This window comes from Rhinolophus ferrumequinum, chromosome 11 (genome assembly GCF_004115265.2).
Source record: "Rhinolophus ferrumequinum isolate MPI-CBG mRhiFer1 chromosome 11, mRhiFer1_v1.p, whole genome shotgun sequence".
Taxonomy (NCBI): Eukaryota; Metazoa; Chordata; class Mammalia; order Chiroptera; family Rhinolophidae; genus Rhinolophus; species Rhinolophus ferrumequinum.
This window is the reverse complement of record NC_046294.1, coordinates 65755474-65894163: the sequence shown is the minus strand read 5'-3', so window position 1 is coordinate 65894163 and position 138690 is coordinate 65755474. Positions and strand designations below refer to the sequence as shown.

Here is a 138690-nt window from a genome sequence, read left to right as displayed (position 1 = left end):
AAAATGCCAATTTTGATCTCAACAAGAGGCAAATTAATTTCACTGTTATCTCTTGTTATCAAAATAGTAAAGTAGAATGAGAAAAGAGGATTGAACGTGGGATTAGAGCCTGTATTTGAAGCCTATTTTTTCACATTTTACTAGCTTTGTGACCTCGGGAGTAATTCAGTCTCTGTGAACTTTGATTTCCACGCTACAATGTGAGGGGAATGATGTCCACTTGAGGTGGTTGGTTGAGAATTCGGTGAAGTGTAAGAATGTATTTGAAATACACAGAACAGTGATGAGTTTGAATGGATTAATGAGAAAAGTGGGGAGAAGAGTGTAGCTAATTGAAATCAGGAGGTAGGAAGGAGCATTGACGGGAGGGGAGACCATCCGTGTGCAATGTGGAGTTGACGGTAAGACTCCCAAATATAATGTAAAATAGGGTTTGGAAAGCTATAGAGGATGTATAAAGTCTTTCATGCTTGGTTTCCCCAGGAAAATCCTAACCTTTCATTTCTCTTAACTCGCTGATTACATAAAAATTCCTATCAAGGGCAGAGCTCTCCCTTTGTGCCATTTCCAGCTGGGGATGGGGGATCAGCCAAAACCACTTGCTGACTAGAGTCTGTGTTTTTCAACATATACAACCTCTGAGGGAGATGAAGAACAGAGCACATCAGACCAAATGCAGCCAACAGCCCAGCCCTTGCACAAATTCTCCCCCAATTTAAAATCCTGCTTTTTGACACTAGTTCCCCATGAATTTATTAACAACTTTGAGTCATTTTTCAAAGTAAAATAAAACTCCATGTCTATGTGTGTGCTTGGTTCTTTCACACACATGATCGCATATAATTCTTACAATAACTTCGTAAAGAACTGGTAGCATTTGACAGATGAGGAAATTGAGTCTTAGCTTTGCTTGCCTGCGTTGGCACCTACACTCGGCACAGTGAGGATTTGTTCTTGGATCTTTCTGATACTATTTCTTATATTGAACTTCACTACCTTAATTCAGCCTAAGCTTCTTGCTTAATGACATGAATGGCCGTGCTCTCCACACGACATTTTACTAAAAAAAAGCTAGTCCATGCTCCAAACAGGAGGTTAGATAGCTTTCCTCTCTAGCTAACTTGCAACTTTTTAATTTAAAAAGCATTATTTTCCCCTCAGTTCTGAATGGGCCCTTTGATTTAAAGGATGGTCCCCAGGGGAAGGTGCACAGACCGATATATAAAAATCAGTCCCTGTCAGTTTAAAGGCTAACTGGGGTTTCCCCAAGAGAACAATAAACCTGATGCCAAAGGAGACTCAGGAAAGCTCGAAACGATTGCAATTTTTTATTTTTAGGCCCATTCTTCTACATGGTGAAAAGTAACCAATTCAAAGTCATAGCTTCTAGTCCGCCTAACTTTCTGAGTTGAGAAGAAAATCAGTCTCAGAAAATGTCTCTTCTCCCATAAGCTCCCATACTTGACATGTTTCAAAACATAGGTGAGCCCCAAACTTCCAATAGAGCTCTTTAAAAGGAATCCGAGGCAGGAATTCTTACTACGCCCTGTGGTACTGGCTGGCTCTCGGAAATCAAAGTAAACAAATCCTTGATCTTCGCATCACGGTGGGATTCAGGAGAACTCCCTTGACGGCAGTTCTTTTCACCACTTGTTGACGATGGCCTCTATTCACTGAGGCAGTAATGCTCGCCTCCTGTACATCACTTCTAACTCCCTTCTGTTCTGCTGCTTGTGGCCACCATTTCCGCACAGGCTGTGGCCAGGTTTTCACAGGTACAGTGGGAAAGCACCTCTTGGGGCCCTGGACGGCTTCCGTCTGGCTTCCTGCCCAGGGCTGCGCTCAGTGCTTGTGGAAGCATGCCAGAGGGAGCTGCCTTTGTGCTAAGCATGCACAACTAGAAATGTCGGGAGTTAAAGGTTAACTGGAGAAAATGGATGAATGCTTCCTTCTTGCATTCCCCCAGCCCACAGTTTGGAGACTCACAGGGCCTGGTAGAATGGAGTACCCATCCAATTTTCCCTCCTTTCTTATTTCACTCTCCCTTCCCTCCATTTCTGGCCCCTGGGTCTCAGGTCTCAAATCCACCTTGGTCTAGGGCTTTGCTTCCCCTGGACCCCAGGATAGGGGCTTGGAAAGCAAATCCTAGAATAAATTCGAATCTCAGCACCACCATTGCTAACTATCCGACCTTGAACAAGTTACTTAATCTTGGGGGTTCCTTCCTTTCCTTATCTTTCCTTATTTTCCTTACCTTATGTAAAGTGCAGACAACAAGTAATAAGAAAGAAGATACAGCCCTTGCCCTTAAGGGGGATGTGTCAGTAAAAATACGGTAAGGTAGATGATATCAGACAACATGGGGTCATAAAAAGTCACTATCACTTATCAAGAACCTTCTAAATGTTAAGAACTTTAAATATGTTATTTTTTATTATAATCACCCTGCAAGTGGGGCTTACCCCCCATTTTAGGGAGTTAAAAATACAGGCTTAGCAAAATTAAGCGACTTGTCTAAGGTCAAACAAGTATGGCTGAACTGTTCCCAGATTTGTCTGACTTGGATACTCGTTTGACTCCGCCAAATAAAGGGGAAAGCAGTGCACTTTGGTTTGCTGTTATCAGTGACAGTTTTCAGAACAGGTAATAAACAGGCATCTGTAGAATGTCTAAGATTTGGATTTGCAGACTGAGGAACAAGACATTTATGTAGAGAGGGCAGAGGAAGCAAAAACACAGTGTGATGTGTAGGACTTACATCAGAAGATGAATTTGGAAAGTGTAGTTTGGTCAGACTGTCAGGCTAAAATACTTGTACTTACTCATTTGGAAAAGGAAATGAAACTCGTTTTCAGTGGGGTTTTGACCAATGGGATGGATGTGCCCCACAGACTGCAACTCCTTGACAACCAGAGCCTGACTAGAATTTCAGGGCCTCCGAGAAACAGGACCTGCAAGATAACTGTGCTGCCTGCTTTGGAAAAGTTTTCTGAATATCTTGAATAATTTCCTGAATACTTTTGCACATTCCCCTTGATGGTGTACACCAGGCTATCACTGGTAAAGCATAAGATACTCGAAGCAAACCACGGACGAACTAGGCCTCACCTTCCCACAGAGCGCACACAGACCCTTCTGACACCCAGCACCTGTGTGGAGCCTTCAGAACTGCGTGCTTTCTAACGGCTCATTACCTAAACATACGAAGCTTAGGTAATAGATGTGGTGAATTGTTTTACTTAATGGCACCAATTAACGTCCTCCCTGAATCCACACCCTTTGGACTGTGACTTTAAAACTTCTCTCCTCAAGAGGTAGAATCTCCCTCTCCACTTCCTTGAAGATGGATTCACCCTGTGACTTGAGCTGACCACAGAGTGTGGCAGAAGTGGCATCATACGAATCACAGACCTAGGCTTTAAGAGACCTTGCACGCTTCCACTGTCTCGCTTAGACTCCTGGGGTAACTTGCTGGAGAACGAACCGCCTGGAGCAAGCTGAACTGCCCCAAGTGTTCTGGCCAAGGCCTCAGACATGTGGGGAAGGCCGCCTAAGATCAGTGATGTCGTTTAGCCCACCTGCAACTGACTGCTGACTCACGGGGGGGCCTCACCAGGCCCAGGTCAGATCAGCAGAATCACCCAGCCAGCCCACAGACTCATAAGCAAAACTCCACATTTACTGTGCACCATTGAGGTTTTTTGATTGTATGTTACACAGCATTATTGTGACATAATGTAAAGGCTACAGGTGGCTGGCACTTCCTAGAGAATCTGGATTGGGAACTTTCTTCCTTATATCAGTCTATCAAGGACTATTGGGAATCCTCGCTGGGATTTTCACTTATATCTCTAAACTTGAGTTAGGGTAGTTGGTAACAGTCATCAATCAGCCCTTTGCTCATCGCTGTCCTTAGAATGTTCTTCTTTGTGGGGTGAAATATCTCATATTCCTGTTAAGCTTGTTCTTAGGTTTTCATGCTCAATATTTTGGAGCCTAAGCATGAGTGTACCCATAACTGGACTGGTGAGACTAAGGCCAAAATACCTAAACTTTACAGTGGATAGAAATCACCAAGGACCTTATTAAAAATCCAGATTTTGAGCAGCCGGTTAGCTCAGCTGGTTAGAGCACAGTGCTCTTAACAACAAGGTTGCTGGTTCAATCCCCACATGGGCCACTGAGCTGCACCTTCCACAACTAGATTGAAACAGTTATGTGAGTTGGAACTGATGGGTCCTGGAAAGACACAAATAAATAAAAGTTTAAAAAAAAAATCCAGATTTATGGAACCGCCGCCAGAGATTCTGATTTAGTGAGGATGCGGCAGAGACCAGGAACCTCGTTTTTAAAAAGCATCCCGGGTACTGGGGGCCACGTGGTCAGACTCCATTGGAAAATGGTTGGGTTATAAAAAGAGCTTTCGAGTTCCAAATGTAATAAAACTACAATACAGAGCCACACCACAGGGTGATACTTGAAGGACTATGACAAGAAGAAAAGCAAAGCAAACTATAGAGGACAAGTGGGTACAGAAAGTCATCATGGAATCATGAATGGGAGGTAGGGTATAAGGAAAAGGAATATTTTTCTCCTGGCTTTTCAGTGAGTGTTCCTGCTGTGCTTCTATTCCTACCTCGGGCGGCATTTAGGTCAAATGAGCAGTTCTCAACCATGCTGCACCTAGAATCCCCTGAGGACTTTCAAAATACTGGTATCTGAGAGTCTGACGGAATCATCTAAGGCAACCAAGACATTTGGTTTTGAAAAGCTCTCCTGGTGATTCCAATGTCCAGCACATTTTGAGAACCAGTGCGCAAAATTAATAACATCTCCCACTAGATAGATCTCTGTCTAACAGTGGGAAGAACGGCAGCCCTGATTTACCACACTGGCCTGCAGGCAGGATGGAGAGAAGACAGCTGGATTAGGCAGATCTGAAAAGGAATTCACGGCTGCTTTTAAAATCACACCATATGGCAGAGTCTTAGCAGTGCTGGCAAGGGGAATATGGGAACATACACCCACTTCACATGACCCCCTCGGAAAAGATGTCAAGTGCCCATGCTTGCTGTGAAGAGAACAGTTTTGCACACTGAAGACATTTTAGATTCCTCTGTATCTACATTCAGTACGCACTTAAAAGTGGTATATATGTTACATGGCATCTTCTGTAATGACTCTTCTTCTGTGACTTTATGGTAAGAACGCTTGTCTGGGATTTCTTGAATGCATGGATCCTGTGTGACATACAACATTCCCATGAAAATCTGACCTAGGGGAATTCTTTGAAAGCTAAATGGACTGTGTTAGACAGATTACAGTCTTAGCCGTGGCTCTCAAAATCTCTCTGTGCATCAAAATCTATAGGGAAGCTTTTTAAAAGGAATAGACATTCCTGGAAACCACCCAAATTCACTGAATCAGAATGGGAGGTTAGTGACTCATATAATCACAAATTCCCCACACAAATTTTTAGGTACTCAGCACCACACCAGTCTCCTTTTGAGAACCACGTATCTTTTGGAAGCAGGTCCCCTTAGACAACATTATCCACATGGCCTTAAGTCCATGTTGACTGCCTGCGCCCTGTCTCTTTGTTCAGTATATGGCTGGGAAACCAAAGAAGGTTCCCATGTTATTAAAGCAGCAAATCAAATGGAGTCCAGAAGAAGCTACATCGGAGATGAATTCCCCACGGGGAATATGAACTCCCCACTATAAACCTCTGTTACAAACTACTCCTGAATTGGGAACTACAAAAATGGACTTCTCAATCCAAGGGCAAAAACACTCTTTATGCTCTTGATAGGCATTTTTGAATTGCTGGTGCGTTCCAGACAAACTGCATCTGCTTCATGGTTTTGCCTAGTGCTCACCTCGGTGAGATGAGAGAGAAATACTCTGGGCCTGGACCAAGGACTCAGTGAGGGGCAAGGCTCAGACAGCCATGGGACTTCTAAGCAAGACAGAAGGACTCTTACCACTTGGTTGAAGCAAAAAGATTCTGTGTGGTTTTCAAGAGAAGTGTGGCTCCCCAGCCTGGAGGGGTATGGCAGCGGCGAGGTCTCTGGCTGCTTGACCCAGGCTGCGGGATGCTACTTGCAGAGCCACCCCCTACAGAAGCAATCCCTCTGGGCTGAGACCAGGACTGAAGTCCATGGAGAAGGCTCCCAGATGGGGTACAGGGACTGACTGAGAAGATAGGAGGTCAACAGGGGTGGGCGAGACTGAGGGGTTCAGAAGATGCTGCACTGTAATGTCAGGCAGCAGGCGTGGTGGTGACAGAGGCAGGTTCGCCCTTATGCCTTTTCCTTCAGCGTCTGGTGCTGTTACGGGCTTTCGAGCTGCTCAGGATCAGGACTGTGCACGACTTTTCCAAAAGGAATACACCCTCTCTTGTCTCATCATGGTTGATTCTAATCAACTCCTTCTGTGGAGCGCCTTCTGTAAGTAGAAGTCTTTCTCCTCAGTTCTGCCTGTGACCCCGAAAAGATTCAGATGGCAAAGTGCTCTCATGGCCCGAAGTGAAATGATGGCCTATGCATTCTGGGCAAAGGAGGTGATCCCAAACCTGTTTGTGAGCCTTATCTCAACCCCAGTCCTGGCTGTAAAAGAGGTGAGGCTGAAAAGGCAGGAAGAGAAGATTTCTTTAGAAAGAACTGTGCTCTCAGTCCCAGCTCCCTTCACAGAGATGACTGAGAAATTTATCTCTTGAGATTAGAGAACCCCAGAGACTGGTGTGCAGCTCCAATCTGGAAGAAAGCACAAAGGCTAAGCTGTAGCTCAAGCTGCCCTCCCAGCTCTGGAGGAGGGACAGCAGCAGAAACAACTTGCCCTTCTTCTCGCATGTGGCATGGCAAGGACATGCACGCTCTGTGTAGGCCGAGAGAAGACCTGGAAGGTAACTATCTTGCAGGGACACTGTCTAAGGGTGGCCTGCCAGCGTGAGGCACCCCGGCACACAGGCCAGGCTCGGGGGTGTCAGAGGAGCTCACACAGATCATGCATCTTCCTCATCGGTCTTCTGTGGGGTCTGGGTTGTGGCTTTTATTGTAAAAACAACAGGAACTACAGCAGAGTTTTCAAATGTGTGTGCGGAGGAGGGAGAAGTAACAGTGACATGATCAGATTTGCATTTCAAGAACATTCTTCTGGCTGGAACACAAGAACAGAGGGGACCAGCATAGAATAAGCCAGTCAGGTGAAAGGAGCAGGTAGCACAGATTAGGATGGGGACTGCAGAGATGGTGAGAAGTAGATGGATTTGGAAGGTACGTGAGAGGTAAAAGTGATTGGACGGCGTGGAGGGCAAAGAACAGCGGTGTCAGGAAGACTCCTAGGCTCCTGGCTCGCCCATATGGCTGCCTGATGGAGCCATTTACGCAGCAAACACTGGAAAGCGGCCAAGTTCTGAAGAAGAGGCCATGTGTTTGCCCTAGTCACTGGGAACTTGGGGTGACTTTAAGACATACAGACAAAGATGTCAAGTAGGCGAATTGAAGCTTTGAATGTGGGTGAGATGGCTGAGGAAAAAGAGTGAGGGATGAAGGTCACCTAAGAACCAGCCTTAGGGGACCCAGCATTTAAGGCCAGCAGGAGGAAGAGGCACCCGAGCCTGCGAAGGGGGTAGAGAAGGAACGGCCAGAAGCACAGACCAAAAAGCCACATGCCCCACCTGTTCTCAATGCTGGTTACACAACGGAGAATAAAATAGACGTGTTCCCTGCCTGCATGGGGTTTACAGCCAAGCAGACTGGGGTAAGTCCTTTGGGGGCGGGGAGCATTAAGGAAGAAAGCCATAACATAGAACTACAAACTGGAATAAATGTAAAGGGAAAGAGAGAGTAAGAGTGACTTATGGGGCAGGGCAGAGTTCTCTGAGGAGTGATATTTCTGCAGAGCTGCTCATCCACATTGGGGTGTTAATGAGGGACCCCTGACCCAGGGTAAATGCCCCCGGTCTGCGATCCGGGATCTGTGGTGATTTCTTAAACCTCTGGAGCTGAAGACACTAGTGCACATTGAACAGGGAAGCGTTTAAAGAAGGGGAACTCCCTGCTTCCCGCTGTCTGCTTCCCCATTGGAGAACTTCTTCCCTCCCCACCTACTTCTTAGCAGGTGCTGGGGGCCCACGGACTCAGTACCTTCCACCAGTGAGTGTCTCCCAAACGAAGGGAGAAGACCTGCAAAATTGACCCAGGGCACAAAGGCCCAGCCAGCCGTGGAAGGGTGGGAGAGAACTTATCACAGGCCCTGGGCCCATCGGAAGATGTTTTGCCCCTTGTCCAAGCCCTGGAGACCCACAACCTGGCCTGTACTGACCTCTAAGAGAGCCAAACCCTTGCTCAAAGCAATAACCCAGAGGGTATCTGTCAGGTACTACTCACCCTGCCAAGCACTCTGCAAAGAAATGCTAACCGGGGTTGCCATGGTGATCTTTGTGCTAAGGACACAAGTGGGGCGGCAGATGGCCATGTCTCTGGGGCCTGAGCTTGGGGATGCAGCACAAGAGTTCCCTGCCCAGGCTACCTGAAATACACTCCCGGTTGAAGATGCATTTATTCACACAATATCTCTGACTGCTCTACTGGAATCCTGTAGTTTATGTCTTTCAAAGTAAATAGCACGGTATCATGTTCACATATAATCCCATTTAACTAAGCAAAAGAAAAGCATTGTTTTAAGGCAGCAACCTTAAACATCGTGAGAAAACACAAAGTCATGGGTGAAGAGCTTAGGCTCTGGAGTCAGACAGACTCAGGTTCAAATTCCAGCTCTGCCAGCCCCTGGTTCCACCCCCTACTGGTCCAGTGTTGCTGGGCAAATGGTGTAAGTTCCTTACGCCTGCCTTCTTCGTTTTATAGAATGGGGACAATAGAACCTACTTCCCAGGGATGTTGCAAGAATTCAATGAGATGATGCCAGCAAAGGACTTGACAATAACAATAAAAATAACAACGCCAGTATTTACTGAGCCTGTATCAGATACAGTCCAGGTGATTTACACGAATGAATTAATGACCTATTACATAAAACTCGAGGCCTTTCGCAACGTAGCCTGACCCACCTTTCCAGACTCCTGTTGTGCTTTTACTCCCTCCCTTTGCCAGATCCAACTCCTGGGCTGCAGTCACACTGGCCTTTGCTTCCCTTTAGAGTCGTCACCTCTCTGACCACATTCCCCCCGCCTGGGTTCACTGGCACCACTTTTGTCTACCCAACTCCTACTCATCTTTCAGGGTGCAAATCCGATGTCACCTGCTCTTTGCAGCCTCTCCTGCCACATCTAGGCCGCCAGCTGCACCTACTCTGTGCTCCCACACACTTCCTCCACACCTTCTGAATGAGATAATGAACAGAAGTGCCAAGCGCTGTGCTTAAGTACTTTTAACGATTTGAACTCATTAAGTCCTCACAAGAGCCCCATAATGTAGGTTTTATAATTAACCCTGGTCTAGGATGTAAAACATAAGGCACAGAGAAGCTAAGTAACTTGCCCAATGCCACACAGCCCATAAGCAAGCAGCAGAGCCATTGCACAAACCAGGCCTCCTAAGCACTGCACTGCCCTGCTTGTCCTGGGCACAGGGTGCCTAAGTCCACCTCCTCCATCGGGAAGGAAAAGCCAGGGATTCTGTTTCATTTCTGCATCCCCAGCTCCTAGTGCAGTACCTGGCACACAGCACATGCAAACTCTCTTCCCCGACCCCAAACACAGAACTAGACTATTTAAGGAAAAACCACTAATCCAGTAAAATTCACCCCTGCGTTCTGGTCTCCTTTTCTTTCTGTTCTTGATTTCCAATTAAGAAATTCTGCTCTGAGTTCTGTCCAAGGAGCATGGTATAGCCTCTTGCAAAGAGTTGATGAATAACAAAGAGCTTCTTCAAGTTTGTTCAATTTTTTAAAAATATTTTAAGCCTTTTTTTTTTTAATTTTCAAATATTTTTTAAAAGTCATTTTAAAAAATGTTTCAATTTTTTTAAAGCCATTTTCTCCCCATGGAGAAGTTTGGAGCCTAATGATAAAAAAAGAGACATTATTTATCAGGCCAACTTTTTCCATCAAAAGGCAGGGACTCCATTAAAAAATAGTAATAATAAAACTCGAAAGGCAACAGGGCTTCCAGAACTTTCCTTTCCTGGCTTGCCAGCTCCTGGAGGCAGCGTGGAGCTGGAGGAAGTCTTGAAGAAGGAGCAACATGAAGGCACAGCTGGCAAAGAGCAGTCCCAGAGCCTAGCCCAACTCAGCTGAGCCCTTTGCTTGGCTCATTGCACCCAGAAGTAGCTGGGAGGCTAGAAATCATGAGAATATTTGAAAAATCTTTGGAGTTAGCAAAACTGAAAGGTTGACCGGCTGGCACTTGTCCTTTTCTTTTTTCAAGTTCAGTATCTAATTCAGGTATTTCCAAGATTCTTGCCCTTTCCCTATCAGCAGCGGGTTACATCTGTGGCCAACTGGTCCTTGGCCCTGAGTCTTCTATGTTCTTTGGGCATTTTCCTCCCTTCGAAACAAAAGGTGGGGCTTTGCCAAGATTAAATGGTATTCCTTTCAAAGCCCTAAGTTTGGCTCAGTTCAACATGCACAAAAGGAGGCCTTTGAAGGTGCTACAGCTAATTTTCCAATAAAGCAAAACTTTTCTGAACTGAGTCAAAAAAGAACCAGTATCTTCCAAATTCAGGTCCTAATCAGGTCTGTGTACAAAAAAAAAAAGGGATTTTTAAGCCAAAGTTTAAATTGTGCTAAAGGCCTCGGATTTGAAAAATGCTTGAAACTGGAATTGGGAGGTAATGGGTGTGGTGAGGAAATGTGGGGGTGGGGGAAGCCCTGGGGTATGGTTTTGCTTCCAGTTTGCAGTTATTGAGTTCATGAGATTGTACATTTTGGGCCCCTTGGTAAGTATATACTGAGCATGTCTTTATACCAAAACTCAATACGGAATTTGGAGGTATACGACACACAGTTGGTACTCTTGAGTGATTCACCATTTCACCAAGAAAGGGAGACTGACAATAAGCAAAGATGTACAGATAAAGGACTTGGCACATTGTAGGAGCCTCTTAAAGTCACTTCCTGTCTTCCCCATGGACATAAGGAGAGGAAAATTATGTGACCGCTAGTAATATCCCTGGGCAGAGAGGAGTACTGTGACCACGGAAAGGGAAAGATCCCTGGGGACCTGAGTGGCCAGCAGGACGGGCATGGTGGAAGTGATGCTTGAGATGGGCCAGCGGTGAGGTGAGCTGTGATGAGTGAGAATTACCTGGTGGAGGAGAAAGGGGGTGCAAGGGGAGGGCCTGAACCGGAGAATGGTGGGAGTGAAGGGCAGAACCGTCAGTCTGGGCCTCCAAGGCCAGGCCGTGGTTTGGCTTAGCCCCAGTTTCACATGCAAAGTCAGACTCTGACAGCCATGGATGTGAGTGTGTGTGTGTTGTTTGGGTTTTGCTTTGATAGGGAATTTAAATCTGATTTTGAATGTCTGGGGTGGGGGAACACGTGCGCTTCGATTTTCTATTGAGCTCCAGTCCCCATTCCTCCTATTGATCACCCAATTTATACATTTATGTTCCCTGTCTAGTACCTGTAGAAATTTGAGTGTGTGGCCCCAGCCCTGCAGGTAACAGGGAAATTGGACATTTTCAGAATGGTGGAAATGGTATTTCAGAACTATCACTCATATATATGTAGGGTTGCCAGATAAAAGATAGATGCCCAGTTAAATCTGAATTTCAGATAAACAAAAAAAAATTAATATGTTCCCTACAATGCAAATTCATCATTTTTCTGAATTTTCAACTTAATTGAACATCCTGTTTTTGTTTTCTCCTCAATCTGGCAAGTCTACTCATGTGGCATATATCAAATTAATTGGAGGAAAGACACGATGAGATCAAATGTGGAGGTCCTGCAGTAGCCCCAGAAAGAGCTGGAGAATGCGCTCCTAGAATCGGGCAGATGACTGGATTGGAGGTGGGAGACGTTCTGAAGGAAGAATGGGCAGAACATGCAACCTGGGTAGAGAAGTGGGGCAAAAGCAAGAAAGTAACCCAAGAGTTACAGAAACGCAATTCATGCTATAGCTCTACCACTTAAACAAGATACTCCCCGCCTCAGTTTCCCCATGTGTCATGAGGAGTAAAGAGATCATGGAAATGCTTAACAGGTGCTGAATCCAGTCTGGGGGCCCCACCAGGATGCTGCACCTTTCCTTGGCCTGTGGTGCCACCTGCAGGATCATTTGAGGGAGAGTTTGAGGACCACCCCCCCCATGACAGCAGAAAAAGAAGGCAACAGCAGCGGGAAATCTTTGGGCTTCACCAGTTGTCAAGAGACTTGGTGAGGTATAACCTCATCACCTCTCTGGAGCTCAGACTGCAATATTTAATTAGCTGAGTGACTTTGGGCAAGTCATTTCTTTGAGCCTATATCCTCAACTCTAAAACGGTATTTGATATCCATAAAATTGCTTTCACAGTGATTATTGCTGGGTCATTCATTCAGTTGTGTATCCATGAAGCAACCACCACGTCGAATATAAAGACATGAAAAAAATAAGAAGCTTTCCCAGAGGAAATCACAATCTTACAGTGGCATCAGCCGATCTATAGAAAACTGTCAGTTTGTTGTGACACTGGCTACAACAGAGGTACGAACATGTGTCATGTGAACTAAGTAGTGACTAACTCTGGTGCAAGCAGAGAAGGCTTCACAGTAGAAGTGACATATGAGCTGGGTTTGGAAAAACACATTGTAGTTCCCCAGAATGTGGAAGAACACACAGGAGTTGTTTACCATATAGAGAAAAGGAGAAAGGACATTCCAGTCGCAGAGTCATCTTTGATTCCTCTCTTTCTCTTACATCCCACAACTGAACAGGAATCTTTTTAATTCTCCTTTGAAAAACGCATCCAAAATCTGACCACTTCTCTCCACCTTCAGCAGTACCCCCTGGCCTGACAGAGCACCCCCTCTCACCTTGATCACTACGGGAGCCTCCATTTTGCTCAGTTATTCCCAACACAGCAACCAGTGTGGTCCTGGGAACAGAAAAAGTCCCTCTGCTGCTCAAAACCCATAAATGGTTTCCCATTTCTTTAACTTTAAGGCCAAAGTCCGTTAAAATGTCTGACTATAAGTTTGGCAAGGGGTCATTTATTGGCACATAGAAGGCACTCTATAAATATGTACTGAATGGATAAAATGACTATACAAGAGTTTAGCTGTATAGTGGTAACTGCTATTAGCAAGATGTACTACCATAAGAGGAAACACACAGAGAGCCAGAATTCCAGCTGGAGCTTAACAGCTCTAAGTCCAGAGCTTGTTCCACTAAGACAGTGGACAACGGAGTGCCTGGCACAGAGTAGGTGCTTCCACATGCTAAATGAACTGGAATCTGAGGTGATTTCAGAAAACTGGAAAAGCCTTCCCTCACCCAGAGCGCTCTCTCGCTCTCTCTCGCTCTCTCTCTCTCAACATGCTTCCATGCACACACCCACACACACCCTGCCTTCCCTGGCCTGTTTTCCTTAGGTTGGAGACTTTGTGGCTCCTTAACATGTAAACAGTTTTCAAGAGGAAGAATAAAAAGTCACCTGAACATAGCTAGTTCAAACTGGCTCTGCTAGAGACAAGATGAACAGGGACCCTCTCCCCTGAGCCTTACGGCAGGTGAGGGAGAGGCCATAGCCACTGGAGGACGCCTGATGCCTGAGAGGAGGAGAAAAGAGAACAGCATTGGAAGGAAACGGCTGCAAACTGGGAAGATACCAGTTGCATCTCACCGGTTAGGTTGTTAGAGACAGGCCAAGGGTACTCGAGAACTTGGAATAAGGTTGCCCTCTGCCGGTGAACCTACGAAATCCAAGGAGTGAAAGAGTGAACAAGCCCGATTAAATCGTAACCCTACTGCACGTCTTAACACATCTCAGATGCGAGCATCACAAATAAAGGTGGCACGGGCCTAGGGAGGTTGGCCCAATGGGCTCACAGAAGTATCTGGTCGCATTGGGACGGGTCAGTCGATTGTCTGAGCCTGACGCCACCCTACCTTTGATTCATCTAACGCTCCTCCTCTGAGTACCTCGTCTTCCAGCAACTTCGCCTGCTCGCACCTCCGAGCTTGCCTCCAGGGAGGAGACGCCTTGCACGGGCGGATTCACAGGTGTGGATCCCCGGCAGCTCCTTCTCGGTGTAAATTAATAAATGACCCCGTGCGGGGTTATCACCGCCCAGCGCTTCCCAGTCGGGCCACTGCGGGGTGAGGCCGGCGGGGGTCGCAGGCACCCACCGCGCGCCGCCCGGAGTGGGGCACGAGGGGGCGAGCCAGGCGGGGACCTGGAGCCGAGCGCCGGCCTCACGCCAGGCAGCGGCCCTTCCTGGGCTGGGGTCGGGCCCCACCGAAGTCTCCGGCGGGTCCAGCGAGGCGCGGAGAATAAAGCACAACCGGGTAGACGAGTGCATTTTGCGGGGAGGAGTGTAAGGCTTCCCTCTGACTCTCCAAGGCTCTCAGCCCGAGGAAGGGGAAGACCCCGCGCAGGGAGGAAGGACGCAAGGTACCGCCAGCGAAAAGGAGCCCTGGCTGGCCCGCGGGTCTTAGTCTACAATGGGCTCAGCCTCCCCGCAGCGGCGAGTGTCACCAAAGATGCAGGGAGAGGGTAGGTGGTGGGAGCCGCCGCGGTCTCCCTCGGCCCACTGTCCCCGCAGGGCGGGCCACCTGGAGGCCAACGAGGCCCACTGCGATCAACGTGAAGAAAGATTGTTCTCAAACCCCGACCCCGAGCCCTGCGAAGGGGCGCCCAGGCGTCAGCAGACGACACCCAAACAGAGGCCTCCGCCACCCAGCCACCCTTCTCCAAGCGGGGAGTCTGCCCACCACCGCCCTCGTGGGACTTGGGAGCCTCAAAGGAGGCGCCGGTTTCCTTGGAGACGGGCACGACATACAGAATTTTTTTCTGCAATCTTAACTGCAGGATCTTCAGCTTTCGGGACAGAGCCCCTCACTGGAGCGGGGTAAGGGTGGGGTCAACTTTTTCCCGGTTTCGGGCCTGAGCATCAGCCTCCTTTCTGCGCGGGAGGAATCAGGCAGAGCAAGGCTCAGAAAGGTCCGCAGTCGCCGAGAGGAAGGGGAGGTGCTGTCACCTGGCCGTCTCCTGGGGACCTAGGAATTCGGTGCAGTCACACCACAGACGAGACAGACTCCACCCAGCCCACGTAAAGGAGCGACTTTCTTCCCTACCTGCCCCAGGGAGAAACAAACGGTCTCTGGCATTTTCCTGCATTCCTATTGCTGGAGATCGGCCGTGGTGGGCCAGGATGGAGGAGTTGCCCTCGGAGGGAGCAAAACTGCGCTCGGCCAAGGGCGCGCGGTCAGCGCCAGATCCAGCCAGCCCTCCTGGGAACAACGCCCGTTTGTCCCCGCCCTCCTGGGCCTAGTGCTGCCCCTCCAAGCTCAGGCTTCCTCCTGGTAGAGGATTCCAAAGACTCACTCATCTTAGAGGTCTCTGCCCTGGAAGGAAACCAAGCAGCCTTCCTTATCACTCCGAGGGAATGCAAGGGAAGAGAACTTTTCCTGTGCTCTGAGGACGTGCCCGCACTTGAACCCTCCCTGACAGCCTGGTCCAGAGGAATTATTTATTACTCGCAGTTAAGCTATGAAGCTGGTGCAAGGTCCCATGATTGGTAAATGGCAGAGGGCGATCTCAAACCCAGCGCTGTTTTAAAGAAATTACAGATACATATATACATGCATATATATATATATGTTCTTTCCATCATCCAGGGTTGAGGATTAATAACATTTTGACACTCCCCTTTCCATCCAAAACTGTGGCTGGCATTTGTTTTACTCCAGTTCTTCACCGAACTCCCTCTTTACCTGCCCCACTTCCTTGGTTGCTTGGCAGCGCTTAGGGCCGCATTATGACTGTTTTGGCGACTCTGCCTCATATGGCCCCTGCCTCATCATTTGGTTCTGACACGACAGTGCCTTCCACTCGGGTGTACCTCCAGAATGCCTCCCCCCCCCACCCCGCGACCACCACCACCTCCACCAGGATGGGCTCTAGCTTGTCAGCCCTCCCTCAATGCTCTGGCCAGTCTTTCAGTGCCCTGCTGGGACCTGGGAGGGCCTGGGCCCTCCTAACCGCTGGGTGGAAAGGCAGAGCCTCAGGAATGCCCTGGGAAATGGTTCTGCCCCCTCCCCTTGAGGAACTATTGGCAGCATCCACAGATGTTCACACAGGCTGGAGCCAGTCCCAAACCAAGGATGATGGCCAAAGGCACAGGCAGGGGATGCTGGCTGTGAGGTCAGTAAGGGACCCCAGACCAAAAGTACAGGCCAAATGACTCCTTGGGCTAATATTAGCGTGAGGGTGTTTGGGGTATTTGGGGGGAGGCAAAAATGAAATGCTTGCACTTACAGCTCCATACATTACAAACTTCTTCTCTCACCCCTCCCTTTTCCCACATATTTGCTCTTTTTGCCAAAGGACTCAGTACAGATGGGAGTTTAATTTATTTAAGGGAAACCTGTTTGCTATATAGGTACCAAGAGTCCCCAATAAATAGAATCAATTAAATAAATAATAAAATGCCCAGTACTGGGTAGTTGATCCATGCAAAATTTGCAATCCCTGATGGAGTCTGAATGTTTTGATTAACCAAAAGCAAGGCCAAGGTAATATATGTGGGGCTCGTGGACCTTAGTTACCTTAACACAGGAGAATCAAGTGAAAATTGTGTAGGCTCCAACCTAGCTTAGAATCTTGGTTCTTCCATTAGCTGTGTGATCTTGGACCAGTTACTCAACCTCTCTGGGCTTCAGATTTATCTTCCATAAAAATAGAAATAATAATTCTTTATCTTGGCAGGACTGTTGTGAACAGTAAATGAAATTAACATACATATTTGAAAGTTCCTGATGTATAAGAATTAGTCAGTATTTGTTTCATTATTAAAAATTCTATTAGAAATGAAGTCAAAAGTGATTTCTGTGATCACATGTCAAACACTGGAAGGACAGTCCATTAGAGGTCCCTGGGCACTTCAAGCAGGATCTGGAGATATTTAGAAAGGAGAAAGGGAAGGTAGAATGAGGACTAAGGGTTCAAGAACATAGTTCTCTCTGGGTTTCTCAGTTTGGGTGCAGAGGGAGGGTGTATGCTGTTCTGGCAGCATGAATATGTTTTGGCAACATTTTTAAGATTGTCCCCCTTTTCTGATAAATGTGCCCAACTCTAGTCTCCTTCCTTCCTTTCTCCCTTCACCTCTTGTTCCTACTTTCTTCTGTTTCTTTCCACACCCGTGGGACCTCAATTAGTCCTTTGAGTATGTTTCCTCATCTGAAAATCTTGAAATTAGAGTAATTCATAGTGTTGTAATAAGGATTAAGTGAAATAAAATAGATTCAATAAATCGGTCCTGTTTCCCTTAAGTTGTCCCATTTTTTCCTCTTCCCTGTTGACTTCTAATTCTTCCTGCCTCTCCTTCTTCCCATTCTCTATGGAGACTGAAAGTGACACGGGATCGGGCACAGACATGTGGAGTGGGTCTGGGAAATATTCCGTTCTCTTATATCATTCTACCGTCTTGGGATGCGCCTCTTTGAAGAAGACTGTTTGAAGAAGACATTATGTTTGGCTGTTAATGTCTTATCAGCTAAAAATCTCCCACCATCGGCCTCTATGAGTGAAGAGCTACTGAGTTATTTACTTTTAGGAACCCTTCGTTGAGTGTGTGTCCACAATTTGGAATCCTAGAGTAAATAAATTCAATACTGTAAGTTGATTCAAAATCAATGACATTAAAAATGTACCAGCCAGCCCTGAGGGCCTCTTGGGCAGGTTATATAGAGGGACTTGCAGTGTTCATCTTAGCTCTTTGTTTGGACTTAGAGATCTGGCTCCTCTTTCTGAGGATTATGTGGGAGTCAGCGCCCTGCATATTCTAGCATCCTGCAGGAAAGACCCTCCTGGTCCAGAACTACAGCTGGCTAGCTGCCCTTACACTTCAGCAGTCCCTTCCCTCTGTGATGCTGCCTCCCTTTACAGTTCAATCTGGATTGATTGCTTGATCCATTTGTTTATTTGGCAACTATTGACTGTGATGCCTGCTACGGCGGATGGCATGGGAATAAAGGCCCAAACCCCTTGCCCCTATTCGGGACAACTCTGAAGGGTTATCCCAGCTTCAGAGGTCTCTGAGGACCTGCTGAGTTCTTTGTTATGACTGCATCACAACCCATCTTCTCCTTTGCCCAATCCTGTGTCTTCTTGCCCTGCCTCCTGCCTCCCCCACCCACACACAGGTGTTTGTTGCCTTTGAGCACTGCTCAGTTAACTTCCGTTGTGCTGACCTCATCCCAGAGTCAGCTTCCTGAGGAGCCCAACCTGCAGCAGGGAGCTGCCAGGAATGCACATAGAAAGTGGACTGATACATACCTGTGTTAAATCCTGCCTCTATCATTTAGTGACTATGTGACTTTGGGCGAGCTATTTACCCTCTCTAAATTTCATTTTTCATCTGAGGAAAAAGATTATTGGGAGGATTAACTGAATATATATATATCGTGTATAACTACCTGGATCACTGAAGCAGCTCCACAAAAGGCAGTTCTTCAATAATGTTTCACAAACATGACATCCCAAATCCTACTAGAACACATCTTTCTAGTTTATAAGTTTTACTAGAATTTATGTTTTTATATTCTTGAAAATAATACTGCATCTTTTAAAGGGGTGAATCTTTCATTATTTAACTTTTAGAATAGTGTCTTAAGTGGAGCATAATGGTTAAGAAATCAGAGGGAATGTGGATTTGGTTGGCCTTAAAGAAGCAAGCTAACCATATGCCCTAACTAGTTATTTCAAAATTTTTTCACCTATAGAATGGGGTATTAATACTTGATACTTACGGCAGATGTATCTTACGGTATTTTCCTTAAATGCCTGCAACCATATTTCCCATCTTAGCTGCTCTTCTGAAATGACCTTGCCATTCTTCCATCAATAGATGGAGTCTAGTTCTGGCCCCTTGAATCTGGGCCAGCCTCAGTGACTTACTTGACCATGAGAATGTGACAGGAGCAATGTTCTGGAATTTTCAAGTCTAGATCATGTGAGGCTAAGTCGTTTTATCTGGTCTCTTGTCATGTTGTCTGTTGGAACTCAGCCATGATGCTGTGAGAAACCCAAGCACTGGAGAGGCCATGGTGTAGACGCCTTTTGAACAGTCAGCATTAGCTGCCATCTTGGACGTCCAGCCCTTTTGGGCCTTCAGATGCCTGCGGCCTCAGCAACCCCATGAGACCCCAATAAGAATGCTCAACCGGGCCCAGTCAACCCACAACACATGACAGATAATAATAAACTGTTGTTTCAAACCATTAAGTTATGGGGTGGTTTGTTATACAGAAATAGAAACCAAAACACTACCTCCTAGGATTGTTGTGAAAATTAAGTGAGATAATACACACAAATTGATTAACAAAGTGCTCTGTAAATATTACCACGCTTGTAGGAAAGGGTGACCTAATTATATGGGGAGATAAAACATGGGTACGTATAAAGTCAACACTAAGGAGGCGTCATCTGATTCCATATTTAGGGAGCACCTGTCACATGCCAGGCTCTCTACAGGATCATAGAATCTCTGAGGAGAAAGAAATCTTGGAATTCTTCTATTAGGTTGGTGCAAAAGTAGTTATGGTTTAAACGGTTAAAAATAATAGCAAAAACCGTGATTACCTTTGCACTAACCTAATAGTTCAAACTCCCACCCAGTGAGGACATTCCTTCTTGAATGTTTGTTTAATCCAACAATTATTTATGAACCCTGCTCTGTGCCAGGAAGTGTGGTAGATGGTAAGTCTCGGAAAAGTGATACAGAGATGACTAAGGTAAGTCTGGGAAGAGTGATACAGAGATGACTAAGGCAGTCCAGTGCCAGGGGCAAACACACAGACAGTTTTTGCACAGCATAATATCTGCAGAGAGGAGGTACCCATTCCCCCTGCATCGAATGGGGTGAGTCATTTCATTGTTGGCCAACTCTGGTATGTTTTCTGTGTACCGACTTGTATTTTGAGTGGCAGTTTTCAGGCTCTTTGTCTTCTTGCTCCATATCCTGAAGTTGGCTATTTACACAACTTCTTACTCGTCTCTGTTCAAGCTGACCCTTGTCAAGGAAAGCAGGCTTCGCCTGGCACCTGAACACCAACCTGTGAGCTCTTTGAAGGCAGTGCCTGGGTCTTGTTCATCTCTGGGGTCTCAGCTCCTAGAGTAGAAAGGGAAGGGAAGGGAAGGGAAGGGAAGACAAAGGAAGGGAAGGGAAAAGAAGAGAAAGGAAAGGAAAGGAAAAAGGAAGGAATGAAGGAAAAAGAAAAGAACCAAAAAAATGCAACCCATTACTTGTGGGTTCAGAAAAATGCCAAAAATTCCTTTAATTCAAGTTCATTTCAAACAAGGACAGCAGAACAAATTACCAGCATAAGTGGCTGTCTCAAGTTTCACAAGTAAGGCTAAGTCTTTAATAGGCTGGGGTTTTAATAAGTGGGTGAAGCCAGTTTTTTAAAAGCCTGGAAGAGTTCACTTTGAGTTCATTACGGCCATGTAGCTCAGAGCTGCTACAATTTAGGAGCCACTACTGTTTCCCACACACAGCCATGTTTTATGGCTTCGGAAAATTATCTTTAAAAATGTTCCACACACCATGAGCTTCACACAAATCTAGGGGTCAGAATTTTCATTTTAAAAGATAAAGCGAAGTTCGGTGTCACTTCTGAGAAAGCCCTTGTCTTCTTCTCTTGAGAAACAGAAGGAGAATATAAACCTTTAAAACCCACCAGCGCAGAGCACACAACTCTCTGAATCGCGCCCTTTCTTCCCAGGCTTACTCACCTGCTGAGGAGCCAGTCCGTTCTTCACAGGCACTAGGGGCAGGAGCAATGTATGTGAAGAGACCAGAGCTTGCTTCGTTGCCTTACAGTTTGCCTTTAATTTGAGTCGGATCCCTCCTCCTCATTCTCTTCTTCTTTATTTGAAAATGTTATCATTTGTTGGTTCGTATTATTTCTCTGCATGACTGCAATTGTAGTTTATATCAAAACAGAGTACAGGGCTCTTGTAGTTAGCTATTTTATTACATTTTTTGCTGCTACAGTGTATTCATAGCATAGGGAGGAAGACAGAACCTGTCTAATCAGCTCTACAGAGAGTGCATCCCCTTTACAAAAATCAACAAAGCTTTCCTATAGAGAAAACTACAGGACATCAGAAGGAAAAAAAATTAAAGGTTTGTGGGGAAAAGGCAGAACTTTTCAACTGGCAGAGGGGACGGAATGTTTCCAGCAACTTCAGAGACAGTGGGAACCTCTTCTTTGGGGAGCTGGGGATCACCGTGTACTCTTGATGAACAGGGGAATGAACTCTTTGATTAGGACATTCACTCAAGGGAAAGACTATTTGTGTGATAAAGGGTAGGAATAAAATAGTTTTCAAGGATAAGATCTGCTTACATTTTTCAGTAATTAAAAAAATGTGAATAGATCTTGGAGTTTCTTTACTGATCGGTGGCATTTTCTTTATATTCAAAACCACTCTCTCCCTCGGTGGGGGTGGACGGAGTTTCTCATTATTGAACAACTGATTCCTTCTTTGCTCTTTTCACTGACTTAGTCTAAGTTGACCCCCTAAAATTGTGTTTATTCATCCTTGCAAAGAAAGCAGTGTAGTATCCTTACATAAGGTTAGCATTTGGAGAAAGGCCTAGACCATTTCTAATTTCTCACAGTGAGTAATTCTGAGAATCAGTCCTTCTGTAACTGTACTGGAGAGAGACGTGTGCGGATGATCAGATCACCTTCCAAACGCCAACAGTTTGGAGTTTGGAGCCCTGCATAGAGTAGCAGCGAATGCTTCTCAGAGAAGAGGCATGGCTCCCGGGGCTGTGGCATGTGAACACTTGCAACAGAATCAGAAATCTGCACCTGGACTTCCTACCTTCCACACAATAGCCTGTCAAGGGAGTTAGGAAGCAGGACACCATGGCTCATGACGTTTCTTCCTAATAGAGGCTATTGAGGAAGCACTTTCTATGTGCCCAGCAATGGGCTAAGCCGTTTTCATCCGCCTTCTCACTCTCACAACACAGTACTAACAGGTAATAAATCAATACTTCTCCAGGGTCACATTTGTTCTGGGAATGTGTAAACACACAGGCCAGGACACTTAGGGAACTAATCAATCAGAGGGTCAACTTGAAGATAGGTTCCTTGAGTTTAGGTTCCTCGTCTGACGCAATGTTGTCTCTGCAGACCAATGCACTAGAAGACTTAACTGACAGCTCTGGACAGTGGCTCAAGTTGAAGGGAGCAAAACAGATTGGGTTACTTGTAAAGCAAAGCAAATGAAAACACAACAATATCAACCTTTAAAACAACTGTGGCCATTAGGGAGCAAGTTCTTCATTGCAGATCTAACTACATCATTTCCATGTGTTGGACAAGGTAGCCATCTGTAGTAAGACTGACTGGTCTTTATTCCAAACTAATCATTCATCATTGCACTTAGTCATCTGAATATTTGTTCTATAATAAACATTTGAAAGAACTGACTTATTTTAACCAAGTTTGTGACAGTATTATAACTATGATGAAATAGAAGGGAAATTAATTTCAGGGTTTCCATGTATGGTGTTGACGACACAATTCCTGCAGGCTCCAGTCACAGCCTATGGTGTGAAAGCAATTCCCAGAGTTTGTGCAGTGCGCAACCTACTCAACCTGAGAGAGTGACCCTGAGCAGCCTTAAACTCTAAGGTCAACCTTTATCTCTGGGTCTCACCTTCTAACTGTGTGATCCTAGGAAAGTCAGTTAAATCTTGATTTAAAGTCTATAAAATTGGGATAATTAGTGCTCACAGGATAGAAACGAATGAAAGGAGATCACGTTAGGGATTAAGAAATCCAAGTGGCTACAGGAGCTAAGCAAATAACTTAAATGAGCAAAGTTGGTCAGGTCGGACAACTGATAGAGAAATGATGGGACCCATGACAAACTGTCTGCTCAGCTCTGGCTCATTATGGCCTTGTAAAAATCCTGGCGCAGAGTTACCAGAGCTTCTGTTTTAAATGAGAAGATGGAAGCCAAAATATCCATGGTTCAGATGGAGTCCACTAATAAATGTGAAAGAACTTTGTAAATCATGAGAGATCTTCCGTATTTAAAGGCCATCGTTATATGTGTACGTCAAGCTGTGGGTCAGTCTATGGAAGACTATCGTAGTAGTCTACCTTGCACCACTCCTCCCCCGTCTTTCTTATGACAATTACTACCACCGTCACATGGATCCATGACCCAGACTGGGTCAATCATCTTATCATATCCTTCTGGCCACAGTGATTGGCCCAACAGGGACTGTACCAAACTGGGCAGAAAAAAAAAAAAAAAACACAAAAAACAAAAAACTTTCCTGGGGATTTTCCTAGACAGAGATAACAGAGAAGCTTCTCTCCCTCACAGGCTATGAGGCCATAAGGGTAGCTATCCAGAGCAACACGTGACCATGTTCCATGCTGTATAAAGAAAGACCATCTACTCTAGGGGAGAATGAAGACAACACAGAGGGTGTGACAGTCATGTCATCATGTGAGTCCCTGATATCAATAGGCCCTCTCCAAGGCAGCCGGTTGGCTCAGTTAATTAGAGCGCAGTGCTCATAACACCAAGGTCGCCAGTTCAATTCACATACGGGGACAGTGAGCTGTGCCCTCCACTAGATTGCAAACAACGACTTGACTTGGAGCTGATGGGTCCTGGAAAAACACACTGTTCCCCAATATTCCCCAATAAAAAAATAAAAAGAATAGGCCCTCTCCAAGCTTTTGTTACATGATCCAGTAAATTTGGGACTAAGCTAGCTTGAAAGGGGTTTCTGTTGTATGCGACCAACGGAATCCTGATGAATGCATTTCACAATCTTGAAGTATAATGGCAGCAGATGAGTTTTTACTGATTCTCAACACGTTCTTACCACATCTGATTCATGAATAGAGGTTACAGGGCTAAGAAGTTAAGTCTTGAGGGAGGAGATGGAAATACGGCAGTGGTATTTCAGGGAAAGCTAACCAGGGCTGTGCAGAATTCTCTGTGTTGATTTGGACATCACAACCTGAGGTATTTTCTCAGATTTGAAAACTCAGATGTAGGCTGTGATGAGCTTTCAGAAGCGATGGGCTCTAGAAAGAAGGATTTATTTGCACGTGAGCACATGAGAGGTTAAGGGCAACACCACAGTGATACATAGTTTACACTAAAGAATAGAACTGATACATAGACTGGAACACTTCTATTAGCATCTTAATATATTACATTCATAAGCTACACGGGAAGCCACTGTGTTAAAATTTGCTATGATAAAGCGTTGTGAAGAGGGTTTGAAATCTATGTGTTCAGGGTTCTCTCACCATAGAGGCAAGCCAACATGGGAAGCCAGGTCATGATGGAAGAATGGGATGGAAAAAGAGGTGTTAGGTAAGTTAAGGTTTAATGACATGGAGCTAAAAACAACCCGATGCATTCATTTTGCAGGGCAGGTGATATAGCTTTTGGATCTGCAGATATTCAAAGTTCAAATTGCCAAGCCCGTCCCTCTCCTGGCCAGTAGTCATATGGGCACGGTAGGTGTCTGTCTTGGTGATCTTTCTTTCTCTGCCATCCTATGGCTGATCAACTCCTTTTTTCCTATATAAATCTTTTAAAATTTTTTCTATAATAATATTTTTTTCTGTATAAATCTCCATGCACTCAACTGGGTTATGAGGGTGCGGGGTGCGGGGGTGGCTCCCAACGATTGTACCAGCGTAGGAACCTGGACTGCCTGCATCTGCTCTCGACTCTGCTTTCAGCAACACCGGCAGCTTGAAATCAGCCGTGGTGGGAATATTTATACTAGAGACACTGGCAAACACTACAGATCAGGTTTTTTCCCCCAAAAAAAGCTGGTTGTTCAACATTGACCAGCACGCCACTGTTTATGAGTGCAGCAGGCACAGCCTGTGTAGGGACCTGGCCCACAGGCAGCTGACCTGGCAGCAGTCAAGGTCTCCGTCTTCCTGGGATGCTTCCTGGGAAGCAGGGCCTGCCACATGATTTCTCCCATGGAACCCTGGTTCTTCTCCACCTGTGCGCGGATCACTACCCCTCTGGGACTGGCGGTCACCGGTCACTGGAGACTGTCCCCAGTCAGTAAGTCTCAATAAACCTAGGTCTTAGACTCAACCCCCTGGTGCGTCTTTGGACTTGCAGCTTCTTGGGCACAAATCCGAGAACAACTCGGACTTAGTCCGAACACCTTGCCACTTCTTTTTGGTGTATATTTCTACTTAGATCCATTACAGGCTGAGCTTGTATTTGACTCATAGAGAGCAATTTGTTGGCGATGTTTCTTAAAGGGCACCTCGCTTTATCCTCAGACTTCACAATAAAGGGCTCACCTGTGCAAGGCTCTGGCCCCGTGGGAAGGTAAGACAGGCGCCCCTGATCCTCAGCACAGAGCTTCCCACCATGCCTCTCACCTATTAAAGCCACTGCGGTGTGTAGGAGTTGTTCCACGTAGTGGGAGGGATTTCATAAGACCGTTTATTCTAAGTTGTTAGTATTGACACAATGTGCAAACTCTCCTGCGACTATTTGTAGTTTTCATGGGAAAGAGAGAAAGCCAAAGGGAAGAGAACCAAGGGTGAAATTTCATCAGTGCAGACTGCGGGGGGGGGGGCAGTTATTTGGGAGCAAGGCACGTTTAGGACATTTGCAAATGCTCTTAGATTGGCTACCACCTGAACGTAACCCCGCCAACGACTTTTGCAAGTCTGGAAAGAGTAAATGCTGATAGTGATGGGGACGATGATGACACAGAGTCCTTCCCAATACTGTGCCAGAAGATTTCTCTGACTTCTGGTAACCCTCACACAGGAGAGAGACGTTGATAAAACTGATCAGCGTCTCTGACTCAATGATAGGAAAGTACTTGTTGAAAAGCAAAGATTAATTACCTGCAATTTGGCTAGACCCTAAGGATCGCCTGTCCATCCCTTACTTCTTATTTTGTAAATATACCAGTGGTGCCCTCCAGAAAAGGTACAGTGAGTCACAGGAAGTCAACTCAGGTCTTGTGTGTCCTAGGAGCACCCTTCCCTTTCAACAGCCTGCTGACTCCTCACCTCTGAGACTTCCAATTGCTTGGACGTTTGCTTCTAAATGCAGGGAACAGGATACCCATGATTTGTCCAATCAACAGCTATCTTGAGAAAACACACACTTCAAAGAACCTCCAGGGACTGAATCCTAGGAGCTGCTGCCTGGTGTTCTTGGGGATGGATGACGCAGTGGCAGGCCGGGGCTGGCCTTCAGTGTGCAGGCTGTCAGGAGAGGTCTGGGCGGCTTCTGCCCATTCTCAGAGGCTCCCCTGTGACTTTTCACTCTGGCACCTGCTTCTTTTCAGCTCTTATTGTTATATGACTCATATAGTGTCTCTTTCCGATGCCTAATATTTTAGAGATTCAGCTGACTCAGATGGGAGGAAAGCAAAAGGGCATGGGATGTGTGCAGAGAAGTCTACTGAAGAGGGGATTTTTTGAGTTTTAAGAAAATAGGACTGAAGAGTAAGTAATAGGCAGTATTCTGAGTAGCTTAAGTTCAAAGCCTTCCCAGGGCATAACATTCAACATCTACTATCAAACTCAATTTTTGGCTAAGCCATTTACATTTTCTGGATATCTGCTTTAGTTTTCATTTATATCTACTCACCTTTTAAAAAATGAACCATGCAACAATTTTTAAGGAAATAGAACCAACCCTGGAGCCTCCTAGAACAATAAATCTTCATATTTCTATGATAATTTATAGTTTACTGAGCATATTATCTCATTCGATCCTTACAACAACCCATGGGGTTTTTGTTATCGACATTTTATAGATAAGGAATAAAAGCTCACAGAGGTTTGAAGGCTTTCCCCAAAGCATCACAGGATAATGAAGACTTGAACCCAGGTCTATAGAACCCAGAGGGCAGGCTTAAAAACAAACAAATAAACAAACAGAACAAAAAAACCAAAACTCTATACCATAGCTCTTTAAAGAAATGTTCATGCAGGATTCATGGCAAATTTGACCTCGAATTTCATTTTCCTTCTAAAGATGCCAAAAATTCTGGATGCTCTTATTATGACTGGCCTCTCCTATAACACCGAGTCCTCAGGATGCTTCTTGATTGTGATGGTCCAAATCAGACTAGTATTGCTCAGCACAGTCCTGGGTGGAACTTCTCTTTGTACCCATAAAGTTAAACACACACACACACCTGTTGTTTACTGAATATTGGTCCATCTCAGTGAGTGTGCTCATTTCCTATCCAAAGGAGAATCAAATACTCCCTAAGGACAGAGGATGGGAGTCCTAGAGTCCTGTTGTCAGTGTCTGGACGATTGTGGGTGAACCACCAACACACTAATCTATGCAGTATTCGGGAAGATCAGATAAATCCCTGTAGGTGAAAGTACTTCTGAAGACTCCAGGGTTCTATATGGGTGAGTCTGTCATCATCAGATGAAAAGGAAGCCCAGAACCTTTTTCAGATAAACAAGGGGAGTCCAACATTATACTTGTATTTAGGAAGGACCTATAGATATATATGAGAATCTTAATGAGAGCTGTTTTAAAACATCTTTAGACGTCTCCCTGCTCCCCTACTACCACCAAATTATAATTATTCTCAAAGCCCTTTTCATTAAGCATAAATTACATTTTTCTACACTTTTAAAACCACGGAAGTTTAACTCTGGGTGGTTACATGAGCCAAAGCCCCCTTGTTCCCCTTGTAACTTCTCCCCTATTGCCCAGGAGCCTCCTGGGTGTGTTTAAGGTGCCCCGGAGGCAGTACCTCTCTTGGCTGGGGCTATCTGAGCAGTGTCCTCAGGGAAGGGGTTCTGGGTTGGAAAAGTGATCTTTCTGGGGTGTAACTATTTCAAAATGAAAGAAGCAAGCCAGTCCTGAAGGGTCAAATCTTAGCAGCCCAGGAGGCACCTAGTAGGTGCATCAGTTGGAGTGGGAGGCAGAGCGATGACAAGCTGCCCAGCCAGGAGGAGAGAGTGGAACTTGCCAATAAAAAGGGTGGCTGAGGAGCTAAGTCCACGAGCTTTGAGCATCTGCCAGCATGACTTTTTTTTTATGTTTGAACCAGAGTGATTTATTACGTGGGCCAAGTCAGGACACAGAATAAGAAGACCTCTTAATATTTCTTAATCATCAAAATTATCTTATGGTTCATCTGATTAGTGTGGATTCTTCTTTATAAAAATAATCTCTTGGGGCAGCCGGATGGCTCAGTTGGTTAGAGCGCGAGCTCTGAACATCAGGTTGCTGGTTCAATTCCTGCATGGGATGGTGGGCTGTGCCCCTGCAACCCAAGATTGAAAACGGCGACTGGACTTGGAACTGAGCTGCGCCCTCCTCAACTAGATTGAAGGACAATGTCTTGGAGTTGATGGGCCCTGGAGAAACACACTGTTCCCCAATAAAGAAAGAAAAAAAGAAAACGAAATGACCCTCAGCATCCCACAACGTCCTGTGTTGTCATTTAAAAAAAATAATAATAATCTCTTATTTTAAAATTATTCAATCTTCAGAGACAGCATGCAGTTTTATATCATACACAAGCCCGCAAGGTCCAAACATGCTGTGAGCATCTGCTTTGGACGTAGGTGTTACAGGTGGGAGGAGACCACCCAGGTGGCACTGAGGATGACAGGCAGGGCCTCTTGGGGACTGTACCTAGTGAGGGTGAGTTGGTGGGGGGGTAGGTGGGGTCATTCTAGTACAGCGATCAGCTGTGGGGGTCCAGCAAGTCTACCTTATCAATACCCCGTGACCGATTAGCCTTAGGGCACTAATTCATGCCTTCACTCACAAGAGGCTAAAGAATAAAGAAAAATGACTATTTACAGTAAGGGCTATGATTCTTTTCAGCAGCTAAAATCATATATTCTCTGCCTAGTTCATTCCCTTCCAAGCCACAGTGTCCCTGGGAAACAGAATCTGTTATAAGTCCATGAACTGAGCAAGAAAGGGGCCTTAGGCGAGTGGAGGCCCAAATGCCTCTCTATTCCAGAGACCAGAAATGCTCATGCCTCCCTTCCTGAAGTGCTGGAAACAGATAGAGTTCCTGTTCTCAGGAACTCTTTTCTAGATTCTCGGTGCAACCATCACCTGTGTTCTTCAGATATGTTGACACCACTGATGAAGCTGTGGATTCCTTCATTTTCATTCATGACCTCAACTCCCAGGCTGTACTTGAACCCTGGCCATTTCAGCTCTGATCTAGAAATTGCCTGAGTTCCAAGGCAACTTCCAGCCAATTTCATCCAAGATATGTGGATATTACCAACAGCCGCAGAAGCAATAATTAACATTTACTGAGCACTTACCATGTGATAGGCGTGGTAATGAATCCTGCAGCTACATTAACTCATTGAATTCTCATAACAACCCTCTGAGCTAGGTACTAATAGCCCCATTTTATAGATGAAGAAGTTGAGGCTTTGGGTAGTAACTTGGCCAAGTTAGTAAGCTTCCCACTTCACTACACAGCTGGTAACTGGTAAAGCCAGTATTTGAGCCTAAGTGCTTTTGATTCCAGAGCCTGGGTTCCTAACCACTCGGCGATACTGTCTCCAGGAGAAACCCTGATCCACATTCTGAGAGCATCTCACTATGGACGCCTATACACTCAACATAATAAATAATAATTAGTGGTTATGAGCACTTCCTTTGTTAAAATTTAAGCTTAAAAATACAGTTGACCCTTGAACATGGGGGTTAGTGGCGCTGACACCTGCACAGTCGAAAGCCATGTATAACTTTTGACTACCCCAAAATTTAAGTTGTCCCTTGTTATCCGTGGATGATTCATTCCAGAATCCCCTGTGAATACCAAAATCCACAGATGCTTAAGTGCCCTATGTAAAATGGTATAGAACAATGCATATAGTCAGCCCTCCACATCTGTGGATTCTTGACCATGGATCAAAAACAGTACAGGTATTTATTGAACAAAATCCACGTACGAGTAGACCCACACAATTCAAGCCTGAGTTGTTCAAGGGTCAACTGTAATCGGTCTGGAGTTTAATTGTTAGAAATCAAGCCATGACCTGGGGGGAAATACCTATGGAAAGAGACGTGAAACCTGAGAACCCATTTATGAAAGCCATGGAGTCCATATTATATCGCTCAGAGTGTAACATTCTGAAAAATGCGTATCGTGTGGTGAGCTTAGGGAAAATGCGGAACAAGACACAGAATCACCCATAAGATCTTGACGATGTTGGAAAGGCAGCTGAGAATTACTGCCACCTCCACCCAGAGGGGGTGCCCTACTAAAAGCCACAGAAAAGACAGTCCCCCTTCATACTGCTTGTTATTATTGACACTGTGGGAGTTTCCAATGAATAAACCAATAATTAAGAGTGTTTCTATTATTTTTTCGTGATTCAGATTCAGTGAATAAGCCTTTTGGTGCTCATTTATGAAGGACATACCACAAATCTTGCTATACCAGATAGCTTTTCAGAGAAACAACAATGAAAAGTAGTCTTAAGGTCTATTTCACTGATCTAACCTCTGTTTTCCCTTGTGGGGTTCAAAAATTAGAAAACAAACAAAAGCCAGATGTAAGTGGAAAGTTGCTTGAGTTAATGTGGATCAAGAAGAAAATGAAATTTTTAAAAAATCCTTAAATCTCGTATCAACCATTAGGATTCTTCCCCTTCAGACATTTTGCAAAACGGCTAATGAGTCATCAGCAATTACTTTATTGAGCATTGCAAGGTGCAGAGTATTGTACATAGCTTGAAAATGTCAAAATGCTTTGTGACACCCTCTGTAAAAGCTTCCCGAAGAGCCATGGTTCTGTGGTCTTTCCTCCTGTGCTCCAGAAAGCATGCTGCTAGTATCTTTGCTGCAGCACTTACTATGATGTGTTACATGTATCAGTTGTACTATGTGGTCTCCCCACTAGATTTCTGAACCCTTCAAAGATGAGATCCATGTAGTGTCCTCTGCAACCTTTGATGTTCAAATACATATTTGGTGGATGAATGAATGAATGAATGAATGACCACTCTAGTGCTTCACTCTAGTACCTTCTCCCAACTCCCTAGTCTGCATTTAGGTGGAAGTATTGATGCTGAGTGAGGAGCCAATACTCAAAAGACACAATGGAAAAGAGGAGTTCCCCAAAGCATGGCTGATCCACACACTAGGAAAGCAGCTCCATAATGATGAAGAGTTGGTTGACCTCCGACGGCCTGAGAACATAACAGAGCCACAGAAAAAATCTTCAAATCAGAGATGGGGTTCATCAACCCAAACTCCCATCTCAAAGCCCAAAATAGCTCTTTGGGAGCAGCCCAGCAGTTTAGTTACCTGCTGGAGCCAGAGCCAGTAAACCAGAGATACAGCCAACACGAGTGGTCCAGCGTGGAGGATCTCAGCCACCTAACCTTAAGGATATTTTCTGCTTTATTATCCCTTCCCAGATTTCAAAAATGGCCACACAAGAATCAATAAATAAGACACTGAACAACTATCAGTGAAACAGAAGACACTTTCAAATGGCTCTCAAGAAGCAGTCTGGATACCATGCTCCTTGCATGGTGCCATGGGGTTCGAGCTGCCATCGATGACCTCTTTGGGCCTTTCAGTTTGCAAGAGTGTACTACGAGGCAATATAGAGTCCGTGGGAGGCAGTAAGCAAGACGTTGTGCATGGATGGCTGATCACGTCATCACGTAGGCCAAATCCAACTGTGATTAGTTTGTGGGATGGATGATGGAGAAAACTCTGCCATGGTCCAGGGAGGCATCTGAATAGTACCACACTGCCTATCTGACATCCCAGGTGTGATGGGACATGTGCAAAAGACCTTGGCTCCTAAAATGTCAACAGTTAGCCGTGAAACTGAAGGCAAGCCTGTTGACTCCCGGTGCCTCACTCATCAAATGAGGGTTTCGCTAGACTGTCTCTTTGGTCACTTCTAAGATTCTCTTTCTTTCACGTGGCAGGATTCTTGACCCATCAGTACCCTCACCCTTCCATGTGTCTTCACGCTGCTGAGACGAAGGGAAGCCCAGCTATAGATGTCTATGTTCACAAACAGACGTGTTGATAAAATACTGCTCAAGACTCTTAAATTTAGTTCACAGCTCCCAGTCTGGTGTCATGCACCCTAACCCTGCATCACAGATTGGTCAGGATGGCAGCTTGCTGGCTACTCTTCCACTTGGGGTCCTATTCAATTATTTGTCTGCAAAATTTATCTCACTACACTTCCATTTCTCGTCCACCAACCCGATGCAGAATAGCTGGCTCATCATTCTCTCCTTGTTGCTTTTCTAGACCCCAAGTTTTTGTATCTGACTTTCAGATGAATGGTGTGCTGCACCCCCAAGACCAGTATTTTATGCTTGGCCATTTTTCACTTCACAGCAATGCTTTCGAACACTCAGAAAAATCCACATGAGTCATTCTCCGCGGGGGAAGGCAGAGCAAAGTCTGGGAGGTTCTGCTTCCTCCTCGTATCATTTTCAGTGAAGGATTTAAAATGACAAGTACTTGACCAAAACATTGCGGATTAGCTCTCAAACCAAATTTTCATTGATGGGACAGTTATGTTTTCTAACCTCAAATACTCTACAAAAAATTTGCCTAAGAGATAATTCTCAATCAAGTTTATACATATATAAACTGGATATATATGTACATGGAGATTTATCTACCTATCTATAGATACATAGATAGATGATAGATAGATAGATAGATAGATAGATAGATAGATAGATAGATAGATTTTTTTTGCCCCCTCCAAAATGACTAGAAGAGTTCTTACTTTGTGGCTCTTTTCTATACATTTGTACCAAAACAATCATTTAAGGACAGACAGGGTACGTGCTTGACGTATAAGAAAGACTGATTCTAGTAGGCTGCAGAATATGAATTTTCATACTAGCTTAACATGTAGGTCTTTAAGCTCCATCTTGTCAGTCACTGATTTAATACATGTCAAGTTAATGCAAGTTTGCTAGGGATATCCTCGAAACTACGGCACCTACTCAGAAAAGGGCTCTGACCCGGTGCTTTCTTTATACCTGAGAAGACCTGTACACAATCCTTACCCTTGCATTCAAAGTTTGTTATGCCACATTTGGCATAAAATGTTTATCATTATGCAAAAGAAAAATGCAGCAAATTCAACTTTGGAGAAAAAGAAAAAAAATCTTATGGGATCTTGGGAGCCATGGGAAGCTAAGAGATATAGCAGATTCTATATTCTAAAAAAGTTATTTCAACAGGAAAGCATATCTGTACCTCACCAAGGTCAGCTGAGTTGGGGAGAAAGAGAAGCAAATGATAACAAATTGGCCAAGAATATTTATATCGGTGTTGTCTTAAGTCTCAGAGAGTAACAGGAGAAACAAGATGCCTCTCTCCTTTTCTCAGAAACCCTTTGGTTTAAAGTCGTCCTCTTCCCTCTTCTGTAATTTTTAATGATCACAAATGAACACCAGGGTATCTCAGGTGATCATCTGTATCAGAGTAAAACACTGAAGGTTATGGTTTAGAAGTTTGCCCATATTATAGCAGATAGATGACCCACACATAACTCCACCCTGAACATTTCTCTTGGGTCAAGTCTAAATTGTACCATCTTCCTTTGCAAAAACATGTAGACATCCCCACCAAAGGCCAAAACATAATGATCAGTGACAATGAATAGAAACCCACTGTACAAAGTATTCCGGCTTTTTCTATTAAAAAAAAAAAAAATCAAATTCACTGTGACGGGATGCTATTAATGTTTTGAGTTCTATAACTCCCCAGAATTGTCAAAAGTAACCCTGTAGCCAATTCGCTTGCAGACACTGAAAACAACCTGAAAGAGGCCACCCACGGTGCCAAAAGCAGTGTCAAAGAGCAGAGAGACGATGCCACCAAGCCCCACGGCAATGTCCTTGCACACGATTGGAATCGCGCCCATGGTATACACAGGGAAAGTGGCCACGTCCATAAGGACCCGGACAGGGATGCCCAGAAGGCGACAAACGGCCTTCAGCAGACAACAGAGGATCCGCAGAATGGCCCTGATGATTTTCATTATGACTTTGAGCACCTTCCAGGGAATGCTTGCCAACTCTTCCCCAATAGCCACGAAGTACGAGATGGTGGCGGAACCTAGGCGGTAAAGGCAACTTTCTATGCCATTAATCACCTGCTTGGTGACACACCACAGCAAATACACAGTGTTTTTCAGGATTCCTACCACAAGGTAACAGATTAATTGGAAAAGCTTGATGAATGGGGAAGCAATAAAGCCCATGAGTTTTCCGAGAAAGCTACTCCTTTCCTCAGATGCCTCTGGAGGCAGCAGAGCAGACTTCTTGCTCTCTGTGCTGGGAAGGGGACGAGAACTCTCTTTGGAGTGCACCATTCGCTCTTCATCCTGGACTTGGTTAACCATTTCCAGGATTTTTTTCATTTTCTCTGTGTCTTGTTCTGTTTCACCACAGTTGTTCTGGAACAGCTGAGGGTTCAATGGAAGCAGTTTCTCGAGGTCTTTCACCATCACATCTTCGATGACATCACCGTCCCGGGTGTGCTTGACAAATCCCATGGCCCAGCCTCCTCCAGGGATAGCACAACAGGCGGCCAGCCAAACAAACTCAGGGATGGTCACTTTGTCTTTGACTCTGTGCCCTGAGGGCACGGCGCCTGTGATGATATATAGGCCGTCCCCACCGCCACACTGTGGGGTCAGGGCCCGGTCCATGAGGCTGTTGAGATTCATGTACCAGCGTTCCTGGAAAGATGGGGTCATCGGAGCTGCATTTGTGAGAGTGAATGTGGCCGTGTGGAAATCCTTGCTAAGGGAGAACGGGTATAGCTGTCCTCTCTGGTAACCAGAGTCCAGGTAATCTGTATTCAGGGCTTGCTTGCTTCCCAGGTTGTTCACAGAGGTGATGGCGTCAGCCTCATGAATCACCTCCTCAAGGTTGCTGTTCGGGTCATCAATCTGAAAGAAGAGAGCAAGTGTTGAGTTGCATCTTTGCAGCAGAGAGGGGGCCTTTGAATCGTTCTCTCAAGACTCTAGAGAAGTCCCTGTTACACTCACACTTCCTACACTTGGGTCTGGAAGGGCTTGGCTCTCCAGTGTGCACACACACTTCATTCTTATAGCTCGTAATCCTGGTATTTGAAAGCATCTTTCAAATGGGCCGTTTCCTATTTTACGCTCTGTGTATCCTCCATTTCTACTCAGCCATCACACCCCATCACACACACAAACACACACACACACACACACACACACACACACACACAAATACACCACAGTGACATTCATTTTTAATCTGCTATGGTTCTAAGAATTTTATAGCCCTTTTTTTTTTAACTTTTATTTATTTTAAGTGTGTTTTTCCAGGACCCATCAGCTCCATGTCAGGTAGTTGTTTCAATCGAGTTGTGGAGGGCGCAGCTCACAGTGGCCCATGTGGGGATCGAACCAGCAACCCTGCTGTTAAGAGCACCGTGCTCCAACCAATCATGCTAACCGGCCACCACCATAGCTCTTTTTTTGGAGTATTTTTCCATGAGATTCAAAGTGATTGTAAAAATGAAAACAAGGAGAAAGTAGATCTCAACAGGCCCACAAAAACCGGAACCGCAATTCAGATGTTCAGTCAGCAATGATGGCTGCAATTGAATAAACATATTCTTGATGAATGTTTATACACTTGGGGATGTATGAAAAACAATCAACTCTCATCAAAACATTTAATTCAAATGGGGACAAATGCACAGCTCATTGTTAGTTATTAGATATTTACTAGGCCAAGCTAAAATCCAAATTTGACCAATAGCTGCTTGAACTTAATCTCCACATGACATTTGTTATTATTAAGAATTCATTTTGGGTCTAGGTCAATTTACATATGTGCTATATACCAATGATGATCAATACATACATCCCTTCTTGGTTCTGCTTTTCTTTTTAATTCAGCAGTATCATGTATACTTCCGCTTTACCAGTTTGAAGGACAAACGGAAACAGGCTAGGATTGACCCACAACTCCGTTTTTAGCTCCCAAATTAGACTTTCAGGGACCCTGTATATTCCCCGTAGGAACCAGCCAAGGACTGACACGTACTAGAATCTCAAGGCACTCTTGTTCTTCTACGCCCTGAGATGGTCATCATGGCAGTATTCATAAGAGCAGGACGTTGAGCCAACCCACCTTTTCAAAAAGAAAAGGTTAAGTAAATGATGTCATATCCATCCAAGAAATATCTCAAATCCATTAAAAAGCACTTGTAATTATTATGATTTTATAATTTATAATGATGGGGAAATATATGCTATAATGTTGAAAGCAAAAGGTAGGATATAAAATTAAATGAAAACTTTTTTTTAAATCTAAAACTAGGCAAGAGAAACTTTGGAAGGAAACACATGAAAATGTCTGCAATGGTCGTCTGATTCCTGGGGATGCTAGTGACTATTTTTTTCTCTAGTTTCTTGTGTGTTTTTTTCTCTACATCTCTCCTACCGATATCAACCCACAAATTATTTATGTGTTGCTTCCAAAAGGAAACAAACAAAAAAGAAATTAATTAAAAAATAAGTAAATTCTTAATAACTGATTCCCTAGAGTTGGTGCTACTCACTAAACCCATCGCTAAACTGAAGGAAGTCAAGGCTGTGTGAATTGTGTTGTACCTTTTGTCAGTGGGACAACCAACCATGCAATCAATGCAAATGTAGCCAGGCTCACAGCAGTATGTGCAGCGTGAGGGCAGTGGATGAGCAAATTGGTGTGAAAGCAGGAATGTTTGCTGAAGTCTAATGGACTAATCCATAGCCTCACACTCCAAGGGTATTCCATCCCTTCCTTGAGTTTTAGAATTAGCACGATCCTAGATGTTCTCCACTCCCACCAGATCCCCAGAGGACAGAGATAAGCATTTTGTAAAGCATCTCCCGCTGCTCTCCTATGGCCGAAAGATATACCCCATGGAAACATTAGCCTCGTTCCTGAAATACGAGATCAAGATACGGCAGAACCAAGATTGTGGAGTCTGGGGTGTAAGGTCAGAGATTTCAAGATGCATGTATCTCCATGGTTACTGTGTTTGCATTTAGCCTGCTAATATAGCTTCTTGATCCCCGCTTAAGGGAAAGTCTGGAACTGGTTTTTGAATTGGTAACCCTGTGACAGAGCATAGGTGACATGCTGGTGTGTTTTCAGCCCAAGGGTCATCCAGGGATGAAAAAGTATCTACATGAAGAGATGTCAGGCCTGGAACATGAGCAGAGAAGACAGACTCTTGGATGAGGAAAGGGAAGGAGCAAAAGAGACAGGGGCAGAAGGGAAGAGATGAAAGAGGGGGAAGAAAAGGATGGAAGTGAATGAGAGAGATAGAAAATTGTATGTGTGTGTGGGGGGGTGCTGTAAGATACAACACAATATTCTGCTTTTAGACAAAAACTAAGACCGTGGGTTGATTTACCCCCAAGCTTTAGAACATGTTAGAACGTGGTCTACCAGCTGCCAAGGTCAGAGGAGACTTACCTAGGTGCTTCTGCATCCTCAGGCCACGTGAGTTCATGGGGCTTCAGATTTCTGCTATGGCTGTGCGGGTTAAACCTTTTCTGCCCACACATCACAGGTACAAGGGCAAAGTGGCTGGGAAGGCCAGGGCCTACTACAGTGCGCCTGTGTACCTCCCTGCCCTGGGCCCCCCAGGCAAAGCAGTAACTAAGCTGTACGTTCTGGACATCCAGGCAGAAGAGGGCATATCTTCCCTCCCCTTCTTGCTTTCTCAGAATCCTATATCTATGGTCACTATATTCTTATGATCTTCAAGTCTGGCTCCATGATTTAATGACAAGATAGAAGATAGTGTCTGAAATCAAGACAGAATGCCTGTGTACTGTACTCATATAGTGATGGGCTGGGGGAGTCAGGGACTCACATGGTTTGAGCCACCAATGAACTGTTTTCAATATGACAGGATACAGAATTTTCACCTTACTTTATGGATGGGGAAACTAAGACACAGAAAGATGAAGTAACTTTTCCACAGCCACCCCCAATAATTAGCAGGAACAGCATTTGACCTGAGGCCAGCCTTTTTATTCTTAAAGCATATGGTCTTTATCACTAAGCCATACTTTCCCCCACCTTCATTGACACTGTTGTACCAGTTTTCTCTATCAGAGAGTAGAAAAAAAAAATATTGCACTATCTGTAATCTCCTTTTGTCTCTGTGGCATGGAATAAATGAAGTTCTTCAAGGCGGCAGGGAGGGAAGCTGGTATCTGAGCCCCTGGGGTTGCAGTCCCAAACTGAAGCGAGAACGGAAAGGAGAAGGTAAAAGGACGCAGGACAGGCCGGCCTGCACGCCTCCTTTCTGCCTTTGCCAGGGCACATGGCAGTTGAGCCACTAGCTTCACAGTCCAAACCTGTGGCAGTGCAGGCAGTGGGCAACTGGCCAGGGCTGTTCCCAGAGTACGGCTCCCCTTAGGAACTGGTCAGGTGGCTGGTCCCCAAGGCTCCTAATTAGCATGTCACTTGGCTACTCCCTTCCCCACCTCTACAGCAGCAGGGGTAGCAGAGAACAACAAGCACAGCAAAATCTCAAGGAGAAAAACTGTAAAATCAGTCCGCTCACCACAACCTCCTCCACTCCCACTCCACAGAATGGAATTAAACAGCTAGGAAAGAGACTCTATACGGTGAAGGTCACCTAGATGGACTGTACGGCTTAACTGAATCTGGACTATGTTCCTTAAGACTTTCTATTTTCAATGAACAGACTCATTCGTATTGCCCCCTATAAGGATGGGCTCAGTGGAAGGATACGAAAGCACTGAACCCAAGAAAAGTTGAACCAATAGGCTCCACAAAGACCCAGGAATTGTGGCGCAGCTTGGCATTACTGGAATCAGAAAAGGATTTCAGGCAGCCCTAGGGAATTCTGGAAGCAAGCCCCTGTGGTTGGGACTAATTAGACATTAATGTTTGCCATTAATGAGACTCAGTCGCATTCGACCTGTCAGACGTTTTCTATCTCTCCCTCCTGGCTTCTTCACCGACTTCTTTCTACATAGCTCTTCTCTACTTCATGGCTTCTATTTACTTATGGTCTCTGTGCATCACACCTTGAGCTTAAACAAAGACCATCACAGCCTCCCTAACCACCAGCTATATCATTAACCTGCAATTGTAGCTTCTGTTACTTAATTTCCTACTGCAAATGCCCAAGAGACAGAATCTGATTCACCCAGATCATCTTTTCATATCAGGCCATGTCAAGACACGCCTATGGAACAGCTATCCTTGAGTTAAATGTTCACCCTTCTCTAACCAACTGTGGCTGGGGGCTGGAGAAAGAACTGGTGATCCATATAGGGCGTCCCCTCCATCAGGGACCATTTAAATGTCAGGCATTCTAGGCTTGTCTTGTCTAGTCATAAACTTGGTTCAATACACTAATGTAGATAAATGAGTGTGAGTACTACTAGCCAAAGTTAAAACACGACATGAAAAATAGATAAATTTCTCAAGGTTTATCTAATCCTGTATTAAATCTCTCACAAAAATACCAAACGATGTTTTATAAGAAAGACAACATGCTGATCTTTCATGAACCCTCAGTTCTCTCCTTGGAGGATCCAATTGGATATACATCAAAACCTCTTTCCATCCTTTCTGTGTCTTATCTTCTTTTTCACATGTTACACCTCATTGACTCTCTATATTGTATACGAGATGTGTTCCTCAGATCTATCTTCTAATTCATCAGATCTCTCTTTAGCTATGTCTAGTGTACTTGTTTGTGGAGGTGTTTTTCTTTTTTCATCTTAATGACTCTTTTGTTCTTTTCCAGTGTTTCTATTTAGTTCTATTTCAAATTTGCATTTTTTTCTCTTGTGAAATTCTTTTTTATCTTTCAATAATTTAGACATGCTTATCTCAAAGTCTCTTGAAGATTTCTCTATTTTATTTGATTTCTCAGTTTATTTTGTTGATTCTTCTAGTCGACATCAAGGCATTGGGTATTAAGTATTTTGCAATTTTTGCTGGTGATTTTGTCTTCATAAAAGGTCTATGGTGCTTTGTTGAAAAGCAAACAAATTTAATACTTTTGCAGTTGTCTTTGCTAGAGCCCTAAAAAGTTCAGTGATTCTGGACTAGTTTCTGACTTATTTTCTCAGCTCAGAGTTTCCATAGGGAGGAAGCAGGGCAAATTTGGACCCATACGAAGAGTGGGTGGGTGACTATTTCCATGCATGACGTGGTGTGGGCATCTACTTTCTAAATATAACTTGCAGGCGGCTTTCCTGCCTGCTTCACCAGGCCTGCTGCACACTGCCAGCTTTACTCAGTGAGCCTAGTTCCAGTTTCATGGCACGAATAGGGAATGTAACCTTAACTCCCGTCCCCAGGCAGGTGACAGCCCTAGCCCTAGCATCCATGTGGCTTCCACACATAGCTTCGGCTATCGGTTTCTTATACATTTCTGGCATTTGAAAATTTCCCTATTTTTACTTTTTGCTGAAATTCAAATTTAAATATATATAGAGGGTGCCCAAAAATGTATACATATTTTAAGAAAGAAAAACTGTATTAAAATTGTAATAGTCAATATACACTGATAACATAAAATGAGTACAAGTCACGTTTGACTTCTGCAATTACAAGAGGTGCTCAAAGTGATTACCATCAGCGTCCAGACACTTCTGATTATGGCGAACTACTGCTTGAGCAACGTTGACCAAAGTATCTACTTGTATACATTATATACATTTTTTGGCACCCCTGGCGAATATATATATAAATATCCATTCCATATATATATATATATATATATATATATATATATATATCCATTTCAATATTCTAATATTTCTATGTGTTTGCAGTGGGAGGGGAAAAATTCCACACCTGCCCAGGCATTTTGTTTTACCCACCGTCTGAGCTTTACAAAGTTTCTCTTAAAGCATGCCTTCATTCCTTTTATAACTCATTACAGATTTATTATCCCCAAATTTATTTACTTTGCTTAAGTCACTTTTTTTCTTCTATTTAGACCACCTCCTGGATAAGTGTTTGGTGTAAACAGAACAGTTTTCAGTACCTTTACTGGTGGTGTCAAGAACTTTATAGGCTGAAGTCTCTCACTAAGAATAGGATATAGGGACTCCCAGCTCTTTCCTAAATCACATCAGCCAGCTTACAGACAATCCGATTGTTTGTTTTTTTTTTTTTATTCCTGTGTATTATCTATTACATATTACATACATATATAAACACATATATGTATATACATATATATGTGTGTATATATATATATATATATTTTTTTTTTGTCTGTTCATGTAAGTATTTCTGTCTTCCTGAAATTTAATTCCATTGATTTTGTATTTTGAAACTTGGAGTCATTCAAAAAATTGGATATGACATTATAAAATCACTTTACCATATCATTTATAAAACATATTAAATGCCAGGGCTTTATAATAGTCTCCTAATAGACTTCCACTGAGAGAAATGCCCGTTACGATTCCTACTTGCTGCCTTAAAAGCAGCATTTGTAACCTATGACAAACCTGTCTTCTGATCGCATGATGGCTAATGTTTGAACATCATTTGTTAAAGACTCATCTGAAAAACCTAAATAATATCACTGTACCAGCTCCCCCCTCATCGCTATGCTTACTTAACTCTGCAGAACAACCAAATATGTCTTGGCTCTCACTTTCTGAAGGCACGTCGAAGTGTGTGCATGTAACTAAAATACCTAACACATGTATAGGAAACTATTAAAAATAGTATGAGTATTTGATTTAAAAAGTCTAATATATTTTTTGCTACGCTGTCCCATAAAGGGCAGATGTCTTTTTCCATGCTCTCTGCAGACGCAACTCAATGATCTGGTTCTTGCAAGTACAGTAAATTACTGACAACACTGCTTCCTAAAGACAGAAATACACCTATGATGTAAGAGGTAATTTCAGATTACAATTTCGGGATTACACTTGCCCTTTTGTGTTCACCACTAATCTCACTCTTTGGTTTCCCAGCGGAATCTCTCAAGTAGGGGCAGGTACAAAGATCTCTCTGTGTAATTCTCCTCCCCACTGACCTAGTCCCCCTTGGGCTGCAGAGGTAATTTGAAACAGTTCCTGTACTTAATGGAAAGTTTCTTTTCTAATCACAACACGTTAAATAGGTTTTAAAAGAATGAGCTCTCCCCTGCACCAGCATCCTGCCCCATAAACAATCTTACAATAAATTCCTTTTCAAATTTAGTACCAAGAAAAAAATTGTTTCTCTCAACATGTTGGTCTGTTTCTTCCTGCCAGACAGTAAAAGCTTTTTAAACCTATGCTATTTTTTGCTTTGGAATTAAATGAGACTTTCAATTTTCCTGCTACTATGCATGTAAGAAAAACAGACTGATAGAAAATTGAAAAGGAGTAGTGGAGGGGAAATATTCACCCATTCAACAATATTTAATAAGCATATATTTGTGTGGTTAGTACGGTGGGAGGGAGCATTATTATTAGGACTGGTAATAATAACAACAACCAACATTTTCCGAGCACTGCATGCCTGGCACTATTCTAAGAATTTTACGTGCCTTAAATCAGTCAGTGACTGTGCTAAGTGTTCACTCATTTAAACTCACAAAAACTAGGCACTAGTATTATCCTATCACCTTTTGACAGGTGAAGAAACTGAGGCACATCAAGATTAAGTAACTCGCTCAAGGTCACACAGTTTGTGAGTGGTGGCATCAGGGTGTGAATGCAGCAAATCCAACCCTACAGCTGGTATTCTTAGTCACTGCTTTATATGCCTGAAAATAGGCCTTCACATCAAGAGATGCACCATCTATTCAGGAAAACAAGACATAGATACATATAAAGTTACATAGAAAAGCAAGAGAAAAAAAAAAACCAACAGTGTAATGCAGTTTGTATTAAGTGACAAATAAATGGTACAAAGAAAAAGAGCATTAGAATTTCAGAGGAAAGAAGAGCACAGTGAGTTCAGTGAATGAAGACTTCTCACTTGGAGAAAAAAGCTGAGGTCGGGTTAGAAGGATATGCAAGACTTTGACAAACTGAGAGAAGCAGAAAGGTCAGTAAGGCTGAAGGAAACTTCTGCACAAAGGCTTAGGGCAGACACAAGCAGCTTATGAAAACAGGATTCTAAGGAAGGAAAGTGAAAGATTTAATCGGAAACGATGGCAGGGGACAGATTATAAATGACCTGATATACATTGCAGATAACAATCGTATTATAGAATAATTATAACTACCACTTATTGAATACTCACTATGTACCAGGCACCAGGGTAAGCGCTTCACATTCAGTATCTTTTCTTTTTTCTTTCTGAATCTAGTGAGATTGTATTATAGCTTTTCTTCTACTCCACCACCTTGACCAGAAGTTTCATAATGTATCTTTTTAACTTCTAACAGGCTCCCTATTACCTTCCTTCACCAAAGGACAAACCGAGGCTCGGAGACAGAGTAGCGTGCCCAGGTAAGTCACACAGTACTGAGGATGGGTGAGGTCACAAACCTACATGGTCTGACCTCAGTGACCAAAAGGCACTACTGCTCCATTCCGCTTTCTGGGTGATTCCATGCTATGCTTCTGACTTTGGTGTTTACCTGCACACAGTGGGCCCGATGTTTTCTGAGGACTGAAGCATCATTAGCGTCATGGAATTCTAGGGAGATACACCTGGCTGCACTGGCAGGAAAGCCGGGACCCTGGAGGCAGCTAAGGGAATGGAAAGGGAAGGACATGCACAAGATTCCGGAAGGAAGAAGCTCAGGATGCAGGCGCTGATCTGGGAGGGTCCGTGGAAACTAAGTGATGATTTCAATGGCTGGCGCCGAGGTCACCGGGAAATGAGGGACAGTGAGGAAACGTATACAGGCTGACCTTTAAATGAGACTGAACTGACAGGCAGAAGTATTTCATAGCAGCTGGAAACACAGAACCGGAGCTCGGGAGCAGAAGCAAGGGTGGAACTACAGACGAGGAGCCAGCCACGGCGGAGTAGTAACAACGAAACAACATTGTACACACGCTTTCTGCGGTGCAGACACTGGCGGGAGACTTAACACAAAAGATTTGCACGGTAGTGCATGTAAGCCTGTGCTACCAAGAATAAATGGAAGCATACAAATGAATGTTTTTATTTTAATTGCTATACATTTATGGTTAATGTGTCCTGGGAAAACATAACCAGCATTTCACATACAGGATTTCACAAATATTATTATTTAGGACAAAACTAAACTGGTTTTCCAGGGAGCTGACTTACAATCAATGTCAAGACCAATTTCAAGGAAACAACAGTAAAGGCAGTACTTAGATAAGGGGGGAAAAATCACAAATGAGTATGACTTGGAAAACACAGCACTGCTGCATCCCATTCCCTCTTGACCTAACTCTACCAGGTAGGCATTGTTATCAGACACACGGGAAAATTAGAACTCAGACAAGTGGCAGGAACAAGGTCATAAGTACGTAAGTGGCAGAGCCAAGGCTTATGCCCAGCTCCTTAGACTCCAAAGCTACTCGCCATGTGCCAGCAGCAGCCCACATCCCTTGAGGAGGAAGGGATTGCCGAGAGCCACCAGGTGGCCACGTTGGAGGACAGGAGGGTGAGGAGAAGCTGGGAGACACGGCCGGAGCTATAGAGGAATCAATCGTCTACTGTCACGTCCAAAGGGAGGAGAAAGCTTCGGCTAGAGGAGGGTCGACAGCGTGGCACCTGCCGCAGACAGGGAAGGGAAGGATGGAGCCAAAGCCCAAGGCCTTTGATGACTAGAGAATCCTTAGTGAGACTTCAGAAAGCAATTTCCTCAGGGGGCTCCGGAAGGAAGGCGGTGACTGGACACGGGCAAGAGGAGTCTGCAGAAACAGACCTCTTGTTTGAGAGAGAAGTCTTTAGTGAAGGCGGGAGATGAGCAGGACCTTAGCCGGAGGAGCAAGGTTTACAGGGATAAGCAAAGACTGTCTTCCAGCCCCCCACACGCTACCCAAGGAAGACGGGTTATTTCAGTCTCTACAAGGGAGCATCCCGGGGGCACGATGAGGTGACAAGCTAGAGGAGCAGTGAGCCACTGAGCAGAGCCCCAGTTCCTAAGGGCTTCTGGGCTGCAAAATCCAGGCAAACTTCAGAGACTGGAGTCACCTGGTGCATATTTGCCACCAGAGAGTTTGTCACTGAGAATCGGAGCTGCTTATTGAGTGACCGTGATCTGCAGAACACAAACAAGAAGCTTCAGACTTGTCAGAAGTACCCTGCTCACCTCACCTAGTCTCTCTCTCCTCTGCCTCCTCTTCCGTCCTTCCTCTCTCTCAACTCCTCGAAGGACAGAGCCACACTAACTGCACAAGCACGTTCTCTGAAACAGCTCAGAGCCATGGTAGGTACAGGGGAGTCCCCTTAGCTCTTCCCTGCTCACACCTGCACAGGTGTTTTGATGTGACAGAAGACCCCGCAGAGTCAGAAGACTAGGAAGTCAGGGTGGGTCCCATCCGAGACTTCTAAGACCAGCTAGGGACTGTGCCATGGGGCAAGGGAGTGCGGGCAGCCCGGAGCATGGGCAGAGGGCCACAGAGTGTCCCAGAACACACAGGAGCACACGGAAGCTTTGCAAAGAGCTGGGATGACTGGGTGGGGAGGATGGAAATGAGGAGAAGCTTATAATTAGTTACCAAGATTAGTTTTAAGGAGCACTCGCAGTGGACCCTCTGGGGGTTTAAAAGTCAAGAAGAAAGTTATCAGAGGGCGGCCGGTTGGCTCAGTTGGTTAGAGCGCAGTGCCCATAACACCAAGGTCGCCGGTTTGATTCCCACACGGGCCAGGGAGCTGCGCCCCCCACAACTAGATTGAAAACAACGACTTGACTTGGAGCTGATGGGTCCTGGAAAAACACACTGTTCCCCAATAAAAAAGAAATATTTTTAATAATATATTTTTTTTAAATAAAAGAAAAATAAAGTTATCAGAGAGGGGAATCTGTGTGGGAGAGTGGACTCCTGCGCATTTGCTACTTATAGTTTTACAGACTGTAAGTTCCTCAAGCTTTGGGATCATTTCTTCCACTTCTGTCTGCCTAACTCACATGACAACCGCCTGTGGCAGGTTCTTGGGAGGTGTTTGCTGATTGCTATGCTATGACTGCAGCCGTGGGAAAGGGCAGCGAGGCAGCAAAGGGAACCACAGACACCGGCAGCACATGGACTTGTCAGCTTGGGATGAGGGAAGCGCTTTTGAGAAGGCTGGAGAGGAGGGTCCATGGGATTCTCAGGGAAGCAGCAGGTAGGTTCTCTGTTCATAAGTGGGGACATGGTGGCCAAAGTGTAGGGAGAACAGGGACCATCCGCAAGCCTCCTGAGGTCACTATGCCAGGAATTCATAAGAGAGGAAAGAAAGGCTGCTGAAAAGAAAGAAAGGCTCCAGGGAGGCCAGGAAGGATTAATGGGGCAGGCCACTCAGCCGAGGCCGGCTTGTTGTTTGGTACTTATTTTATTTACCCGCAGCCATGACCTGTAGTCCAGGAACAGGTGCAGAGAGAGGACTGGCGTACATGCTGTGGTGGTGATGAAGTGTGGAGGCCTTGTCATTGCAAAGAGAATTGAGGTACCTGACCTCAGAGTCCAGGTGAGCAGGGGACCCTGCTAATGTGGGGAAACTGAGTGGGTGCAAATGGGGATGAGGAGCGAGACAGGTTCAGGGGTTACGGGGAGAGGGAGGCTGAGGAAGAACGGTGTGTGAGCAGCAGGCAGGTGGCGGGGCCAGGTGTGACACGGCTGCTGACGGGCAGTGGTACTAACATCGACAGTGCTCAGTGTGGGACACGGCTGGACAGTCAGGTAAGGCAGGCTGACCATCAAAGACAAAATGGGAAGACGTCTGCCAGGCAGAGAAACTAAGTTTATCCATAAGTCTGTCCCACTGAGCTGAGGGGGCCAGGCCAGTGCCCAGGTATCTCTGTGCTCCCTGCACCTACCACGGTGGCCCTTCAACCAGGAAGTGACTGGCATTTGTTGAAAGAATGATCTCATTTTACCTCCACAACAATCTTCTGATGCAGATATGATTTCCTCCAATTTGCAGATGAGAAAAGAGAGGCTCCAGAGAGAATGGGCTGTCCTCTAGATTTGCTCCAGGATCTGCCCGAGGAAACGGTGGTCATCACGAAGGACCCCCAAAATGGTTATGAAACTGCAATGATTCGGGAAGGGTGGTGTTTCCTTCCCCTGGAGAGTCTCAGGCTGAGGCTAGATAAGCACACGTGAGTCTAATTCAGACCAGAGCCTGTGATCAGGAGATGCGCTCCAAACTCCGTGAGGACAGAGAAGCTATGTCCTTTGAGGTTTGTTTTATTTTTTTTCAATAAGAGATAAATAATCAGATGAACAGTGTGTTCCAATCTTGTACACACACACACACACACACACACAAACACACACACACACACATTCCAGAGATGCTATCACCCCATCGCCCATGACCAGGTGGGTGGGTGGACCCCTCCTTACAAGGAACTGTAAGTATAGCTGGTCATCGGAACATCAGATAATCTGATCAGAGCTGGAGCTGCAGTGCAGACAGGCCCTCTGCACGTCTCGCACATTAGAGTGAATTAGATCTGAGGCCTTGGGTGAATCCTGACAGAATCCACTCACCACGGAAAATACCCAGCTCAAGGAAAGAGCTGCCTTTCAGAAAAGCAGCAGGAAGCTCGTGGGGCCACAGAGCAGATGAAGGACATTGAGGCGGAATAAACCAGACTTTCAGCTCTCAGGAAGGGAATGAACAGAGAGTTCTGACCCACCCATTTAAGAAAAAAAGCCTCCCTGCTTGGCATTCAAAATATTCTTTATCCTCTTGGGAATGAAACAGCTTTAGAAGAATTAGAAGGATTCTTTCTTTCCTTCTCTCTTTCTCTCTTTCATTTCCTCTTTCTCTCTCTCTCCCTCTCCTTCTCTCTCTTGTTCTGTTTTTTTAAGGAACGAGAAACGCCTGGCTCTTCGTCTCCTGACGAGCCCTCTAGCACTCAGACGGACTTTCAGGTCCTCCCTGCCATCCTCCCCGTGAATCACCCTTCCTCTGGGCTCCCGGCTCCACTCACACACCTTCCTGCCTTGGGGGAGAAGCAGGCTTTTCCAGCTTTCTGTGCGGAGCTCACCTTCGGAGCTTAGCATGTGTTGGGTGAACTGTGGAGATGTAAAGACAGATGGTGACGAGTTCTCGCCTACATTGGAAGACGATGGAACAGAAGAAGGAATGAAAGCGCGTTCCATTTCCATTTACTTGAAAATAAAAAATAATGATAATAAAGGGGGAAATGAAAAAATGTACTAACCCTAACTGGCAACACATGCAGGCAAAGGAGGCCTGAGGGGAGGCCAGTGGGTGGCCTCGAGGGCAAACATTCCCGTGGGACTCCTCTGACTGCTCTTCTCACACAAAGCTCCAAGTTTCAAACTCCTCTGGGAGCCTAAGAAAGTGAGCCGACTCCTTTAAGACCTTTCCAGAACTGCAGTACCTTCTCAGGTTACATCATCCCTGGTCTTCTCTGGTTTCCTTCCTCATTACTCACTGAAGCCTGTTTTCCACTCTGGACTCTTGCTTTTTTTTTCCAGAGCAATTATTCTTAGGCTTTGACTATGTGGGACAGAACTCAGAAAAGTCAGTTCAGTGGAGGTCTCCATTTCTAATTTTTTCCGCCTTCTGAGCTCGGAGATTACAAGTTCTTAGGCCTGGCTGCCCAGTCAAAATAATGTGGAAGCTTAAAAAAAAACCTCCAGGCCTTACCCCAGACCAAGTAAATCAGAATTTCTGGGGTAGAGGCAGAGCTGGGAATCAGGATATTTTTTAAATTTCTCCAGATGATTTTTAAATTGAGAACTGGCTGAGCGAGGTCTTTATCACACTCTCATTTCTCAGCACGCAGTGAAATTAAGCTCCTGCCTAGACAGCCACCACAAGAAATTCATGATGTCTCCCTAAATCAATAGTTCTCAAAATTCACTTTGTATTAGAAGCACCTTAAAAAAAAAAAGAAGAAGCACCTTGGTCCTTATGGAAAATGTAGATTCTTGCGCTTCATGTCAGAGACCTATCCAGGAGGTCTGGAGTGGGGCTTGGAAGTACATGTGTAACCACCACCCCAGGTTATGCTGAAGCTGGGGTCCATGAACCCCACCCTGAAAAACAAATGTTTCAGTCATCTGTGGTAGTGCCCCAACTGGGCTTAATTTATTCCCATGATATTCATACTTTGTGAGAAGTATTATCCATGAATTGCAAGAGTTCTGATGACAGCAACGGAGAGAACACGGTATCCTAGGGCCATTTGGATCTGCCACTTATCAGAGCAGCTAAGATTCTGATCATAAAAATTTGTAAACATGGATCTCCTGCCTGATTCACATGTGGAATGAGAAGTCTATTTTTTACTGTTATACTCTTTTGAGCATATCTTGGTACTCTGACGTCTTCAACAGCATCCTATACTTCCTGGTTAAATGACAAACTGGCATATTCATGGGGTCCCCCCCCAAAACTCATCCAACCTCTTCTCTCAAATCCTTTATATTCCTTTATATTCAACCAAAACAGGCTAATCCCTGTCCCTCCACCATGTCAGTTACACGGCTGTAATGTAACTCCTTCCCTGCTTCCGTCTGCACTGCTACCCATGGCATCACTAGCTAGGGGACGCTGTCATCTTCTCTGATACTTACTGTCAACCTAGCTCTCCAGGCCGGGCTCCAACCTCACAGGATCTGTGCTAGGTGGCCTCCTTTGGGCTCCCAGAGCCATTCTCCACTCTTCCCTGCCCTGCTCTGTGTCCCAAGAGGCTAACTTTTAGGGACCACATCATCTGAGCTCTCTGACTGCAGCAGCCGAAGGGAGGGTGGGACAGAGTATTTTCTTGCTCCCTCCTTGCCTGGTCGCTGCAGTTCTGGCTGTGGCTGACTTTGTCTGCAGTCCTGGCTCCCCCTGGGCCCCACAGGACTGGGATGGTGACAGCTTCCTGCAATGGCTAGGCCCTAGGTGCTTCACCATATCTTGTTGACTCCCTTTAGTCTCTGTAAATCGTTTCTTCATTCAATTCTGTTGGTTAAACTACTTTAAGATTTCCATCTATTTCCTGCCAGGGCTCTGGCTGAAACAGCCTCAGTGAGATCTTTCCCAAGACCCCAGCTCACCCAGTCCTGGGAGAGCACGTCCACCTCAGGGCCTGGAGAGCATGAATTACATGCTTGTGTGGCCGACCAGCAGCCACAAATCAACGAAGAACCTGAAAGGGGGAGTGGGAATGAACAAAGACACTCACAAATGATGATGATGCGAATTCGGTCTCCAGTGATGCTGAAGCACTGAGTTTACTTTCTTTTACCAATTTATACCATCTGTGTACATGCAGCTTAACAATCATAAGTATGCATTATCTCATTAAGAGTAAATTTATGACTGTTACATACAAACTACAAAATCCTTGAAACTTTCCCAAAGTCATTATCTCATGACAAAGCCCACCAATTATCCTGCTAGTCTTCAGTCCTCAGTGTCCGAGAACCGGTCACTCCCACCTCATTTCTCAGCAGCTTGCAAGCACCCTCCAGGTGCAGGCAGAGATAATGCCTTAGAAGCTGAAACAAGTTAATCATAAACTGAGCCAGTCTGCAAGGCTTTAAAATAACAAGAAATCATGGCTCCCCACATGCTTGCTTGGTGCTGAGTAGTGAGCATGCCCTGACTGGTCTAATCAGGCTGCCCACTCTGGGCTCTCCCAGCCAACGACCAGGTATACCAGCCCTGTCAGCCAGTGCGCCACAGTCAACTTCCACTTCTGACTTAACGGAGTATTTCTGACACCATCTCTGAAAAAGCAGCATGTTACCACATGACCCCTCCTACCCACCTCCTTGCCAGTCACAACCCACGGACAGCCAATCTGGCCAGCAACCAACCAGACGGCTCCCATGGGTTTCAATCCAAGAAAATGAGAGATTGACAAGTGTCAGGGTGTGAAGGTTGCTACATGCTGTTTAGGGTTGGTAGCCAGGTGGACTCATGGGAAAGCAGAGAGAAGACAGAGGAGGGTGGGAGAAAGATCCAGAAGATTCTGGGGGAACATTTGGTTTCTAGAAGTTTCCTAGCTCTGTCCTTTGAGGCCTTTGTGTATCTCTGTTCCTGTGCCTGTGATTCTACTAGTGATTTGGTACAACAGCCCTGCCCTGAATGCGAACAAACTTGGGTAAGCTTATGACTCATGCCCCAACAAGCCTGAGACATCAGGAGTCCTATTCTTATGAGAACCCAGCAAGCCCCCTGTGGGAATCGGGGCAGGGACCTTGTAAGCATGGAACCTTCAAGATACCTGGATTAAATCTCGAGAACAAATAAAGGGACAAGACTGCTTTGGTCCCAGAAATCTGAGAGCGGATCAGAGTGGTACCCCAGAGAACACACAGAGAGAACTTCTACCAAATCCTTCCAGAGAGAACGTATCAATGGGCAAAGTAACACAGAGGATGGTGCAGGAGCAATTGAACTCAGAGGAAAAAACCAAGACCAGTCACAGGTAAGGTGGCAATGGAGCAGGAAGGTGGGGTTATTTTGATGGAGCTATGTGGCTTTATTAGAGGAAGCCAGATGACAAAGGACTTCAGAGTTGGCATTGGGGCCCTTCTTTTTGCCCCAGATGGGCACGACATTGACAAAGCACCAGTTGACTATATCTGCCACTTGGCCCGGCCTGTTTTCTTCTTCTCCTATTTGTCCATCTTGGGAGTCTGACCTCTCACTTTCCAAGCATGAGCCACAGAACCCTTTCAACAATAATACTGGGTCAGAGCAAGGAGCATAGTAACCCTCATCCCTGTTGTTTTTCAAGGCAGGCATGGTCCGGGAAGCAAAGGTTACTTATTCATTCAACACGCTTTACGTATATGTATTGAGTGCTTAGACACAATGCAGAATGCCTTTTGCACATACTCATACTGAATCTTCCTAACTCCTCTGTAGGATTCGGGTCATTTATTAGCCCCATGCCACAGATGGGGAAACTGAGCTCCATGAGCTTCAGGAACATTTCCAAGGTGACACAGCTGGTAAATGACAGAGCTGGGACTCAGCCCAACTTTGTCTCTCTGCAAAACCCATTTTCTTAACCACTCTGTTTCTCAGTCCTTGCCCCTTTGGGGCCCATAGTCCGGTGAGGCAGAGTTAAGAAAGCCACTTCTTCTGGGTCATGATCTGCCTTCCAGACTAAGTAACAAGACACCTGCAGGCAGCGACCGGGTCTTGTTCCAGGACTACGTCTTAGACTCCTATTTCTTGGCTTAAGGCCTGAGAACTCAATAAATGATTTTGTTGCTGATAATAACGTCAATGCTGATAAAAGTATCAATCAGCAGCTGGATATCTGACTGTGGATCCTTTGCTGTGCTAAAAGTCTAGACCTGCTGACCAGAAATGAATAAATGACCAGATAATAAACAGGGCTTGTTTCTGTCACTGAAGATCCCAGTAATTCCATGCCCACCTCTAAAACCCCAATTCATTTGACAGAGAACAAATTTATGATAAACTCTTATCTCTGATTGGCTGTAACTACATTCATTATGTAAATGAAGAGAGGAACTACATGGGCACTGGCCTGTGCGCACTAGAGGAGCAGAATGGTACCCAATATTGACAGCAGCAAAAGCAACAGCAGAAAGAAGCCTGGTCAGTGAATCACTTGAGCATGGAACTGAGGTCTGCGAGATACCACTGTCACCTCAATTATGGAGTCACCCTCACTTAAAAATTAGGAAAGGCTCATAGACTGTCTCTACACATTGTAGCTATAAGAGACAGCTTTTCTCCAAGGCAACAGGCAAAATTTACCATACATTTTAAATATCTTTCAGGGAGAGTTGACAGCACTGAGACCTTTTTCCACAGCATAAAACTCTCATTGTCAGGAAGTGGTTTACTTGCATCCAACCTAAACCATCCTTGAGCTATTAAAGCTTATGACCTCTTATCTTATGCACAAAAGAGACAGCATCTGCTATTCCATGTTGTGTAATAAATATCATGGGGGCTAGGGAGGCTAGTAAGTCTTTCTTCAGGCAAAATCATTTCCATTTCTTTGATCTTTTCTCCTGGGGTTTTTGAATGTCATTCTTCCCCAAGTTCCTCTAAATGTAAGACTATATGGCAGCAGGGTTTAGGAATAGAACACCAGATTAGAAATGAGATTTGACAGCTCTGCCACGTATGGCCTTGTGACTTTGGGAAGACAGGGACTCCCAGGGCCTCTGTCTCCTATAAGAGGAGAAGGATAACCTCTGCTCAGGAACACAGGAAGAGGAAAGAAGGCAGGGTTATTTCAAGCCATCCCCGAGTTACACATGATACAAACTTGAAAGAAAAATGTGATGAATTCGACTTTGCATTTGAAATTCCCAGGTCTTCTATTTCTAAATGAAATAAATTGTTTATGCTTATCAAAAGAGTCCCTTGATTCTCCCACTCCATGGCTGTGATGGTTCTTTGAAGAGCTTGTTAGATGTGGCTTCACAGAGTCCAAAAGGGTGCTGAAACTTGTTGACTAGAATAAAGGATATGCATACATACATGTATCTCTATGCATAACAGAAATTTCTGGAATGTTAGTGCGGGCCCCCCGCCCCCCGCCCCACACACACACTGTAAAGACTTGTTATCTGCGAGAAGGGAGATCTTTTTCTTTATACACTTTGAAAATGCTCAAAACATTTTCATTGTAAGCATATATTACTTTTATAATCCCCCCAAACCCTAAATATTATAAATAATGACAACCACAATCACATTAAAAAGGAGGGTCATACAGCTTTCAAATTTCACTGTCATTATTCAATCCATACTCGCCGAGTGCTCAACATTCAACATTTATTAATCACTTACTGAGCGCTGGCATTATGCTAGACCTGGATTAGCAAACTGCAGCCTGTGAGCCAAATCCAACCTACCACCTGTTTTTATAAATAAAGTTCCCTTGGAACACAGCCACACTCATTCATTTTTATATCGTCTGTGGCTATTTTTGTGCTGAAAGAGCCCAGTTGAATACTTGCAACAGAGACTATATGGCCCCGCAAAGCCTAAAATATTTATTATTTGACCCTTTACAGAAAAAGTTTGCTGGCCCGTGTTAGACAATGAGGATTCAATGAGGTGCAATAATAGCCCCGGGTCCTACTCTCACGGAACTTAAGAGTCTAGTTGGGTGGCACTTAATTAGCCACACAAAGAAATGTATAATTGCAATACGCTAACAGAGAAAAGTATATTTGGTGTTACTAGAGTATTTTGGGCAGTTGACCTAGCTGGGAGTATCATGAAAGATAATAAAACAACAACAACTACTACTACAAACAGCAGCTACAAAGGCCCTATGATGGAAGAGAACATGGAAATAAAAAACAAACAAACAAACAAACAAACAAAACCCCACAGAAATAAGCCAAAATGGCTAGAGGTAAAGGTATGGCAAGGCTTATGACACCAGATAAGGCCGAGAGGGGAATGGGAGACGGACCACACAGGAGTCTGGAGACCAAAAGATAAGGGCTTATCTTTACCTGAAGAAAAAATAGGGAGTCCTGAAGGGTTTCCCGTGAGACTGTGGGAAACATAATGGGATTCATGTTTTGAGAGCATTTCTTTGGCGTCAGAATGGAAAAAGTCTAGAGGAGACTCAGGCAGAAGGGGTTAACCAGTCAGGAAGCCGTTTTGCAGAGGCCTGAACACAGATGATGGGAGCTTGTACTTCAGAGTGTAGAAGGTAGGAATTACGGGGTGAAGTCTGTCCAACTGAGGTGCAGAAGCAAGATTATCAACATCCCAAACGGTCCACTCAGCTAGGAAGGAGCCGTCCAATGTTATCACAGACACCTTGGTCGAGATACAATGGAGATGTCCAAGAATAAGAAAAAGACCTTTTATGATTCCTAACCGTGGCTTTCCTTTCCCCATGCTTTCGTGTGTCCTAAGACTACCCGTATAGTGGATGCCCAGTCTTTCTAGAACATGAAGAGTGGCCATTTCCTTAACATGGTTCCTGGTCAGTCATACATCTTGGTACATTCAGTCAACAAACTAATGTGATATGGATCAACTTCTTCCCTTAGTTAGAAACACTAAGATAATGGCCAGGAGATTTCCTGAAATCAACACTGCCATCTCCCACACACATAAGGAAGGCTCGTTTACCAAGCCGAGTTGAAACCAGATTACCTAGGATATGAGGGCAAAGGTAAGACCTTGCACAGGGAACGGCCTTCAGCTTACTACCCGTCATAAAGGAAAAAGGAATTTCTGCACTTGCGAGGAGGTGGGGTGTTCTGAGTTGAAGCAAGGCCCTCTTTTGGTGCCAGAGCAGAGGTTATTGCAGTACGAGGTTATTCAGTTTCAGAATGTGCTGGGTTCAGCTGGCTTGACTTCCCCGGGGAACCAGGCTGGGTGCTTAGCAGAGGTTACTGAATTGACTATGGCTGAAGGACGGATCGATGAGTGGGACCTCCACCTCTGCTCCAGAGGTGGGTCTCTGGCGGGTGTGATTTGCCTGCACCCCTCCCCTTTGGGCAACTGGCATCTGGTCAGGAGCTAGGCCTTCCTCAGGCTCATGTACTGCACCCAACCCACCTCCAGCAGCAACAGCTCCATGCCCAAACCCCTCCCTTCTCCCTGCCACATTCAGAGACCCACGGGATAATACTCATTGCTGGACAGAGTTTTTAGACACTCTATTCCTCTCCACCCCAATCTGGTGCCTTATGGAGAGTTAAATAGGAATTCTCCTAATACATTAATAGGTTTGGTAACAGAGGCAGCTCCATGTGTTCTCTGGTGTCAGACAGCTTGGGTTTAAACCCCAGTTCCATCACTTCCTAGCTGCATGAATATGGAAGAGTAATTTACCCTCTCTGTGACTCAGTTTGTTCCTCTGTGTGGAGGATAATAATAGCACCTATTTCCTATGGCTGTTGTGAGAATTGAGATTACGTGTGGAAAACAAATGCCTAGAAGAGTGCCCGGTATGTGGTAAGGACCCAGTGAGCTCTAGACCCCTACTTGAAGCTCCAGTGAAAACCGAAGGCATCTCACACTTAGCGCATCTAACACACCAGCTTCTCTGTTAGTATTCTCATCTTATTCATGGCAACGCCATTCTTCCAGTTGTTCTGGCCAAAGTCCTTGGTGTCATCTGTGACTCCTCCCTTTCTCTCACCCCGAAGACTCTTGGTTCTTTCTTCAAAATATATCCAGAACTGGACTGCCATCACCCTGGTCCAAGCTACCACTATCTCTTGCCAGATTACAGAAACCTTCTATCTGGTCTCTCTGTTTCTGTCTTTGAACCCCCACAGTCTGTTCTCAATGCAGCAACCAAAATGACGCTATTAAAATGTAAGTCAGATCACATCCAAATCCTCTGCTCCAAGCTGGTACAACCACTTCCTGTCTCACATGGAGGAAAAGCCAAATTTCCTTCAAATAGTCTAGAAGGCCCTACATGATGTGCCATCTCCTGCCCCACCTGTCTGACCTCATCTCCTACTACTCTCTTCATTTAGCCTTCTCTCGTCACACTGGCTTCTTCTTTAAACACAAGGAACACTTGTGCCTCAGGGCCTTTGCACGTACTGTTTCCCCTGCCTGGGACATTCTTCCTCCAGATACCTGCATTATTGGCTTTGTCACTTCCTTCAGGTCTATGCACACAGTCACCTACCTCCTCAGTGATGTGTTCCTTTTTAAAACTTCACCTTTTCCCTGATAGCTCATATCCTCCTGCCTTGCTTTATTTTTCTTCTTAGCACGTTTCACTATTTAATATGCTATGTCTTTGACTTACTTATTTTATCACCTGTGTCCTCTGTTAGATATTAAGCTCCATGAGCCTAGTTATTTTTGTCTGTTTGATTCACTGCTCTATTCTCAGGGCCTAGAACAGTGCCTGACACATAATAGGTGCTCAAGTAACTATCTGTTGATTTAAAGAATTGATCAGCAGAGGGCCCAGGGCTTTGTTAAAGCATCAGGTATTCCTGCGGACGCAAGGTCAGTCAAAACACAAGACCAATCATCCCTAAAACTATGGTGCAAGTCAATGGGAACATGTAAGTTAACTTATATATTCAAATACTATTGCAGCCATCTGTTTATTCTGCAAAATGAACTGTACTCATATTTCCAGCTTTGATTACAATTATAAAACACCCTTAGCTTGACCTCTTTTGATTGAGCCGCACTCCTGTCAGGCACTGGGTCAATAAAAGCATGACTGGAGCACTCACTGGTACTTCTATTTTTGGTTTACCCTATGAGTCGTTTTCTTTTTTATTTCTCCTTCCTTTCAGTGGCCACATAAATATATCAGCAGGCAACGAGTTATTACTGCCACAGACGTCAAGGTCTGTGCAACAAAAGGGTATGTGACTACTCAGGAGACATGATAGGCAACTTGAAGGAGAACACATTCTTGAACTAACAGTAATTCTAGGAGCAAGACCAGATCGCTGGAAGCAAAAGCTACCAGCAAGTAGGAGGATTTATTTTCTCATATTTTCACTTGTCGAGCTGACAGGTTAAAAGGAAGAGAAATCTGAAACCCAAAGAATAAAATCTTTAGGGCGGCCGGATGGCTCAGGTGGTTAGAGCGCGAGCTCTGAACAGGGTTGCCGGTTCGATTCTCACATGGGCCAGTGAGCTGCACCCTCCACAACTAGATTGAAGGACAACAACTTGGAGCTGATGGGCCCTGGAGAAACACACTGTTTCCCAATATTCCAAAATAAAAAAAAAAATTTAATTAAAAAAAAAAGAATAAAATCTTTATTCTTCAAGGAAAGCACCATTCAATCACCAGGAGCTAATAACTGAGCTAATGCCAATTTGAAGGTGGGGTTTTTGAGAATAGTGTGTTAGAAGCAAAGCCATAAGTCACCCAAAGAACTGGATTAATTCAGTAAAATAAAAATAAAATAACAAATCCAATCGATCAATTTGAAATCTGGAGAGAAAACACTGACACTGTAATGGGAAGACAGCATGACAAAGTAGAGAGAAGGTCTAAGAGCTTTGGAGTTGGGCAACCATAAGCTTTAATCCAAGCTTTGCCACTTAGCAGCTGTATGACCTTGAATAAGTTATGTAATCACTCTGAACCTCAGTTTCCTAAACTATACAGCATGGACCATACCGTTTTTTCCCAAAATTAAGACCCAGCCAGACCATCAGCTCTAATGAGCCTTTTGGAGCAAAAATTACTATAAGACCAGGCCTTATATTATATTACATAAGACCCAGTCTCATAGTGTAGTAAAATAAGACTGGGTCTTATATTAACTTTTGTTCCAAAAGACGCATTAGAGCTGATTGTCCAGCTAGGTCTTATTTTTTGGGGGAAATGGTATAATATAAGACCGAGTATAATATAATATAATACAATACAATATAATATAATATAATATAATATAATATAATATAATATACCAGGTCTTATATTAATTTTTGTTCCAAAAGACACATTAGAGCTGATGGTCTGGCTAGGTCTTATTTTCGGGGAAACACGGTAATACCTAGACTTATATGAATGAGTTATTTTGTGAAGACCCTTGCCCATAGTGAGGAATCAATAAATGATAGATCCTTCCCTGGATTGTCCAAATTTAAGCCTGAACTGAAAGGATGGTGTACAGACCTGCCACCACTGGACTATTTCAGGACAAAATGTCCCTACAATGTTCTGCCAATATGGCATGTACCTTAACTTGCTCCTGAGAATGAGTGCGAATCAAATGGAAACACTGAATTCAGAGATAAAGAAAAAAATCAGAAAAGGAGAAAAATGCAATAAAGGATAGCCTTCATGAGCCCTTTTGTTTTTGGTATTTGCAATCCAGTAAGGAAAAAATTGTGAGAATCAGAATTGTCCTGTTTGCTGCATCCCTTACACAGAGATTTAAGTGTATGATATCTTCCATATATCTATTCTCTGACACAATGAAAAGAGGACGAATGTTAGAATAAATTAATGTGTCTAACAGTTTCAGGGTATGTAATCAAGAAGTCACTGTTGGAAATTAAAGATCAAGAACTTAATCAAAGTTCTAACTTGTGACAACGTTCACATGCTTTTACTAAGATTTGAAATATGACCTCACTGGGCCTGTTAGGAAAATGCTTTTGAGTTAACCAGAATATCTTTTCACTGCAGAGCCACTAACAGCTAAGCAACATTTATGTAGCCAAATATGTGCTCTTACTTGCCCTACAACTGTTGAGAAAGAGAAATGGAGTAGAAATCATGATTTCCATATAAAAGATGAGCATTAAATTCCAATAACCATTAATGCAGTGGATCCACTGTGAAATCAAAGAATCTCCATGGTATATCGAAAGAGCACTTGAACTAGAGTTCTAATCCAAGCTATGTGACCTTGGGCACATCAATTAACCTCTCTGAGCCAGTTTTCTCATCTCTACAATGAAGACAATATCTATTACACAGTATTTTGTAAAATAATATATCAAGTATAAGCTGAATACAAAGCCAGATCCTTCCAGTATTCATATTTATAAAATGATAAGGTCTTACACGTTGACTTCTAGCATGAACTGACAATGTGCTTTGGAAAGCCATCACTGGTATCCTCACCACAAATTCTTCCATTAAACGGAAAGGAGTTCAGAGACCAAAAGGTTTGAGGCTGTACTGAACTGAGAATTTAGTTCTCAGTTCTCTGGAGTCTTGACTGGAGACTTTCACACTATCTCCATCATGCTAACGTGGACACATTTTCTCATCTTCTTTTTTTTTTTTTCCTTCTCCCCGTTCTTAATTTAAAGGAGACCACATTTCATATAAAACATACACCAGCCCTGTTTTCCCTGCTTCCTTTTAAAGTTCTCATTCCCTCCCTCAGAAGATCCCCTTTAAATTCCTCCACATGGGGGTCCTGTGTCTGACAATAAAGAGCTGTTATCCAGAGAAGAGATTCAAATCATTTGGGGGTAGAGCTCAGCCTGATGGGGCAGCCTTGGAGGAAGGTTGCAGCTCTGCATACGGAACGTTTGTAACGGGGGCTGCTGGCCCGTCATGGGACAAGCTTCTGAAGCGGTAAGCACCCCACCAGCAAAGCTCACGCTGAACTTGGCACCTGCTGCAGCCTGACTGACCCGACCGTCAAACTCTGTTATTCAACCCTTATGAGTGCTTTCCACGTCCTCGGCGCTTGGAAAACGAGCATGAGTAAGACTCAGTCCTCAGCTCTCAAGGGCTCATGATGGGGAACAGACACATAAGCAGGTAATGATAAAACAATGTGGTAAGTACAAAAATAGAGAGATTATAGGAGCACTGAGAGGCAGATCTAACTCAGGAAGTGGCCCTGACTCAGATGGGCGATTCTTCCTGGAAGAGGTGACACTTCGGCCGTTTTAAAAGATGGAGTAGGGGAGGAGGAAATGAGAGGCAAGATGGGGGCAGTGTAGAAAGGGCATCAGCAGCAAAAGGAATCCGCATAAGCAAAGAAACAGATGTAACAAACACAATGGCTTATGAGGCCCTCCGGGCAGCTGGATAATACTAGAACCTAACAAGTGAGGGTGGGGAGGACTGAGAAACAAGGTGGGGCTGGAACAGGAGCCAGGGCATGGGGGCCTTGAACAGTGCATTCTGCAGGATGGACTTTGTTCTGCAGGTGTGGGGCAGCCAACACCTTAAAGGTCTTAAGGAAAGAGTGACTCAATTTCTATGATCTTCAATTTAGGAGTTGTTTTGTTTTGTTTTTTGTTTTTTTCAGAGGGAAATTGCAAGGACAGCCGTGAAACCTGCCGAGTTGGGCTTTGGGAACCCCAGGGCCAGTGCAGCCCTGCCCAACTCATTACTGACGGTAAGCCCAAAGCTCCTTTGGTATCTGACCTCTTCCTCTCCTGAGCGCCAGGCCTCTCGGTAACGCTGACCTCATAAAAAGGTGATTTGGACACATAAGACGACTCAGCATTACCAAGTGCTTTGAAGCAGCCAGAAGTCCATACTGAGCCCTGGGCATCTTTCTGCAGTGGGGACCTCGGCAGTGAGGCAAACCTCAGGGAGCTTTCCACGTCCTCAGGCACCACAGCGGTCGGGTTTGCTGCAGTGTGCTTCAGAGCCTGCCTGCTTCTCATCTTGCAGCTTCTCCCGCCCTCTTCCACTGCCTCGCTCCTAATACCCTCTGGCTCCTAGCTGACTTCACAGGAAGGGGGCAGTGGGACATAAGACCATCACGCAGGAAAAAGCATCAGCCACTGTGACATCCCAACCTCCCTCGCTGGGAACTCTGGTTCCTGGACTTTTCCAAAACACTGTATATCTCACCTCTAGAGCTGCCATTTGGCACTATTTCCCCCCTCCTTTCCCAACCTCTTTTATCTCCTTAGTCCCATTCCTCATTACCCGTCCACCCCAGGGGCCCAGGCTCTCCACTGCCTAGGTGATGGTTCTGACCACTTCCGGTCTGCTGAGTCTTGCTCCTTTGTAACTGCTCCAACAGCTGCATACACGGCTCTGCCTACCTAAGCCCTCCTTGATTACGCCTTCATACATGACCCCTCCCTTCCACTATTCCCCGTCATTCTGAACATGTGAGTAGACTGTAATCTATTCAATTGCACAGGTTAAATGCTCCAACCACTCCCCACACACTAATACCTGGCTCTGCATTTGTCACTTGTGATGTTCCCTCTACTTGGAATGTCCTCCTCCTCCTCGTGTCCCTTCTGAACTCCCCTCATCCTTCCAGGCACAGCTCAAATGTCATCCTGACCCTGAGGCTTTCCCCTATCAGCTCCAAGACAGGTTACATTCAGTAGGACTTTGTTTACCTTTAGTAAATTATGGGCTTTTGCTCGTGTCACCATAACAGCTAGTACTTAGGTGCCAGGCACCTCTCAGAGAACCTTCTATGTAATAACTCATTTAATCTACCCATCTACCCTGTTATTATCTCCAGGTTTACAGCTAGTCAGTGGAGGAACTAAGACTTGAACACACACAGCATGTCTCTAAGCACCACCTCTCCACCCAGCATGCTTCATCTACAGACCAGGAAGCCTTTGAAGTTCAAGAGCTACACTCTGTTCTCCTGGTACTCTAAGTGCCTGGCACACAGCAGGTGATTACTAAATGTGTTCTGAATTTAACTGAAATTTGTTTCGCATGCATTCCCGTGTCTTCCTCACTTGTTTCCCCAAAATAAGACCTAGCCGGACAATCAGCTCTAATGCGTCTTTTGGAGCAAAAATTAATATAAGACCCGGTTTTATTTTACTATACTCTAAGACCGGGTCTTATATAATATAATAAATATAACATAACGTAATATATAATACCAGGTCTTATGTTAATTTTTGCTCCAAAAGACACAGTAGAGCTGATTGTCCGGTTAGGTCTTATTTTCGGGAAAATAGGGTATGATTTTCCTCCCCAAGGCATCCATGGGATCTTCAAGGAGAAAGACCAGATCATCTGTTTTATTCCACAGGCCCACAATCACAATGCATAACGAGCTGGGGAAGAAGAAGAGAGCTCCAAGGGGTGCAGTGGGGGGCAAACTAGTTTTTGATTAATATATGTCTTAAGGGTGCACAATTTACAAAGGGTTTTTTCAGATGCCTGATCTCATAGGTCCTGACATCAGCAGGCGAGGGGGCGTGGAATGGATGCAGAGAAGGTAAGGAGACTAAGGTGCAGATTGCATGAGATCCAGTCAAGCTCTCAGAGCTAGAAATATCTGAATGAGATCACAGAGATTACAGCCCAGGGTTCTGAATGAAGCACCCGAAAGTGGGTCTCCTGTTCACCCATGTGGTTCCGGGCAGCTGTGGCCATCAGGAATAGCTGGCTGAGTGGGTCAGCTCCTCCCCCAGCTAGGGTGGCCTTGGCAAGCTGTGGCAGGTGCAGAGGCAGGTGGGAGGCCGGTGAGGGCAAGAAATGGCCAGAGGGGAGGCTGGCTGGATGCTCTAGAGAGGAGGCTGGCTGAGCAGAGGTGGGGCAAGATGTGTTAAGTCAGGGTCAGCAGGGCATCTGGGGGCCTAAGTGTTTGGTCACCCTTACCAGACAGGACAGTACACCCTGAGAGGTGACATGATTTACAAGTAGTCTGATAATATAGCCAGGAAAAACTGGTTTGTCCTCCCCATTAATTGTAAGTAGTCAGTGTTTCCCTATCATTTATAATTATCCCATTGCCTTTCTAAACATCTATACCTTTATTGTCCTAACTCAACACACTTCAGACCGAATTTACTTGATGTCGTGCACAGATAGGAAGGATTTTGAGCTGTACGCGGCCTCTGCAAAATGGAAGCTTTCCCCTAATATAAAGGGCAGTGAACTTCTAGCCAAAAGACCTATCCTCTCTTACCAGCTGGGTGGTCTTCTGCAAGTCTTTTCACCACCCCAGGTCTTGATCTACCCTTTTGCAAAATGGGCATGAAAATGCCACGCACCTTCCCATTGCCCCCAAATTGTGGCAATGGCCTGCTCCAAGGCCTTTAAGCTCCCAGCTTAGGCTTCCTGCTGAGATGAATGGTCTCCTGGGTCTCGGTCGCACCATCCTCGCTATCCAGGAAATGAATGAGACACTGCAGATGTCTACACAGAAATGTAGGGAGAACCACCTCCCACTGGGAACCGCCCACTGGAGACCTCCGTCCGTGCGGTTTAAGTGAAAGCTCACAGATCGCTGAGCTCCAGCGGTGGCGTTGACAGGGGCGGGCGAGGTACGCTGTAACTCCGGGGGCGCAGTGGGGTGGATCCGAAACCCGCGTTTCCTGACTCTGCCGCTGAGGGCGTGGGGGCTCCCTTTTCCCGCCCTACCCCTAGCGGTGGCAGCAAAGCGCCCTTGGAGGCCAGCCCCGCTGTCGGGCTGGGGGACCACCTTGCTTACCTGCGGCTCCACCAGCCAGCGCTCTTCAGCGCCGCCGGGCGCCAGGCGCGGGGCGCGGAACGCCGAGTACACGGGGATGTGGTCCCGGGTGCTGTACAAAGTGGCGAAGCGCTCAGTGCCCTCGGAGCGCTGACAGATCTTCACGTGTCCCTCGGCCGCCAGCCCCGCAGGAGGGGTCTGGGCATAGAAGAACTGGTCACATTCTCCAAAGCCGGCGTCCTCCTGGCCCACCAGCCGGCCTTCCAGCAGCGCGCCCAGGGCGAGGATGCTGCCCAGCGCGAGCCAGCGCGCGGGGCCCATGGCGGCCTCTGCGAGCGCGGGGCGGCCACAGCGCGGGCTCTGCGGGCCGGGAGGGGAGCTCGAGGCCGCGGCGCGGCTGGGAGGGGAAGTCGGAACCCCGGCGCGGCGCTGCTGAGCTGGGCCAAGCTGGGCGGCCCCGGCGGCAGGGGCGGGTCCACGTCCCCGAGCCGCGCCTCCTGCGCACCCTCCCTCCCTGAAGATGGCTGCAGAGGCCCAGTGCCGGGGCCGGAGGATGCTGGCAACGTCCCCCGGGCTGTAGGCCGGCCTGGAGACGCAGGGCACCTGCCACTGCACTGCCTCGTCTCCGCAGTCCGCAGGAACGCGCGCTCCGAAGAGTGGAAAATTTGAGCGGAGTCAGCCTTATCCGAAGGACTGGGAAGGGACGGTCCCTTGGGCTGCGTGCCCCAGGGACCCTCGGGAATGCAAAGGGGCGGTGTGAGATGCTCACGGAACTGTGGTTCTTCTTAGTGGCTGGGCAGAGACCTCCTCTGAAATCCAATGAAAATTAGTCTCCCCTCCCAACGAAATGCTCAACCGCTTTCACAGGCACACAATTTTGATGCCTTATGGCAGATCAGAAGCCCGGAGACCCAAGTTAAGAAATCCTGTTATAGGAAATTCTTAACCTAGATAGATATAATGGCCCTTGTGGTTCACTTGGGGCAAAGCTTAGAAACAAAATCCATACCAAGAAAACAAGAAGACCAGCCAGCATCATTGGTTAATAGATTCATTGATTCATTGCTTCATTCATCCCACTGAGCGCCTACGTGCCAGCCTGGGTCAGGTGGCAGGGTTCAGTGGTAAATAAGGTCAGAGTCCCTGTGGTCATGAAGACGACAGTCTAGTGAGAAAGCTTGTCATTAGTCAAAGAAGCATTCTAGTAAAGGAATGATTAAACACTGAACATGGATCTATGAGAACCAGACCGCTACAGCGATTCAGGTATGGTCTGGGGTTTGCTTGAAGAAGTGGTGCCTGAGCTGAGACCTAAAGGACGACATTAACAGGGCGAGCTGCTCTGCCTTCGACCAAGTAAGGGCAATGCTGGGAACTTTCACGCAGCCAATGAGTTGTTTAACATTGACTTCATGCTGTCTCCAGCTTCATTCCAGTGCAAGACTGACATAGACCATTGTACCACAGAACTTGAAGTTGGTAGGAAAGACAGATGGACAAGCAACTACAATACAGTGTGAAGGAAGTGTGTGATGAGGGCAGAAAAGGGTCACCTATGCTAATCTGGGGAGAAGCTAATCTGGAAAGACAATGGGAATGGTATAATAGAAAATCACACTTAATGATAACGTACATTGCAATAGTGGCTCATAAACTAGAATAATAATTTCTAGGTGCCTGAAGCTACTTCTTTGGCTCTCCTATCTGTAGATTGTCTAGCACGCGTATGAACTTGACAAATAATAAGTAAATTAACCCCCTTTGGATTACTAGGAGAGGTGAGGAGGCTGAGTACTCCTGATTTATTTTCCTAATAGTGACTAAATCTAAGAAAGCATGCCTGCTTCAAATCCTCTAGTGAGAGGCAGAAGGCCTCTGAGTCAAAAGGGTTGTTGACACCCAGGCCAACAGAAGGCTGAGTCATGCTCAACTAAAATTGTGGGCAGAGCTGTCTTCTTTCTAGCAAAGCTACACTTTGGATGATGTCTAAAAGTAATATTAGACAACTTCAATGCCCCTGGAAGAAGTGCACCTGTGTGTACATACACACTCTCTCCCCATTAGACTGCACTAAAAAAGACACCTGGTCCAACTAATGGGCACTTCTGGAGTGTTCAACTGTCTTTTGGGTATTTGTCCAGATGTTAGAGAATTACTTCGGCCTGGAATAGCTTTGAATTCTTCATGCAGAGAAATATTTGAAACAATTTTTTGATATACCTCAATAAAAAATAAATTCATAAATAAAAGTTTTTAAAATAATTTTTCTGAAACTTTTTTTTGGCTTTCCATATCTATAGGGAGAAGAGTGTAGTGATTATGAGAATGAACTCTGGAGTCAGATTGTCTGGGAGACAGTAATGCTGTCTCCTTTTAATGGCCGTGTGATCTTGGGCAAATTATTGAGTCTCTTTATGCCTCAATTCTCTCATCTATAAAATGAGGATAATGAACCTACCTCCTAGTGTTGTTTTAAGTTTTAAATGTATTCATATACCATGTTTCATTGATTCTAAGATATGCATTTTTTTCACATTTTAATGTCTCTGAAATTAAAGAGACTCTCAAGCCTCTTCCCACCAACCTTAATTTAGCTCAATTTCTGCGCCCCAAAAAGAGTTTATTCAGATAACAGACATGCAGACATGAGTGAATATTGTATATTTAGAAAAGGGAATAAACGAACTTCCCTGGCTTTTTGTTTCTTGCTGATTACATGTTCCCTTTAAAATTGTATTCAGCTGTCAATGTGAGAATGTACAACATTCTGTTTTAAACTTCCCCATTTTTAAGTTTCTCCATTTTAAGTAATATTTATGTTTTTGATCTGTATATTTTTATTTATCTAGAATACATATTGCCTTTGTATTAAGAAAGTAAAAAAACAAAACAACAACAAAAAAAACTTTCCAGGAAAAAAAGGAAACTTTTTGTTAAAGTGCTATTAACATAATTCTAATAGAAAAATTAGGAAAGTAGAATAAAAAATGTCATCCATCATATGATCACACTGTGTGAACATATGCAAAGGATAATAGGAGACTGAGAGAGTTCAATAATTGTCTTTGTATGATAGGATAAGTAAAATTATTTTATTCTATTTTTATATATTTAAAATTTTATATAGAGAAACTATCTTGGAAGAGAGAAAACCAAAGTACTTTTTTAAAACAAATAATATTAAAGTCAGTTGCAGTTTGGAAACCACTGTAGATTTAGTAAGTATAAATTTTAGAAAAATCTCAGGAGGATTTCATTTTCACTAGTTATTCATAGATCACTAAGTCATTCTACCTTATGCTACAAATACGAAATGAAGTTTCTGATGAAGCAAGATGACCAAAATCTACATTCTCAGATATGGATAAATTGCTTGGCTTGGCTCTCTTGCCTAACCTGTATTAATATTATTTAATATTTGTCGTAGTCCTTTCAGGCTAAAACAAAATGTCATAGACTGGGTTGCTTATAAACAACAAACATTTATTTTGCACAGTTCTGGAGGCTGGGAAGTCCAAGATCAAAGCGCCAGTAGAATCAGTGTCTGGTGAGAGCTCACTTCCTGGTTCATAGACAGGTATCCCCACATAGAAGGGGCAAGTGAGCTCTCTGGGGTCTCTTTTATAAGAGCACTAATCACTTTCGTGAGGACTCCACTCTCCAACCTAATTACTTTCCAAAGGCCCTACTTCTGAACACAATCATGCAATAAGTTCCAATGTCTGAACTTTGAGGGGACACAAAACCTTCAGTCTACGGCAATATTACTGAAGACAACAGTCCGCTCAGTGGGTGAAGGAAGTCTGTTTAAATTAAGTAGATGATCTCTTTCTTCCAAATACTGATGTGCATAGAAGAGAAACTTAGTTATTCATTCAACAAACACTGAGTGCCCCCCTTCCCCTTGTGGGCCAGGCTCAGTGCTAATTGCTGGGGACACAGAGTGAATAAAATATGGTCTCAGCTGTCCTGGAACTCCCTGTCTAAGGTACCAGGTCATCTGTATTTTAAACACAGAACTTTAAACATTTATTTCAGAAATCCATCTGTCCAAGTATCTATTCCATTAATATTACTTATGAGTTTAAAACAATTACTGTTTGTCACTAAAAAATAATTAAGGAAAATATTCAGTCCTATCTCTACCTATGTGTGTCTGTCTTAGTCTGCATGTAACAGCTTATGCGAATTGTAAAAAAGCTCCAAAAGTGCAGATAAATGGAAAAAGCATAGGTTTGGGCATCAAGAGACTTTGGTTTAAATTTGAGCTCTGCCACTTACAAGTTACATGAGCTTTCTGAACCTTAAATCTCTCATCTGCAAAAAGGCAGTAATACCTACCTCATATTGTTGACATGAGAATTAAATTAAATAATTAAATAACCAATATGAAGTACCTAACCTATTGCAAAACTCAGTAAATTCGTTCGTTTCTTCCATAGAGTTCCTCTTTAGGTAGGTGGCCAGACTTTCATTTAGGAAAAAAACTGATAACCCACAATTACAAAAATCTGGAAATTACAACACAGGTATTTTAGGGCTTTGGTTTTATTTTCAGAAAGATGAAATGTAGTTTATAGATAGGTTAGCTGCAAGGTTCAACTTGGCAATTCAATTCTAAATCAAGGCAGCATCTTCAGGGTACAGAACCTTTACAGCACAACCCTCCTGAAACCAAAAGACCCTCCTGGGTCCATCGGCTTTGACCAAGTATCAGCTCACCTTCTGATGCGTTAGCACTGGAATCATTGTGGGCATTAGGACAACGCCTGTTAACATTTGGTATGTGTAGGAGGCAACAGAGTCAGATAAATATGATCTCTACCACACTGTACAGCATTAATTTCCACAAGGGTTCAGGCAACTAACTGAAAATTAGAGGGAAAAAAGCACATTCAGTAGCTATTAAGAAACACTTAAATTATCTTACAGAAGTGAAATGAGAGCATTCTGAAGACAAGGGAGGGGCAAAGAAAGTCCCAGCATTTCGTGCTAAGACCTAGCGGGTTCATCGTATATAACTACACTCCTCTAATTTGTCTAAAAAGGCTTTATTGTATTGAGAAAAATGCAAAGGAGCAGAAAGAACCAGGACATCAGTCACATTTATTGAACTATTTACTGTCCCCCTAGACTTGCTATCTGGTTCCTCCGCATCCTAATTTTGGCCACCAGTGGTGACTAGATAGATGACTTGTCATTTTCACCACAGACCTGGGTGTTACTGTTTGTCTCCACATGAAGATGCCTCCTCTTGATGCTCCCAAGAGCTCTCCCTACATTTCTAAAGGCATCTAGACTGTGGACTCAGTTCCTGGGTGTCTCACCTGTCTTAATCACCTTGTCTAACACAGTGGAAGCCCCCTTCACCTTGCAGCAAATCCTCCTATTAAACTCGCTGGGCATTTTGAGGGCTTTGTCTTTGCTTTGTTCATCTGCCCCACATGTACCCAGGACCCAACAATGAGTGCATCTGTTGCAAATCTAATATTAGCAACAAGCACAAGTCACATCATCTTATATAAAGAGAATATTCAGGGAGAAACATTCAGTCACTCGGAGAGATGTGTCAGCATGAAACAAGGAGCTCTGTCAGATGCTGGCTGTCTGTTTGTTATTCAGGGAGGGAGGAGACTTAGAAAGGGAGAAAATGGAGAGTATAAATCCTTCTTTCCTCTAATCTGCTGTCCTGGGGAAATACAACACACTGCACAACTCCTACGATATCTGGCCCCAGGTCAGGCAGAGGTCCACTGAGACCATAGAGGACATACAGTGATCTTAGACCGCGGGAGTCAGAAACAGTCATGCTTAGGCCTAGGCACGTGGACACTTCGTCTGAGGGTCTAACTAACTAACAAGTCACCTGAATTACAAGTCTTTGGCCACGTGACTTAGAGGATTCTAGTTGTCTCACCTTTTTGACGGGCTTCAGATGTAGAGCGACATCATTTAGGGTAGTCGCCATGGGCTTGCTGAACCTTTGCAACGCAAATGAAGTTTAGAACCAGGGGCACGTTGCTGAGGTCAGTGGGCCAGCTCTGGCCTCTGTAAATGGTTCATTTAGCCAATATGGCTTTTAAATTTTTTGAATTAGTTGCCAACATTTACAACTCTGAAGATTTTTTTTCACAAAATTCCAATTTTTGCAATTTCTCTTGAAAATTCAGAAAATGACAACCCCGTGACCCTGCTTCCCACAACACAGTAAGCTGGCCCCGGGGAAAGCCCTTGGCCTTAGGATGGGGCATGAGCCGTCATCCTGACAGCAACGCTCAGGTAGATAACTTGCCTGAGCCCGGTGGGAATATGAATTTTCCACCAGGGAGAAGGGGCTCACGGGAAAGGTCGAATCTCTGGCTGGGTTTTCTCTGGGTGCTGTGAGCACCGGGTGCCGTGAACAATGAATGGGCAGGGGATGAAGGAAGGAGAAGGACCCCATTTCAAGGAAATACGAACTCCCACCGCAGGACAGCCACGCCCCCTCCACACGGGACGGAGTGAGAGAGACAGCGCCAGCCACAACGCGGCCTGGATCCTGTAACCGACGACAAAGAGAAACAGAAATGTTGGCCAGAAAGCCTGCACAGAGCCGTGTCACGTGTCCCGTTAGCTGGAATGAAGACGGGGGAATGGCGGGGGCGGGAGAGAAGAATGTGTCCTCTCCGTGTCCCTTTGTACTTCCACTGGGCCTGACATGAAACAAAATAAACCAGAACTCTCATTGGTAGTTGCTGAAGAAACTAAACTCCCATCCACCCCTGCAGCCTAACTCCCCATGGGCGTCTGGATGCACATGGACATTGCCCAGGGAGCTCTTGTACTCCAGCCAATCAAATGGAATTTTGGAGGAGAAGGGCAGCGGGGGTCCAGGCATCATTATGTTTCAAATGTAATTCCGGTGTGTCAAGAACTAGCATGCTGGAGCAGTGCTTTCCAGTCTTACATTTGCCCGTGACTCACCTGGGATCTAGTTAAAAAAATGCAGATTCTGAGTCATAGGACTGAACTGGAGTCTGAGCTTCTGCATGTGTACCAAGTTCAAAGGTGATGTCCATGCTTTGTATCTGGACTGTGCTTTAAGTGACAAAAAGCTACAGTCCTGTTCCTTTGCCAGGAAGGCAAAGTAATTTAGCCGGGAAGACTGCAGGTCTGTCACCTCTAAGTAACTCTGAAAGTAATAATAATACTAAAAAATAATAGAATTAATACTAATGATGTTATTAAAATAATACAAAATAAATAATCATAATAAAAAACATCAATGATAGGGGCCGGCCAGGTGGCTCACGCGGTTAGAGCTCCATGCTCCTAAGTCTGAAGGCTGCCAGTTCGATTCCCACATGGGCCAGTGGGCTCTCAACCACAAGGTTGCCGGTTCGACTCCCGCAAGGGATGGTGGGCTGCACCCCCTGCAACTAGTGACAACTGGACCTGGAGTTGAGCTGCACCCTCCACAACTAATACTGAAAGGACAACAACTTGACTTGGAAAAAAGTCCTGGAAGTAGACACTGTTCCCCAATAAAGTCCTGAAAAGAAAAACAAAAAAACACATCAATGATAGCTAGATGCGTGTGTGTGCTTCTTGCCAAAAATGGTGCTGAAGTTACTTTTTAAAAATCTTTAATAAGATGTGCAATGATACCTTGTTCTTAACTCAAGCTGGTTATTGCTCAGAGTGTCTTACTTATATGAATGCATTTGACCTTCACCACCACCTTATTGCTATAGGTACTGTTATGACCATTTCCATTCTAGGGAAAAGGAAGGGGAAGCAGATGAAGCAGCGCGCGGAGTCACACAGCTCCTAAGCGTAGAGCTAGGTTTGAATGCAGGGTGTGTGCAGTGACCACACAGCTCCACTGTCTTTCCACAGAGCTGGGGTTTCTGTGAGTCACTTGCCCACAGTCACCCTAATAAATGGGCTTCAGCTTGCCGTCTGCTTGACTCTACAGACTGAGCTCTTGGAAAGGAAAATGAATGATGTATATAAACTACAAGTCAGAGTTCTCGGCACCCTGCAGACCTTCGTCACGCAGACCCTGTGCTTACCTTTCCCTTTAGTCTTCTTTTTACCTTTCTCCTAGAGTAGCTGGTGTGAACTTTAGACAAGCAGTTTGTGGTATGTCTTTGCCTATTCCCGTTTCTATAACATAATACCATAAACTGGGGGGGGGGGGCTTCAGCATTTATTTCTCACAGTTCTGGAGGCCAGAAATCCAAGATCAGGGTGCCAGCATGGTTGGGTTGTTGGTGAGGGCCCCTTTCCTGGTTTACAGGCAGCCGCCTTCTTGCTGTATCCTCATGTGGTGGAGAAATTATCTCTCTGTCTCTTCTTAGAAGGGCACTGATCCCATTCCTAAGGGCTCCACCCTCGTGACCTAATTCCTTCCCAAAGGCCCGACCTGCAAATATCATCACATTGGGAATTAGGGTTTCAATATATGAATTTGGAGCGGGGGGACATTCAGTCCATAGCAGGAGTATAGGCAGAAGGAAGACAGAATGGAACTTAGGAAATAGAATTTAAATGGCCCAGCTCCCTATAGGAGCCAAGGTACGTCAATGGCATGGACGGAGGAAGGGAAGGATCTAACAGTAAGCCACACTCCCCTTCTAGAGTGAAGCAGCCAGTAAGGGCATTCAAAGCCTGACCCCACGTCCTATAGAACTGGCAAGCGAGGACTGGAGCAATCATGATCCCCCCACCCCCAAAGGTGGCATGCGTCCATTTGTCAGGCAAAATTGAGAAAAAGTGACCAAGCAGGCTGCCATGAGCCCAGGAACAGACTGAAACAGCTCTGAGAGCCCCACGGGGCTTTGGCCCGATACTTGAGACTGACTGTCCCTAATGAAAGATAATTTCTTGAGGGGCTGTAAAACCATCAGCTTGGGGAGAGCCTGGATATTGTTATGGCTTCTGATAAGAAGCTGTGGCACGGTGAAACAGCCTAATTACTTATCTGTGTCTCCAAGCAGACTGTGAACTCCATCTTATGGTGTATTCTGAGCATCTAGAACAGTGCCTGACACAGTGAGTGTGCCGAACTATGTTTGTTGAGTGAATGAATGAAGGTCTTATATGGGAATATGAGAACCAGAGTTTATTCTCTGGCTCCGCATGTTGATTCAACCCCTACCTTAGAACTGGGTATCTTATTTTAAAAGACAATTACTGTGAGATCAATAATGCTATAATAGGGACTGTTCATTTATTTTAGCTGTTTCTTATGACACTAGCCCTTTTCTCATTTCTATTGATGGTTTCATGTCATTTATTCCTTCAATCAATAATATTCATTGGAGTCCTCACTGTACAGAGAAAACAAGGAGAGATAATAACTACTTGTATTATTCTGGTTTAATTCATAAGGTAAACAACAGGTAAAATAAAGTTCTCAGGGTCCTGGAGGGTCATCTGTAAGTACAGTCAAGGTGGTATCACAAGAGAGGTGAGGCCAGGCCACCTAGTTCCTAAAGAGTTTCTCTCATATAAGAAACTTCTTCCGTGCACCCTTGACATTCACAGGGAATGGATCCTGATATATTTGTAAATTCCTAATCCTAGCATTTCCCTGAATATTATCTTTATCTGGAGCCAAGATTTTCCTGTGCTTAGCCTCATGCTCCCTGAGGTCTGCAGGCCTGGGTGCAGTCCTTTTTTGGGCAGGGAGCCATGAACAATTAGGGCACAAGGATACTGGAGGTGAATGAAGAAAATACAGAACACCAGCAACACAAATGTGACGTTTTTGTAGGGTGGCACCTGCAACAATGACACCCTTCCCCCACAGTGTTTAGTTCTTCCCCTCCTAGGGCCTCCCTGAAATGGCTCATCTCCATAACCTCCACCCGAATAATAATAGAGGGTCTCACTATTGCGCTGCACTCACTGAAGGTCAGTGGCAGAGAGCAGCAGCAAGAACATGTGAGGAATTTCAGTTTGAGAGGCCGGTGCGCAGAGCAGCTGGGCAAGGCAGCCGGAGTGAGGGGCTGTCCCTCACGGGGGTTGTCTTCAACTCAGATAGGTTTTCTTTCTGTTTATCTCTACAGCCAATTCCTAGCAACTGTTTGTGGTCTCCTATTTAAAGTGATGAGAGGTAACACCAACACTGGCGGGGGGAAAGCAACTCTGAATCCATATATAGCCACGATCCAGTAAAATAAATATCATGTGGAGTTATTTTTAAGTATCTGAAAAGGACTCCTTGCACACACAGAAGCTGAATTGGTATAATGGTTAATCTTTATGAATAATTCAGTGTGGCCAGGTAATCAGACAAATCCATGACTGAACCTTTTTATAAATCTTAGAAGAGTCCTAAGGCCTGAAAATCAATATCTCCAAGTTGCATTCAAGTACAACTTCTAATGTGTCTTAAGAGTTTTCGCTTATGAGTAATAATGATAATAGCTAATATTTATTTAGCACAAATTATGTTTGCACAGGTCTGAACTTGTGTGCAAACTCCCGCACAGGTGCCATGTGGCTAAATGGGGGAAATGGCGAGCCAGAGGAAAGAGCCGATTTATTGAAAGATTACTCAACAAGTCAGTGTAGGCGTCTGAACAAAGGCTGGGTCTTCCAGCTGCTGACTGTTTCTGAAATCTTGACCTTGCTTTGGTAACACTGCAAACCGGCCAAATACGACAAGAAGTGGAATTTGCAAATGAGCATATGTGACCTTTTGTGCAAATACTATGTGGTAGGTGATAGAAAATAGAATAGTTTCTACCAGTAAAAACAATGGGTTTTCTTACAAAACTAAATATGCTCTTCCCATATGATTCAGCGATTGCTCCTTAGTATTTACCCAAATGAGCTGAAAACTTACTTTCACACGAAACCTGTACATGAATATTTATAAGAGTTTTATTCATAATTGTCCAAACTTGGAAGCAACCAAATGTCCTTCAGCAGGTGAATGGATAAATGCACCGTGGTCCATCCAGACAATGGAATATTATTCAGAGATAAAGAAATGAGCTATCAAACCACAAGAGCTGGAGGGAACCTAAATGCATATTACTAAGGGAAAGAAGCCAACCTGTAGACAACATACTGTAGGATTCCAGCTAGATGTCATTCTAAAAAAAGCACAACTATGAGGGCAGCGAAAAGACCAGTGGTTCCAGGGGTTTGGAAGGAGGGAGCGATGAATAGGCAGAGGATTTTTAGGCAGTGAAACTATTCTATATGGTACTATAAGGCCGACACATGCCACTGTATATTTATCCAAACCCAGAGAACGGACAACACCCCGAGTGAACCCTCATGAAAACTGTGGACTTGGGAGGATAACGATGCGTCAGTGAAGTTTCATGACTCGTAACAAATTTACTAGGTTGGTGTGGATTCCGGTGGGGGCGGCAGGGGAGGGGTATGTGGAAATTCTCTGGCCTTTCCACTTACTTTTGCTGTGAACTACTCTAAAAACTAAACTCTTAATTTTTTAAAAAAAGTAATGGCTCAGCCAATGGGGGTGGAGATGACAGCAACAGTAGAACGGAGCATCATAGAAAGAGAGAACGTGAGAGTCTGTCCTTGGCCCTGTGCTGGCCTTAGAGGTAGGGAGAGTGTATGGACGAACGTCCAAATTAACCGAGCACCTCCTACGTGCCTGCCACCTTCCCATCCCACAGTATCTTCACAAGACTCTTGCACTGTAACTTTGGCTCAGAGAAAATCAATGCTTTCTCTGCTGAAGGTCACACAGCTAGAAAGTGGCAAAGTGTAAGTTTGAATGACATTCTTCTGACTCTAAGTCCAGTTCTCCCCTCTAATTAACTGCTGGAAAGGTAAATGCAGTGACTACGGAAAGGTTTCCTTTACTACACACATTATGCCACAGAATCAACTTTGCACATATGCATACAGAGCGGATATGTCGAGGATTGAGTTCGTGGATGGAGGGAAAACATAAATCCCATAAACAACATCATGATTTATTCACTTCATCATTAAAAGAAAAATGAGAGGTTGTGGGAGAGGCAATAGGGAAGGAATAACAAATGGAGAATCACTATCACTATCCAGAGTAATACTTTTTCCCAAGGATGAAAAGCCATTCATAATGGATAAGCAGAGTCAGACTTTCCTGGGAGTCACCCTTGGGAGTCACCCTCTCTGGGAGGATGAAGAGGAAAGCTTCTGCCCTCTGGAGCTAGGCCAGGGAAGATTGCCTCACAGCCTGGTGGCAATGCAGGGAGTGGCTCAGACCTGGGAAACTGGGTTAGTTATCACAGCTACCACTTTGAAGCAGGCCTCATGGCTCAGGGTTTACTGATGGGAGGACTGAAGTGGCAAGACCTGCAGAGTGATGGAGGGCAAGCAGTGGGAGAACGCAGAGTAGAAAGCTTCATGCTATCCAGGACGACGGCATACTCCCAATGCCTCTGTTTTAGGACAGTCAATCTAAAACTCCAGTCCAGCACATGAACTCTCTTCATAGTGCCCCTCACTGCAGTGACTCAAACCTTTTAAACTTTTTATCTCAGGTGCTGCAAGATGTCCTTTGTAACTCCAGGCACGACAGAGGGTTCTCCACCCACAGGACTGATTGTTTTCCTTGGCCAATAGCAAGTCTCAGGTCCCCAAAGATATTGTGTAACCCACCGTCCTGAGGCCTGTCTTACATCAGAAGCCCTAGTAGGAGGCAGACAGACCTTCTCCCATACAGCTGCCTGCAGCGGGCATTTCCACAGACACCGGAACTTCTCTCCACAGTTCTGATTATGCTGTTAAGAGAAAGGAGAAGTCCCTCTCCTCAGCACTGGATGAGGAATAGCACAAAGCCTGTTTCGTTGCTAAATTTCTAGATCTCTCTAGACCCAGGCAAGCCTCCCCAAGTGTCCTTTCTTCTCTACACTGCATCCCAGAGATTCGGCTCATCTTCTGTACCTCTTCATAGCAGCACCCATTGTATTCGTCTATCTCCAAACCTGGCTGGAGAGGAAGACAACCTCTCCCCACCTCCCTACTTCCTTGCTGCTCCAAGAAGAAAACAAAGGCTTCACTCCTTATTGCTGCAAGAAAGCAGGAGATAATACACACACACACACACACACACACACACACACACACAAAGAATTTCAGTACCTTACAAAGCTCTTGTCTTAATGTTATTAGTCTAACCTCCATTTCTGTTCCCAGATGGTAATTATAGGCCCTCTTCGCCTTACCAAGACTTGTCGAAAGGTCACGCAGAACGTCTATTCCCAGGTGGTCTATAAAAAGTCAGTCAAGGTAAAATGATAATTACTGTTAATTGAGCCCTTAGTATGTGGTAGGCACTGTTAAAGATGGTTTAATGAATTAGCTAATATGGTCTTTATAGCAAACTGTGAAATGGGCATAACATTCACATTTTACAGATGAGAAATGTGAGGGTGTATTCACTTGCTCCAGTTCCCATAACTTGTCGTGAGTGACAGAGTTAGGATTTGAACCTGCTTGATGCCAAACCTAATCCTTGCAACCACAAGCAGCTCAGATGTACAAAGGAAACCAGGGACTTATGCTACTGCCAGAGATCCAGAATTCAGCAGTGTTTTTGGAGCTCTATCAGAAACATAATAGCGTTTTGCAAACTTCACTTTGGCCCAGAGCTCCAATGATTGTTAACAGTATTAAGTGATGGCCCACACGAGGTAACAAGGAACAAGTGCGGAGGGACAGGAGGAAGCCAGATCCAGATGCCACCAAAGGACCCTCAGCCACGAAAGTTTTAACAAGATGAGACGTTGTAGGTCTCTGGGATCCAGATTGTCTGGGGGCTGGGCCTTTGCCTTGGGGTCCAGAGCTGTGTACTCTGTGCTCACGGAGAAGCTCCCTTGACCCAGGCCTGGACAGTCGCTTGTTGAGCCTTCTCTTCCGAAGGACGACAACCACCACCATGCCTGCCAGCTGGATGGAGATTCCAGGCCGACCTCCCTCCAGGCGCTCAGCTCCTGGCTGCCCGGCGCCGTGGGCTCCACGTGGTCCACGACAGCCCGGTCCTGCCCGCGTTTCCACAGCTCGTAGCGCTCGGGTTGCAGGATGCGCACGAACGCGTCCATGGAGAAGCTGACCCTGGCCTCCCCGCAGCTACACTGAGAGGCCACTTTGCCATAGTCGATCCATCGCGGGGTGGCGAAATTGATGGCCTCCGCACAGTTGAAGCCGTGGTTGAAGCCGGCGTGGTAGCCATAGGGAAACGTCACCATGAACTCTCCAGCCTCCTGAGTGATCCGACTGAAGGGGATCCTGTTCTCCCTGAGGACAGTGGGCGACATGAGGGCCACCTTGTGCCGCAGGAAGGCCTCACAGCTCCGCAAACTGCCCGGGAAAAGCTCCTTGGCCAGGCGTTCCAGGCGCTGGCCGTGTTCCGGGGGCACCGCGTACCACGTTTTGGGCTCCCCGAAGTGCAGGTAGTTGATGCTGTAAAGGTCCATGTCCTCCGTGTGCCAGGCGAAGGTGGTCTTCCACATGCCAAAGTACAGGTAGGGCGTGTTGACGCCTTCGATGACAACTCCACACTCCTGCTCCTGCAGGTCCTGAATAGTTCCCAGATTTCAGAGCTTTCATCACAGGAGTCATTGATTGAAACCATAATTTGGTTGTATGCATAAGGGTTTCTTCAAATATTTTCTCTGCAAATCTTCAACATCCTAGGTGCGTGGGTCTGATACTTTTAGCCTTTTCCCAAAACTGTCGGTATTGCCCCGCTTCCAGGGCTTTTTCTTTTCCTGCATTTAGTAAACACACCTCCCTGCGCCACCTCCTGGACAGGAGTGGTTATTACAATGGTATCAGACATCCTGGCTAGGCGTTTCTTAGTCAGCCAGGCAACACTGCTGCGTGTCTTTGGATTCCACGTAATCAATATAGTTTTGAAATATTTCATTTTTTTCCCACAACTGGGTGAAATGTCATTATTTTAAATCTTAGATTCTAGATGCCATGTTTTTAAGATGCTACGGTTTAAATTAATAAACATCAAACTCCCAAATCCCAAGGTATTTTCTGAACCTAGCTGAAGTTGCATGAGTATCCACTTGACACCATTATCATATAAAACGTAACTATTAACGTCTACAACAATAAAACCTTTCATATATATCACACACCACCAACAATTCTAACTTGAACTCTTTAAGCAACTACAATTATAAAAATATTCCCCAGCTTGCCAATTCATCCAGGAACTAAATCCTAGATTCAGCAATTTCTTGCACAAAAGAAAATATTTTTGGCTTATAGTTTAGTCAAAAAAATATTAGTAACATAGATATGATTGAAAAAATGGTTTTATTCAATCAGCTCCATTGTCAGATCAATGGCAGATTCCAAAATGGTCTTTTCCACTGTTAGTAAACCTCAGTTCATCATTTCACTAAAGGAAACTATTTTGAGTGAAAATATTTCTTTGAAATCTGAACATAGAAAGATACGAAAACCCATACATGCCTCCATAAACTGAAAATTTGATCAAATAAAATAAAATAACTTAATCACCAAAACAAAAAGTAAAGGTTTAAACATTTTTAAGTCCATTTCAAATGTTTATATAGTTCTTGCCTTAATCTCTTTGAACATTTTTAAAAATAAAAAAACAAGTATAGAGGAATAAGCAGGCAATTGCCCAATAATATGAAATCCCGATGTCACATGAACATTTTCCAACATCCAAAAATATGCTTTCCCCTTGAACTCAATCTCAAAATGAAGCAGCATGGATTGATGGTCTGGCTTTAGGTGTTCCAGCAAAAATTGAATACATTTAGCATCATCCATATCTAATCCTTCAACATTCTCCAAAATCATTCATATCCAGCTTTGCTCTACTCCCTCAGTTTCCCATAAAACGAAAAGATTTTGCCTGATAAAAATCTGTATTTAAAACTTTCAACATGACAACATAACAAAACTAGCTAAATATATATACACGTATGTGTATATATATTCATTTCTAATAAAATTAATGTACTTATATTCATTTTAATCTAGGAGAAATGGAAACTTCATCTCAGTTTCCAATGTAAAAATAAAAAATGTTCCCTCAACTAAAAAAAATAAATGTTGGTGGGAATGCAGACTGGTGCAGCTGCTACGGAAGGCAGTGTGGAGGTTCTGCAAAAAATTATGAATAGAATTACCATATGACCCAGCAATCCCTCTCCTGGGTATTTACCCAAAAAATCTGAAAACATTCATACATAAAGATACGTGTGCTCCAATGTTCATTGCAGCTTTGTTTACGGTGGCCAAGACATAGAAACAACCAAACTGTCCTTCGATAGATGATTGGATAAAGAAGTTGTGGTATATAAACACAATGGAATCCTATTCGGCGGTAAGAAAAGATGATATAGGAAAATTTGTGACAACATGGATGGATCTTGAGAGTATAATGCTAAGCGAAATAAGTCAGACAGAAAAAGCAGAGAACCATATGATTTCACTGATATGTGGTATATAAACCAAAAACAGCAAAAGAACACGACAAACAAATGAGAAACAAAAACTCATAGACACAGACAATAGTTTAGTGGTTACCAGAGGGTAAGGGGGGAGGGGGATGGTAGATAAGGGTAAAAGGGATCAAATATATGGTGATGGAAGGAGAACTGCCTCTGGGTGGTGAATACACAATGGGATTTATAGATGATGTGATATAGAAGTGTACACCTGACATCTATGTAACTTTACTAACAATTGTCACCCCAATAAACTTTAATTAAAAAATAAATAAATAAATGTTTTAAATTTTTAACAAAGAAAGTTCTCCCTTTCTATCAATTTCATATTTAACAAGGAAAAAAGGACAGAATAATTCATAGCCTACTTACTTTCCACTAATCTGAAATCCTGGTTTCACATGAGACGATCCCAGCCTCATACAGTGCTTTTTCCTGAAAGGGAATGAGTTGATAGGCCAATAATATTTTAATTAAATCAACCATATCCTAATCCAATCCCATGGCTTTTCATTGTAATTCAAGATAGAATTAAACTTAAAAGCCACAAAAAAACGTTGAAAGGGGAGGATCCAGAGAAATTTTCAGTCAGGAGAAAGATGAGAAACTCTAGTTAGATAATTTCACTTAGTCATTGTTCAAATAAATATGAATTGAATGACTATCATGCTTAAGGTATCAATATAGGTTCAACGGAGAATACAAAAAAAAAAAAAATCAAGACTAGACTTTCCTGAAAAGGTGTTCATTTCCATGAGGAAGATAAGACAAGTACAGAATTAGCATTAAATTGATAAGTTGGATTTGAATACTGACCCCAATATTTACTAAGTGGTTACCTTAAGTATTATTCAACTTTTCTATGTAGAAGTTCCCCTTATCCCCTTGGGATCCAAGACCACCGTGGATGCCTGAAACCAGGAATAGTACTGAACCCTATATATATATCATGTTTTTCTTTTCTATGGATACACACTATGATGAAGTTTAACTTATAAATTAGGCACAGGAAGAGATTAACAACAATAACTAATAATACAACAGAAAAATATAACAATATGTAATATAAGGGTTACTTGAACACAAGGGCTGCAATACCCTGACAAGCAATTTGATAATCTAGATGGCTTCTAAGTGACTAAAGGGGAACGTATACAGCATGGAAATGCTGGATAAAAGGATAAGTCACATCCCAGATGGGAAAGAGACGGGTGGTGAAAGATTTCATCACGCTGCTCTGAACAGCGTGGAATTCAAAACTTAGGAATTATTTGTTTCTGGAGTTTTTTATTTAATTTTTTTTTTTTTTTTTTTTTTTTTTTTTTTTTTTTTACTGTGTTTGACTGAAACTACAGAAAATGAAACCAAAGACAAGGAAGGGGTCACTACTGTAATTCTGTTTCTTCAGCCATGTAATGAGATCATGATAGTCTCTAGCTCACAGGGTGATTTTGTGTATTAAGCGAACTGCTCATCTTGATGCTTGGGGTGGTCCCATCATGGGAAGTAGGGGTCAAGGTCATGTGCCTAAAAATGAGAGGAGTAATAAAAATGGAAGCTCTGGGAAAGGTAGAAAATTTGAAATATTGACTGCTTGTGGGTGACCGTTGACATAAATGGGAAACACGTGAAAGATATCGAGAAAGTTTTCTTACATTGCTCAGCAGGCTCACGTCTCAGTTCCTTCACCTCCCCTTTCTTAAACGGTCTTTTTCCCCACCCCAGCTGAGTCACCCTTGTCATCTCACTTTTTCTGAAATCTTGATTTTAAGAATCGTTAACTAGGGCTGACTACCCTTTCAGTGTACATACAATAGTACCCAATAGTTTTTTACCTTGTTGACAAGCTCTGAATGTTTGCCGCTCTTTGGTTCTTTCCCTTTGTTTTCATTCATTTTAGATGTCCTGAAAGTTCTGATTGAGTTCTGCTTTATCTCCTCCCCACCTCCATCCCCAACCCCCCTCTCCCTCACTTTTTTGATTTAGGATTAATGTCTGCCTCCTCACTACAGAAATGCTCTTGATTGTGTCCCAAATATGCAAGAAGTAAAATCTGGGCAGCACAGAGCCCTGCAAGGGTGAAGAGTAAGAGAAAAAGGTATAACTAACCACTTTTTCCTAGTTTTCATTCATATCAACTAAAAAAAAAAAATAAGGATTATCATATCCTTTCTATCACTTACAGCTCTAATATTTGTGTATTGGTTAATACTTCTAATTCTATTTTAATTACTGGCAGAAATGGCTCAAATATTTCCCTCTTAAGTAAAATGCTGGCTTTGGGGCTAACATAGCTAACTAGATAAATAAAGAAAATGTTTTCATTTTTAAGGAAGTATTCATTGATTTCTATGAGGGTTGGGTTTAAAACAAGGTTGAGTGTTGAATTTTGTCGAATGTCTATCAGCATCCATGAAATGATCATATAACTTTTCTTCTTGGATCTATTACTAGGATAAGTTATAATGCTGATTTCCTTATTTTAAACCATCATTGCCTTTCTGCAATAGACTCCATTTAGTCATTATGTTATTCTTTTAATGTAGTTCTATTGTCTTAGCTAATTTTAATTTAAAATTTTTGCACAGATGTTCATAAATAACTTGTCTATTATTTTTTCTAATTATGCAATTTGTCAGGTTTCTCTGTCAACATTGAGCTTAGCTTAAAACTTTGAGTTTTTCTTTTCTTTCAATGCCTAAATAGATTTGGAAATATCTCTTCAAGGTTTTACACATTTTCTTGGAATAATCTGGTACTGGTGATTTTTGAAGACGCAGATCTTTTAACATCTTTCTATATTTCTTACATAGAAATTTATCTCAGATTTTCTAACTCTTCTGAAATCAGTTTTAGTTCATTAATTTTTCCTAGAAAAGTATCCACATTATCTGAGCTTTTTGTTGATTTATTAGTTGTATCATTTTACAGTTTTTCTAACTCATTAATTTCTGTGTATATCTTTATTAATTCCTTCCTGTTATTTTTTTTTTTCGTTTTGTTTTTTCCTAATTTTATGAGACAGGGGCTTAATCTAGTTAATTTCATTCTTTCAATTTTTTTGATAAAAACATACTTAAGACTGTAAATTTTCCTCAGTGCCATTTTAACTGAATCTTGTATATTCCTGTATGTATTTCATTCATTTTTAAATCTAAAAACTCTTCAGTAAGGCTCATTGCTTGCCCCAGGTATCTATCTTAGTGCTTTAGAAAATTAACTCGTAGAATTGTCACATCAGTCATATGAGGAAAGTGCTATTACTATCTCCATTTTACAGTTGAGGAAACTGAGTCACTATGAAGTTAAGTAATTTGCTAAGGTCACACAAACTGTAAAGAGTGAATCTGGGATTCAAAACCAGGCAGTCTGTCTCCAGAGTTCATAGAGTTAACAAATATTCTGTTTCCTGGGAATTTGGCTATTGTACCTTCTGTCCTCTAATCTACAAATCATTCCATTGAGAATTTCTAACTTTCCAGAAAGAAAGCCCTCTGTGTTTCCTGATTTTAAAAAAATTAACGTCTACTTTTATTTCATGAAAATTAAGAAGTCTGATTTTATTTTTTATTTTGGATTTATTGATATTCTTTTCACCCTAATATATGTCTATTTTGTTATTGATCTGTTGGCACTTGAAAAAAGGGAGTACGCTATTACCAGGTACAAAAATTCTACCTTATTGTTAATGTTAAGTTTTCTGTATCCTTAAGCTTGTCTATTTTTTTCTGTCTTGTACTAAGTGAGGAGAAAGGGGCTTCTGAACACCCAATTCCAATGTACCAACACCAACAATGCTCGGGACCCCAGCAGGTTGTCCTACCATTCAACTCAATTCTGACACTCTCTACTGGAGGCAGCACCAGGTTGTACAGGTTAAGGGCTCAGTCCGACAAGACTGCCAGCAGCCCTTCAGATGCCAGTCACAAGCCCAGGTACCCTGACAGATGGGCTTTAAATCAGAGGTTCCCACGAGCCCCTCCTTGGGTTTAATTCATTTGCTAGAGCATCTCACAGAATGCAGAACAGATGTGACTCATAGATTACCAGTTTATTATAAAAGGACATAACTCAGGGACAGCCAGATGGAAGAGATGCATGGAGCAAGGTATGGAGGAAGCGGGTGGAGCTTCCATGCTCTCTCCAGGAATGCCACTCTCCCAACTCCTCCACGGGTTCACCCACCTGGAAAATCCTCGAACCCTGTGCTTTTGGGTTTTTAGGGAGGTTTTTAATGAAGAACTTCTATGACTGATTAAATCACTGGCCACTGGTGATTGATTTAGCCTCCAGCCTTCCCCTCCCAGGGGCTGGGGGACGGGGGAGGCATGGGGGGAGTGAGACTTAAAGTTCCAACCCCCTAATGACGCTGTTGTTTTCTCTGGTGACAGACCCCCATCCTTAGGTGACAAAGGTGCATTCCAAAAGTTGCCTTACTAACATAACAAAAGGCAACTTTATAACTTACTTTTATCTCTTACGAAATTCCAAGGATTTTAGAAGCCCTGTGCCAGAATCTAGGATGAAGACCAAATATTATGATAAGTCACAATATCACATATAATATCGTATTTTAATGTGCTTCTTTTAACTTGTTTTATTTTCTGTGATTTATACTTTATCAAAGTTGCATGGATATTCATGAGTGCCATATTTTCATGGTGAAATTTAGCCTTTAGCTTTATAAAGAGCCTTTCTATGTACATTTGAAACTCAGTTCTAGTTTGTCTGATATTTAAGTACAAAACTCCTGCTTTCTGTTTGTATTTTGCTTGATATAGAGTTTTGCCTGTTCTTTTACCTTTAACTTTTTAAACTCACTTTGTTTTAGATTGTTAAAAGATAAGCTGAGGCATATTTAAAATATTAAGAGTTTATTTGAGCAAAAATCGATTCAAATTGGGCAACATCCACTCTAGCAGATAGAAAGGAGCTCGGAAGAGCTATAGAAAATGAAAGTCAAAGGGGAATGGGAAGAAGAACGTTATGCTCTGAGGCAAGACACGTGGGTTGGTTAATGTAAGGTTCCTTTTCTTTAGGAGATGGCAGGGCTCTGTCAGGCAGATTATCAGTTAGTGCTGATGAGGTGATTCCTGACTGATAGGTTTAAGATTCCATTTCTGGAAAAATGGAAACTGCAATTAAGTCTTGGTTTGGTGATGTGAAGCTTAGCATAAGTGACTCCATTTTGGTCCTTGTTGTCTTGTTTTTAACAAGATATATCTTTTATATAATTCTGATTTAAAAAAAAATTTTTTCTTTTTTGGATTTTACCTTTCTTTGTTTTGCAGATAAACCTAGGATAACAAGGCTAATATACATCAATAAAATTACAAACATTCCTGAGGCAGCACTGACTGACGGACTCACTGGGCAACAGGTCTAGTTTCAGCATGAGCAGTGGCCTGTGTGTTGACCTGGAAGGTGGCGTGTGCCAGAGCTGCAGGACTATGAGAAGTTCCTGGGGCTCCGTTGTGGCCGTAGCGATTAACGCCAGTGGAAGGCAGGGCCCAGAGGCCCAGATGCAACTTGGAGATGAAGGGGCTCAGCCAGGTTCACAGCATCCAACGTTGCCCCAGATTACTGGGGGCTGGAGGCTGTTAAACAAGCAAACAAACAAGCAAACAAGCAAACAATCTTAAATTTCCATGGCTAAAAGTCTTTTTGTAAGTAAGGTTTTACTGAGCCAAATGCTACACAAAAGGAAGACCAGTCTTGGGGCATGGAGTCTAAATCCGCAGTGGCATGACTAGGTAGGAAAGACATGTCCATTGTCCCAGAGTTTTACCGCATTTTTGTACGTCAAGTAGGGGAAAAAGGGAAGAAAGAGGTAGGCTGAAAGAAATTTACCTTTCAGCCATAGGCAAACGGGTGGAAGGTAAAGCAAGGCCAGCTGTGGGATAGACGCAGAGTCCGCATAAAGAACTGTCTGCTCCTGTAGATTGGCGGTGGGTAGCAGAAGGGAAAGCCCACATGTAAACAACACGTGGAGGCTCCTGGAGTTCCATGGTGCCTAGCTAAAGCAATCTGCGGAAATAGCCATCTGGAAATCAATCCGAAATTCCAACAGACATCCACAGGAATGTGAGAAGTCTTTTGTTAGCTGGCCCACAGCTATTAACACACTAACAGTTCTGTCTCTCGCACCCTATGGCTGCTATAATTTAACTTAGAACATCTCAGAATTTTCTCCTTGGGGTATACCACTGCAAGGAGGTATTATTCTGAGGGTGCCATCAAAACACACAGTGTCCATGGCATCTAGGGCAAGACAGAGGCCAAAAGCCCATCAATATTCAGGAGTCGGCTGAGAATCCCTGAGAGGTTCTACGGCATTCGATGACAGCTCTCCGGATGGGGAAGTCCACTGCAGTGGCAACTGGGAGCCCTGGTTGTCATAGTAGTAGAAACATCTAGCAGCTTAGGAAATGTGTCATTTCTAGAAGTTAAAGCATCATGACTGGGGACAAGTCCAGCCCACATTGTTGCTTGGCTGGGAGTTTCTGTGGTTCCCAGGACTGAAGGTCAGATACAGTCATATTGGGCAAAATCTTCAATAGTCATGGGCTCAAAGACTGAAGACTGTCCATTAGTGGTGAACATGTTCCAGGGCTCAAGAGATGCAGCTGCCTCTAACTTTAGCCCCAGGAGATCACAGTCAGGGGTCCAAGAGATTCTGGGAACAGCACCCGGGGCCAGGACCATACGAGCATAAGAGTGGTCCATCCTTACAACCTCAGGGAGGTTCACAGGGGCTTTCCAGTCTCCAGCATCGTCCCTGGAAAACCATCTCTGAGTCCCACTGACATTGGGAGGAGTTAGTGGGACACTGTCAAGGAGACTGGCTGTAATACTGTCCAGAGATAGCAGGCAATGGCCAGGGTGCATGAGTTCATCGGGATCTAACGGGGGCCCCAAGGGTTGAAGATCAGGGGCACAACAGCACCCAGAAGGCTTAACAGGATGCGGGGACTCAGGGCTCAGCGGTGCATGGTTGTCTATGGATAGTCCACCAGCAGGCAGAGGCGGGGCCTTGCGGTTCCCAGCTGTGCGCTCTCTGCCCACGGAGAGGCACCTCTTAGCCCGGGCCTGGACAATGGACTCTTGAGTCTCCTGTTCCCGAAGACGACGACCATGACCACATCTACCATTTGGCTGGAGATCTGCGGCAGACTGACCCGGGGTTGACGGCAGAGATGATGGGCCGGGCTCCGGGGAGCTGCGGGCGGCAGCAGCCCCAGAATGGGCCACAGAGGCAGAACCCCGGGACTGCGAGGGGCCCGAGGATGCCTGGCGCACAGGGGCACGGCGACGGCGGGGCGCACTGCTGGGAGCCACCCGCCGAGGGGTGCGTGCCGCCCTAGGGGGCTGGAGGTGCCTCAGGCCCAGCGTGGCTCTCCCGGGCGCCCAGGCCTCCCTCCAGGCGCTCAGCTCCTGGCTGCCCGGCGCCGTGGGCTCCACGTGGTCCACGACAGCCCGGTCCTGCCCGCGTTTCCACAGCTCGTAGCGCTCGGGTTGCAGGATGCGCACGAAGGCGTCCATGGAGAAGCTGACCCTGGCCTCCCCGCAGCTGCACTGAGAGGCCACTTTGCCATAGTCGATCCATCGCGGGGTGGCGAAATTGATGGCCTCCGCACAGTTGAAGCCGTGGTTGAAGCCGGCGTGGTAGCCATAGGGAAACGTCACCATGAACTCTCCAGCCTCCTGAGTGATCCGACTGAAGGGGATCCCGTTCTCCCTGAGGACAGTGGGCGACATGAGGGCCACCTTGTGCCGCAGGAAGGCCTCACAGCTCCGCGAACTGCCCGGGAAAAGCTCCTTAGCCAGGCGTTCCAGGCGCTGGCCGTGTTCCGGGGGCACCGCGTACCACGTTTTGGGCTCCCCGAAGTGCAGGTAGTTGATGCTGTAAAGGTCCATGTCCTCCGTGTGCCAGGCGAAGGTGGTCTTCCACATGCCAAAGTACAGGTAGGGCGTGTTGACGCCTTCGATGACAACTCCACACTCCTGCTCCAGCAGGTCCTGAATGGTTCCGAGGTGTCCAAGGTTCCATTGTTTAGTGCTTGCATCAAATAGGGAGCCACTGATGTCCGCGCCATATATCGGTGAATCATACAGGCGGGTTTTCCAGTATTTTCGCTCCAAATCCTCAAAGTCCAAGTGTGGTGGGGTGCGATATTTCCCACTGTTTGCCAAGTGGCGATACTCCCCCACTGTCATGGCTTTCTTCTTTTTGTGGTATTGCATGAACACACCTGCCTTCCCAGAGGCCACCTGCTGGAGGGGAGTGGCTATTAAGATGTCGTTGATGTCGTCATAGGTCTGTCTGGCTTTCCATTCCTTGGGTGGAATTATCTTGGCCAGGCCAGCTCGATGTGCACCTTGGGATTCCACGTAAGCAATATATTTGTTGAAATCTTTAAATTCTTCCATGGTTGGATGGAAGGTCATGATTGTATAACTTGAACCCTGGGTACCACAGTGCTTATTAGACTTCATGGCTCAATATAGTAAGTGGGTCCCCAGGTTCTTAGGTATGTTTTAGAGATCTGAGAATGATGGGAGTAATGTCTTCACTATTTCTTATTTATTTTAAAAACAGTTTGGTGTATCTGTGAGGCAGTTACTCAGACTTGATTGAGCTTTTAAACAAATGAGGTGATATCTTTTCCAGGCTTGCGGACTGACCCGTGGGACTCCACTTTGGTCAGCATTTTGTGCCCAAAGGAAATGGGAGTATATCTCAGGGGAGCTGAACCAAGTCAAGGCTCAAGCTGCAATTCTGTAAGGTTCCTCCGTTGGGGTGTTGGTGTCACTGAGGGCTCTCCTGAGTCACGGGCTTGAGTGCATGGATGGCTCCTCATCGCACTGTAATGGAAAGTCTCTTCGAGGAAGATTAAAAGCTAAACCGAAAGAAAAGAATACAGAATATTTGAAAATAAGTAAATGGCAAAAGAAATACTGATTTAGCACCAAGTTAAAGAAAATTGGCATGGCAATGTTAATTTCACGATTAGAACTTAAGGGAGAAAAATAAAATAAAAACTTCACTGTTGGTAGCAATGTAGATTGGTGCAGCCACTATGGAAAATGGTATGGAGTTTCCTCAAAAAATTAATAGAACTACCATATAATCCAGCGAGTGGAACTTATAGAAACGAAATAGAAAAGTGGTTGCCAGGGATTTCCTTGAAGGATTCAGCCTCTAAATGAAACATGCTCTGCTCAAGGTCAGGCTATATATGTCCCTTAACAATTCTAATGCAATCAACACTGTCCCAATTCCAATGCCCCCATTATCCAATCAAGATCGCTAATTTAATCTCACATAGTTTCCAAGTTCCTTCCAACTGATTGATTCCTTTCCCAGTTCTAGAAATGCTCTTATTTCCATTTGATACTAACGCCCTAAATGCCGTACTTGTTCCTGAAAATCTTTGTGACTTTTACCAAGAAAATATTAAGAAAAAAATTAACCCCACAAGTTTGAAAAACAGTTTAAAAATAAACCTTGTTTTAACTCAAGGAAAGGATATCCCAATGCATATATATACTATTATATATGGTATATATAATAGTATATATATGTAGTATATATAATATACATAATCTCATGTATATAACTATAGTCACTTCTTTAAACATGTAATAGGAAAATAATTCTTTTGCGTGCAAGCACAAATAGCAAAAATAAAGCGACCTACCTTCTACCAGCAAAATCCTTATTCCAGGTGAAGTTACTGCAGGACCCAGAGAGAGCGTCGTCGTGATAGCTAGTCTCCCACATCCTGATGGGCCTGGCTTTATACCTGGTAAAAGTCTAATCTCATCAGTTAACCACATACTGTAATCACTGTGGCTAGTGTCCTAGTTAATGATCTCACTTTGTCCATGCCCTTTTCTTTATTTGTTTGTGTGTGTGTGTGTGTGTGTGTGTGTGTGTTTAAAGACACATTTATTCAGCATCATGATCAGACTATTACATTTAGCAATCAACAGCATGGGGACAAAATAAATAAATAATTAAAACCCTTTGTTGGAAATCTTTTCACTTTGCACAAAACAGAAACTAAAATAACCTGTTATAGAATAAGCACAAATACAGTCCTCAAGTTCTTTCCCCATATACATGAGTATTGTCTAAAACATGTCTTCTTTGTAGCAGGTAGGCCCTGCCACCACGGTGCTTGGCTGAGTTCACAAAACTCTAGCTTCCCTATCACTTCATGGCTCTCCTCTCCTGCTAAATTTGCTTCCTGGCAATAATTAAAACCTTCTGCCACTGTCATAGCTACTGCTGCTTCTGGAACGACCATAGCCACCTTGGTTTCGTGGTTTGGCAAAGTACTAGCCTGTATCACCATAAAGACCAGAACTTCTGCCTCCAATGTTTTCTCCTTTCCTGAGTCCAAACTTTGAAAATTGATTGTTGTAACTGCCAAAATCTTTGTAACTTCCGCCATCTCCAAAATTGCATCCATCATTACCAAATCCATTATAGCCATCCCCTGCCACCAGGTCTGCCATCACTACAACTGCCACTGTGGGGACAGAGTCCCAGGAGAGCAGTTCCAGGTTCTCGGCCTCACGTGGAATGGTGCTGGCTCGGTTGTTAGATGGCCATCAGCTGTGACTGATTGGCCATCAGCTGTAACCAGTTAGCCAATTTGCCACTGACATAACTGCCATGACTGTGTTGGTTGGTTGGTTGGCATGCAAAGTGGATGGCGGATTGTGCATCGTGTGGATCCTACTTCGTATGTCTCGCCAGGCCGCCAGCGAGAATATAGTGGTATGAACCCCCTATCAATGGCTCCGTGGGTGTTCCTTTTTGGCCTACCTATATCCTGCGTTCTTATGTGGGGAGCAGGACCAGATACCCTGCTTGACACCCTGCATGACAGCCACCAAAGCCACCTCGACCACTGACTTTTCTTCCATGACCAAAGCTGTCATTCCCACCAAAACCACCTCCTTGACCACCACCGAAGTTTCCAGAATCAATTCGACCTCTTTGGCTGGAGGAAGCACTAGCCATCTCCTGCTTAGACAGGGCTTCCCTTACAGTTGTGGCCATTCACAGTACGGTATTTGTGCATGACAATCTAGTCTACAGAGTCATGGTCATCACAGGTTACAAAAGCAAAGCCTCTCTTCTTGCCACCACCTCGGTCAACCATGATTTCAATCACTTCAATGTTCCCACACTGTTCAAAATAATTTATTAGGTTATGTTCTTCAGCGTTTTCTTTTATACCACCCACACAAATCTTTCTCACAGTGAAGTGGGCACCAGGTATTTGAGAATCTTCTCTTGAGACAGCCCTCTGGTTCCACAACTCCTCCATCCACCTTCTGTGACGTTGCATTCATGGGTGTAACCACCTCCTCCGCTGTGGCATAGGTGACAAACCCAAAGCCTCTGGAGCACTTGGCGTTTGGGTGTCTCGTCGCCACACAGTCTGTGAGCATTCTCCATTGCTCAAAATGGCTCCTCAGACTCTCATCGGTTGTTTCAAAGCTCAAACCTACAATGAAGAACTTCTGCTGCTGTTCTGGCTCCTTGGGAGACTCCGACTTAGACAGGACAACCATGGGAGAGACTTTAACCATACTTACTCAGCGGCATCCACCAAAAGAGAAGATGCCCTTATGTTTCTTTGAAGCAATCTTAAAACAAAGCAAGCAGAGAGGTTGAAAGTAAAGGAGTGGGAAAGTAAAACCATGCAAATATTAAACAACAAAAACCTGATCAAGCAGTAATTAATATCAAATGTATTTATAGGGTAAAGGAAGGACTTCTTATAGTTATCAAAAAGAAAAACTCACGAAGAAAATATTACAGTGATGAACTTTATGCATCTAATCATATAAACTGAGACAGAATACAAAGACTGAGAATTATAAGATAAAATTGACATATTTGTTATCATGGTGGGAGTTTTTTTTTTTTTAAACATTCTCTCAGAAACTGGTAGATGAGCAGGGAAGAAAATTAATAATGCTCTGATAGTTTGAACAACTTTAACAACGTTGAACTGTAACAATCACATAGCAAATGGAAAATGCTTTTCAATACATATAAAACATTTACAAAAATGTACCAATGTAAGACCACAAAAATATCAATAAAAATTCCATAGAATCAACATATTGAGCACAATCTTGACCACATGAAATAAAATTGAAAGTCAACAATAAAAATACTGAACCCAAACATATTATTTGAAAATTAATATCCACATAATATCTACAATATTGATATAACTTTTAAAAATCTATTGATTTTTATGTTCAACTCAAATCATTTGCAAAAAAAAATAAGAGAATTATGCAAAAGAAAAGGAAAAATAAAATATAATGATAGAATGATAAACAAAAGGGAAAACAAACAGACAAAAATATAGATGATTAATAAAAACAGAAATACGATACTTTCAAAGAAAATTAAAATAAAAAACTGGTGATACTGATGAAGGAAAAAATGTTTCAAGCACTGGGGCAGGAAATACACATGAGCCTAGAGCATCTTGTAGTGCCTGAAATTAAGGATGTGCTAAAAACAAACACATTGATGAGGGCACAGGAACCAAAGGAAACAATTTCAGCAACAAAGTAAAGTAGTATTAAATGATAGCCCAAAGTATAAAATAAGTGTCTATGAGTCATAATGATATAAACAAATGGTTGAGTAAATCAAAAATTGGGATGAGAAGACAAATAAATCTCTCCTGCAGAAGACTCTAAATAAATTATATAGTACTCCACCCTAAAGGAGAGAAGTGTAACACCCTGCCCACTGAGTGTGGCCTGCGAATATTGACTGTCTTCAGGAGTACAGAGTGGTAAGTAGGGTGGGGGTAGTAATTTTATAGTGGAGACAAACACTATTTCAGCAAGGTCAACATCGAGAGTCCTAAATTATATTGATAGTATATGTCCTTGATATGATGTGATAAAAATTACACTTTACCTCTGTAATCTTCTTCCAGAAAATGCATAAACCCAGGCTGATCATAAGAAAAACATCAGACAAATTCCAAGATGGGCTTTGTAAGTATGCCTGTACAATACTCCCCCAAATTGTCAAGTTTCTAAACATTTTGTTGAAAACAAGGAAAAGTCCTGAGAATCTGTTACAGCTGAGAGAATCATAAAGAGACATAAAAACTAAATGTAATTTGGTATTTTGGATGGGATCTTGGAATAGAAAAAGGACATTGGGTAAAAACTGAGGAAATCTGAATAAACTATGGCCTTTAATGAACAATGACATGTTGGTATTGGTTCATTAATTGTAACAAACGTATCATAGTAATGTAAGATGTTAATTATAGGGGAAAATGTGAGTGGGTGGGTTAGGGGTGGTTATATGGGAAATCGCCAAACTATCTGCTCAATTTCTTGTAAATCTAAAACTGTTCTGAAAAAATAGTCTCACTAAATGTAACACAATAAATAATAAATAAACAAAAGAAGGCATCAATAATATTGGAATGAAAAAAATTAGAAATACAATTTAGATTTTTAAAACAGTCTATAAAACAATACAACACAATATAAACCGAATGATTCTATAAAGCACTACATGATAATTTTTTAAAGTAGAAAACAGGTTGTTTTTTTTTAACATTTTAAAATTATAAACTATAATGTGCTTACAGCGTCATAAATCACATATATACAGCTTAACTGTACATATATTAATAACTATTAATAACTGCAGAGTGAACAACAGTGGAACCACCACCCAGGTCAAGAAATACAACATTGCCAGGCACCCAGGAGCCTCTGGGAGTACAGCCCCATCTGCCTCTTAGAATAACTCTATCCTAACTACAGGCATATTCGTTTTCGTAAAGAATACAAAATTAAAACTATATCCAGTTTTGAAAATGTTGTAAGACCTTAAAAAATAGACTCATATTACATGTACTTTAATGTATTCTTTTGTGTGTATTTTTCATTATGTGGTTGCATATAGCTGGACTTTGTTCTGCTTGGGGGCTGTATTCAATCCCACGAACATTTTTATTGTTACTGAGTCTTTGGGTTGTTTCCACTTTTGGCCTCTTACACCGTTGCTCTGAATATTCTCCCACTTGTATATTGGAGCACCCTCACTCATGCCTAAAAGTGGATCTCTTGGTCATAGGTTATGTGAATTCTCACTTTATTTTGCCAGTTTTTCAACAGTTTTTACCAAATTACATGTTCACTAGCTTCATATGAGGGTGCTTGTTGCTCTTAACTTTTGCAAACCTTTGTTGATAATCAGCCTTTTTAGTTTTGGCCAATCAGGTGAAGGCATAGGTGTGTCTTATTATAACTTGCATTTCCTTGATTACTCATGAGGGTGAGTAATTTTTTGTGTGTTTATTGGCCAGTTGGATATGCTCCTTCATGAAGTGCCTAATCAAATATTTTGTCCTTTTTTCTGTTGCGCTGTCAGTCTTTCTGTCTTTATAATAGTTCTTTATATATTCTGGATATGAGTAATACAATCTTTCACTCCTTGATTTGTCTTTTCACTCTCTTTTTCATATCTTTTAATGAACAGAAGTCCCTCTTTATTATTAAAAGTAACTAACACATATGGTGACTATCAAATGCTAGACACCGTTCAATGTATTCTGCACAGAATAACTCTTTTAATCCATATAATGACTCTATTAGCCATAAGGGAAATCCCATTAGCCTTATTTATCAGATGAGGAAACTGAGTCAAGGAGACATTAAGCAATTTACTCAAGGTGACACATCTAGTCAGTGGTGGAGTCAGGCAAATAAGAATCTCCAAGATGATTCTTAAAAGGAGAACAAAGAGGGGTGGCTTCTCCCTTATCAAACAGCGATATTTGAGCTCCAGTGGATAAATACATCTATGTACACAAGGGCCAGGCACAATATACGTGTATGTGGGACTCTGTATATAATGGAGGTGGCATATCAAACTGGTGGGGAGGAAAGGACTATTCCATATGTGATACTTACTTAAATTTAGATCGATTACAGACTGAAGATACAAAACATAACTTTTTAAAAAGACTATGAGAGAAAATATTGAAGAATGTCTTTATGAACTCAGGGTGAAAAAAATGTCTTAGAGAACCAAAGCACCAAGATGGAAATGTCTGATATATTTACCCGATTCCAATGTAGTGACAAATGTAATGGTGATTTTTATGTATGGACTGGACTGAGCTAAGAGATGCTCAGACAGCTGGTAGAGCATTATTTCTGGGTATGTCTGCCTGGGTGTCTTGGGAAGAGATTAGCACTTGCATCACTAGACTGAGTAAAGATGCTTTCACCGATACAGGTGGGATCATCCAAACCATTCAGAGCCTGAATAGAACAAAAGAGCAGAGGACGAATTCACTTTGGGCTGGAGCTGACACCTTCTTCTTTGCCTGCCCTGGGACAGCTTACATACTCCCAGGTACTCGTGGTTCCTGGGCTTGCAGCCCAAGACTTGGACTTATACCATTGGCACCCAGGTTCTCAGGTGTTCAGACTCAGACGGAATTATACCACCATATTCCTGGTTCTCCAGCTTGCAGGCAGCTGATCTGCCTGATCCTGGGAATTCTTGGCCTCCATAACCACTTGAACTAATTCCTGTAATAAAGCTCCTCATATATATCTGTATCTACCTTATCGATTCTGTTTCTCTGGAGAACCCTAATGCAATAACATCAAAAAAAATTAAAAGAAATTACAAGCCAGGGGAAATTTTTTTATCATACATAAAATAGACAGTGAATCAGTATCCTGAAAATCACAAAACTACCACAGATTAAAAAAATAAAATAAAATAAAAACCTCAAAAAAGTGGACAAAGCCTTAGGGTAGGCAATTCACAAAAGAAGAAATCCAAATGGCCGATAAATATGAAAAGATGTGCAGGATCACTAGCAATCAGGGAAATGCAACAAGGTAGTATTTTTCACCCATTAGGATGAAGAAGAATGAAAAGGTCTGACAATATAAAAATGGCCCAAGATATGGAGAAACCAGAACTCTCCCCCACTGCTAATGGAGGTAGAAATTGGAGGCCAATCGGGTTGTTCCTAGAAAAGTCAAAAATGAACATAAATACAACCCAATAATTCTATTTCTATGTACAAAACTATTTAGTGAAGCATTGTTTAAATTAACAAAGATTTGGAAATAATCTTATTGTCCATCAGCAGGGTAATGAATAAAAAATTACACAGATCTAGTTGACTTTGTTGGACTGACTAGGATTTATATATAACAATGTCTTTAGATCTTGTAAGTATAATATTGACTTTTTAAAAAGATGGTGGTGGTGGGGATAAGTTGATAAAAGCACACGACATATGACTTTTGGCTATGAAGACTTTCATCTCTAAACTTGAAGAATGTACACTAAACTCCTGTTGTTACTTCTCAGAAGTGAAGAGAGACCTAGGAGAGACATCATGGCAGAGAGATAAAGGTGGCTCTATCCTTTCCTTTACATAATTTTCATGATCAATGTCCTTCGCTTTTCCAAGACCAAGTATAGCAAAAACTTCTTGGATGTGGAGAAACAGCTGGATACGGGCATCTTTTACTGAGAAGAGTGGTCCAAATTGAGTGTCCAAATTGTGTAGACATGAAAATAGAATTTTGAATAGGTTTGAAGAATCTCCTTCAGCACCACCCCCAGCTCCCTGTCCTTTCAAGAAGACTAATTTAGAAACCAGTTTATTGGTACAGCTAAACTATATTCCTAATATTGTGTGTCCTTATTGGACAAAAATAAATGAAAAATGTATGAAAGTAACTGAGTGAAAATATATATGAGTATAATGAGAGCAATATTTTCTGGAAAAAAAAAATTTCTTCTTATTCTTCAAAAACCCAAATGTTTTTATCTTAGGATTTCCAGAGCATCTATCTGTCAGGGAAAAGACTGTAATATTTCTGAACTATAACAAGAAAAATTCAGTTTCTACTGTCTTCAGAGAAAATTTTTCAGAATTTCTTTATTTCTCTGCACTGCCATATCCACAGTTTACCTAAATTGAACGACAAAAAAAACCCTTAAGATCTCAGTTACTTATCACATAAAAGTTTATTTCTTGCCAGTTGCTCTCCAGGGCTGCTACCTTCCAAGTGATTCTAGTTTGTTTCCATCTTGTGGTTCCACCATCTCAATACCTCGTCAGTTAAGTATCTCACTCCCTTCCTCCACTATGCCGGGAGTTCCTGAGTTCAGACTCTCAGCTTTGATTTTCCACAGAATACACTTCCGTTTCCTGTTACATTAGGAAAAATAAAGTTGCCTAGCTGCATGGTGGTAGGGGTGTGAGACGGATTTTTGCTGCTCCTCCATCAGAACTTCAAACAATCCCTACTTTTTCATTACTCCTGCCTTCAGTTTTATACGGTGCTTCAAATTCCTGAGCCTTACTGAAATTCTATGGTGGACAACCAGGAGGAGGGGAGAGGTAGTTTGCGTCTTTGAAATGTTTCCTTCTATATCCAAACTATCAGTTTCAATTTCCAAAATTTATTCTGAGTTTGTTCACTTCTGTGCATTTTCAGTACTAACACATAAGTCTAAGTAACCCCAACTCTCACTTGTATTACTTAGATTTTCTAACTACTTCTCCTTTCCCCATATTGTCTGCAGAACTAAGCTGATTATTTAAACATGCAAATTAGATCATGTCAAGTGCTGTTTTAAATTTCCAATGCCTTCTTATTTCAAGTTGAAAAACATTCAAATACTTAACATGAATCACAAGGTCCTGCATACCCTAGACCCTGCCTCTCTCCTTCTTCCTTCCTATACCCCAGACAAAATGAGCTTCCTTTCTATTCCTGGAAAAACAAAAACACCAAGTTCCCCCATTAGGTCCATTACACTTGCTGTTCCTTCAAGTGGAAATCAGCTCTGGGCCTCTCTTCTTGTCAGTTGGGTCTCGGAAGGGTCTCCTGGTCTAAGAAGCTTTCCCTCATCATTAGAACCCAGGCCAACCCGTCCATTCTGCTCTATTGCCCCATCCTTTTTAGTTTGTTCACAGCACCTATGACCAATTAAGATTATCTTGTTCACTTATTTGTGGACTTGTTTATTAGGATGAATCAATGAATTAACCATGTGAAATATATATACAAGCTTGAAACAGCAGTGGAGACTTGGAGAGAAGCTATTTGGATGAGGGCACTTTTGTCCTATGCTTGTTCATCTCTCCCAGCAACTTGGGATCTACTGCCCAATCAAGTACCAGATGATTTCCAAGAACTCATCTTTAAGAAAACGGCCACAAAACTAATCCCCCCAGCCTGCCATCCAGCCAGCCAGAACCCAACTGCCACCTCCAACTTCATTCACCAACACCACACAATTCACCAGCCCATAAAAATAAGTTTTGCTTAAAATGGTTTGATATAATTATTAAGAAAAGTGAAGAAAACAACAACCGCAATGCTTCACAATTGGTTGAATGGACAATATTAGAAATAAAGTCAGATGTTAACATTTTGGTTACCTTTAATATATTTGTGAACAAATACTGATGATAACACATTTTTAAATCCATACATCAATAAACTCAGAAAGATCATAAATTATTTTCTGAGCTCTACTGACCTAATTGGTCAAAAAGGCCAAATTTTGCAAGGAAGTGGGAGGGGGAGGAGGAAGAAAAAAGGGAGGGAGATTGGAGGGGAACCAAAGGCCAGGATTCTTCAGAAGCTGGGCAACATTCAGAGTTGTCCCAGAAGATGGGAGTCTGGGTATATCAGGCTCTGGCAAACTCAGCAGAACCTACTTTGCAAAGATACAAGAGTGTCCAGTGGATGAAACCTCGGTTGGCAACACAGGAGTTAGCAATGTCCAAAGACATTCTAGGGTCTGGGAGGAAGAACAAACTATAACGAACTTGGTAAATACCAAGGACTCAACCTGATCAGAGGCAACAGTGGGGACTCTCATGCAAGGCCCATGACCTACGAATGTGCCCAAAGCTCTGAGATGTAAATGTGACCAGTATCAATGAATCTCCAAACACAAGAGCAGCAGGAAACAAAGGCATAACCTGGGCTTTAGGGACAGGGGCACAGCACCACCCGGAAGCCTTTGCACGATGTAGAGATAGGGGTTGAGGGGTGGGCAGGGTTCAGCTGTGCTCAGCATCAAGGTCCCGAGCTGTGCTCGCTGAGTCCACGGAGAGGCACCTCTTAGCCCGGGCCTGGACAATGGACTCTTGAGTCTCCTGTTCCCCAAGACGACGACCATGACCACATCTACCATTTGGCTGGAGATCTGCGGCAGACTGACCCGGGGTTGACGGCAGAGATGATGGGCCGGGCTCCGGGGAGCTGCGGGCGGCAGCAGCCCCAGAATGGGCCGCAGAGGCAGAACCCCGGGACTGCGAGGGGCGCGAGGATGCCTGGCGCACAGGGGCACGGCGACGGCGGGGCCCACTGCAGGGAGCCACCCGCCGAGGGGTGCGTGCCGCCCTAGGGGGCTGGAGGTGCCTCAGGCCCAGCGTGGCTCTCCCGGGCGCCCAGGCCTCCCTCCAGGCGCTCAGCTCCTGGCTGCCCGGCGCCGTGGGCTCCACGTGGTCCACGACAGCCCGGTCCTGCCCGCGTTTCCACAGCTCGTAGCGCTCGGGTTGCAGGATGCGCACGAAGGCGTCCATGGAGAAGCTGACCCTGGCCTCCCCGCAGCTGCACTGAGAGGCCACTTTGCCATAGTCGATCCATCGCGGGGTGGCGAAATTGATGGCCTCCGCACAGTTGAAGCCGTGGTTGAAGCCGGCGTGGTAGCCATAGGGAAACGTCACCATGAACTCTCCAGCCTCCTGAGTGATCCGACTAAAGGGGATCCCGTTCTCCCTGAGGACAGTGGGCGACATGAGGGCCACCTTGTGCCGCAGGAAGGCCTCACAGCTCCGCGAACTGCCCGGGAAAAGCTCCTTGGCCAGGCGTTCCAGGCGCTGGCCGTGTTCCGGGGGCACCGCGTACCACGTTTTGGGCTCCCCGAAGTGCAGGTAGTTGATGCTGTAAAGGTCCATGTCCTCCGTGTGCCAGGCGAAGGTGGTCTTCCACATGCCAAAGTACAGGTAGGGCGTGTTGACGCCTTCGATGACAACTCCACACTCCTGCTCCAGCAGGTCCTGAATGGTTCCGAGGTGTCCAAGGTTCCATTGTTTAGTGCTTGCATCAAATAGGGAGCCACTGATGTCCGCGCCATATATCGGTGAATCATACAGGCGGGTTTTCCAGTATTTTCGCTCCAAATCCTCAAAGTCCAAGTGTGGTGGGGTGCGATATTTCCCACTGTTTGCCAAGTGGCGATACTCTCCCACTGTCATGGCTTTCTTCTTTTTATGGTATTGCATGAACACACCTGCCTTCCCAGAGGCCACCTGCTGGAGGGGAGTGGCTATTAAGATGTCGTTGATGTCGTCATAGGTCTGTCTGGCTTTCCATTCCTTGGGTGGAATTATCTTGGCCAGGCCAGCTCGATGTGCACCTTGGGATTCCATGTAAGCAATATATTTATCGAAATCATGAAACTCTTCTTTGGTTGGATGAAATATCATTATCTTACAACTTGGGTTCTGAGCACAGTTGGCCTTAGACTTCATAGCTTCCATCAATAAGAAACAGACTCAAAATTTTATGTATTTTTCAGATAGTTGAGGATGTTGGAAAATGCTACTTTTTCAAAAACGGGTTTGAGTATCTATGAGTCAACAGGACCTACCAGTGGACTTTTATGCAAATGAAATGACAATATCTCTTTGGCGTGCCAATTCACCTAGAGACTCCACTCTGGGCAGAAGTTTGGGCACAAGTTTTGCCCAGAACTTATGTTGGCTGAGCCTGCAACTCTGTTATGTTCCTCAGTTAGAATCTGGCTCTGTCCTCTTGAGGTCTATTGAATCACCCAGTCCTGCATATGTATCCTAAATGTAGTGTCTTCAGAGCAGTGTTTAAACAAAACCTAAAAGAAAGAATACAGAAAGATTGAAAATTAATGGTTGTAAAAAGTTATTAGGTAACTACAAATAAAATACCACCATGGAATATTATTGCACACTCATAGAAAGGCTACAATTTTATAAGATGGACAATACAAGAAATGGTTGGATGTGGAACAATTAGAATTTTCATAACTTAGTAGAGAGAATGGAAATTACATTCACTTTGGAAAACTACTTGGACAGTTATTTACTAAAATTAAGCATATGCATGTGTAAAAGAGAACGTATGCATGTGCTATGATCCAACTGTTACCCCATGCCTAAGAAATGTGTATAGCTGTGAACTGAAAGTCATATTCCAGAACATTCATAACAACTTTATTTCTAGTCGTCAAATACTGGAAACAACCCAAATGTCCATCAGCTTTAGAATGGGTAAATATACTGTGGTGTATTCAGACAATGGAATGCAGGACAGCAATGAAAATGAACAAAAACTACTTGAAAGTATAGGAATAATTTTATAAACATAATTCTGAACAAAATTATCCATACTCAAAATAATACCTATTCCATAATTCCATTAATATCAAGATTAAAAGGAGGCAAAGTAATTTATGTTATAAGTCAGAGTAGTAGTTACCTTTGGGAAAGAGATTGTAAATGAGGACAGAAGGGGGTCCCTGGAGTGATGTTAATAATCTGTTCTGAACGTAGGTGCTGGTTATAAAGCCATCAGAATAGCTAATGTGATAATTCATCAAGTTATGATGACTTTCACAAATTTCTGTGTGTTTATTTAAAAAATAGAGTTTAGGATGAAGAGCATTAAAGAAGAGTAAGAAACATATTGCACTGTATTCAAAGGAAAAGGAAGAATGATTGAAAATAAATGAACTAAACATTCAATTGAAGAAGCTAGAGGAGGTCCAGTCAAGATGGCGCAGTAGATAAATGCTGTGCTTGCCTTCTCTCATGACCACATCAAAATTACAACTAAACTACAAAGCAACCATCATTGAGAACTGTCTGAAATTTTGCTGAACCAAAGCCCTACAACTAAGGAAATATGGAAGAAGCCACCTTGAGAATGGTAGGAAGGACAGAGACGCGGAACAGGCTGGTCCCACACCCACGTGCGACCATTAAAAACTGGGAGGGATATCTCAACTAGGGAGGTTGCCCCTGAAAGAGCAAAGGGTCCCAACACCAGACCAGGCCCCCCAACCCAGTGCCAGGGAGAGAAGCCCCCATAATATTTGGTTGTGAAAACCAGTGGAGATTGTGGCCAAGTGAGACAGAGGGTGGCTGGAGTCCCAGGTGCTCCTCTTAAAGGTACCAAGCACAGTCTTACTCCATTGACAGAATCACTCGCTCTGAGCTCCAGTGCTGGGGCAGCAACTGGAGAGGCAACAGGGACAAAAGGGGTGGGGGGAATAAGTTGTCTGGCTGCAGGACAAGGGCTGGAGGGGCAGCTTTCTCCTGGATGGAGGAGCTGGTGGCAGCCATTATTTCTTTGTTGAGCCCTCCCACTTCCTGGTGTGCAGAAGCAGGCAGCTGCCATATCTGAGTATGCATCAAGCTGGCTAACACCATTCGTTCCCCATACCCTTGTGATTCAAAACCCCCCCTCAACCAACTTTCAGACACACCTAAGCCGCTTCCAGTGGCTTTTTTGTACAAACTGCCTGCCTTGGCTCATGCTGCAGACTTTCCTGGGGTCTCTCAAAGGTTCACAGAACTCAGACAAGCAGCATCTGGCTGGAGCCCATACCACTGGCTGAGCAGCCCTAAGCCCGGCACTAGTGGCAGCTGGCCTTGGTTTGTAGCTTGGCCTCTCAAGGCACTTCCAAGCACAGTGTGGGTTGTGGCCATCTGCAACAGCTTTGTGGCTCTTGCTGGGTGGCCCTGGGTGAGGCATGTGCTGCAGCTGAACTTGACCTGCAGCGGGTCCCCTCCCAGGTGGTCCTGGGGCTTGCACGCCCAGTGGCCAGCTTTGAAATGAGCTGGAGCATCACCCAGCTGCCCCCAAGGATGACACACCCAAGAGGTTTACCTCAGCCCTGCTGAGGCAGATCCTGCACTGTAGGGTCAGCCCCTGTACCAAAGCTCCTCCATTGTAGTCATGGCCAGTCCTTACAACCAATGAGTCTAAGAGTCAGTCCCTCTCATTGATGTGCAAACATCAACCAAGGCTCAACAACAAGAGGGGGGCACACAGAACCCACACAAGGGACAGACCTGGAGTGCACAGCTCAAGTGACCAGGAAGTCTGTGCCACTGGGCCCCACAGCACACCTACTAAATAAGAACACTCTACTAAGACCGGGAGACATAGCAGCCATCCTAATACATAAAAACAAACACGGGGAGGCAGCCAAAATGGGGAGACAAAGAAACATGTCCCAAATAAAAGAACAGAACAAAGCTCCAGAAGAAGAACTAAACAAAATGGAGACAAGCAATCTACGAGATGCAGAATTCCACACACTGGTTAATAAGGATGCTCACTATCTCAGGGAGAACTTCAACAAAGAGATAGGAAACATAAAAAAGAACCAATCAGCAGTAAAGAATACAATAACTGAAATGAAGCATATATTACAGGGAATCAAGAGTAGATTAGATGAAGCAGAGGATCAAGTCAGTGATTTAGAAGATAAGGTAGCAGAAAACACTCGATCATAATAGCAAAAAGAAAAAATAATACAAAAAGATGAGGATAGTTTAAGAGGCCTCTTGGACAACATTAAGCATATCAATATTCATATCATAGAAATACCACAAGGAGAAGAGAGAGAGAGAAGAAAAAGAATTGAAAACCTATTTGAAGAAGTCATGGAAAAACTTCCCTAACCTGGTGAAGAAAATAGATATGTAAGCCCAGGAAGTGCAGAAAGTCCCAAACAAGATGAACCCAAAGCGGCCGGCCCAGTGTCTCAGGCAGTTAGAGCTTCATGCTCCTAACTCCGAAGGCTGACGGTTTGATTCCCACATGGGCCAGTGGGCTCTCAACCACAAGGTTGCCAGTTCAATTCCTCGAGTCCCGCAAGGGATGGTGGGCAGTGCCCCCTGCAACTAAAATTGAACATGGCACCTTGAGCTGAGAGCTGCCGCTGAGTTCCCGGATGGCTCAGTTGGTTGAAATGTGTCCTCTCAACCACAAGGTTGCCGGTTCGACTCCCGCAAGGGATGGTGGGCTGTGCCCCCTGGAACTAGGAAAAAAATGGCAACTGAACCTGGAGCTGAGCTGCGCCCTCCACAACTAAGACTGAAAGGACAACAGCTTGAAGCTGAATGGCACCCTCCACAACTAAGACTGAAAGGACAACAACTTGACTTGGAAAAGTACACACTGTTCCCCAATAAAGTCCTGTTCCCCTTCCCCAATAAAATCTTTATTAAAAAAAAAAAAAAGAAGAACCCAAAGAGGCCAACATAAGACACATCATAATTAAAATGTCAAAGGTTAGTATCTTAAAGAGATACTCTTTACGACAAAGAGAGTATCTTAAAAGGAGCAAGAGGAAAGCAGATTTCTCAACAGAAACTTTGTGGGCCAGAAGGGATTGGCACAAAATATTCAAAGTGATAAAAAGCAAGGACCTACAACCAAGATTACTCTACCCAACAAAGCTATCATTTAGAATCAAAGGACAGATAAAGAGCTTCCCAGACAAGAAAACGCTAAAGGAGTTCATCACCACCAAACCAGTATTACACGGAATCTTCAAGGGACTTCTTTAAGATGAAAAAAACATATATATAAATAATAAATTGGCAACAACTACATACTTATCAGTAGTTACTTTCTATGTAAATGGATTAAATGTTCCAATCAAAACATAGGGAGTCAGAATGGATAAGAAAACAAGACCCTTACATATGCCGCCTATAAGAGACTCACTTCAGATGGAAAGACACATACAGACTGAAAGTAAAGAGATGGAAAAAGATATTTCATGAAAATTGAAACAAACAAAGACGTTGCGGTAGCAATACTTATACCAGGCAAAATAGACTTTATAACATAGGCTATAACAAGAGACAAAAAGGACCCAGTAATCCCACTTCTGGGGATTTATCTGAAGAAACCCAAAACGCTACTTTGAAGGGACATGGTCATCCATATGTTCACTACAGCATTATTTACAATGGCCAAGATATGAATGCAACCTGGATGTCCCTGAAAGGATGAATGAATAAAGAAGTAGTACATATATACAATGGAATATTACTCAGCCATAAAAAAAGAATGAAATCTTGCCATCTGCAACAACGGGTGGATCTAGAGCATATTGTTGAATGTCATAAGTTAGACAGCAAAAGACAAATTTCATATGCTTTCACTTATAAGTGGAATCTAAAGAACAAAATAAACAAATGAAACAGAAACAAACTCATAGACACAGAACATTCTGATGGCTGCCAGATGGGAGGGGGTTTGGTTATGGGGAAAGAAGGGGCAGGGAGTAAGACGTACAAATTGGTTGTTACACAGTAGTCATGGGGATGTGGGGTACAGCATAGGGAATATTGTCAGTAATATTGTAATAACTCTGTATTGTGTCAGATGGGGACTAGATTTATCCAGGTGATAGATGGGAGGTGGGGTTGGGAGCGGGGTGAAAAAAGTGAAGGGATTAAGAAATATAAATTGGTAGTTATAAATTAGTCATGGGGATGTAAAGTTAAGCATAGGGAATATAATTAATAATACGGTGATAACTACGTATAGTGCCAGATGGGTACTAGTCAGGGGAATCACTTCATAAATTATACGTCTAACCACTATGCTGTACACCTGAAATTAATCTAAAATAATATAGACTACATGTCAGCTATGATTGAAAAATTTAAAAGGGGGAGAATATAAAGGGGAATAAGAAGTTCAAAGTTCCATGTATAAAACAAATAAATCTTGGGATATAAAGTATAGCATGGGGAATACAGTCAATAATATTGTGATAGCATAGTAAGGTGTCAGATGGTTGCTGGACTTATCATGGTGATCACTTCTTTAGGTATATAAGTGTTGAATAACTATGGTGTACACCTGAAACTAATATAATATTGTACATGTTAGCTATATTTTAATAAAAATCTTTTTTAAAAAACTAAACATGCAGCTAAAAAAAAAAAAGCCAGAAAAATAGGAAGAGGAAGAGTAAAGAAATAACAAAGAATAAAGATTAAATTGATGAAAGATAATACATGCAAAACAGAGAGATGATGACCAAAAATGTTCTTTGAAGAGACTAGTAAAAGCAACAAACCTGGGCATAAATGATCATGAGGAAAGAGAGAAGTTAGGAATAAACAATACTAAGAATTAAATAGTGCACAAAGCTAGTAATATAGTAGAGAATTTTTTAAATCTCAAAAGAGAATCTTAGCAATTTGACATCAAAATCTTCAAAAGAGAACAATTTTCTAGAGAGGAAATATATCCAAAATGGATCCAAGAAAAACTAGAAAGCTTGAACACCCCAGTATAAAGATCTGGTTCAAAGTACGACCCCCAAAAACTTAAGAAACAGTTAACTCCTAGTATGCAAATTCTTTCCGAGTATATAGTAAGAGTTTGAGAGCTACTCAGATGCGTCTATTCTTATGTCTGATAGCAAAATCAGAAAAGGATAACAGAAAATAATGCTATAAGCCATCTTTATTTATAAGCATAGATGAAAGCATGCTAAATAGAATATTATCCAGTCAAATACATCGTTATGTGTATAGTAAAAGAATAATACATCACAACCAAATAGGATGTCCCCCAGAAATGCAAGAATGATTCAAGATTAGAAAATCTATTGATATAATTCAGAATATTAACAAAAAATGAAAAATATCATCATCTTGTAGTTACCAAAAAGCATTTGATGAAATTCAACATTCATTCATCATTTAAAAAAATGTTTTCCTTGTAAAACACTAAGAAAAATTTCTGTAAGTAAGGTACAGGGTTTCAATGTAAAAAATAAATAGCAAATATCATTCTTAATAGTGAAATCAAGGAAACATTCTTATTAAAGTTAGAAAAAAGACGCATCAGCAAACTATTTCATTAATGCAACCTCAAGTGGTTCCTTAATACTATTTAAGAGTGTAATCCTCTTACACTCTCCTAATTTCTAAATTTTTCCACTCTCCAAATATTCTATTTCACCTTTTTCTCTCAAACTTCAGGCACGCCTACATCACACTTAGAATCCTTCAAAGATCCCTAAGCTCCCTACAGGATCTGGCCAACAATTACCTTGTGATTTCACCTCTTCTTACTCCGCCCTTTGCCCTCTCAACCATATTCCTGGCTGTGTCTCAAAAATGCTTGGTATTCCCCTGCCTGATGGTCTTTGCACACAGGCAACTCTTACCTCCTTCAAGTCTCAGTTCAAATATCACCTTCTCAGTAAGGTCTCCGATAGTCTTGCTTTAGAAAAAAAATAGAGATGATTTTCTCTGAAGAAAACATCTCCAAATGAAACATGTACTGATAATCAGGACCCATACATGTGTCTTTTCAAAATTCTAGTCAGATCAGCCCCACCCTAATTCCATCATCCCTCGTCCAATCACAGTTGAATCCATTCAGCTATCTATCACTCCCAATTGAACCACCTTTCCTTGTCCTAGTAAATGCCCTCATTGTCAATGTTATCAGCTCACAAAACATAGGTATTTTGCCTAAAATTTTTTTCCTTGAGATTACTTACAAGAAAATTTAGGATGGAAAGGACTGTCACCCCTCAACAAGTCTGAAATCATATTTAAAAAATAAAAACAATTTGTAAACTCAAACAGCTCCCTACACAGCCAGAGAGAGCTACTGTGTCTGGAGGAATTGCTAAGAAGACAGAAGACAGCATATAACCGAATACAGAGGACTGGCTGGCAGGAGATATGGGTTAATGCTGGGCTCCCTAGTACAAGAAAAATTACCTTGATTCACCAGTCAGGAGGCACAAACATGCCTCCTCCTGTCTTAAGTTGGTGCATGAAATCAGAGGAGACTTCCTAGAGGTTTTGAATCCACTTGGAGTCACCTTATAAAATTATTTGAAATTTCTGAGTTACTGGTTCTGGATAAATTACTTGGAAATTTGCTAGAAACCAAGAACAAATCCAGGGTTTTTGGGGTCTGAAGGTTATACAAATTTCAGTGCCCTCTTAGGAATAGAAAGAGTTCCCTGGGAAAGCTGCCAGAATGGGAGGAGGAGTAGTACAGTAAAGCCAGCACAACTGTCAGGGCACAAAACCCCATTAGCATTCAGGTCTGCACAAGAAACATGGTGAGGAGACACTCCTGGGAGATCAAGACACTCCTGGGACACCCCTTTAGAGATCAAGGCATTTAATCTCCCTCAGCCTGCAGTCTCCCAATAAGACTACAAAATATCTAAATGCTTGCCACTGCTCAAAATAATAGACTCCCACCACCCCCACGTCTCCCATGGTCTCCTAGAGTCTTGGCACTGGAGGTCTATTCAGACAAGAGAAAGCTGGGGGTGGGGCCCAATCCTCCACCACTCCCATCTTTAGGGAGGTGACTACAAATTGGCTTCTTTGAGCAAACATAAATCCTTTTTCCTTTGGGTCTGAGGTCTGGAGCAAAAATAGTCAAGGAAGGGCTTGCTCTCTGTAACCACGTGCTTGTGGCTTTTATGCGTAAATGTTTACTGCTGACCCAAATGCCAATGGCAGGGGCCTTTTGAGTGAGCAGTACCTCTGCCCTAGTTGGACCCTGATGGACCAAGGAATCTGCAGAGGGTGAGATCAAGGGGGTCAGTACACTCCTTTCCTTTTCCAGCTTTAATGTCAAAGGATGAACAGAGGGTTACAGCTGCTGAAACAATCTCTAGGTCTCTAGAACTTATTGCTAATAAATGGAGGGGAGGGGTGGGGAAGTAGATGACAATCTTGCTTACCCTTGAGGAGTATGACAAATGCCACTTAAGTTAGATTGGGTGGAAATCAAAAAACATCGCTCTCTTCCTATTCAATATACCTGATGAGTACTCAGTCTCAGGGACAGATTGTTATGAAGGAACAGCTTTATCCAAAATGACCCTAGATGTTCACCCTGGAATGCTTGAACAACGAGCTAGCCCAGAGCCCTTATCAGCTGGATGGGAAGTGCTCATGTTCAAACAGCTTCCCAAGGGAATCATGACTTCCTTCCTATGGCCGGAGGACTATACCATCCAAAAGGATCCAAAGGCCCCAGCTGCCTCCTGAAGTGCAGGGCCTCTGGCTTTCCCAGCCAATTCCTGTATATGACTGGCATGACATCTAAGCCCCTTGATTTCCCCCAGCAGTCTGTGTGTCTCTTTCCCAGTAATGTTGCGGTCATCGAAGCCCTATATGAAGGAAGAACAATGGGGGAAGGGACCCCTCCACTAGAACAAAACCCAAGGCATATCCAGCATCTCTCCTGAACATGGGATGCCTCTCTGTGGGGATGCTGAAGAAACGCAGAGACTGTGTGTGCCTTAGTCTCGATGTGTTTCCTTAGCTCACACTGTGTGACTTTGCGGTATTTCTCCCCACACCTTGTACAACAGGTGGCAGCCCCACAAAAGCTAATTTAGCGTGACAGAATTTTTCCCCATAGAAAAGGAGCATTCAAAAGATGGGAAGAAAGCAAATAGTAAGGTTTGCATCAGAGTTAGGGTTTTTCCAAGCAAGTTTATCTCAGGGAGACAGGACAAGGGTATCGATGGATTGGATGGAGGGACAAGAGAATGCTTATGATGATGGGCCAATGAATCTAGTTTGGGTGAAAAAGGAAATGAGAACATGAGGTTGATGATAGAGAAAGAGCAGTATTCGATTCTGTTCTGAATGGCTAAAATTCAGAATGGCTAAATTTCTCCATTCGGTCAATTCTGTTAGAACACTAGGCAATGTAAGCTAGAAAGGGAAGGAAGTCAACTAAATCAACTTGTTCTCCCTATGACACCACACTCTTAATGATTCCTGGAAATTTCCAGTCCATAGGCCATCTTTTTCACCTCTCTGGAAAATGAAGATTAGTCTCGTCAGGGTGAGAGAGAAGCAGTTTACCCTGCGGCCCAAAGGAAGGGAGGGGATCTAAGGCTCTGATCTCTTCTTGGACTTTCAATGAATCCTCCTTAGTCTCATTTTAACTGCCACATCCAGAGGTATGTAGTGCTGTGAAATCCTAAGCCTTTGGGGTTCTGTAGAGAGAATTGTGTTGCTTCTTTCTTGGCTTCCCTCACTGCCAATTTAAGATTCAACTTTTCAGGGTTTGATGTCAGTTAGCTCCTTCCTTATTCATCTGTTTTCAAATTTTGCTCCTATCTTATCTCCTTTACCAGTTCTCTCTTTGTAAGTTTTTTCTTAAAACAAAAATCCTGTTCCTGTCATTGTAGTGGAGTTTGGGAGGGAGCAAAGTAAATGATTGTGTTTAAACCACCGTCTTTATCTCTTTTTGTTTTCTTAACTATATCCCTCAATAGTTCCTTATACAAACTCTTGGCTCCAGTCAAATACTTCTAGACATTTTTCCTATGCTTTTCCTCCCTCACCTCTCTACACTTTTCTAAATTATGACCACTGCCTTCCAGACGACTCTCCTACTTGAGTCATCCTTCCCCTAGTGAAGATTCTATCTTCTACACTGCGCGAGAACTATTTGCTTGGACCATTTATTGGGTTTGGGTTCTTAATACAAACTGCTGAGGTGGGAGTTCTCCAGAATGTTTTACTTGACAGCCAGCTTTCACCTCTAATGGGTACGTGTCGAAAGCAATAAATCCCTGCCATGAGATGTGCTTGCTTCTCTCTCCAAGATATCTGCATATTTCTGCCCCACAGTCTTCAACATTCCCTTCTTGATAAGATGCATGAAAAAGAGGTTGGAAAAAAAAGTGACTTTTCCTGCACCCTTTGTCCCTCAAATGCCAACATCGGGTGTGGATTTCCTATTTAGGAACATTCAAGCGTGGGGATATAGAGAAAGATACATGGTGGGAAGTGTCAAGCATGAACAGCATAGACTAAATCATGACAAAGATTGGGACTTGGCCTTCACATCAACAACTTTCCTGTCACGTGGGTACTGTGGCAGTCACAGCAGTGTCTGGAGTGAGAAAGGCAGGAACCAGAAGTCTTCTTGGACCCTCTATCTCCAAGACACAGCCACTCTACTGAGTTTTGAGGCAACTTTTACCATATATACATCTCTGGACTGTCAGTGAATTTGAAACACATTTCTTGAATAGCATGTAAGCCTGGTTCTTGCACTCTCCCAGAGATTCTGCCAACTACTTAGTACTTTAAAACAAAAATTTCCTTTATCTTACACTAAATAGAGTGAATTCTATAGTATGCAATTAAAGAACCCTGACCAATATACTTCCTCTCCTTCATTCCCACTCCTCAAATGCAATCACTGTTAGGTATTTTAGCTGTTTCTTCTGTTTTTTCCCCCAATATTTCTAGACTTTTCAGTTTTAGATATTGTGGACTCTCATACTATCAAAGACATTGATTTAGTTCTCTTATGCTCCATCACAACACACATAGACTTTGCCCTACCCATCCTCTCATATAGCTATATCAACATTTTTTATTAAGTCTGAATATTTACCATGTAAAACTAGTTACAGCTGAACCATGTAGTTTACTATGATTGCACTGCCTTTCATGTAAAAAAAAATTATTTATCCTGTTTCATTATTCCATTTATTTGGTTTATACGTTCATTCCCAAATTCACTTCCAGTAGTGTAAATCTCTTCTAAATACATAAAACACATCAATTACGAAACCAAGTTTCTCTTTTCATAAATATTCTTCCTGGAGCTTCTATGTGCTTACTTGAATCTGGACTGGTTAATCTTTAGGTCGTTGCACAGCCTGCATTCTGGAATTTCTAGTCACCGTGATCCTAGGGATTCCCTTTCCTTCTTACTAGGTCATATCCTCTGGGTCTCTCCATCTCAGGTTTCTTTCCTGGTTTACTCCCTTGTTCCAGTGGAGCATATCCACCAGAGGCAACCTTGGAAGCTTCATTAGGATTATGAAGTAGCTCACAGAATCTCTAGGAGGCCAGAGAATAGGGTTTGGAGACGGTGCAGCCAGGAACGATGCCCAAATCATTCAACAATCTGTATTAAGGTATTCCAATACCTCCTCTGGTCAAAGGCACCAAAGACCCTGAGTAAGGGACACTACCAACTAGAACCTAGCCACTGCTGCCTCCGAAAGCTCACTGTCTCTCCTCTCCCTGCTCTGGGAACAGATCCTGTGCAAAATCAACTTCCTCAAATTATTTCTTCAAACTGCTGTGGAAGTGTCTGATTGAAAGAGCTTAGTTCATATGCTTGTCTTAGATGCTGTTCTGACTTCAACCCTGGCAAGGCAGGGTTCATAATGTGGGAATCTCCCCAAATATAAAAAGAATTCTAGACTTATCTATCGGTCACAAATATTACTGTCTACCAGAGTTCGCATGTCTGAAAATATCTTTGTTCTACCCTTAGGCTTTTCTTTCAGGATTCTGAAGACATTGTTTCACTGAATTCCAGCTACTAGAAATCCAAAACCAATTTGTTTTCTGATCGATTTTGTGCAATCTGTTTTTACTCCGAATATTTAGGATATTCCTTTGCACCTTATTTTCAGAGATTTCGCTAAAATATGATTGGTAAATCTTTTTTGTCAACTATTGTGCTAACCTTCCAATGGAGAAACTCATGTTTTCATTGCTGTGAAATTTTCTCTTATCAATATATTCCTTCTCAGTATATTTTCTGTTCTCTCTCTCTGTAAATACAATTAGTTGGATATGAAAGCTCTTGAACTGACCTTCTCATTTTCATATCTTTGTTCTCCTATTTTCCATCTTTTTGTTCTTTTGTAATATTTTATATTTGAAACCTTCTAACAATTATTTTTAATTTCCACAAATTCTTTTTCTCCTCTGAATATTCCTTTTATTACAGATTTCTGATATTTTCCATGGCTGCATATTTTCTCTTCTTTCTTTAGAAGTATTTATAGGGATTTTTCTTTTTAAGTTTCATTTGCTCTACATTGTGTCTGTTTCCTCAGAATTTATCCTTCCAAGATGTTTTTTTGTTTCTGTCTTTCATGTAAAATGCCTTCCTCATGTCTAGTTTTTCTTGGCTTATGTTTAAGAGTCAGGCATTAACGAGTTGCATTTGCTATGAAGGATTGGTAGACTCCTGAGAATGCCCTGACAAGGATCCAGTCATTTCCTTTGAGGAGGGGGACAACTGTCAGTATGTGAAGGTAAGTATAATGAAAAGACTAAATTTATGCACCTATCTGACTTGAAATTGGGGTCCAGGAATTTATGGTGTCTTAATTTTTTGTTTTTGAGAAACATAAAAAATAGAAAAAATAGTATTAAAAAAACCTGCATTCCAATCAATTCCAAACACCCAGAACTGACATCTCAATATTTTGTCATATTTGTTTCAAGTGGTTTTTTTAAACAGCTTTATTGAGATATAATTTACATAACAGAAATTTCACCGATTTTAAGTGTACAATTCAATGATTTTTGGTGTATTTACAGAGCTGTGCAACCATCACCACAATCTAGGTTTAGAACATTTCCATCACTCCAAAAAGAAACCTGGTGCCCACTTGCAGCCACAGCCCATTTCTATGCTCAGCTCTAGGCAACCACTAATCTATTTTCTGTCTTTACAGGTTTGCCTATTCTGGACATTTCATATAAATGCAATATGTGGTCTTTTGTGTCTGGCTTATTTCACTCAGCACGATTTTGAGGTTCATCCATGGTAGAGCACATATCAGTATTTTTATGGTTGAATAATATCCCATTTTGTGAATATCACATTTTATGTATCCATTCATCAGTTGATAATATTTTGGTTGGTTTCATTCTTTGGCTATTATGAATAATGCCGTTATGAACATTCATATACAAGTCTACATGTGAGACATATGGTTTTATTTTTCTTCAGTAGATAGATACCTAGGAGTGAAATTACTGGGTCATATGGTAACCCGATCTCTAACATTTTGAGAAATTGCTATGCTGTTTTTCCAAAGTGACTGCAGCATTTTAAATGTCCACCAGCAATATATGAGGGTCCCAACTTCTCCATATCCTCACCAACACTGTCTTTTTAAAAATAGCACTTCTAGTTGGTGTGAAGTCGGATCTTGTGGTTTTTTTAATGACTAAAGATGTTGAGCATGTTCTCCTACACTTACAGGCCGCTCATGTATCTTTTTTAAAGAAATTTCTATTCAAATCCTTTGCTCGTTTTTTGTCTTAATGACTTGCAAGAGGTCGCTACATGTCCTAGATATAATTCCCTTGTTGAATATGACTTGAAAATATTTTCTCCCAGTCTATGGGTTATCTTTTCACTTTCTTAATTATGTCTTTTGAAGTGCACAACTATTGAGATTTGATGAAGTCCAATTTATTTTCTCTATTGCTTTTGCTATTTGGTGTTGCCTAGTTCAAGGTCATGAAGATATATTCCCATGTTTTCTTCTAAGACTTTCATGGTTTTAGTTCATATTTTAGGTCTATGATCAATTTTGACTTAATTTTTGTGTCTGCTGTGAGGCAGGGATGCAAATTTATTCTTTTGTACGTGGATAGCCACTGTTTCAGCAACATTTGTTGAAAAGACTATTATTTCACTGTTGAATTGTCTTGAAACCTTTGTTGAAATCAATTGACTACAAATGTAAGAGTTTATTTTGAACTTTCAATTCTATTCCATTGAACTATGTAGCTATTCTTATACCAACATTTGGTTATTATAGCTTTGTAGTAAGTTTTTAAAGTGTGAGTCCACCATTTTTTTGGTTCTTTTTCAAGACTGTTTGGCTATTCTGGGTCCTCTGTGTTTATATATCAATTTTAGGATCAATTTTTAATTTCTTTAAAAAAAAAAGCAGCAGGAATTAAAATAGGGATTGCACTGAATCTGCAGATCAATTTTGGGAATACTGCAATCTTCACATTATTAAATCTTCTGATCCATGAATATAGAATGTCTTTCCATTTATTTAGCTCTTCTTTAACAATGTTTTGTAGTTTCCAGTGTAGAAGGCTTGCAGTCTTTTTGTTAAATTTATTCCTAAGTATTTTATTCTTTTTGTTGCTGTGGAATTGTTTTAACTTTCAGAGTCTTCATTGTGAGAGTATAGGAATCAATTGATTTTTGTGTATGATCTTGTATCCTTAAATCTTGCTGAACTTATTAGTTCTAGCAGTTTTTTAATCGGTTACTTAAATTTTCTCTATATAAAATCATGTCACCTGTCAATAGAGTTGTATGTTTTTCCTTTCCAATTTGGGTGTCTTTTCCTTGTTTTACTGGCCTGACTAAAATTACCAGTGTAATGCTGTATAAAAGTAGTGACAACAGACATCTGAAGTTCTAGATCCTGCTTCAAGTATTTTTTGAAAACAAATATTTCAGATGACATAGAATTCCCTTTGAGATCCAAACTCCAAATCCTAAGTTCCTTCTCCTTTCCAGCCCCATAAGCAACAACTATCATGAATTTGGTGCATTTCCTATCTGTGGTTATCTTTTCATTTTTGTATGTTTGTGTGTGTGTTGTGTATCCTCTAATAATAAAGAGTATTATTTTGTGTACCTGCTATTTTTAATTTTATATAAATTTTATACCAAATATGCTAATATTTTTGCAACTTTTAAATTTAACATTAACAGTTTCAAGATATATTCATATGTACATATATACATAGTCTGTCATAAGACTGTATCTTATTAATGCATTTCTCTATTGGTGGGTATTTATATTACTTTCAGTGTTTTTATTATAAACAATTCTGCATTAAAAACCTTTTACATGTGTCCTTGTAATTATATGCGAGAAATTATCTAGAGTAGATATTTGAAGTGTTATTTTTAGGTGATATAGAAACTACATGTTGTAAGGCATTGTCAAGTTGCTCTACCTAGTGATTTTCCTAATTAATACACTCACTAACAGAGTAGGAAAGTTTCTTTCTCCACACCCCCAGATGCACGTGATAATATCAAATATTTAGTTGTCGGTGATTTGATTGGCAAAAAAATTTATCTTCTTTTGTGTTACTATTAATATTGTGTGGCCTGTTTTCTGGTGAGGTGACATAGTTTTTCATTGATTTTTTGGCCTTTTGGTGGTTTCAGTTTTGTGAATTACCAGTTATATCCTTTACTCATTTATTCAGTTAGTGTGTGTTGTTTTTTTCCTGCTGATTAGTAAAAGTTCTTTAAATGTTTTGGATCTTAATTCCATGTCTATTGTATTGTTGCAAATATCTTATCCTAGGTCACCACCTCCATTTAAATTTGTTTATGGTGTCTTTTTTCAGATATTTTGGAAAATCAAATTCAATCAAACTTATTAATCTTTTCCATTATGTTTTGTTCCCTTACATCCTGTTTAAGTAATCCGCTCTTCCTTGAAGTTACAAAGATTTTATTTTCTTTTAATTGTTTTAATTTCTTTGGTTTTCATCTTCATTTGTTTCACCCATTTATAACATTATGTCATTGTTGTTGAGAGGTAAGGATCTATATTGTTGTTGCTGTTGGTATTTTTTTTCTTGAAATCCAATAGTCTACCACCATTTTCCCCATCTAGTTGGAATCCTCTAGTCTCATATGCCAAGTTCCAATATAAGCATGGATCTCTTTCTAAACTCTTCATTGAAGTCCATTGATTTATTTGTTCATATCTGTGCTGAAACTGTATTGTTTTAATTACCATAGTTTTACACTTAGTATTGGTAATTGGTAAGGCAAGTGTCTGTGTCCTTATACATCGTTTTCAGAATTAATCTGGCTAGATTAGTAGAGTTAAACATCAGTATTCATTTTAGAATATATTTTTCAAGTTCTATAAAAATCCTATTGATTTTAATTGAAATTGCATGAAGCTAAAGAAAAATTTGGGGTGAACATAGCTCCTATATTGAGTATTAATTTCACCACCCATTAACTTGCATATTCTTCCATTTATTCAAATCTTGTGTGTAGTTCAATAAAGCTTCAATAAACTGTATCCATAAAAATAATGTGTGTTTCCTTAGATACCAGGTCTGCCAAATTAAGTTCATGAACTCATCCTAGAAAAAGTGCTACATATCTCACTGCTGAATATCATTATGGTCACCTTCGAGGTACTCCCCTTGGGAAGCTGTGCATCGATGTCAGCACCTCGTCCACCGTTCAAAGAAATTTTGGAACTCTTTTTCTGGAATGACCATCACAGCTGTCATAATATTACCCTTGATGTTCTCAATGTCATCAAAATGTCTTCCTTTCAATACTTCCTTTATCTTCAGGTAAAGAAAGAAGTCACTGGGGGCCAGATCAGGTAAGTAGGAAGGGTGTTCCAATACAGTGATTTGTTTACTGGCTAAAAACTCCCTCACAGACAGTGCCATGTGAGTTGGTGCATTGTCGTGATGTAAGAGCCATGAATTGTTGGTGAAAAGTTCAGGTCGTTTTCATCTAACTTTTTCACACAGCCTTTTCAGCACTTCCAAATAGTAAACTTGGCTAACTGTTTTTCCAGTTGGTATAAATTCATAATGAATAATCCATCTGATATCAAAAAAGGTTAGTAACATCATTTTGACTCTTGATTTAGACTGATGGAACTTTTTTGGTCATGGAGAATTGGCTGATTTCCATTGTGCACTTTGATGCTTTGTTTCAGGGTTGTATTGGTACACCCATGTTTCATCACCAGTGATAACATGGCCCAAAACATCGTCTTGCCTCTCCAAAAGGTCTTGGCAAACTTTGACTCTCCTTTACTTTTGTTCATCAGTGAGCTCTTTTGGGACCTTTTTTTGCACACACCTTTCTCATGCCAAGATTTTCAGTTAAAATTTTCCTGTTTCTCTGTCGATATTTACTTGGTCTGCTATGCTTCTCATAGTCAGCCAATGATTTTGATGCACAGGTTGATAAATTTTTGCAATGTTTTTGTCAGTTCTGCTTGTTACTGGCCGCTCTGACCTCTCTTCATCAGTGACGCGTTCTCTCCCCTCAGAAAAACGTTCAATCCATTTGTACACTACTGTTTTCTTCATGGCATTATCCCCATAATCTTGGACTAACATGTCCCTGATTTCACTTCCACTCTTGCCAAGTTTAACAAGAAATGTAATGCTTGTTCGTTGCTCTCCTTCAAGCTCAGACATTCTCGTGATGGCACAAAAACATGCAACAACAATAATGACCACCACTCAGCAAGACACCGCCACACGTCAACACGAACACAACTGTGAGTCACTGATATACCAAGGTTATGAAACCTTCCGAGCTGTTTGTACCGTGTTGCCAATGTAAGGACACAGTGCCAAGTTTGTGAACTTAACTGTTAGACCTCATATAGTCTTAGGAATTTTATAATTTTTTGAGTGTCTGAATACTATGTGAATGGATACATTTTTCTATTATTTCTTATTATTTATGAGTCTTCTCTTTTTAAACCTTATACCACTTATTTTCTATTAGTTCTACTAGCTTGAACACTGATTCTAGAGTTTTCCATGTAATCATATTTTCAGAAAAAATACAAAAATTAATTCTTCTTTTCCAGTGGTCATATCTCTTATTCTTTTTTATTTTATTTTGTTTATTTTGGAGCTGGGAAGGAATGGAAGTCTTACATAATTAAATATGATCTCCAGTAAAATGTTAAACATTGACTGAGTTCGTAGAAATTCTACAGTTATTTCATATTTTAATGAGTGGTTCTAAGTTACATCCTATCTTTTATCACCTAATCTGAAATACTTTGAGAATGACAGGGACTCAGGGAAGACAGGCATAAGCCAGGTCCCTACTAATTGGTAAAGTAGTTGAAAAGCAATATAGAATATTTAAGCAATGCAATTTATAAATTGACCTAATGGGTATATATTGAATTTGGTAATTCCAAACTGCAGACTATAATTTGTTTTCAAGTACTATGGAAACGTTACAAAATTGGCCATAAAACTGTGGCCATATAACAAATTTTAACAAATGTCAAAAGGTTGAAAGCAGGAAGGACATGCTCTCTACATACAAAACAATAAAGAGAAATTAATATTAAAAAGATAACTAGAAAACCCCCAATTCTGTAAAAGTATGCATTTTTAAATATACCTTTAATCAGAAATAAATAAAAATGGAAATTAGGAAATATTTTAAACTAAATGAAAGTAAATAGTCTACATTTCAAATCTTATGGGATGCTGATAAACAGAAAGATTTATAGACTAAAATCAACAGCTAAGAAAAGAAAGGCTGGAAAATTAAATGAGCTAAGCATCCATTGCAGGAAGTTAGAAAAAAAAGTACAGTAAAGAATACAGAAAAAAATAATAATAAAAGACTAGAAATTGATGAAATAGAAAACCAATATAAAATAGAGAGATGAATAAAATCAGAAGTTGGTGTTTTGAAAAAAATCTAATAAAATTGACAAATCTCTGGTGCAAATGGTAAAGACCAAAAATAGGAGGTGCAAATAACCAGTATCAGGAAAGACAAAGAGGTCAACAACATAGATGCTGCAACTTTAAACAACTTTAATCCAATATACTAAAATTTAGAAGAAATAAATGAATTCTCAGGAAAACATAATTGCAAAATTGACACAAGAAGAGATGGAATGTGAGTATATCTATAACCATCAAGGAAACTGAAGCAGTAGTCAAAACTCTTTTCACAATGAAAACTCTAGGCCCAGATGGCTACATTAGCAAATTTAATTCCAATCTTAGACAAATTTTCGCAGGGAACAGAAAAGAAGACTATTTCCCACATATTTTATGATACAAACTTTATGATACAAGTCTCCAACAAACACACTATGAGAAAGGAATAGGCCAATCTCACTTATGAACATAGATGTAAAAGTCTTAAATAGAATCTGAGAATAATTATTCCTGCAATATATTCATCATGATTAAGATGGGTTTATTCAAGGAATGAAAGGTGAGGTGATAGTTAAACAAATAAATTAATATCATAACACATACTAATAGATTAAAAGAGGATCTCATTAGATGCAAAACGGTGTTTGATAAAATTCACCATCCATTTAGCAAACTGAAAATTGTAGGGATGTTTTTAATTGAATAAAGTGCACGTAGACAGAGAATCAAAATTTAAGAAAGATGCCATTTATAATAGCATTAAAAATTAAGTAGCACCTAGGGCTAAAGCCAAAAAAATTGTGCAAGACTTCAATGAAGATGATAATATAAATTTAGAGACAATTAAAGACCTAAACAAATGGAAAGACATAAACTGTTAATAGATTTAAGACTCAATATTGCAGAAATGTCAAGTCTTCTTAAATTGATATAGATTCAACATTATCCCAATAAAAATCTCAAAAGTATTTTTGTAGCACATGACATTTTAAATTTTATATTGAAGTGTACAGGGCTAAGAATAGTAAAGCATTCATAAAAGAAAGACAATGTAAGAAGAATTGCTTTACCAGATTACAAGACCTCTCCATCACACCATGTACACAAATGCATTCCTGGTGGTACTGTGAAAGGCATAACTATAAAAGCTTCCAGAAGATAATACCTAAGAATATCAACATAACCTCAAAGTAAGAAACAATTTCTTAATTAAGAAATGCCATGCATTAAGCAAAAAGGACAAGACTGACAAATTGAACTACTTTAATATTAAAGATTTTTGTATACCAAAATATACCAAAAGAGAAGCCAAGAAGTGGAAAATATACGTGTAGCACAAATAAGACAGAGAACTGGTGCCTAAAGTATTAAGAACTCATAGAAACCAATAAGAAAAAGACAACTCAGTAGAAAAACTTGAACAGACTCTTTATAAAAGAAGAAATCCAAATGGTCAATAAACATACAAGGTCTGAAAATTAAGTTCGCGAACTCATCCTAGAAAAAGTGCTACATACCTCATTGCTGAATACCACTATGGTCACCTTCGAAGTACTCCCCTTGGGAAGCTATGCACCGATGCCAACACCTAGTCCACCCTTCAAAGTAATATTGAAACTCTTTTTCTGGAATGGTCATCAGAGCTGTCATCGTATTACCCTTGATGTCCTGAATGTCATCAAAGTGTCTTCCTGTCAATATTTTCTTTATCTTTGGGTAAAGAAAGAAGTCATTGGGGGCCAGATCAGGTGAGTAGGGAGGGTGTTCCAATAAAGTTATTTGCTTACTGGCTAAAAACTCCCTCACAGACAGTGCTGTATGAGCTGGTGCATTGTCGTGATGCAAGAGCCATGAATTGTTGGCGAATAGTTCAGGTCGTCTAACTTTTTCACGCAGCCTTTTCAGCACTTCCAAATAGTAAACTTGGTTAACCGTTTGTCCAGTTGGTACAAATTTATAATGAATAATCCCTCTGATATCAAAAAAGGTTAGCAACAAGTTGAAATAAGTTCACGAACTTAATTGTCCAACCTCATATGAAAGATGATTAGTAATCAAAGAAATGCAAATTAGGAATGAGATATCACTATACACCCTCCAGATGAGCTAAAACTGAAAAGCTGGACAACATCAAGAGTGGTGAGATTATGGAACAAGGAGAACTCTTAGCGTGCTAATAAGATATATACACATACATGCACCTCTGCACACTTACAAGAATGTTCATAGTGGCATTATTAGCTTGGTGCAAAAGTAAAAGGGGGATCAAATATATGGTGATGGAAGGAGAACTGACTCTGGGTGGTGAACACACAATGTAATTTATAGAAGATGTGATACAGAATTGCACACCTGAAATCTATGTAATTTTACTAACAATTGTCACCCCAATAAATTAAAAAAAAAAAAAAAGAAAAAAGTAATTGTGGTTTAAAAGGTTAAAAATAATTGCAAAAACCGCAATTACTTTTGCACCAAACTAATATAGTAATATCCCACACCGGAAACATAGTTATTAGAATAAATTGCCCTGTGTGTTTTTACACAGTGAAATTCTATATAGTATACCATAGCTACATATAAAGTAGAAGGAAAAAAGCAAACCAGAAAAGAACACATATGATTCATTTATGTAAACGTTTTGAAAATTTATATAAAGGTCAAAAATTGGCAAGAGTAAACATTATGATTTAGAAATGAATACTTAGGTATTTATTGAAATGTATGTGATGGCTTTATAGTTGATTAAATTTCGTAAATGTTCAGTGTTCGCTGGAAAGAATTTATATTCTCCTGTTTTGGTTGAAGGATTTTATACACCTATAATAATTACAACATATAAATATAAACGCATATATAAATGCAATAAGCATACATATCTACGCACATAATCCACCGATGTTAAGTTGTTGATCAATCTGAAATTTGTGTTAAAAAAACTTCCCACCATAATTGTAGATTTGTCAGTTTTCCCTTTTAATTATTTTTGCTTCATATTTTTCTAGACTACCATGTTTCTCGGAAAATAAGACCTAACCAGAAAATAAGCCCTAGCATGACTTTTCAGGATGACATCCCCTGAACATAAGCCCTAATGTGTGTTTTGGAGTAAAAATCAATATAAGACCCAGTCTTATTTTCAGGGAAACACGGTATGTAGTTAGTTGCATACATGTTCATGTTGGTAGCATTTTCCTAGTGATTTTTGTGATGCAAGGAAATGCCCCTATTAATGTCCTTGTTAATGCTACTCTCTTTAAAAATATCTTTGATAATATTACTATATAAAGGGTTTTTTTTGTTGTTGTTTAGAATTTGCCTGGTGTATCTTTTTCTCTCCCTTTATTTTCTATATTCTAATTGTTTAGATTTAACTGTTTTTTAATGTTTGTTTTTAATTGTCAGAGTAATACTGGACTAGCCAGCTAGTGAGGTAGCCATGTGCTCAGAACAGGTAAGAGGTGGTTCAATTTTAATATTATCCAGTAATCTTGTCTGGACCATCAGCAAATTTCATTTTGAGGCTCTCTCTGGGCCCCAGAATGTCTTCGTTTAAAATCAGGATTTTGTTGGTAGAAAGCAAACTACATTATTTTTCTATTCTTTTCACTTGTCAAAACAGATTAAAGCACCATCTTCTTATATTAGAAAATTGGTCATTTTCAAGTTAAATTTTAACACAGATGCCATTATTTATATTAAGTTATTTTAAAATGTGATTTCTGCCTTATGCGCATTGGGTTTTTTCCTCCGTTTTCTTAGTAAAAGTCTGAAAGAAACATTTTCAAGCAAAATTTTCACATTTTGTGGGCTGGTGACTTTGTAAATAAGGGGACTTACTAGAACTGGGGATGATTGATTCAATTAAAGAAGAGGGAGGTTGGATTAAATTAGAGTTGTGATTGGATTGGGTGGGGCTGATTGAATTAGAATTTTGAGGGACATATATGCCTGATAATCACATGATTTTTCATTTAGAGATTCTTTCCTGAAAAATCATCTTTCTGGGTCTTGGTGTATGTTCTTTTCAAATATGAATTTCAGACTAGTAGAACATAAATTACCTTTTTCTCCTTTAAAATATAAAACTATTAAGGCAATCCTTTTTACATCAAAATGTGATTTCCACCCCCCAGTTAAAACTCATTCATTCATTCATTTATTCATTCATTTAGTCACTCATTTGTAAAACGTTTATGGGCGCCTGTTGGTGCCAGACATTGTTTTAGATGTGGGGACTACATCACTGGGCAAAACAGACTCCTCCCTTGTAGAATTTATATCCTGCATGTGATAGGTAGAGAAAGAAATAATAAACATAAGTAAATTTATAGGATCATGGAAAACGATACGTGCTAAAGGAAAAGTAGAGCAGGATAAGCGAGATAAGGAGTGCAGGATGTTACAGGACAAATGTGGAGGAGGGTTGCCAGCTATAAACAGGGCTGTCTTAATTGGCTGACCTCATTTGAACAAAGACTTGAATAAGACCGGCAAGAGTGTTCTTAGCCAGGGAAATAGCTAATGCAGGAGCTATGCTCAAACAACACTAGGAAGGCGTGTAGCCTAGAGAGGCATGATCAAGAGAGGTCAACACGTTGAGGAGAACCTTGTAAGTCACTGTGAGCACCTTTGACTTTGACTGTGAGGGAAGTGGAGTCAATGCCTCCCTGCTGTCTGACTGGATCCCCTTTGCACCCAATCCCATCTAACAGTATTATTAATTTTTAAAAATTGTTGACAAACTAATGCTATAATGTGATAATTGTTAGTTTGCTTTCATTTTCTTAATGGGGTGCTTGAGTCTTTCATGTTTATTATCTATTTGGAATTGCTTTTTCTGAATAGCCTGTTTACATTCGTTGCCCAATTTTTTTATTGGGTTGTTTGTATTTTTTATATTATGTGTATTAATAGTAGTGGGGTAGTCATAATCCTTCATATGTTAGACACATTACAGAATTCACCTGCTAATCTGGAGTTTATCTTTTACAAACCCTAGTTTGTATAAATAGTCTTAAATTTTCTTCTTCGATTTCTTCAGTTACTGTTTTCCTTTGGGGTGTTTAATTCAACTGGACGTAGTGTTTGTGTAGGCTTTGAAACCAGAATTCCTACATTACATCCTGCTATAAGAATAGTCAGTTTTGCTATCATAATTATACAAAACATTCTTTTCACATTGAATTAAAATACAACCGTGTCATGTTAAAACGAAGGAGCAATTTTTAAGGTTAATATGTACTACACCATATCCAAAAACTGGTAGGAATGAACTGAAAGGGATGGATTAATAGATTATGAGAGACAGGAAATATAGTAGGATGCCAGTCACTAAGCAGACTAGAGGGACTGGGACCCAGAGCACAAGGGAGAGGGTTTGGGTCACCTCACCTCTAACACATAGAAAGCTGAGGGCATGGGAAAAGTCAAAGGCAGCTCGGTAGGTCTGCTGGGGAGCAGATGAGGAATCCTTGTTTAAGAGCTTTTATTTTCCCTGAAAAGTTAGACGATTGTCCGCTCTTGGGAAAGAGGACGAGGAAGGCCAAGAGGGTAGAAGAGGCATACAGATTTGAGGAAAGAGAGGAATGTGAGAAATCATATTATTGCAGAGTGAGAAAATAAACAATTAGGACAATATAAGAGGACTGGCAGGCAGAATTAAGGGCTCAACTAGATTTTTGTGGTAATAGGTTTAAAATGAGAATTCTTGGGAGGTAATAAATGATTTTTGCCAGCAAGCGTAGCTGAAAGGATGAATTTTAAAGTTTTAGTAAACTTACTTTTCATTTCTTTTTCAAAGACTTTCAAATCATTTTAGTCAAAAGCTTTACAGTTTCATTTTCTTATTAGTACTTTACAATCACTTAAGTAAAAAAAAATTAGTTTCTTTTTCTTATTAATACTTTCAGAGCATTTAAGTCAAAACTTTTAATTTTGTGGACTGATTATATTGCATGTTGGTGTTAATTATACCACTGCTGGTAAATTACAAGTGTGGTTATTTAACCATGGATAATGATCAAAAAATTAGGCTGTGGGCCAGTAGTTAAATGAATCAGGGTGATTGGCTCAGGGTTGATAAGGCAGTTGGAACACAAAAATCAGGGGTATTTTCTATAATTGTGTCACCACCTTGTCATTGTTACTTCATTCCTCCACTTCATAGTGCATCAATCATTCATTCATTCAACAAATACTTACTCAGCACCTATTATGTGCCAGGCACTGTTCTATATGCAGAGGATACACCAGTGAACAAGAGAGACAAGGTTCCTGATTTTCTGGAACTTATGTTCTAATATAGGAAGATAGACAATAATAAAAATAATATTAATAATAATAATAGCTAACATTTATTTAGCAAGTACTGTTTGCTGAGACAGTTTTAAGCACTTTACAAATATTAATTCAACTAATCCTTATAATAACATTATGAAGTACAGTGTAGAATTTTCCCATTTTATACGAGGAAACTGAGGGCACAGAAAGGGAAAACAACTTGCCTAAGGGTACACAGCTAGGAAAGGGCAGAACTGGAATTTAGAACCAAGCCTGTCAGGCTACAGGTTTCTTTCTCTTAATGACTTTGCTATGCCGCCTTTCAGACAATAAATAAGGCAATAAACAAATAATGAACAAATTCAGGTAGGTTTAGTATTATGAAAAAAATAAAACAGGGTGATGTGACAATATTTGTGTGTTGGAGGAGTAGGGATGCAAACGTAGATGTCAGGGAAAACTTCACTGAGGAGGTGACATTTGGACTGAGACTGGAAGGATGGAAATATAGGTATCTTGGAGCACAGGCAGTAGAGAAAAGCTAGTGTAAAGGAGACTTTCCTTGTTTGTGAAACAGAGATGCCCAGTTGGCTGTGCTAGAACTTAGTGTGAAAGAAAGTGACTGATTAGAAGTGAAGTCAGGGAGGTAGGCAGGAGGGGCGGCCTGATGGGTCCTCAGGCCACAGTAAGAAATATGATTTTTATTCTAACTGTAATGGATTTTTATGCAGAACAGTCACACTATGTGATTCATAATTTTAAAATATCACTCTCACTGCTACATGCAAAATTGAATGTAGGACAAAGGTGGAAGCAGGAAGATCCATTGGGAGGCAGTAACAATCCATGTGGAAAATGACGGTGGCTTGGACTGGGATATTGGCAGTAGAATGAAATTTAGGGTATATTTTGGAAGTTGAATTGGCAAGACTTGCAAAGGAAATGGATGTGAAGAGTGAAGAGAAAGGAATTTAAGAAGCCTTGGGATTTGGGTTTAAGTAATGGTATAATAGTGTCCTTTACTGAAATGTGTGACACTTGAGTAATACCTTCAGTAAGAAAAAAATCAAGATTTACATCTTGAACTTTATGGAGAAAGGGAGTTTGTCTACTTTTTATTTTTTTCCATTTGAAAGTTTCAGAGTTCTGGGAAAATAAAATCATTTTGATGTTTAATTTTACAAGCTCTTTTACATTTGAAACTAAGTTGAAGGAGCTGAATTTTCATTTGTTTAACCATTTATTGAGGATCTACTATAGCCAAGTGATGAGATACCAAAATAAACTAAGCAAACCAGATCTCTGCCCCCAGAGTGTTTTTCTTTGGGGGGGGGGGGGAGGCAGAAGGGGGCGGAGGAGAGACGGAAGAACAATTCATGCTTTTTTTTCCTGTTCGTTGTCTTTTGAAAACTTCACCTGACGCCTGAGTAGCCATCTTATAATAATTGCATCTCGTGCTCCTGGCAGTTGGGCCCACCGTTCTAAACGCTCAATTAATAAATGAATCTCTAATAGTGACATCTCCCCTCCCGCTAGAACTTAGCTTTTTTTAAAGTAAAAATTTTCCCAAACAATACGAATACAACCTTTGCTTTGAAGACTAATATTTTGGCAGGAATGGTACCTTTATAAAGATCGTGGTTGCCCCCGTACATATTTGTTCTTTCTTCATATCCAATTAAATGAAAATACTAGTTTTTCCGTAGCCCAACTCTCTAGGCTTGTTGGGTCTAGATCAGGAGAAAGGCAGCAGGAGCCGTTGGATTTAAACAGTTGGGTGTAATCCTTTTCTACGCTCTCTCTCGCTAGCCGGGGACGTGGTGTCGGCTACCCGGGGCTTTCCGTCCACGCAGTACCGGAATGAAGGAGTCTGGGAGGGGGTCGGGGAAGGAAAAGACGGAAGAGACATTAAGTAATTGGTTCTTGAAGGTATAAAATCATGTTTAGGGTATGCTCTAAAGCACGGATTTCAAACGCCCGCCCCCTGGGCTGTTTCGACCCTGCCCCTTGCTGTCGTCACGCCGACACCACCTCGGTCTCTGAGGATTGGTCGAGGCTTCCGCCTCTGAAGGGCGGCTAAAGTGCTTGCGGTTCGCTTCCGGGTCATCGGCATTGGCCCCTGGCGCAGAGGATTCTGGGAGTCAGGAGTGGTAATGGTGTCTGAATCCCCTTCGACGGCTGCTGCATCGGATCTCGGCCAACGTGAGCGGTGGGAAGATAGCAGATTGTCTTCGTTATCCGACTGGGGCGGGAAAGGGCGGTTTGGATCGGAGTCGCCGACGGAGAACCGAGCGCGGGCGGAGCAGGCCCTGGAGCTGGGGGCGGGGGGTGGAGCTCTGCACCTGTGGGCGCGTCTCCAGTCCCGGGGGCCCCGGAGAGTGCAGCGCCGAGGCAACGCTACAGACCGCGTTAAGCAGGGTCTGGGCCTCGCATCGATCGCGGGGTAGGGCAAGGGGAAGAGTCAGCGAGTTCCTGGTGACCTCCCGAAGGCGAACTCCCGGGTGGCCAGAGTGACAATTGTGCGGAGGGGGTGTGGGAGGCAGCGGCGCCCCCAGCGGCAGGAAACCCTGTTTCTCCTCCACTGGACACATCTTTTTACCTTTTTTTTTAAAATCTAGAGACGTATACTACCAGTTAGTTACCCCAACTTCCTCCATGCACTTGGTTTTCTGACGCTTACCGGGATTTTAGTAGCCACATCTGCTGGGTGTGGTATTCTTTCGACTATTCAAAACCAAAAGTAACGTAAAGAACGAGTCTCTGATCTTATCACAATTCTTTGGGGGTGAGATTCCTGTCTTATGAGCGTTCCTTAAGTTATAACCTACAAAAGACCTGATTTTATATTACGTTGGCTGCTGTAAGAGAAAGTTGGGTCAACAGAAGGTTGTTGGAGAATTCTTCCCATGTAATTGTCATTGAAGTTTAGCACTTTTCTCCAGGACACTCAGTAATTGTAATTAAGGTATTATTTTTGTGATTTTTAAAATACTCTTTTTGTTTTTGTAGTTACTAGCCTATTTTCTGTTGTGTGAGGTTTAGTAGGTTGTTGCAAAAGTAATTGCGGTTTTTGCAATGTTTAATCTTTTAAACCGCAGTTACTTTTGCACCAACCTAATAGATAAAATGCGAACTTTAAGGAGTCTGGTGGAGTAAGGTTGAGTTGAGAATTTTTAAGACTCAGTCATGGCAGTATCATATTTTACAAGAGTTTTGCCATGGCAAATCACATAATAATTCTATGACGAATATCCCCATTCCACAGATGAGAGAAACTTAAGCTTGGTGACTTGCTCAAGGCCACAGAACCAGAAGGAGAACGGGAACACAAATTCAGATCTTCGTGACTAGAATTTTTTGTACCAGATAGGAGCTTCCTAACAAGCCATATTCCTTGTACCTCCCTGAACCTCATTTTTTTCCCCCGTGGAACTTTTGTTTGAGGTTATTTAAGTAAGTTTTGGGGAATGAGCTGTGGAAATTACTTCACAAGGGTGAATATTGATTAATACTTTATAAAATGAGATTTTGCCATATGGGAAATAATGTGATATTATTTTTCTTCAAAGCGTAAAAGATGACAACAGCAGCTAGGCCAACTTTTGAACCTGCAAGAGGTGGAAGAGGAAAAGGAGAAGGTGATTTGAGCCAACTCTCAAAGCAATATTCAAGTAGAGACCTACCTTCTCACACAAAGATAAAATACAGGTAATGAAGACTCATTTTTTTCGTGTTCACAAAGCAAAATCAAATCTGTTAAATAGTATGGTCACGAGATAGTAGCATGTTTAGCTTACATTGCTTAAGTTATCTATTTTCATGGGAGTAGAATGCAGTAGTGTATAACACTAAAATTATGTTCTGTGATTGTAAAATACTAGCAGATATTCCTTAAGCAGAAATTCCTGTTTAACCAGGAATTTCTGTATGTAGAAATTCCTGTTTAACCAGGAATTTCTGTATGTAGATAAAACAGTAACTAATATATTAACTCAGAGGGACCATGCACTATTACTACTAATCAATATGAGATCAAAAGTATTCCTGTAGCAGGACCTGAGTTAACATACTAACAAAAAAGTAAAGACATTTTAATCAATCTGCAGCCTTACGGGGACATACATGATTTCAGTTTGGGCTTCTTGAAATCTGGAAATATCACAAGGATGCCTGTTAATAACCTTCACATTAGGATAATAATTTTGTCCAGTTCCCTCTTTCATACTTGAGGGACTCGAGGACAAAGTTGCTTTTTGTGAATTATCTTCCATTGCTACATCCTGGGGTTGTTTTTTAACACTTTTGTCCTGGTTTGTTTCTAGACAGACCACTCAGGATGCCCCTGAAGAGGTTCGGAACCGTGACTTCAGGCGAGAGTTGGAAGAGAGGGAGAGAGCTGCTGCAAGAGAAAAAAATAGAGATCGTCCAACCCGAGGTACAAACACTGCCCCGACATTTGTCTCATAAAATTATGTTGACAGTAGTTTTTCTTTCATGGGGTAATTGGAATAGATTATGTCTTTTGTTTTCTTTTAAATATTGGTATGGCCTGCAAAACTTTCTTGAATGATGAGAAGTGATAATGAGGTCAATTTCAGGTCCATCTTTTTATGATTCTATATCAGAAGGAAAAGGTTGATTGGGGCTATTTAGCAGCCATTGTTTCAGTTCAGATCAAGGAGTTATTGGTTATTTACAAGAGCCACACTTTTTGGAGCCCCGTGATTTCAGTCTATGAAATTTTCCCATTTTTGTCACTGGCTATAGGAAGGTGACATCAGTTATTAATATAATGTCTTTTATATTTCCAGCATATGTAAACTATTCTCTAAATTCCCCTGAGAGAGGCTGCAGTTCCCATATTAAAATCAATACTTTCATTAATTCTGTCAACAAATATTTACCAAGGATTTATTTGCCAGGCACCATGGTTTTGATCCCTGTTGTCATGATGGTTATAGTCTAAGCTCTTTGTGCCCACGTCCCTAAAATGTTTTAAGAAGTACAGTATTTGTTTCAGTAAGCGAAGTGATGTTTGTTTTTTTCCAGAACATACAACCTCCTCTTCTGTGTCAAAGAAGCCTCGGTTAGACCAGATTCCCGCTGCCAACCTCGATGCAGATGATCCTCTAACAGATGTATGTTTTGTTAACTCCTTTGTCTCCATACACTAATTTATTTATATCATGTTTTCTGAAATACTATTTTATTTTGGCTTTCATTGCCCTGTATTTATTTTTACTTAACTGTTATTCAAATGTAGCCCTGATTTCAATGCTAAACTTTATAATTGATTTTAAAACAAAAAGTGTTATTATGTGGTTAATCAAACTTCAAGAACAAGTTTGAGCTCTGGAGAACCAAATAAGGAAGTGGTCTCTTAAGGAATATGCTTCTTTAAGAAATAATTCTCTATATTAAATCATAAAGATTGGGCTATCATGTTGTAGACCTCCAGAGAGCACTTCATAGACGGGGCTCTCTATGAGTAGCATCTCCTAGAGTTGAACCCAGGGGCCTTTCCACATTAGAAACCAGTAATGCCCCTCCAGATGTGCAGTGCACTTAATGGTTCTCTCTGTGCTTAGGGAGGGAAGTGATGTAACTGGAACGTTTTTAAGGATTAGCACTTCAATTAATATTAAAATTTAGTGGGACCCGTAGTCGATAATTAATTTGCATTTTTCTACATACAGTGAGAAAAATCTGAGTGACCTTTCATGAGTAGCGTCTAATTAAGCACCTACGGGGGTGCCAAAAAGTATACACATAACTTGTGTTCATTTTTTGTTATCGTTGAGTATTACAATTTTAATACAGTTTTTTCCTTTCTTAAAATGTGTATACATTTTTTTGGCACCCTCTATATATCGGCAATTAATTCTAGAGTTGACAGATTGAATTAAATAATTCACTAATTAAATATAGGGAACTCAATTTTAAGACACTTAATGAAATTAGTTTGAAATAAGTTTCATTTGAAATTAGTTTTATTCTGAGACTTTAGCATCCTGTTTGTACTTTTGATCATCCTTACTTCCTACCTTAAGGTTGTTTCGAGCTATATATTATAAAATTATTTTTGATTCTCAGGTTAATACATACATACTGTGTAAAGTGTTCCTTTTCTGATTTTAGAAATATTTCTGTATGTAAATTCCCTTTTGACCATGTAAATTTGAAAGGTACTAAATTTATTATACTATTTGCTGTTATCTCTAAAACACATCAGGGGTTGATATTTTAGTATGTATTCATAAGCTTTTATGTGGAGTTTTATTTTTTGGTTGGTTGTTGATTTCAGTCATATTTAGGTGCATTTATCTTTCCCATTAGGAAAATTAGTCCTGCATCTAAGATTTGATAAGTGCAATTTTTTTTGGATAAAAATGAATAATGTGCATTTTCTCTTCAATCTCCTGGACCATCACCATTCTTTTTTAGGAGGAAGATGAAGATGAAGATTTTGAAGAGGAGAGTGATGATGACGATACTGCAGCTCTTCTTGCAGAACTGGAAAAAATTAAAAAAGAAAGAGCTGAAGAGCAAGCCAGGAAGGTAAAATCAAAATTAAAGTGTTAAATATTTAACATCTTACATAACTAAACTGGAAATATTTTTCAATTCAGATTGTATATTAGAAATCATTCCTGCCATGTCTAGATACTACAGCAGCTGTAGATCTATAAATGTGATCATTTTTGTGACAGCCTAAGTCTCTTGGTTATGTTAGAAATTCTTTCCAAAGAGTTCAGACATGCTTAATAATATTCATCAAATTGCTCTTCTTTTACTTGTTTGATCATTTGTTCAACAGACATTTAGTCTATCATGAATCAAAGATGATTCAGATACAGTGCATACAAAGAACCCATGGATGTAACGAGGCCACCCTCATCTCTCCTTGTTTCCTGCCTCATCCTTCTTTCCAGGAACTTGTCTGTCAACAGGCAGTCTGTCAATAGATTTCATATAACCTAGGGTAGTTTACCTAACTTCTCTGAGTCCCCACAGTTTGTCAGTTTACACAATGGAAGAAAAGAATGTCTAATGCAAAGGTAGTTATAAGGATTTAATAGGATCCATAGTACATACCTTAAACCTTTAAAGTAATAAAAATGAAAGATGAAACTGAGGAAGCAAGAACAGGTCAGAGCTTTAGAGGTTTTTAAACCAATGCTAAAGGAGTTTGGACTATGTTCTGAACGATACGAGGAGCTAGCCAGTTTCAGCAGGAGATTCATAAGATTGGATATGCATTTTAGAAAGATTACTCTGGCAGAAGTATGGAGGGTAGATTGCAAAGAACTGATTTAGGAGGCTGTTCTAATAATTCTCACATGCAGTTATGAGAATCATGTTTGTCAGAAGGGTCAGGGAAGAATTCAGAAAAGAGGTCAAATTTGGGATAGGCTTTGAAGACTGCTAGAATTCAGATTGGAAGAGGAAAAATATTTTAAAATACAATTCTCATCAAAGTTTGACATAGGGTAGAATAACTTCTATAATAGCTTGTAATTTTTATATCTGTAGAAATCCAAGTAAAAGAACGTTCCTAATATCACTTGCACACTAGAGGGCAGTTCTATTCCAAATTTTTGGCTTGTCTAACAGCTCTGAATACATAAAGAAATGAGCAATTTAAATACATTGGTTAACCCTTAGGGAAGATAAGCATTTTAGACAAGAAATCTTGTGATTTTGTGAGTTTCATCTAATCTTTGTACAAAAATGTGTTGGTGTTTCTTGGGGTTGAATGACAATTTTATTTCTTTTGTCCCTGTTTCCCGGTTTGGCATTCTAGTGGCTGTTTTTTGAGGTGTCCCAGAGTAATATTTCCAAACCAGTCAGTGTATGTCAGGGGCTGGGAAACTTTCTGTAATGGTCTACATAGTAAATATTTTAGGCTTGTGGGCCACACAGATTCTGCTTGTTGTCGCACAAGGAGCCATAGACAATGCATGAATAAATGAATGTGACTATCTTCCAGTGAAATTTTATTCACAAAAACAGAGTGGTTTGGATTTGACCCACAGGCTGTTAAACCTTTTGCCTGTATTCATGAAGTATAATGTGCCTGGTAACTTGAATATGAAAAGAATTGGTACCTTTTTTTCCGGAGCTGTGTGTAGCAACCAACCAGTGACTCTAAAGGAAATAATATTCCAAACAGAATGGCCAGGACCTTACTACATTCACACACATTATTAATTATAAGTTTGGATACATTTATGCTTGAGCTTCTAGTTTTCTAACATCTCAGAGAAATGTCTTTTTACTTACAGCATCAATATAATTTGTCAAAAATAGTTTTTAGAAAGCTATCTGTTCTTAATGTATGAGGGATGTTCCTAATTTTAAGATCTGAGCAGTGACTTAAAAGAATTCTCCCCGCCCCCCACCCTGAGAATTGTATCTTCTCACCTCCCAGTTATTTGGCGTCATAAAAATGAAATCTATTGTTTACATTTGGATATTAAAGTGAAGTTATCATTAACCTGCATAGAAAATCATGTTGTTTTTCCAACTGGTTTAACAGGTTTATTTTAAAGGGACTCCCAGAAAGTCTCTTTTTCCTTGATCTATTAAATCATCAATTTTGGTTATTCCCAAAATACAGCAAAGTGGGATTTATCTTGGTATAAGATAGCTTCGAATCAGGTAGATCTAGAATTTATGGTTAAGGATTTTAGACACTTTATATTCCTAGTTCTAAGAATGAAACTGAAGGGGATTTGAATTTAAAGAGGTTAATGCTAAAATGAAAGTGGAGAAAGACAAGCTTGTAACTGAAAAGGTGTGAGAGATATAAAAATAGAAAGTCAATAATAATAAATCATAAGAAGAAAATGTATAAACCTCAGGTAAATTAGTAGAAATGCATGTTAACTGAATATATGCATTCTGACACAATTTAGTAGTTTGTCTTATTTTAGGAAATACTTCTTTGTTAATAATAACTTGTCCCAATCCTAGAGATACAAGGTTAGCTTGTTAGTCAATTCAAAATAAAGTGATTTTTTAATCACAGTTATGTATAGCCCTTCTTTAAAATTTGAGGTAATTGTTTTACTAAACATGTCTTTGATGTTTAATATGTTCTTAAATTACTAGAATATGTTTATTGGTTTACTTTCTCAAAATAAGCAATTAATTTTGTATGTACTTCAAGAAAGAAAATAGATTTAAATATGTGTCTTAAGAATTACAGAGTCAGAGGAAACTAATTAATATGTAAATGGCAAGCCATGAAATATTTATAATAAAAGTGCCAAATTTATTTTGCTAGGTGAGGCTTTTCTGGTATGTCTTGAAAACAGACAAAAAACAACACTACCTTGGTGTTTATCCCTAATAAATCTTTTAAAATATGAGCTGTAGAAGAAGATTGACCCTGGAGTTAATATAAGTAAATATGAATCTTCCCCTGTCATTCCCAGGAACAAGAACAAAAAGCTGAAGAAGAAAGGATTCGTATGGAAAACATTCTGAGTGGAAACCCTCTCCTTAATCTCACTGGCCCATCCCAGCCTCAGGCCAACTTCAAAGTTAAAAGAAGGTACTGTACAATCATGCGCTGGAAATACATACACACAGGTTATGAGTTTTATAGCAAACGATATTATGTAAAGTTTCTAAAATCCCACTTTGCACTGCTATTCTATCAGATTTTGGAATAATGGAAGAAGGAAAATGAAAGAAAATAATTTATTTTCAATAGATATTTATAAAACCAGATCACCTAGGGAATGAGTATAGTCAGAGAAGAGAAGTCAGAGGACTGAGCCCGGGCTAATGTTTAGACGTTGGGTAGATGATTAGCTATCAATACCTGGAACAGTGCCCGGTATGGACTAGGTGTTCAGTAAATGTGGATCGAGTGAATTTTGAATGAAAAGGCTGAGAAGTGAGTGAGAACTCACTAGCAGCCAGTGAGGAAGGAGGAGAACCAAAAGAGATTGGTGGGTGTCTTGGAAGCCAAGCACACAAAGCTTGCTTTCAAGAGGAGGGGAGTGATTATCTATTGATGACAAGTAAGATGAGTCCTGTGAAGTGGCTGTTGGATACAGCAACGTAGGAGAGCAGTTTTGGTGTTGAGATGGAGGGATTAAAAGGCCTTTTGGGAGTGAGTTGAGAGAGTGGATAGAGGAAAAAAGCTACATTGATTATATTAATACCAAACTGTATAGTTTGTTCTTTTGCCTTGTTTGGATGCAGTTAGAATTGTTTGGAGATTGGAGCATGTGTTAAGATGCAAGTCACATTTGACCCAGCTGTGCTCAGCTTTTCAAGTTTTTGTGTCATGCAGTGATGATGTGGCTAACACTTTTCCAAATATGTGCACGTTCTTTGCTTATTCTCCATGTGCAGTTTCCTCTGACATACAGACATGCACATACAAACGTATTCTTACATGGGCTTTCATTTTATATCTATTTGTGAGTATATATATATTGCATGTACGGTTTTGTCTTTTATATGCTAGGTGATATTTTGAAATTATACTCTTTATTATCTATAAAACATGTATTTTATAGCCCATCCATGAGTATTTTTTTATGCTTGTACGTGATGAAATCCAACCAGAAGAATCCAACCAGAGTCCTGCCAAAGCTCTTCAGCTGCTGTTTCTTTGTTAATGTAGATGTGTGCCAATATGAGAATTATTAGACCCTAGTAGTTTCTTCTACGTTTGTTATCCTAAAATCTAAATACAGTGGATGATTACTAAATGTTAACTGCTGAAAGAGTATATAAATAACATCCTTAAAACAACCTAATCTGAACTGCAGTAAGTTGGTCAGTTCACCATCTAGAGCTGTCTGTACTAATCGGGGTAGTACCACGTGCTGCCTCTCTTTGTTTTCGACCTGAACACATTCAGTGTTTATGCAATTAAAATGTATGTATCTCTGTGTTTTAACTCAAAGCTTCTTATAGTGGAGAAGTAATAAGAGTGTTTTATATGTTCTAAATAGGAATTGCTCCTTCTGCTATTATAAAGCAAGCTTACAACCTGTTCAGAATTACTTTATTCTTTTGTGTGTAATTGCTGCATCCAATGATGTACCCTGTTTCCCTGAAAATAAGACCTAGCCGGACAATCAGCTATAATGCGTCTTTTGGAGCAAAAATTAATGTGAGACCGGGTCTTATTTTACTGTAAGACCGGGTCTTATATTAATTTTTGCTCCAAAAGACGAATTGGAGGTGATTGTCCGGCTAGGTCTTATTTTCGGGGAAACACGGTACGTGCTGGCATCTTTTTGTGTAGTGACTAATTTTGCAGTTCACACAGTGTTGTCTCCTGATTCACGCATGATAAGTAAGAGTATTCTTTTTTTTTTCCTTCAGGTGGGATGATGATGTTGTTTTCAAGAACTGTGCAAAAGGTGTAGATGATCAGAAGAAAGACAAAAGATTTGTAAATGATACGCTGCGATCTGAATTTCACAAAAAGTTCATGGAGAAATATATTAAGTAGTACAGTTTTATGTGCTGAAATTAAAGACTAAAATGTAAATGATCATTTTGACTTCATTTTGGTTAGTTTGGTTTTTTTTCTCCCCCTACTTCAATTGTGTATAGTCTCCCCTAATTTTAAGTTCCAAAATATCTTTTCCTTTATTGATACCTTATTTGATAAGGACTTTGGGATTGGTTTAACCCAGTTTCCATCTCTGTTTTCGGTCATATTTTTTTTAATATGTGAAAGGGAATCTTCATGTAATAGATATTTTTAATAATCTAAATAAATCTGTGTCCCCAACTTTTTTGTTGAAATGTATGCAGCTTATAAAACATTGTATATTTTCTTTTGTGTATTGTATTTCTTTGTGCATCAGCTTTTTCTCCTTATTTCTCACATTGATTTAAGGTCAGTTAACTCATGATATCTGTGTGTTTTTTTTGAGTATGATGAAAGCTTCAGGGGGTTCCATTTTGGACCACATGTTTTATCAGGAAATGGCCCGATTGTGTGTCTGAGGGAGCATGGAGTATCCCTTCTGCAGGTGCTGCTTTCTTTTCCGTTGGCCCAAGACAAGAGCTCCTGAAGCGTGCCTAGGAAGCATGTGGCACTCACCTGTGTTCTGGATACTCAACTGCCATGTTTCTGTTGAATGAGATAGAGTTTGCACACTGACACATTAGATGCAAAGCCTAGGAAAGTTTAACACCAAGTAATACATGAAATAAAACCTTTGGAAATAGAATTTTGCTTGTTTGTTTATCTTGGAGCATATATATATGGTAAGTGGGAGTCTACACACAGCTGAGAAATGAGTTTTCCTAAACCTGGGCTCTTACGTTAAGGGTATCACTTTGATAGAAAATTTGGGACTAAAAATTGAGCTTTCTACAGAGACCCATTCGAAGTCCTTATTCACTACTCCAGCATTTCACAGTGGAATCCTGGACACAGGTTGTATGT

The 138690-nt window shown here is 42.1% G+C and overlaps 4 protein-coding genes and 2 pseudogenes across 7 annotated transcripts; 1 reads left to right on the top strand and 5 right to left on the bottom strand.

Moving 5' to 3' along the window:
* Positions 1 to 30845: 30845 nt before the first annotated feature.
* ENDOD1 (endonuclease domain containing 1) lies at positions 30846 to 64967 on the bottom strand. Its single transcript, XM_033120119.1, has 2 exons — positions 64142 to 64967; positions 30846 to 35124 (listed from the first exon to the last, which is right to left on the bottom strand). The coding sequence occupies exons 1-2, from the start codon at positions 64439 to 64441 to the stop codon at positions 33922 to 33924; spliced, it is 1503 nt and encodes a 500-aa protein (XP_032976010.1). The 5' UTR covers positions 64442 to 64967; the 3' UTR covers positions 30846 to 33921.
* A 12784-nt stretch (positions 64968 to 77751) lies between these two features.
* Positions 77752 to 78920, bottom strand: LOC117029769 (lysine-specific demethylase 4D-like; annotated as a pseudogene).
* An 8185-nt stretch (positions 78921 to 87105) lies between these two features.
* Positions 87106 to 89076, bottom strand: LOC117029768 (lysine-specific demethylase 4D-like). Its single transcript, XM_033118949.1, has one exon. The coding sequence runs from the start codon at positions 89074 to 89076 to the stop codon at positions 87106 to 87108; it is 1971 nt and encodes a 656-aa protein (XP_032974840.1).
* Positions 89077 to 90843: 1767 nt separating this feature from the next.
* LOC117029766 (heterogeneous nuclear ribonucleoprotein A1-like) lies at positions 90844 to 92190 on the bottom strand (annotated as a pseudogene).
* Positions 92191 to 99225: 7035 nt separating this feature from the next.
* On the bottom strand, positions 99226 to 128311 carry KDM4D (lysine demethylase 4D). Its single transcript, XM_033121871.1, has 3 exons — positions 127882 to 128311; positions 126180 to 126273; positions 99226 to 101551 (listed from the first exon to the last, which is right to left on the bottom strand). The coding sequence occupies exon 3, from the start codon at positions 101199 to 101201 to the stop codon at positions 99717 to 99719; it is 1485 nt and encodes a 494-aa protein (XP_032977762.1). The 5' UTR covers positions 101202 to 101551; positions 126180 to 126273; positions 127882 to 128311; the 3' UTR covers positions 99226 to 99716.
* On the top strand, positions 128312 to 138466 carry CWC15 (CWC15 spliceosome associated protein homolog). Of its 4 annotated transcripts, none has more exons than XM_033121872.1 (7): positions 128312 to 128459; positions 129827 to 129965; positions 130580 to 130692; positions 131307 to 131395; positions 132702 to 132815; positions 135698 to 135816; positions 137613 to 138014. In XM_033121872.1, exons 2-7 carry the CDS (start codon positions 129835 to 129837, stop codon positions 137740 to 137742), a joined length of 696 nt encoding a protein of 231 aa, XP_032977763.1. In that variant the 5' UTR covers positions 128312 to 128459; positions 129827 to 129834; the 3' UTR covers positions 137743 to 138014. The 4 variants fall into 4 exon arrangements, with proteins under 4 accessions (XP_032977763.1, XP_032977764.1, XP_032977766.1 ...); XM_033121873.1 differs by having other exon boundaries at positions 128350 to 128466; positions 137613 to 138466; XM_033121875.1 differs by lacking the exon at positions 128312 to 128459 and adding an exon at positions 128625 to 128700 and having other exon boundaries at positions 137613 to 138466.
* The last annotated feature ends 224 nt before the right edge of the window (positions 138467 to 138690 follow it).

Bases quoted from the DNA above. Each gene is read 5' to 3' on its own strand.
- ENDOD1 (XM_033120119.1), bottom strand. From the start codon at position 64,441: ATGGGCCCCGCGCGCTGGCTCGCGCTGGGCAGCATCCTCGCCCTGGGC. The intron at 35,125-64,141 runs GTAAGCAAGGTG...CTCTTCTTTCAG, and splicing joins GCTGGCTGGTGGAGCCGCAG to ATTGATGACCCGAACAGCAA.
- LOC117029768 (XM_033118949.1), bottom strand. From the start codon at position 89,076: ATGAAGTCTAATAAGCACTGTGGTACCCAGGGTTCAAGTTATACAATC.
- KDM4D (XM_033121871.1), bottom strand. From the start codon at position 101,201: ATGGAAGCTATGAAGTCTAAGGCCAACTGTGCTCAGAACCCAAGTTGT.
- CWC15 (XM_033121873.1), top strand. From the start codon at position 129,835: ATGACAACAGCAGCTAGGCCAACTTTTGAACCTGCAAGAGGTGGAAGA. The intron at 129,966-130,579 runs GTAATGAAGACT...GTTTGTTTCTAG, and splicing joins CACACAAAGATAAAATACAG to ACAGACCACTCAGGATGCCC. The intron at 135,817-137,612 runs GTACTGTACAAT...TTTTTCCTTCAG, and splicing joins AACTTCAAAGTTAAAAGAAG to GTGGGATGATGATGTTGTTT.